Consider the following 144,179-nt stretch of genomic DNA (forward strand, 5'->3'; position numbering starts at 1 on the left):
GAGGACATTTCAAATCTTTGTAAATTTTTTTCTGACTTGAACTTGAAGTCTGTGACCTCTATAACATGATCAAAGCCATGAGTCAAAGGATATTATTGAATACAATTTATAGTTTTACTCGCTGCATATTTGACTGCTCTTCCAAGTTACCTCAAGATTATGAATTATAGAGGTTGTTACAACATAGGTTTTGTTATCCATAATATTATCAGATAACACATATGAGTTGTATTGAAGTTTCCCAGTGGATATAAAAAAAAATAGGTAAGAGATGAAAAAAGCAGTGTCTTGTTTAGGATTACTATTGCTATGACAAAACAACATGACCAAAAAGCAAGTTAGTTTATGCTTCCATACTGCTGTTTATCATCAAAAGAAGTCAGGATAGGAACTCAAACAGGGCAGGAACCTGGAGGCAGGAGCTGATCCAGAGGTCATGGAGGGGTGCTGCTTACTGGCTTGCTCCTCATGGCTTGCTCAGTCTGCTTTCTTATAGAACTCAGAACCACCAGTCAAGGAATAGCACCCTCCACAATGGGCTGGGCTCTCACCAATCAATCACTAATTAAGAAAATACCTTACAGCCAAATATTATGGAGGCCTTTTTTCAATTAAAATTATCTCTCTTCAGTTAACTCTAGTTTATATATAAAACAAGTTGATAAAAGACCAGCCAGCACAAGCAATGTCATGGCATATTTCTCTTCTTGTATTTTAGGAAATAAAACAAAAATGTGGTGGTGAGAACAGAAAGCATTCATCGAGGGGGCCGAGGATATGCAGCTCACTTGACAAACTGCTTCCCTATTGTGCATGAGTCCTGGGTTTGATCTCCTGCACTGTATCTACTTGTAATCCCAGCACTTGAGAAATGGAGGCAGGAGGATCAAAAATTCAAGGTTATCTTCAGCTGTATAGGGAGTTTGAGGAGATCCTCAGCTACATGAGATCCCATCTCCAAGGCCGGGCGGTGGTGGCGCACGCCTTTAATCCCAGCACTCGGGAGGCAGAGCCAGGCGGATCTCTGTGAGTTCGAGGCCAGCCTGGGCTACCAAGTGAGTTCCAGGAAAGGCGCAAAGCTACACAAGAGAAACCCTGTCTCGAGATCCCATCTCCAAACAAATAAACAAAAAATGCTCATTAAACTACACTCATGCTCCAGTTTTCCTTATGTGATGATAGGGGTCAGTTGTGGATCTAACGTTCTATCAACACAAACAGTACAGAGATGCTAGGCTAATGGACAAAAGTTGATTTTTCTTACTAACAACTGTCCCACCTCCAAAGCCCATCACCATAATTGGGAAAGAGGTAAACTGGGGAGGGGGTGGTGGAAAGTGAGGAAAAATTAAGAAAAGAATCTTTTATAAAGAACTGTGTAAATTTTGGATCTTAGAAATGACATGAAAAATAACCAAGGGTCACCACAATTCCCAACTGTGGACAAACATGTGTAAGTGAGCCTACAAGAAATACCAATGATTGATGCCCCCTATTGGGAGATCTTGAAATCACGAACATTTGAAAAAAATCTAGGAAGAGAAAGAAGTACCTGGGACCTTGGACAAATGTTGGTCACAGGTTAGCAAAAAGGACTTACCTACACCCAGACCCTAGGGTTTCAGAGATGTGAAACAAAATAAGCCTCCTACCCTCTAAACATTAAATGATGAAAACACACTTTAGAAGGCTAAAATTGCATTCACATTCCATTAGCACAGGAAATTCTATTCAGAGTGCTACCTACATTCTTAAAGAAGGAGGAAAAAAAATGTAAAAGACTGACCAGTAACGATACAGAAAGACAACCCATGAAATCAGGGGGGATTGACAATGACAGGAAAGAAGAGAAGGAGGAAGAGAAGGAGAATAAGGAAAAGAGGCAGTGACAAAAAGAGGAAAGAGAAGAAAAGATAGAAAGGTGAAATGGGAGAGAAAAGAGAAGGATAAATCAAGGAACTGGCCTGAACAAGCTGTGGTATCTCATGCCTATAATCCTACTACTTGAGAGGCTGGGGAAGGAAAATCATGGTCATATCTGAAAAACAGGGGTACCTTTTGTACCCCACACAGTCATAAGGGCCACAAACAAATGTTTTGTGTCTAGAAGAAGTTCTAGCTACATAATAGCATCTGCAAATGATAGGGTATATACATAGTTTAAATAGTGACATGGGATTGTCATCAAATAATTGAAGAAAGGCCAGCTTAAAAAAACAACAGTTCCTAGGCTTTCCCAGATGCTAGAACTAATCTAGTACCAAGAGTGCGATTTAGGCTTGATATAAAAAAGTACTCTGTAATACCATTATTATCTAAAATCAGGATTTACCTTTTTGTCATGTGATTGCCATGAGATGTGTTCAAGATGATGCACAAGGATCTCACTGCTCTGGTAGACAAGGTTCTTTTAATCATTGGGAGATCTAACTAGATGGTTCTAGATTTTCTTTCAATTCTCTTGCCATTGGTATAACAAGAGTTTCAATGATAAGTAAGCTTGGTGGACAGAAATTCTTGTAGTCTCTAGAGGTCTGTGGCTATCTGGAGGAAAGGGGCATGACATGGAAGATGTCCTCTTGTCAAGGGGCTGTAACTCACAAAATAGTAGCACCTTTGTTGGTAGAGTTAATAGCATTTGACTGGGCTCCAATTTTCCTAGACCACAGATCCTAACTCAGGTGACTCTTAATTATTTATGATTCCTTAGAAATAAAAGTTTATGGAAAGGCAGATGGTGAGATGAAAAGCAATAGTGGATGTGAGAGGATATAATTCTGCTGCCTTTTCCCAGCAGCTCCTACTGGTCAAAGCTATTGAAAGGGATGGAGTCATTAACTTTCTAGACATTTCTTCTACTAATCCAAATAGGTGGGCTTACAGAGGCTGATCTAAGACAATTCAGTTGATCCAGTTTAAGTCAGGTATATGATTCCTTGGCATTTATATAAATCAACTATGGTGGTTTGAAAGGAAATTGTCCCCAAAGGGAGTGGCACTATTAGGAGGTGTGGCTTTGATGGAGTAGGTATGGCCTTGTTGGAGGAAGTGTGTCACTGTGGGTATGGGCTTTGAGGTCTCTTTTGCTCAAGCTTCCCTCAGTATGACTGTCAGACCATTTCCTGTTGCCTGCAAGATGTAAGACTCTCAGCTACTTCTCCAGCACTATGTCTGCCTGCATGCTGCCATGCTCCCCACCATGATGATAATGGACTGAACCTCTGAACTGTAAGCGAGTCACCCCAATTAAATGTTTCCCTTATAAGAGTTGCTGTGGTCACGATGTCTCTTCACAGCAACAGAAATCCTAAGACACCAGTTTATTCCATCTTCCATATTCCTGGTGTGCTAGCCTCTCTATAGTCACGTGGGTCCCTGTGCTTCTGCTTCCTGTGCCGGCTGAGCTCTGAGTCTTCTTCCTCACAACCATTCCCAGAGCAGGTGTAGAACACAGTCTCTTTTTCTATTCAAATGTGTTTTGAATGAGAATTATACATGGAGTGTATTTCAACTAATGTCTGGGAAAGTAAAGAATGCACTCATTCCATAGAGAACACACGTTGAAATTGGTGAATGTCTTTTGAGATAATTCTTTTGATCAAGGTACCACTGAGTACTTTCTGTGAATAATGTTCCTTTACAAGTTGAAGACCACTGATTTGTTATCCAGTTTCTGCCTCTGTTTTATTTTTGATATTTTTTTTTATTATTTATGCCAAATCTAAATTCTGGTTAAGCTACAGCATCTTCTTTCACCCAAACTATGACATTCTCATCACTTCTAAAGAGTGAACCTTCTTTCCCTTAGTGTATTCCAGATGCCAACTACTAAAATCTGTTTTCCTACTAGTGTCTGTTTGTGGTTATCTGCATGGTGACTCCTAATCAATGTGTTGTGGAAGCTGGACTATTAATCATCAAAAGTAGCAGAGGTAGCTAGAAGAAATGTGAAACTTGAAGTAAAAAGGCTTAGGGTTTTACAAATTTTATTTATGTGTATATATGTATGCAGATACCTGCCGAGCTGGAAGAGGACATGGATCCTCTGGAGCTGGAGTTAAAGGTGGTTGTGAGTTGTTCAGCACTGGTGCTGGGAACTGAATTTGGGTCCTCTGGAAGAGCAAGAAATACTCTAACTGCTGTGCTATTTCTCCAGTCTGACACTTAGGTTTGTGTCCATTTGTCCTCCTAAAGGATGCATGCACTTACAGGATTGGAACAGCCTCTCCACATTGCTTTTGTCATTATAAAAAGAGGAGAATTTCCAAATTTGAGATTAGTTATGCATTTTACCTGAGGATGCATATACAAACTATCCATTAAGTACTTGGCATACAAAGCATCTTAATAAATGTTTACTAAGAATTCATTTTTATTCTTTCACATTTTTACCCACCCTCTTATAACCACGACTTTACCCATAGCTTGAAAAATAGGGCTTACATATATCATAACCTATATAAACCAATTGGAAAAAAAGCAAGATTTTTTTCCCTTTTTTTATTAAGAGATTTTTCTTTTCATTTTACATACCAACCACAGATTCCCCTGTCTTCCCTCCTCACAGCCCCCTAGCCTTCCCCAACAACCCACCCCCTCATTCCCACCTCCTCCAAGGCAAGGTCTCCCATGGGGAGTCAGCAGAGCCTGGTACACTCAGTTGAGGCAGGTCCAAGCCCCTCCTCCCTGCACCAAGGCTGTGCAAAATGTCCCACCATAGGCACTAGGCTCCAAAAAGCTGGCTCATGCACTAGGGATGGGTCTCATTCCCACTGCCTGGGGCTCCCCTAAACAGTTCAAGCTAAACAACTGTCTCTCTTATCCAGAGGGCCTAGTCCAGTACCATGGGGGCTCCTCAGCTATTGGCCCACAGTTCATGTATCTCCACAAGTTTGGCTAGTTGTCTCTGTGCTTTTTCCAATCATGGTCTCTATATCTCTTGCTCATAGAATCCCTCCTCTCTCTCATTGATTGGACTACTGGAACTCCACCTGGGGCTTGGCCATGGATCTCTACATTTGCTTCCATCAATTACTGGATTAGGATCATGACAGTTAGGGTATTCAGCCATCCAATCACCAGAGTAGGTCAGCTCAGGCACCCTCTCGACCATTGCCAGTAGTCTATGGTGGAGTCATCTTTGTGGATTCCTGGGAACCTCCCTAGCACTCTGCTTCTCCCTATTTCCATGGTGCCTGCATTTATCATGATATCTTTCCTTGTTCTCCCACTCTGTTCCTGATCCAGTTTGAACCTTCTGCTCTCCTAGGCTCTCATTCCCCCGTCCCTTGCCCTCCATTACTCCCCCTCACCTCCAGTTTGCTCATGTAGATTGTAGATGTAACCAACCATCTTATTAAAATAAGAAACACAGAACCAACGTAAAAGAGAAAGCCGAGAGGTCAGAGCTCAGAGCTAAAATTTTACCTCCTGCAGTTCTCCTAGCTTCCCTGAGAGTTACTTCCTGTGTGTCTGTCTTTAAATAGTCTTTCTGTTCTGCCTTTTCATTGGTTGTAAACCCAAACACATGACTGCCTCATCACTGCCTGTAAGTACCGCCCTCCAGGTCTTAAAGGCGTATGTCTCCAATGCTGGCTGTATCCCTGAACACACAGAAATCTACCTAGCTCTTCTAACCACCACGTTCTTGCTATGGCTCTAATAGCTCTGACCCCCAGGGTAACTTTATTTATTAACATACAATTAAAATCACATTTCAGTACAAATAAAATACCACCATAGTAGATCTCATCCACTTTTCCATTGCTGGGCAATCCTTACGTATTTTCTAGGGTCCTCCTTACTAGTTAGCCTCCCTGGAACTGTGAGCTCCAGTCTAGTTATCCTTTGCTTTACATCTAGAATCCACTTATGAGTGAGTATATACTATATTTGTCCTTCTGAGTCTGGATTACCTCACTCAGGATGATATTTTCTAGTTCCAAACATTTCCCTGCAAACCTCATGATGTCATTGTTTTTCTCTACTGAGTAGTACTCCATTGTGAATATGTATCACATTTTATTTTTCCATTCTTCAGTTGAGGGGCATATAGGTTGTTTCCAGGTTCTGGCTATTACAAACAATGCTGCTATGAACATAGCTGAGCATGTGTCCTTGTGGTATGATTGAGCATCCTTGGGTATATGCCCAAGAGTGGTGTAGCTGGGTCTTGAGGAAGATTGATTCCCAATTTTCTGAGATTTCCAGAGTGGCTGTAAAAGTTTGCATTCCCACCAACAGTGTAGGAGTGTTCCCCTTGCTCCACATCCTCTCCAACATAAGCTGTCTTCAGTATTTTTGATCTTAGCCATTCTGACAGGTGTAAAATGATATCTCAGATTCATTTTGATTAAAAGCAAGGTATTTTTATAGACAAGTGTTAGCCTTTCTTTACATACGTTATGGTTAAATGTTTTCACTACTAAACATTTAATACCGGAGTTGAGGAGTTACATTTGAAAAGCACTGAAATAATAATATCCAGGGACAAAGAAAAGACTCAGGGACCTTGGAAGCTCTTCAGATATAGGACAATGGGGAACTACTATAAATCACTGCCACATTTAAACTCAGTTCTAAATAAAAATAAACACTCATACATTGAAAAGAAGAATCAGTGTTTTAATCAGCAGTTGAAACGTTTATGCTGGGTCTAGTCTCCATCCCAGCCTCTGTGTGCCTATTAGTATTGTTTCTCTGTCTGAAGAACTTGATGTGGCTTTGTTTTTCTTGCTTAGTATTTTCCTTTGAGTAGAGAATGATATTAAGCAGAGTGAAAGTTGAAAAAGTAAGCATGTTATAGACAGGGATTTCTTCAGCTTTCTGGAAATGACGAGCTTCTGAAAGCACCAAAAAGATGGCTGATTATAACTAAAGCTAAAATATGATGTGATTCTCTCCATTTTGACAAATTTATCTTTTATAGGTCTTTCCTGTCTCCTACTTACTGAGTGGCTGGACATCAAAACAGGCCACTTTGGATTTCCATGCTAGTAAAATACACTAACTTAATGAGATATGAGAGCATTGGCTTCAGAGTAAGTCTTTGTGGAAAGGCACTTGAGTTACAATTGGAATGGAAGTGACATGACCTGGGTTTTATGGCACGGGCTTACCGGCACTAGCTTGCCCTGTCTACAGACTGTCCAAGACAGAAAATATCAGAATCAAAACTGGTCCCAGCACACACTTTTCAACTCTTGCTAAAACAGGATGATTCTCTCTTTTTAATACATGTATTTTCATCTTTATGTAGGTTAAATATACTGGGTCCTATTAAGTACCCCATATCCTAAATGTCTTTATCCTGATTCACATTACCTACAGCTTTTCAGTCACTTCTCTCTAATGTCATTTGTTGCCATTGTTGTCAATCCCGTATTGATGCAGTATCTCTAAACCACATTTGCACATAGTAGTTGAGAGGAGGAGATGAATCTGGCCTGTATTTGTAGATCAAAAAGCGACATAGCTGATTTCAGGGTTTCCTGGATCTTACTTCCTGGATGTAGAATATGAGAAAGTAAAGAGACACATAGGATTTGATCCTAGACTTTGCATTTTAATCTGTGTTAGGTGTGATTGATACTCTCCCCGAGATTAGTGTTGTTATGATCTCTAGGCTGTTGCCAGATGTACCACTAGAGGGCGCCATATCCACTTCCTTCTTGTTTTAACCCAGGTTGCCTTCATCCATTGTTTCTTGATGAAGATTGATGCATGGGGAGTTACTTATATTTTGTTGAGGGGAAAGTTTTGAAAGGGGTCCTCATGTAGGAAAGGGATATAGATTTCTTTTTACTAGTGGAGACATGAAGAAAGGAATTATGTGTGGTGTTCCAATTTTTAAAATTTTTTTTTTTTTGAAACAGGGTTTCTCTGTGTAGCTTTGGAGCCTTTCCTGGATCTCACTCTGTAGTCCAGGCTGGCCTCAAACTCACAGAGAGCTGCCTGCCTCTGCCTCCTGAGTGCTGGGATAAAAGGTATGCACCACCACTGCCGGACTCCAATTCTTAAGGACTATATGAGTGTCACAGAACAGGACACAAATTTAGGAACTATCATGTATACTGACTTTTTAGTTAAGAGTTAAACTCTTTCTCCCTTCCTTTCACAGTGACTTTGGCAGGAGGAATCTCATGAGACTTTTGGAGGAGATTTGAGAAGATGGAAGTTCTGTCATCAGAAGGTATATCTGGTGTTATGTTTAGCTATAGCAACTGCTTTGAATACTTAGAACCCAGTTTTAGTAGGTATCTGGCTTATGGAGGTTTGGTTGCTGTCTTAGTCAGTGTCTTATTGCTGTGATGTGACAGACACCATGGCCATGGAAACTCTTATAGGGGTAAGCATTCAGTGGGGGCTGGCTTACAGTTCAGAGATTTAGTCCATTGTCATCATGGCAGGAAGCATGTCTATACACAGGCAGACATAGTGCTGGAGAAGTAGCTGAAAGTCTACATCTAGATCCACAAGCAGCAAGTAGAGAGAGACACTGGGATGGGCATGCACATATGAAAACCCAAAGCCTACCTCCAGTGACACACTTCCTCCAACAAGGCCACACCTACTCCAACAAGGTCTCACTTCCCAATCCCTGTCAAGGAGCTCCATTACCCAATGACCAATCATATAAATATATGAGCCTGTGGGAGGAGCCATTCCCATTCAAACCATCACAGCTGTGTAGAGACTACAAAGCATTCAAGATATGAATTGCTTTCTGCTGTTTAACAATCTTAATATCTACTGTGTTGACATTCATGGGTCTGTAGGTTGACTACAGGTTGCCATTCAGGGGGGAGACTCTACAGACATTCAGAGAAGAAAAACAGGGACTCTGAAAATGGAATGCTACTTCATATCTGCTGTCCAGGTCCACAGAATCTGGAATTTCTCTCAGGGAGCTTTGTGTATCCTGAGAGGTATTTCTCTTTGTAAAATCAAATCCAGAGCCTACTGGTTGATGCATGTCTCTCTTCGCACACTAGAATACTGATTCCAAATAGCAGTGAAGTTTCATAACTCTATATATTAAAAGAGAGAGTTAAATTTGTAATGAAGATCATTTAACTATTTAAACATGCCTCACCTAACACCAGAGCATCAGACTGTTTACACACATGTACCCAACAAAATGCAAATATACAATGAATTTTAGAGTAATATTGCTTTTACAGCAAGGTGACTATAGTCAATAAAATTGTTTACTTCAAATGAGATGTGACATGAATAAATTTTAGCATGAGTATGTTTGTGTGCCCTTGTGAGTGTATGTACACACATACACACACATACACACACACAAATGGTGTCTCAAAAGGGGTTATTATTACTGAGATGAAACACCATGACCAAAAGCAAATTGGGAGGAAAGGGTTTATTTCACTCACATTTTTGTATAACAGTTCATCATCGAAAGCAATGAGAGCAGGAACTTATGGAGGGCAGGGAGCTGGAGGCAGGAGCTGATGCAGAAGCCATGGAGGGGTGCTGCTTACTGGTTTGCTCACCATGGCTTGCTCAGCCTGCTTTCTTATAGAACCCAGGACACCAGCCCAGGGATTGCACCACCCACAATGGTCAAGGCCCTCCCACATCAATGACTAATTGAGAAAATGATCTACAGACTTGCCTACAGCCTGATCTTAAGGTGTCGTTTTCTTAATTAAGGTTCCCTACTCTCTGATGACTTCAGCTTGTGTTAAGTTGACATAAACTATCCAGCACACATGGTAACTATGGTGATGATTTGTGTGTTGACTGATTTGATCATAGTAATCAATATACACTGTATGCATCAAATCACCATTCTGTATACCTTGATTATATATAATTTTCATTTGTAAATTGTATCTCAGTGAGACCAGAGAAAATGAAACATCTTGGATGTAGCAAATATATAAAGACAAAAAGAAGAAGGAAGGACAAGTAGAGGACTATGAATTGGAGTTCCTAGGGATTTTTTTTTTTTGAGGCAGAGGTTCACTTTATAGCCCAGGCTGGAGCTTCAAACCATAATAGTGTTTCTGCTTCACCATCGCAAGGTGGGACTACATGCTTAACCCACCACTCTCAGCTTATTCAAGCATCACGTGTTGACAGGGACATGTCAGTTGACGCTTTCATCATTGTATGGACATCGTCAGCCAAGATGGAGTAGGTCAGTAGCACAACACGGATTCTTAGCACAGTAAACAGACACAGGGAAGAGGAGACACATGAAGCTGGTACTGGAGTAAGATGACGTATTATCCTAAATGTTTTAGTAAGTAGGGACGTTCTAGGAAATAATGGTAAAAATAAAGTATAGTAAGTATGAAATCACACTCTTCCTTGAGGGTTAGGTGAGACATGCTCAAATAATTATGACAGTTTTGTAAAACCTGTGGCTCTATATGACCATTTGAAGGTATTGCCATATATATGATGTAAAACTTTATGAATATTCCTTCCCTGTGGAGATATAAACAGTGTTTTCCTCTTCCTTATAAGGTCCCAATGATAAATCAAAGCACAATTCCAACAAAGTTTACCCCTGGGTTTACATCCTTCCAGAGCATGGATGAGGGTCTGGTTACATGAGTGTGAGTGAGCCCAAAGTAGCCACACTGGAGATTTGTATCCTATATAGATGATGGAGTCCAATACTTGAGCTGATGAAGAGCCTGTTCAATTAGCTTGCAGCATATATATTCTAGCATAGTGGTTCTCAACTAGTAGGTCATGATCCCTTTGGAGATCAAATTACCCTCACACAGGTGTTACCTAAGACCACTGGAAAACACAGATATTTACATTATGATTCTTAACTGTAGCAAAATTATAGTTATGAAGTAACAACAAAAATGTTTATTGTTGGGGAATCACCACAACATGAGGAACTGTATTAAAGGGTCACAGCATTAGGGAGGTTGAGAACCACTGGTCTAGCCCCTCCAAATATCCCATGGCCTTGTGAAATGAGGGCAGAATTGCTTACAAATGGCTTGGAGGAGTGTCTGGAAACTTAGGCAAGGGTCCTATACCTCTCCCATTCCCTCCTTCTATGAGATAATGCCAACAGTCAACAAGCCTGATAGTGATGGACCCTTAAAAGCAAGTACAGCTGATCTGAGGAGGAAGGGTTATTTTGTAGGAGGACTACTCTACAGCACACCTACATTTCCTGGTGTTCCTGAGTTCTTTCCATATCCCTCCTCAGCAATGGTCTGAGCCTTGGAGGGAATTACATACAACCCTTGTGCCTTCATGTCAAACCCTCTACCTATAGAGCTTGGCTGGTGGTAAGTCCCAGATAGAGTTCTCCATTAAAACAACAAGAAGTGAGAAAAGGGGAAAGGGGGAGGGGGAGACAGAAAAGTTATCTGAGCAGATACTGCATTAGTTACTCTTTGTTGTCGTGTAAAAACACCACGACCAAGGCTACTTATAGAAGGAAGAGTTTATTAGGGCTTGTGGTTGCAGAGGGAGAGTCCATAATGGTGGGGAAGGCATGGCAGCAGGCTCTTTAGCAGGGAGCTAAGAGGTTACATTGCCATCTACATACAAGAAACAGAGAGAGCAAACTGGAAGGGGGTCAATGTTACAAACACTTAAAGCCTGTACCCAGGGACCTATTCCCTCCAGCAAGGTTCCACCTCCTAAGGGTTCCATAACCTTTTCAAACAGGGCCAACAACCTGGGATCAAATGTTCAAATATGTAAATCTATGGGGGACATCAGTCACCCAAATCACTACAGATGTTGACAGCAGTAATAACTCAGTGGTCATAAACACAAATATTTGGAAAGTACCTTAGCTGGAACATCCCATTCACTTAACAAAACATTTGCAATAGCCCTGTAACTTCCCTCACATTAGGATATTTTGCTCAGAGGGCCATCTTGTGGGGCCACTGTCTTACGGTTTGTCATCGATAGAAATGTCATTATGCAGCACATGACTCCACTGATGGCCACTCCTGATGTTTATAAATCTTAGGGAATGTCTTCTAGTTGAATTGAAAACTTTTGAACTCGGTGTACTGAGGCATCTCCAGTGACTAGGAGAGCTCAACAAATGTGAATATTTTTTAAAAAATTATTTGTATGTATACAGGTGTTATGTCTGCAGGTACATCTGCATACCAGAAGAGGGCATCAGATCCCATGGGACTACAGTAATGGAGCATGGTGAGCTGGGGATTGAACTCAGGACCTCTGGAAGAGCTGCTAGTGTTCTTAACCACTAACTCATCTCTCTGTGTGTCTTTATTCAATATTTCCAGGTGATTGCCTCCCTTAATCACCTCATCTTCAATAATGTGTGGCTCCAAAGTGCTGGTGTAAGTGTGCAAACACAAGGCACACACAGAAAGAAGTCACATAATCTCTATATTGGAAGGGACTCTAAGGGCTTGGTAGTCTAGAAAGCCTTACTTGGTGATAAACACTCTTCAAAATATCTCTAATTTTCCATAGCATCTGGGTCTACCAGAAAAACGTGCAGGAACATGAGCCTAACCATCTCCTGCAGGTGTCAATTTCAATTATGATGTTCAATCTATTTTGGTTTAGCTATATTTGGTAGAATTGTGTCTCTTGTGAATGCCTCTCTGGGTCTTAAGGAACATCCTTTGAATAAAAATAGAGATAGAAAAAAATTGAGGATTCTTGGGAAAGAACATTTTTTTTTGAGGGGGACCTCTGATTTTAACTTACCTGTCAATTCCTTCAATTCTCTCCCTAACTGAATGAAAACCTCAAGTGGGCCTTCTGGTAGAGTATGGATCCCCATGCAATTAACAGATGTGGAAGGTCAGAAGAATGCGGAGAATTGCCATGACTGGACTTAGGAGAGTCATAGCCAGGGCTTATAGCCAGAGATAGATGATTTCAATTTCCCACCTCTCTTTGATGTTCCTGTTGACAGACAATGGGAAACTAGCTCCCTTGTGCCTACTTTATCCGCATTTACTAGATTTGCAGATGTTTGGCTTCATCCCCTTAGTGGAAAACGAGCTAAATGGTCTCTCAAGGCATGCTCAGCACAGAAAGATCTCATGTATCATAGAAAACCAGAATGTCAGAGTGAGCAGGAACTTCAGAGATGACCAAGGCTCTTCTTGATTTTAGATGCTTTTTATTTAAAATTTTCTTTCTGTTAATTATACAGTGTTGACTTGATGCTGTTTTCTGTTATTCCATGTTATTGTTGGTCTCAACACCCTACTCTTATTTCCTGTCAGCAGTCCCAACTTAGCACCGCCTCCCTCCGTTCTCTCATTCCCAGAAGAAGTACTCTCATGCATGGAAAGATGCATGGTTCCTTGGGAAATCAGTTTTTATGCACACGTGTGTTAAATTTTTATAAATGCAGAATACATTTTTATCTTATAGACTTAGGTCTTTTCCATTCCTGCCTCTTTGTGTGTTCATGTTCTGCTTTGTCCCTAGCAGTTGCTTAGTAAGCCTGTGAATTTCCTTAGCACGTTCTCCTGGCCACCCACTCATCTGTGAAGATGTACACTAGGCTGTCATTCACTTCTCATTTCCATGTGCAATGCTGGGATGAATGTCTTGGATATGCCTCCTGAAGGACCTGTGACTAATATTCTTTGGGACAGATAGTAAAGAGGGGTTTTCAAAGGTTTAATGACACATGCTTTCATTACACATCTTAAAATGGCTCTTCAGGGTGACCTTTTTAAGATGTACTTCCACCTGTAGGGGAGATTCATTTCTCCCATACCATAAAAATCAAAGACTTGGCAAGATCATCCCTCTCTTTATAGCAGTGGTTCTCAACCTGTGGGTCACAGCCCCTCTGGGGGCGGGGGTGTCACATATTAGATATCCTGCATATCAGATATTTACATTACGATTTGTAACTATAGCAAAATTACAATTATGAAGTAGCAACGAGAAAATTTTATGGTTGTGGGTCACCACAACATGAGGAACTGTATCTAAGGATCACAGCATTAAGAAGGCTGAGAACCACTGTGTATAGGACCTATACATTGATCTAGTTGGCGTTACTTTGTCTAATTGTTTCCAATACAATGGGTTTAAAGTATGTAGAGTAGTCTAATGACTTTCTGGGTTACCTTTCTCTAGTTATAACTCAAGCATCTCACTGTATATGCTTCTCAGATTTAACTTTTTGGAAATTGTTTATTAATATTCTTTGCCCATTTTCCGGCTTAGCTCACTCATCTTCAACACACATTTGCAAGGAATCTTAAACTATTCTACACCCAGCTTTTGTTGGTTTCTGACACTGTAGATGCCCATCCTGGTAACACTATCTGTTGGGTCTTTGTGTAACACACACCCACTATTCTTGTGTATTGCACATGTGGCCTTCATTTGGGGCACAGAACTTAGGAAGCTTTTCTCTGTTCCATGGTTGTAAAGATGCCCTACCAGTTTTCTGACATTCTCTGTCAAGCTAGCTCTAACCCACACATATATTATCCATGGTGTGAGATAGAAATAGAGCTTTTCCTATTGCAAACTATTTTATTCAGTCTTATCTTTTAATAATTCATCTTTCTGTATTGCTTAGTGAGTGTTAATTTGATGACAAATCCCTTCCCTGTAATCTGTTCTTGGCTTTCCTTCATGGTTTCTATGTCTAACTTTGCCTTATTACACTCCACTACTATGACTCAGTTCTACGGCTGGTGGTAGCTACATACCTACCCAGACTAATATCTTCTGACTTCTTACTTTCAAAACTGGTAATTATTTGCATAACTTTTTATTTTTGCCTAAATCTTAGAATGAGTTTGTGTACAATTTTGATTGGAATAACATTCGCTTTGTAAATTACTTTCAAAACATGTAACATGTTCATTTATATAAAAAAAATAGTCTCATTACTAAACAGGCCCTATTACCACTTTGTGTAAAGTTTCTTTCAAGTAATTAAATACAATTTAAATCTCTCCCTGTGAGTACTTGATCAGTTCTTATAAAGTAGCTGGTGGGGTTTCTTGCTCTTCACAGAATTATTTTACTTTTTGAGATAAGGTCTATTGTCACCCAGGCTGGCCTCAGACTGCCTCGGTACAATGGAGGGTGTTCAGAACTCTCTGAATCCCCCACTTCTGGGCCAGGAATGCAAATGTGGGTCACCAAATTTGTCTTTATTATATTTTTCATATGTTGTTCTTCATGTTTAAATTTAATTTCTTTAGATGCAATTTATATATTTAAATATTAAATTTTGAACATGGCATGTATCTTGATAAATTCCACTATGTCCTAATGAAGCCAAACATGCTTTTTACTAAAAATAAACATTTTTTGGATGAATGCCCAAATAGTGCAATTTAAAGTTTTTATTCTAAGCCCACTCTCTTTTCATTTGAAGTCTAGAGTTTATGTGCTCTGAGTCTTCTGTTTTCGATCAATTGTGAAGCCTAATCCAGCACAATTTATGAAGGAAACTTGCAATATATTAACTTTAAAATGAATGTTATTGAGTAATAAAAGTTAGATATCACTTGTATAATGCTTTTTTAAAGTTAAGTAATATAAGATAATGCAGTTAAAAAACAACAGCCTTTAGAGCATACCAAAAAGGACGTTTTATCTATGAAAGAAAAATATATCTAAAATATGGAAATGAAATGTAACAGATGCAGCAACAGTAGCTATATCTGGATTATGGCATTATTTTTTTATATTCCCAATTTTTCTACATTAAAAATAAATGTTACTCAAATAAAAAGAAAATAACTTCAAAAAATAAGCACACTGTTAGGCAATTAAACTATTCATGAGGTTCCAAGAACATTAAGTTCCATTTTATTCTATTTATTTCCAGTTTAACAATCCTTTATTGAGCAAAGCATTGTACCAGATCCTAGGAAAGAAACAAGGATGAATCAAACACAAGCCATGCCCTTAGAAGAGTGTACAATCTGGTCTGCAGCGGTAATGCAAGGGAGTCAAGTGCTGACTGTGCATATCCATGGCACTCATGACCCTCGGGTTCCAAGCTGGAACGCTGGCATTACATTTGAGCTTTCCAAATTTCCATCCCAGGAGTGTGGTGGACGCTGTTCTTCCCTGGATCAAATCAGAGCTGCTGTCTAGGAAGAACACTTAAGAAAGATCTCACAAATCTCCCTGAAATGGGAAAGAGGAGAGAGGAGGATTTGGAGGGGTGGGGGTTGAAGATGACTTGACCAGATGGTTTGATGGGTAACAGGATAGAGGGCAAGCAAGGAGAAGTGCATGGGCCTGGGCTGTTTTTTCCCCTTTCTTTCTTTCTTTCTTTCTTTCTTTCTTTCTTTCTTTCTTTCTTTCTTTCTTTCTTTCTTTCTTTCTTTCTTTCTTTCTTTCCTTTCTTTCTTCTTTCTTTCTTTCTTTCTTTCTTTCTTTCTTTCTTTCTTTCTCTCTTTTCTTTCTTTCTTTCTTTCTTTCTTTCTTTCTTTCTTTCTTTCTTTCTTTTTTTGGGAACATGTTTATCCTGGTTAGTTTTATGTCAACTTGACATAAACTAGAGTCATTTGGAAAGAGGGAAACTCAATTGAGAAAATGCCCCAAGAAGATCTGCCTCTAGGGAAGTGTATAGGTATAGTGTATCTTCTTTTTTTCTCCTCTTCCCTCCTTTCCTCTCCCCTCCCCTGCCCTCCTTTCTCTTCTCCTGTCCTCTCTCTCTTTTCTTCCTTCCTTCCTTCCTTCCTTCCTTCCTTCCTTCCTTCCTTCCTTTCTTTCCTTCCTTCCTTCCTTCCTTTTTCTTCCTTTCTTTTCTCCTTCTTTCCTTCCTCTTTCTTTCTTTCTCTTTTTATAGTGCATTCTCTTGATTCACGATTGCTGTGGGTAGACCTGCTCACTGAGGGTGGTGCCACCCCTGAGCAGGATGATACAGAAAAGCGGGCTGAGCAAGCCATGGAGAGACAGTGGGCATGTTTTTCCATGGTCTCTCAAGTCCTCCATCTGGACAGAACAGTGAGGATGAGGCTGAAAGAGAAGGGGAAAGAAAATGTTTAGAATTAGGCAAACCAAACAAATATTTAAATTATGGAATCTCTGAAACTCTACATTGGAGGAGCTTGTGAAAGATCACATGGTCACCCTTTTGTCTACAAACAAAATAATTCAGTCTTTAAGATGGGAACAATCCCAAATGAACCATCGAGTGCTTCCAGCAAGGATGAAGTGAACATGTTAATTCATCACATGCTGCTCCATCTCCATTTTCTAGAAAAGGCAGTGAGACATCAAGAGGTTAAATAATTTGCCCAGTGTCACAAATAAGGGGTCACATGATTCAAGTCCAGGTAGGATCCAGACACAAAGGCGCCATAGATTAGGCATTTTGTGAGATCCTTGGATCCTCCCATCTTTCCTATCATCTTATCCAGATGTTTGTGTCATTGTGGCCTTTCTCAGGAGAAACGAAGCAGCCTTCTTAGGATGAGCATTCCTGTTTCCCTCTCTGACTTATCATTTAACTGTCTTCTGTGTCAGTCCCTAGATGGAGTTCAGGTCATTAGGCTCGGTGGCAAGCACCTTCACTGGACCAAGAAACCATTTCATGAACTCTAGATTACTCCTTTACAATTACTGCTGGCCACCCCCCACCTCCCCCACACACTTCTTTGTTGCATCTTTGTTCTATTCACTTAACAGTGATTCTCAACCTTCCTGAGGCTGTGACCCTTTAATACAGTTCCTCACGTTGTGGTGACTCCCAACCATAAAATTATTTTCGTTGCTACTTCATAACTGTAACTTTGCTACTGATATGAATTGCAATGTAAATATCTAATATACAGGATATCTGATATTCAACTTCCAAAGGGGTCATGACCCACAGGTTGAGAACCACTGACTTAGATATTGAATTGCAGTCAGCAGGGGTTTGTATAAATGCTGGGTACAGGAGTTTTGAGCTCTTTTAGGTGACTCTTGAAGGAATGAACATTCTGTATTACACAACAAAAATATGTAATTTTGTTTTATAGAGACTGCCATACTGTTTTCCAAAGGAAGTGTACAATTTTGTATTTCACTGGCAGTGAAGGAAGTTCTATGTTCTACATCCTTGCTGCGTTCTGTTCTGGTGACATCAGTGACTCCTCGGAGAATCCGAGTCTCTAGTGGCTGATTTGTGGCGTCTCTGAGGTTTACATTTCCCTCACGGAGGGGCTGAAATGGTTTCCTTCTATTTGTTTGCTGTTTCAATACCATCTCAGGTGTGCTGTGCATTTTGCCATCATTTAGTCAGGCTTTGCAGACGCCCATCTGTTCCTGTAGTATTCAGTAAGTGATGCCTGTACATGCTAGGCATTTAATTTTCTCTCATTTTTCCACCATGTCATTTTAATTCTTGCCCAGCACCCAAATGGAACCAATGCTTATAAACTCCATTTCACTGAAGTGTAAAGGGGTTGTGTAATTTACACAAAATTCTTAGAATCTCATTGTGTATTATAAATGAGCATATCCGATCTCTCCTGTAATCCTAGATTCTAAGATAGCTGGTTCTTTGAAATGTTAGGTATCATGGAGGAATCTTTGAGGGATTATTATATAAATGACTGTTACCACCGCTTCTTAGGCCAGAGGAGAAGTACTGATTTTTTTTTAAATTCCAATCCCACAGAGTCCAATATTATGGAAAATGTAGCAAAAGATTACTGGGCAATGGGATTGCAATGGACTGACCTGAGGAAGCATTAGCTCCACAGTCATTCCTGTGCTAGACAATCACCATTGTAGAAACCATCGAAGGGGCAGAGCTTCATCGAGAATGTGTTTCCTGCAGCCTTGGAGGAAGAAAGGAATGGGCTCTGAACCCACAGGTGTGAGGAAGAACAGAGTTAAGAGAGGGGTGAGTAGATTTTATTTGAAATTTTCCCTTCAGGGTCCCAAATGCATTCCATATCTTTGGCATTTTATGCTACAGTATATAAGGAAATTCTGGCATTTAAGTTTTTACTTACTGTAATGATCCCTTTAATTAAAAATAAGAGCAAAAATATAAGAGGTGGCATAAAAATAGTTTCTGAAAGATAGATATGGTGTGATGCTTTATATAAACGTCAAATGTGCAAAAGAATTAGGTATATTATTTATAGCTGTAGACATATGGGACCAAGTTCACAAAGTTTCAGGGTATTAATTTTCTTAGGAAAGAAAGGGAAGAAATGGAGATCAGGAAGTCCCACACAGTAATCTTCCCTTTCAGGTTACATTTCTTTGAAAATAAAAAGCATTCTGGAAAAAAATAAAGCTGAAGCAAATATGACAAAATACTGATACTTGATGAACCTGGGAGGAGATAAAGTGTTTATAGTTATTCTCTTATTAGAATGAAATGTTACACATTATAAGGAATTAGTGAAAAGTGTGTTTGAAATAATAACAATAGCAGCAGCAGCAGCAGCAGAAAGAACAACAAAACCACTCAGGCATTGTGGTGCATGGCTTAAATCCCAGCTCTTGGGAGGCTGAGGCAGGAGGACCACTATGAGTCAAAGCCAGCTTGGTCTGCGTAGTGAGTTCCAGCACAGCCAGGGCTACATAGAAAGACCTTGTCTCAAAAACCACAAAAACAGAAACAAAACAAAGAGCAGAACTGGTAGCTTCTGTTCTCTAGCCTGAGTGAGGGACAATGACACTCTCGGTGTGATTTACAGACGTAGGGGCCGGTCACTAGGTGAGGAGAAAAACAATTAACCTTCAGCTGAGTTGGTTTAGAGATCCCAAATGGATATTCTCTCTCCTCCCTCCCTCCCTCCCTCCCTCCCTCCCTCCCTCCCTCCCTCCCTCCCTCCCTCCCTCCCTCCCTTCCCCCTCCCCCCCCCCCCCCCCCCCCGCCTCTCTCTCTCCAGAGTTTCTCTATGTACCGGACCTAGCCATCCTGGAACTCACTCTGTAGACCAGGCTGACCTCAAACTCACAAAGATCCACCTGCCTCTGCCTCCCAAGTGCTGAGATTAAACGTGTGCACCACCACACCCAGCTACCAAGTGGATATTCTTACCTTATACAGTATAACCTATTCTTATGTCTTTCTTTTCTTATCACTTTATTTTTTAATGAGTTTTCAAGAATGTTTGTTATATGAAAATGAATGACCTTGAAAGACTATGTGGAGACTTTTGAAGATTTCCATGCTCCTGGATGAATGGGTGAAATTAAGACTGAATAGCATCCCAGCTAGCTGTGCTTGATGTTGCATAGCATAAATTAGATGTGTGTACTATTTAAAATGCATTTAAAAAAATAAAATGCATTTTATTAGACTCCTCATATTGCAAGTGACAAGAAAGGCTTCATAGACTAGACCTCACAGCAGATAATAAAAGCTGACAGTTTTCCTAAGAACCCCTTGAAATAAGCACTATTATGTTATATTCATTTCACCACTGTGATACTGTGATGTAATGAGCATTATGTATTTGGTCTCTGATCCTGATTTCTGTAAGTGTGTGGGGAGGGGGGCAAGTGTGGGTGAAAAGGAGATGTACAGCAGCTGCCACCATCTTCAGGAGTTCAACTGAGTCTTCTCACAAAAGATCACCCCTGCTGGGCCTGTTACTGTTGCCTTCCCTCACAGAAGAAGAGAGTAGGAAGAGTCACAGTCAACTACTCCTCTCAAGCAGAATTCCACATGGCCTTGGGGTCATAAGAGTGAAGCTAGAGGATATAGGTAGAGAAGAGGGAGGAGAGGGGAATCCATCTATCCAGTCTGGGAAGACATTATCCCTGCTGGGTACAGACTTTCCACGTGGTTGCTTCAGATTATCTGTTCTTCTGCCTATAACTTCTTAACCACTGTTCGGTAAGTAATTTTAATAAATATGTTGATTCCCCTAAGTGAATCTTGGTGAAATTGTACCTCACTTTGTCATTGGGAGCTTAGGAGGAGGGGTAGGTATTGTATGTGTCTACCCCAGGGAAAGAATGGTAGCAACAGTGTGTGTGTGTGTGTGTGTGTGTGTGTGTGTGTGTGTGTGTGTGTGTGATATTGAAGTGCATGTATGTGTTTGCATATACTCTCTTCAGCAAGTGCCAGTAGAGAACAGTTTGACTCAGGGTTTCTTCCTCTATTGTATTTAATTTTTTTTATCATTTAATTTTGTATGGGTATTTTGTATGCTTGTATGTCTATGCACAAAGTGTGTACCAGGTGCCTGAAGAGGCTAGAAGAAAACATTAGAACTGGAGCTGGAGTTACAGATGGTTATAAGCTATCATGTGGGTGCTGGGAATCAAACCCAGGTCCTCTGGAAATGCAGTCAGTTCTCTTAACTGCTGAGTCATTCTCTCCAGCCCCCTTCATCTTATTGTCTGCATTAGCATCTCTCACAGAACCCGAAGTTCACCATTTTGACTAGGCTGGCTGGTCAGCAAGTTCACGGGATCCTTCTGTTTCTAACCTCCAATGGTGAGGTTACAGAACAGTGCTGACACACACCTAGTTTTTACAGGGGTGCTGGTGACTTGAACATAGGTCCTTGTGCTTGTATATCAAACACTTTACCCATTGAGCCATTCCCCAGCCTACTTTTGATTCTGGCCACTCTCTCCTCAAACCCCAAAAACTCAGTGATAAGGCTAGCTTTTACATGAAGAGGAGCCACTTGGTAGTAAGATGGGATCCTAGGTAGCTTCTTGCAGGGGAAAACTTTCCATCAGAAAGATCAAAGCATGATTAGGAGCTTAGGACTTCCAGTCCCACCTCTAACCTCTACAGGCAGTACAGGGGCGGAAGGCTGAGCTGACCCCCAATAGCAAACACTGTTGCCAATGATGTAATGAAAGTTCATAAAATCCCAGAGGACAGGGCTTGGGAAGCTTCTGGATAGTGGGACTCAAAGTTCCTGGATGGTGGTTCTCACAGAGAGGACATGACGCTGCATGCCTCTTCCTCAATGCTTTGTAAGAAGAATTCAGGCATCATAAGCATCTCCAGTTTAGAGGTGCTACATCAGACATGGGGGTTATAACCTTGAGTTTTGGATTGGCACCTTAAGTAGGGCAGTGTACTCAAGACTAGATGTGAAACTATCTCTGGGTAAATGGTATTGATGTGAATTATAGCACACACAGCTAGTATCTATTGGGAAACTACTCAGTCTGGGAGAAATGCCAGCACATGTTAAGAAACTGGCACTAAAAAGTGTTAACTAGAATGTGTTAAAGTTCAGGTTAAAAAAAGGAGTTCCCCTCCTCCACCTTTGGAAGAACTAAGAGAACACAGATCGTAACTTGCTGAGACCATTGAGTAGTTTATTTCTTTTCTGGTTTAACTGACATTTCCTAGATGCTGTGCTGAGAGACAATATAAAAGGATGGCTGAATCTGAGTTTCAGTTTGCCATCAACTAACCCTCTAGTCCCAGGGAAGAAAATGGCTCCAATCTCAGTTTTCTCACTAAAATTGACTACAACAAAGAGCACTTGTTTGGGAAGAAAAATGAGAGAATTGCTCACAGTTGCTTGTTTTGTTGAATTCTGGCTATGACACCACAACACAATGCCACGACAGAGGCGAGTGAGGAGTTTTGAGAAAATATTTTTGCCTGGGACTCTTGAGGTTGAATTTTCCTCTTCACTCCCATGTTCAGGCTTACTTCTTGTCAATCACAGGAGGGATAACATGCCTGAAGATCATTTCAGGATGAACTCTTGTTGGCCTCGGTCATGGAGAGCTCACTTCTTGGCTCCCTTTCTCTTTCCCAGAGTCTGCTAAGCTAGAGGCCAAGATCATTTTGACTTTGGGGGAGAGGTGAAAGGGATAACCTTGTTGGTGGGTAATATTATCACATAGTTTGGGTTTTGGACAAGCAATTAACTTACAGTGGATGTCCTGTCATTGTTAAGTGGGACATACTAGGGAAGCTCCCTATAACTGTGACAAATTCTTTTCTTAGACAGGGTTGCCAAGCCTACTTGGGCCCAGAGGAACAGTTAGCACACAGCCAAGGGGGACAGCTTAAAGCACTTAAGACCTTTTAAAAGACAACTTTTCCATTCATAAATATAAAATAATGTTTATTGTAGAAAATTATCAAGCAGATGTTATGAATTAATGTGTCCACTAAAAGTTCATGTGTTAGAAACACAATCCCCAAATCACATGTAAGGGCTATTTAAAGACAGGCCACTGGAATGCAATCAGGATTAAAGTCAGGCAAGCAGGACCCGTATGATGGCTTTACAAGAAGAGGAAGCGTGACCTGAGATGACACACATGATCACTGTGTCTTACCATGTACAAGACACCCTCTACCATATTATGATGCAACAGGAAGAGAAGACCCTACCAAGATTCTATATAGACACAGGCAGAGTGTCTTTGGCTTTCCAGCCTCTAGAAACATACAAATAAACTTACATTCTCTTTTTATTTAAAAAAATTTAATTCATTTTACATACCAACCACAGATTCCCCCTCTCATCCCTCCTCCCACTTCCCCCCAGTCTTTTCCATCCCACCCCAGACTCACCTCCAATTCCCTCATCCAAAAGCATAAGGCCTCCCATGGGGAGTCAGCAAAGCCTGATACATTCAGCTGAGGCAGGACCAAGCCCCTCCCCGCTGCATCAAGGGTGGGACAGGCATCCCACCACCATAGGTAACGAACTCCCATAAGCCAGTGCATACATCAGAGTTAGATCCTGATCCCACTGCCAGGGGCCCCTCAAACAGACTCAGCTACACAAGTGTCTCCCATGTGCAGAGGGTCTAGTCTGGTCTCATGCAGGTTCCACAGTTGTTGGTCTAAAGTTCATGAGTTCCTTCAAGCTTGGTTCAGTTGTCTCTGTAGATTTCCCCATCATGATCTTGACCCTTCATCTCTTCCCTCTTTTTGACTGGACTCATGGAGCTCGGCCTGGTGCTTGGCTGTGGATCTCTGAATCTGCTTCCATCAGTTACTGGATGAAGGCTCTATGATGACAGTTAAGGAATTCACCAATCTGGTTACTGGGGTAGGCCAGTTCAAGCACCCTCTCCACTATTGCTAGTAGTCTAATCTGGGGTCATCCTTATAGATTCCTGGGAATTTCCCTAGCACCACATTTCTCCCTTACCCCATAATGTCTCCTTCTATCAAGATGTCTCTTTCATTGCTCTCCCACTCCGTCCCTATTCCAGCTCGACCATCCCATTCCCTCATGTTCTCATCCCCCATCCTCTCCCCTCTATTGCCCCTCACCCCCAGTTTATTTATGGAGATCTCATTTTTATCCCCTTCCCAGGGTGATCCATGCATCCCTCTTAGAGTCCTCCTTGTTTTCTAGCTTCTCCGGAGCTGTGGGTTGTAGTCTGATTATCCTTTGCTTTATATCTAGTATCCACTTATGAATGAGTACATACTGTTTATCTTTCTGAGTCTGGGTTACCTAATTCAGGATGATATTTCCTAGTTCCATCCATTTGTCTGCAAATTTCATGACGTCATTGTTTTTTACAGCTGAGTAACACTCCATTGTGTATACGTGACACATTTCCTTTATCGATTCTTTGATTGAGGGGTATCTAGGTTGTTTCCAGGTTCTGGTTATTACAAATAATGCTGCTATGAACATAACTGAGCAAATGTCCTTGTGGTATGATTGAGCATCCCTTGGGGATATGCCCAATAGTGGTATCATTGTGTCTTGAGGTAGACTGATTCCCAATTTTCTGAGAAGTCTCCATACTGATTTCTAAAGTGGCTCGTACCAACAGTGGAGGAGTATTCCCCTTGCTCCACATCTTCTCTAACATAAACTGTCATCAGTGTTTTTGATCTTAGCCATTCTGACAAGTATAAGATGATATCTCAGAGTCATTTTAATTTGCATTTCCCTGATGACTAAGGATGTTGAGCAATTCCTTTATTTTATTTTACTTTATAATTAATTTAATTTTACATATCAGCCACAGATTCCCCTGTCCTCCCTCTTCCCACCCTCCAGCCTTCCCCCCCAATACTACCCCCATTCCCACCTTCTCCAAGGCAAGGTCTCCCCTGGGGATTCATCTCGGCCTGGTAGATTCAGTTGAGGCAGGTCCAGTCCCCTCCTCCCTACACCAATTCCTTAAATGTCTTTCGGCCACTTGAGATTCTTCTGTTAAGAATTCTCTGTTTAGATCTGCTGTAGGCCATTTTTTATTTCGATTGTTTGGTATTTTGATGTTTAATTTCTTAAGTTCTTTATATATTTTAGAGATCAGCCCTCTGTCAGATGTGGGGTTGGTGAAGATTTTTTTTCTCATTCTGTAGGCTGTCATTTTGTCTTATTCACCGTGTCCTTTGCCTTACAGAAGCCTCTCAGTTTCAGGAGGTTCCATTTATTAATTGTTGCTCCCAGTGTTTGTGGTACTAGTGTTATATTTAGGAAGTGGTCTCCGGTGCCAATGCATTCAAAACTACTTCCTACCTTCTCTTCTATCAGGTTCATTGTAGCTGGATTTATGTTGAGGTCTTTGATCCACTTGGACTTGAGTTTTGTGTATGGCAATAGATATGGTTCTGTTTGTAGTCTTCTACATGTTGACATCCAGTTATGGCAGCACCATATGTTGAAGATGTCTCCCCCCCCCGCCCCCCCCCACATTGTACAGTTTTGGCTTCTTTGTTAAAAATTAGAAGTTCAAAAGTGTGTGGATTAGTGTCAGGGTCTTCAATTCAATTACATTGGTCCACATATCAGTTTTTATGCCCATACCAAGTTGTTTTTATTACTATAGTTCTATATTAGAGCTTAAAGTCAGGGATGGTGATGCCTCCAGAAGTTGCTTTATTGTAAAGGATTGTTTTAGCTATCCTAGGTTTTTCTGTTTTTCCATATGAAGTTGAGTATTGTGCTTTCAAGGTCTGTAAAGAATTGTGTTAGGATTCTTATTGGTGAAATTATTAAGGCCACTCCACGTAGTTAAAAGGGAGGTTTATTTTATGGGGTAACTTACAAGTGAAGGGATAGGCTACAGGGTCTGGGAAAGGTGTGGCGCAGTCCAGTGGTGTTCTCTGGAGAACTCTGCTTGGTCTAGCTCCAGCATTCAGGGTCCAGGAACCAAGAGAGCCCACACATCCAGATCTTGGGTCTTCAGCGTCCTCTCTCAGCCTTGCCTTGTAGGCGTGACCCCCTCAATGGGGGTTGGAACTTCCAGGTCAAAGCTGGAATGGTTACCCACTACAGATTTTGATGGGGATTGCATTGAATCTGTAGACTGCTTTAGGTAAGATTGCCATTTTTATTATGTTGGTTCTATCTGTCCATGGGAATGGGAGATCTTTCCATTTTCTGATAACTTCTTCAATTTCTTTCTTCAAGGAATTAAAGTTCTTATCATACAGGTCTTTTACTTGTTTAGTTAGAGTTATCCCAGGGTATTTTAGATTATTTGTGGCTATTATAAAGGATAATGTTTCTCTGATTTCTTTCTCTGCCCATTTATCATTTGTATATAGGAGGGCTACTGATATTTTTGAGTTAGTCTTGTATCCCACCACATCACTGAAGGTGTTATCAGTTGTAGGAGTTCTGGGGTAGAATTTTTGGGGTCACTTATGTATACTATCATATCATCTGCAAATAGCAAAAGTTTGACTTCTTCCTTTCACATTTGTATGCCCTTGATCACCTTTTGTTGTTGTATTGCTCTATCTAGAACTTGTACTATATTGAATGGATATGGGGAGAATGGAAAGCCTTGTCTTGTTCTTGATTTTAGTGAAATCACTTTAAGTTTCTCTCCATTGAGTTTGATGTTGGGTGTTGGCTTCTTATAAATTGCCTTTATTATGTTTAGGTATGTTCCTTGTATTCCTGATCTCTGCAAGACATTTATCATGAAGGGGTGATGGATTTTGTCAAAGGCTTTTTCAGCATTTAAAGAGATGATCATGTGGTTTGTTTATATGATGGATTACATTGACAGATTTTTGAACAGATGTTGAACCACCCCTACATCTCTGGGATGAAGCCTACTTGATCATGGTAGATGACTTTTTGTGTGTGTTCTTGATTCAGTTTGCCAATTTTTATTGAGTATTTTTGCATTAGTGTTCATGAGGGAGATTGGTCAGTAATTCTCTTTCTTTGTTGCATCTTTGTGTGATTTGGGTATCAGGGTAATTGTAGTCTCATAAAAAGAGTTTGGCAATGCTTTTGTTTCTATTGTATGTAATAATTTGAGGAGTATTGATATTATCTCTTCTTCGAAATTCTGGTAGAAGTTTGCACTGAAACCGTCTGGCCCTGGGCTTTTTTGGGGGGTGGGGGAGACTTTTAATGATTGCTTTTAATTCTTTGGGGGTTATAGCGCTACTTGAGTTGTTTATCTGGTCTTGATTTAATTTTGGTAGGTGATACCTATCCAGAAAATTGTCCATTTCATTTAGATTTTCCAATTTTTTGGAATATAGTTTTTTGAAGTATGACTTGATGATTCTCTGGATTTCCTCATTTTCAGTTGTTATGTCTCCCTTTTCATTTCTGATTTTGCTAATTTGGATGCTCTTGCCTTGCCTTTTGGTTAGTTTGCATAAGCGTTTGCCAATCTTGTTGATTTTCTCAAAGAACAAGTTCTTTGTTTCATTGATTTTTTTTGCATTGTTCTCTTTGTTTCTCTTTTACTAATTTCATCCCTCAATTTGATTATTTCCTGGGGTCTATTCATCCCGGGTAAGTTTGCTTCTTTTTGTTCTGGAGCTTTCAGGTATGTTAGTGTGAGATTTCTCCAACTTCTTTATGTGGGCATTTAGTGCTATGAGCTTTCCTCTTAGTACTGCTTTCATAGTGTCCCATAAGTTTGGATATGTTGTACATTCATTTTCATTGAATTCTAGAAAGTCTTTAATATCTTTCTTATTTCTTCCTTGACCCAGTGGTAATTCGGTTGAGCATTATTCAGCTTTCTTGAGTTTGTAGGTTTTCTGTAATTTGTGTTTTGTTGAATTCTAACTTTAAGCTATGATGGTCTGATAAAATACAAGAAGTTAATCCATTTTTTAAAATCTGTTAATATTTACTTTGTGACTGAGTATGTGGTCAGTTTTAGAGAAGCTTCAATTGGGTGCTGAGAAGAAGGTATATTTTTTTGTGTGTGTTTGGGTAGAATATTCTGTAGATGTCTATTAAGTCCATTTGAGTCACAACATCTGTTAGTTCACTTATTTCTCTGTTAAGTTTCTGTCTGGCAGACCTGTTCATTGGTGAGAGTGAGGTGTTGAAGTCTCCCACTACTAGTGTGTTGGGTTTGATGTGCAATTTAAGCTTCAGTAATATTTCTTTTACAAATGTGGGTGTCCTTGTATTTGGGGCATAAATTTTCAGAATTGAGACTTCATCTTGATGGATTTTTCCTGTGACGAATATGTAATGTCTGTCTCAACCTCTTTTGATTTATTTTAGTTTGAAGTCTATTTTGTTAGATATAAGGATAGCTACAACAGCTTGCTTCTTAAGTCCATTTGATTAGAAAGTCTTTTCCCCAACCCTTTATTCTGAGGTAGTGACTGTATTTGAAGTTGAGGTGTGTTTCTTGTATGCAGCAGCAGAATGGAACCTGTTTTCATACCTATTCTGTTAGTCCATGTCTTTTTATAGGTGAATTGAGTCCACTGATATTAAGGAATATTAATGACCAGTGATTGCTAAATTCCTGTTATTTTTTGGTGGTAATGAGTGTGTTTCCCTTCTTTGGTGTTGGTGTTTGTAGATGTGTAATTATCTATTGCCTGTGTTTTTTGTGGGTGCATCTAACTTCATTAGGTTGGATTTTTCCTTCTAGTGCTTTCTGTAGGGCTGGATTTGTGGATAGGTATTGTTTAAATCTGGTTTTGTCATGGAATATCTGTTTACTCCATCTATGGTGATTGAGGGTTTTTCTGGGTATAATAGTCTGGGCTGGCATCCATGGTCTCTTAGTGTCTGTGCAATGTCTCTCCAGGACCTTCTGGCTTTCAGAGTCTCCATTGAGAAGTCAGGTGTTATTTTGTTGGGTCTGCCTTTATATGTTACTTGGGCTTTTTTCCTTTGTAGCTCTTAATATTCTTTCTTTATTCTGTATGTTTCATGGCTTGAATATTATGTGGCAAAGGGAACTTTTTTTGAGTCCAGTCTATTTGGTGTTCTGTAAGCTCCTTGTATCTTCATAGGCATTTCCTTCTTTTGGTTGGAAAAGTTTTCTTCCATTATTTTGTTGAATATATTTTCTGTACCTTTGAGCTGGTATTCTCCTTCTTCTATCCCTGTTATTCTTAGATTTGGTCTTCTTATGGTGTCCCAGATTTTCCAGAGATTTTCTGTTATGACTTTGCTGGCCGTTATGTTTTCTTTGTCTGAAAAATCTATTTCCTCTGTTGTATCTTCTACAGCAGAGATTCTGTCTTCCATCTCTTGCATTCTATTGTTTATGCTTGCATCTGTAGTTCCCGTTCGTTTTCCATTTTCAGAATTACCTTAGTTTGTGTTTTCTTTATTGCCTCTATTTCATTTTCAAGTCTTAAATTGTATCCTTCACCTGTTTGATTGCTTTTTCTTCAATTTCTTGACTTTCTTTAAGGGATGCCCCCCCCCATAATTGATCCCCCCTGTTTCTTCCCCCATCCCCATTACACCTTCAAAATTTATTTTATTTCCCCTTCCCAGGGAGATCCATCCATCCACCATAGAGCCCTCCTTGTTACTTAGCCTCTCTGGGTCTGTGGATTATAGTGTGAATATCCTTTACTTAATAGCTAATATCCACTTATAAGTGAGTATACACATATTTGTATTTCTGGGTTTGGGTTGGCTCACTCAGGATGATTTTTTTTCTAGTTCCGTCCATTTGCCTGCAAATTTCATGATGTCATTTTTTTTTTTTTTTTGGTTTTTCGAGACAGGGTTTCTCTTGTGTAGCTTTGCGCCTTTCCTGGAACTCACTTGGTAGCCCAGGCTGGCCTCGAACTCACAGAGATCCTCCTGCCTCTGCCTCCCGAGTGCTGGGATTAAAGGCATGCGCCACCACCGCCCGGCTCATGATGTCATTTTTTGAACCAAAGGCTGGATGGCCCAGAGACCTAGGCTGGAATCAAACAGGACTGGCCCCCAAAAGAGTCAATGAAATGATGCTTAATGCTGTGTATACAAATAGATCAGTGCCTAGACCAGTCATCATCAGAGAGGATATTTACAGTAGCTGATGTGAGCAGATGCAGAGACCCACAAATAAACATTAGGCAGAGCTCAGAGAACACAGAAGATGGAAAAGAAGGATTGTAGGAGCCAGAGGGGTCAAAGACACCAGAACATGGCCTACGGAATCAACAGAACTCATAGGGGCTCCCAGAGACTGAAGTGGCAATCATGGTGCTTGTATGGGTCTGTGCTAGGTCTTCTGCATATATGTTGTGGTTGTTTAGCTTGGGGTTTTTGTGAGACTCCTAACAGTGTAATTGAGGCTATCTCTGACTCTTTTGCCTGCTCTTGGGACCCTTTTGCTCCTACAGTGTTGCCGTGTCCCAGCTTGATATGCCTAGGTTTATGCCTAGTCTTATTTCATCTTGTTATGCTGTTTTTGGTTGAAATCCGTGGGAGGCCTGCTCTTTTCTGAAGGGAAACAGAGGCACAATGGATTTGGAGGAGGTGCGGGGTATTGGGAGGAGTGAAGGGAGGGGAAACTGCAGTCAGGATGTATTGTATGAGAGAAGAATAAATAAAAAGAAAAAAGGAGAAAAAAAATAAAATAAGAGCATTTTAAGTCACAGTTTTTGTTATCTTATAGATTTGTTTGAAGTATGCTGTTAAAAGAAAGGAATATTGTTTTAGAAACAGTTTTCCAGATGTTTATATGGCTGCTACATATTTTCAAGTTCTCTGTGTTGGAAAACTTCTTTATGCCATGCTATAAAGATCAAGTCAGCATAATATAGATCAATATCTGTCATCTATCTATTATATCTGACAATCAATTGATCATCTATCTGTGTCTATATTTATTCATCATCTTTCTTGCCATCTATCCAATCCTTATCAATTTGTATCTATCTCTTGTAGTCTATATCTATCATTTACTTCTCTACCTCTGCACCTATCTATCATCTTGGGCATCAGAAAAACAGCCTTATCTTTTAAGAAAGCAAGAACAGGTGACTTAAACCTCCAAGAAAGAGTGTGAAGTGGTAATTTTTTTTTATCTGAAGTCCCACACTAGAAGGTGGTATTTCACTCAGTAATCATCGAACATGATGAATTGAGGCCCTCAAACTGCACATTTGTTCAGAATGAATTTGTTGCTTGACTGTAAGGCAGGACACTCTGGTATTTCATTCAGAATGGCACAAATATGTAGCTTTCCTAAAGTCTGAGAGGATTATTGCCAAGGTACGTGTTTGAAACTTATCTTCCAACAGTTCTTTTATTATTGCTTAGAAAAATCTTGGGAAGCTGGAAATTAAAATCTTCATTGCAGCTGAAAGGCTTGTTTTCTATCAAGTCACTGACCCTGACTTCATTCTTGGGCCACATGTCTACTCTGAACAAGTGATGAGTAACATTCAAAGTCACCTGTCAGGGGCCAGGGGAGGAGTGCTTTCAAACTTGGTGATGCTGGAGGCATGTGCTTTGTAGGAATCCAAGATTTTATATTTTACCCTGTAGCAAAAAACAAATGAAAAACAAAATGAAACAAACAATGACAAAGCCAACAGCAGCAGCAGCAACAACAACAAAAAGAAAAACAAACAAAAACAAAACAAAAAAACTGCATGTATAAAAAAAAATCAATGTGTAAGTTACACAGGGTAATGTTAAGGGAGGCTTTGGGGAAAAAGAAAGGGCAAAAAATGGTTTAATGAAAACAATTCTAAATAATTTAGTGGCTCTTTGGACATTTTTCTTTACCTGGAAGTAGTTTCTATTGGGTGACAGGTTGTGCCTGGAGGGCCTGTGGAGAAGGCTGAGGCCATCGGGGACTTTTTGGGTACAAAGCTTCTTGTTTAGGTGTCTGTTGAACTCCAAGTCTCATTTGCTTTTAGAAAGGATGATTTGAAGCTGTGACTATCAATGGGAGAGGATGGAAGGACAAAGATGAGGCTGCCATTCACAACTTCATGTTGTTTTATTTTAAGCTATATCTGATCTCAGGTCAGAGTCTTTGAGTGCAGATGACAGGGAGCAAGGAATGAAGTAGACATCATAGCGAAAAGAAGATCGACTTTCATAAATGGATGAAGTGTCAGAGCAAATCCTTCCCTGATAACAACCACGATGAAGGAAGGAGATGAAAGACAAAAAGCTCCTGTGAGCCTCTGAGGCATCTGAGGGTTTGCGAATCCCGGGTGAGAGGAAGGAAGAAGAGCTTCAGCATTAAATACCACTTTCCTTTGCAGCATTTTCGAGTGTGAAAGCATCATCAAGGCTGAAGCACTGAACAGATTTTGGTTAATCATGGGGGTTGGCAGGGCTGTCATTGGAACTTGAAAGTCAGCTGGTTATGAAGGGAAACAAATGAACTCTCCTAAGACAGAGACCCAGCTTCAAATTTATTCAATGCCCAAGTAGACCAAGCAAGGTGCAAGCCAGTGACATTCTGTCTTCCTTCTAAACAGTTTCCAGAGAGGCCAAGGCGAGCACCTCCTCTGGGATCTGTTTGTTGCCCTCTCTTCAGCCCCCTCCATGAGTTATCTTTGCTTTTTCCTGTATTTACAATCACATTGTATTATTATTTTTTGTTTTCCAAACATTTGTTTTAAAGTTTCTTTGGTGGCTATTATAGCATTCATTTGAAAGGGTTTTTAACTAATTAAATTTTTGAGTTAAGATATGGCTACATAGACCATAGTCTGCCTCAAATTCAAAATCTACCTCAGACTCCTGCATGCTAGGATCACAGGGCTGTTGTCAGCATGTCTGGGTTTAGGGAAATTTGTTTCTGCTGATCTTCACAAAAATGTACCTTTCAGTAGAATGGCAGATCAAACAGACATAGGGCTTTCTTGGAGCTACTTTTTCTCTTCTTCCCAAGATGATTTTTTTTGGTGGTCTGATTGTTCTTTATTTTATATCTAGAATCCACTTATGAGTGAGTACATACCATGACTGTCTTCTGGGTTTGGGTTACCTCACTCAGGATGATTTTTTTCTAGTTCCATCCATTTGCCTGCAAATTTCATGCTTTCATTGTTTTTCTCTGCTGAGTAGTACTCCATTGTGTATATGTACCACATTTTTTTTTTCATCCATTCTTCCATTGACGGGCATCTAGGTTGCTTCCAGGTTCTGGCTATTACAAATAGTGCTGCTATGAACATAGCTGAGCATGTATCTTTATGGTATGAATCAGCATTCCTTGGGTATATGCCCAAGAGTGGGATGGCTGGGTCTTGAGGTAGTTCGATTCCTAATTTTCTGAGAAACCTCCATACTGATTTCCACAGTGGTTGTACAAATTTACATTGCCACCAACGTGGAGGAGTGTTCCCTTTGCTCCACATCCTCTCCAACAATGACTATCCTTGGTGTTTTTGATCGTAGCCATTCTGACGGTGTAAGGTGGTACCAAGATGATTTTTTTAAATATGTTTCCAGATATCATACGCTCAACATCTTAATTAAACATACTAGTGGTGTACAAGTTTTTGATATCATTGCATATTTGTTAGCAAAGCTCTGGGTTCAATCCTCAGAATCAGAAAAAAAAATTGATAAATTTCTTGTAACTCTCAGCGAGGACCAACATGTTCAAACTTTACCATACCCAGTACATTCCCACAAGCCAGATGAAAGAAGGGGTGGATGGGGCTCTGTTGGGCACTCTCCTGCAAACACTGCTGATGTAATAATCCCATGTCACTCGGTTTTCCTTCTGGATACAATTGCAGGGGATAAAGCACATGCAGAGGTTGTTGGCCTATTTATTTTTGTCTCAATTTTCACTTTGAATATTTATCTGTATTTGAATCTGAATATTTAGGTAGTAGCATTAACCATGAACGACACAACTTGCTCAACAATTTCCAGTGTTATGGGGGTTGGACTTGTTCAATAATTCATAATATCATGGGGATTGGATGATAATTTTGGTTGCTCATAAGCAAGGGTAGGATTTCAATATGATAAAACAAACAAACAAACAAACAAACAAACAAACAAACCAAAAAAACTGCTGACCAGTTCTTCCGAAGACTAAGGCCAAAGCACAAATCTAATTTTTGTATATTTCCAAGGCCAAATCAATTCTTCATGTTTCATTGTGTACATATCCTGAACAGCTTCAGTGCAATTACATATGCTGATAAATGATATCAGCATATAATTAGTGAAAGGAGTGGTCTAATGTTCCAGGAACATTCCAGGCCACACATACCTACTCTCTCTCCTGGATTCCAATTGGCTAGCTGATTCTTACCAGTGGGCATCAAGTGGCAGTTCTGAGGGAGGCAGTCTTTTCATCTTTCTGTGTCTGCCTCACATTGCACTTCTGAAGGTGCTCTTGCTAATAGTCTTTAGCAATCTGTTTATCCAACTTGACCTCTGGAAAGCAGTTGATAACCTTGGTCATTTGTTTTATTTTCTTCTATTATTAAATTTTGTACATTCATTTTTATTATTTTATATCATTATCTATTACTATACATTTTATGTTATTTTATAGTTTGTGTGTACCACATGCATACATACCTATTACCCTGGAAACCAGACGAGGGCATTGGATCCTCTGGAATTTGAATTGCAGACAGTTGTGAACCACCTTGTGGGTGCTGGGAATTGAAACTAGATCTTCTGTAAGAGCAACAAGTGATCCCACTTGCTGGACAAATTTCTTGGCCCAACTTTTTTCACAAATAAATTGTATATATTATACACATACACACACACACACACACACACACATATATATATATATATATATATTAGTCAATGTAAGTAGGCATCTAGAAGGAAGGATCCATGAGAATATTAGACATGATGTCTTAAATGAGGTTACTATTGCTGTGATAAATCACATGACTGACTGGAGAGATGGCTCTGGTTAAGAACATGTACTTCATCTCCGGAAGACCCAAGTTCAATTCCCAGCACTGTATCAGGTGGCTAACGACTGCCTGTACCTCTAGCTCCAAGCCAAAGCCTCTGTGGGTACCTGCATTTATGTGTACACATAATTAAAATAATAAAAGATAAATATTCTTCTAAAAAGTAAGGCATGGTGGCATATATTTTTAATCTCAGCACTCAGGAGGCAAAAGGCAGGTGGCTCTTTGTGAGTTCAAAGCTTATCTGGTCTACACGGTGATTTCCAGTACAGTTAGGACTACATAAAGAAATTCTGTCTCAAAAAATCAAACCTAAACAAACAAAGAAAAATACCCATGACGAAAAATAAACTGTAGCTAGAGTTTTTCTGGTCCTTCCTGGTCCACCGTCAGGACAAATCTCTCTCACCTGCCAGTCCTACAGCTGCTTAGACCCAACCAAGTAAACACACAGAGACTTGTATTGCTTACAAACTGTATGGCTGTGGCAGGCTTCTTGTTATCTAGTTCTTCTATCTTTAATTAATCCATTTCTATTAATCTATACCTTGCCACATGGCTTGTGGCTTACCGATAACTTTACATCTTGTTTGTCATGGCAGCATCTGGCAGCGTCTCCTTGCCTCAGCCTTCTACTTCCCAGAATTCTCTTCTCTGCTTGTCCTGCCTATACTTCCTGCCTGGCTACTGGCCAAACAGAATTTTATTTATGCAGAGTGATATCTACAGCACTTCCTCTTTTCTTTTTTTCCCAAAAAGGAAGGTTTTAACTTTCACATAGTAAAATTACATATAACAAAACGATTATCAAGCAAGAATTACAGTTACAATATTAAAGAAGATATCCTATCTATCCTGTATTTATGAGTCTAAGGTTTTATATCTAACTTATCTTTTATCATAACTGAGGAAATTATAACTATATAGTCTTCAACCACATCAGAGACCTCAGAAGGATATAATATTACCTGAGAAACAGGAGAAGGATGCAAGCAACTTTTGGGAGTCTTGCAGGGTAGACAGCGACAGCTGGCAGCCTGGACAGTCACCTAATGTTCCTTTGTAAAGTTGGAGCATCTGTCTTCAGGCCACAGGCCTGGAGTCTCTCAGTCATTTTTCTCTGTGTCCTGTAAAATGTCTGGCAGTTTCCTCTGTGAAGTAGGAAACTGAAAGACCATTTTGTCAAGCAAAGTTCAGTGGTCACCTTCCTATGGGTCCTGCCTGTCCAGGATCAAGCAGTCCAGGCAAGAACAGTTTCTTGCTCAAAAGGCTACTTTTGCCAAGAAGAAGATCAGCTCTATATAGAGTGTCTTCGATGCCCATCCTCCTCTCTGAAGTAAATCAGTGCTGCCAGGAGCAGATATGTCTCACTGTCCAGAAAGTCTAAATTTTTTTTTCTAAATTTTTAAAACATTTTAAATGCCATATTCTGTAGGTCTTTGAAGTATTTGAAGATTACCTACCTAATTGAATTATATCTATGTATACCTAGAAAACAACATAGCTATAAGTTTGACTATCATAGAAGACTAATTATTAATCTGTATTTCTTAATTATCCATTACAATCTAAACAAGTAACATAAACATAATACCTCAAACAAGAATAGGAATATATATATATACAGTATAACAAAATTAAGTTTAAACTTGTATCAATAATCCTGCTGACTATGCCAAATGTGGTGGTATTGTGTTCCCAAAATATTGTGGATGCTAATAAACTTATTTGGGGTCAAAGAACAGAACAGCCCCTAGATACAGAGGCTAGAAAATTGTGGCACTCATACCTTTAATCCTAGCATTCCAGAGGCAGAAATCCCTCTGGAATCTCTGTGAGTTCAAGGCCACATTGGAAACAACCAGGCATGATGACACACACCTTTAATCCCAAGAAGTGAGCCTTTAATCCCAGGGAGAGATGGCAGAAAGCAGAAAGATATTTTGTGGTAACAAAACTCTAAATTCTATGTCCATCTTTACATAGCCCTAGGTCTTCATATCATCTGTTCTTTGAAAAATGTTTAAATTATTTTATGTGTGTAGTGTGGGGAGGATAGGGGCCATAGAACAAGCATTGTTAGAAGACAATTTGAAGGAGTTTGATTTCTCCTTCTGTCATGTGGGTACCAGGGATTGGACTCACGACGTCACATATTGGGTTTAGGGTGGTTTATAATTCTGGAGAATGATTTCTTATCGTGAAGTATGTATGTTAACTATATTTAAATGAAACCTCATTGCAGGTATCAAGGATTCAGACTAGGATTTGTTTTAGACACAGTTCACCCCTCTGCACTTTTTAGGTTGTGAGTAAGTGTTCTCCCAAGTCTACAATGAACCCTCTGTTTATCCCCAAATGACAAAATTATTTTAACATGTTTTTTTAACTATCTTTGTAGTTATCCCTAGATTAACTGGGGCCAGAGGTTGGATGTTTACATCCCTACTTATCTGTCATGGTGCCTGGAACACAGAAGAAAACTGATAAATATTATTAAAAAGTAAATTTCAGCCAAGATGTAGAAACACTGGGGAGGCTAATATAAGGATATATGGACAAATATTCTATTAAAGTTAACTGCGATTTTACCTAGCTTATGAGCCAAGATTAACATTAACGAAAAAAATCATTCCTTTGTATATAAACTCCCCCAAATCAATATGCAAATATATTGCCAAACTAATCTTTATAGAAGAAAGTAGAGCATGAACTGATCTCTGTTAGCAAGAGAACGGTAAGTTATTAGCTGTTAGTCATGAAGCAAGAGAAAGAAATTGAGAAATGTAACTGAGAGAGTGGGCAGGAGAGAGATTGGCAGACCAAAGAGTGAGTAAGAAGAGAGGCATTGGGAAATTAAATCCCATATTTGCATATGGATAAAGGTCTTTTCAACTGTACATTCTAATTGCTGTCCAGTAACCCTGCCTATTTAAAATAAAAAGTTTTGCAAAATCCTTTTCATACTTGGTGCTTTGGGAAATGAAATGTGAGCTAAGCCGTGCACATCTGTGACATAACTATGTAGCAAGTTGATAGCAGCTTTTGTGAACAACATAAAAGGGAATCCAGGATGCACTCAATTTGAGCAGGCATCTAGAATGAAGGAACCATGAGACTCTCAGACACGCAAATACTCCCTGGAGTACGGGAGGAAAAAAATCCTATAACACTGTAAATATATGAACTAGAGTCTTGAGACATCTTGCTTTTGTATTAATGGGAATTTAGATAATGGAGATTAACCACTAAAGACTTAAGAGATGGTTGAATTGCACACACACACACACACACACACACACACACACACTCCAACAACACGTTTTTATCTTCATTTTCTAAACAGCCTAAGATGTATTCAGGGAAAAGTGCAATGAATGCTTTGTCACTATAGGCATACAGTCATGACTAAAAGACAATTGATAGGGACATGGTGTGGGGGTGCAGTAAAAATGATATCCTGGGTACATGACCAAAAAGTGAGATGCCAGAGCCTGCCACTAGGGTATCCATATATCAGCTGCTCTTTGGGGAGTGTTGACCTTATTAAAGGGAACCCAAACAATTCCTTTAGAGGACAGATGAAGAAAATAATCAGATAGCTTCACACGTTCTTGTTTTGCTTTTTTCCTCCTCCCTCTTCTCAGTATGAAACACAAGACAATTAAGCACTGCAAGCACAGAATAACTCATTTGACTGCTGCTCACAACTACCTCATCTATAAGTTTCTCCCTAATCAGTCTGTGATTGAGTTAGTCCTAGAATGGTCTGCCACTTTTCATTTTTTTTTCTTTTGGCTGAATTTATACTCTACCGATAGATACTTCTGGCTGGGTGTTTTCCCAACTCAAAGATGTTTACTTTCTTCTCAGTGCTAGAGATTGAACATAGGTTCTCACACTTGCTAGTTAAGTGCGCGACTTGAGCCATACTCAAGTTTATACTGTTGGATTTTGCTTATTATAGTCTACGCTGCAGTTATTCTAAGGTTCTAGGGCTCAATGCAATACAAAATTACTTTTTAATTTGTGGAGATTTCATTGTTTAGATGGGTCAACTCTGAAATTAGGTAATTTGTCGGGGAATGGCTTCAAAGCTGAGGATGTACTAGCCTTCTGTGTATTTAAATAAGGTCTGAGTCCATCTTCTGTGTGACCCTAGGTTTTTTCTGTTTATAGTGCATCTGTTCTTAGTGTCTCCCTGGTTCACCCTCTGGAACCTTCCGTGGGTTTGAGTCCTACATGCAAAAATGCCTGTGAGCTATTCCTTCCATCCTGAACAGCATTCTATATTAGCTTTCTCTTAGAGAGATTCACAGTGTTCTACAAATTCCGCCTGGCATTCAAAACAGACTTAAAATAAAGCTCCAGATGGAGACACCTACAGAAATGTACAGAGTGAACAACTAAAGAAAACAAGTAAATGTCATCACCACCTTACATGTTGAAAGTTCTGTAAAATATCGCATTGGTGATTCCAAAGGATTGACATTGAATCTGTAGATTAGTCTAGGTAGTATGGACATTCCAACAACATTAAACTTTCAACCCATAAACATGGAATATCTTTTTACTTATTTGTGCATTGATTCACTGCTTTTTACCAATTTTGTATTTTTTATTACATGATTTACCCCCAATCTTTGGTTAAATAATTTATTACCAAGTAATTAATTTTACTTTTTAACTATTATAAATGGGATTATTTTTGAATATATTTTTAAATACTTCATTATTAGTATATAGGATAGTTTATAGAAACATGCTGATTTTCTGTATAAAAATTTTATTGTGATTATTTGGTAGTTGAGAATGAAAATGAGAGAGATGGTTATAGGGAGGAAGGGAGAGAGAGGGGAGAGAGAGAGAGAGAGAGAGAGAGAGAGAGAGAGAGAGAGAGAGAGAAGTCTTCAGGGTTTCCTGTATGTGAAAACATGTGCTCTATCAAGATAATTTATTCCTACCTTTATATTTTTCCTGTTCCTCATTTCTTTCTCCTGCCTAAAAGTTCCAACTAGGACATCTAGCACTATATTGACTGTAACTGGCAAGAACAGTCAGTATTTTTCCGATATTAGCAAAATAACTTTGAACTTTCCATCATTTAATAGGTTAGCTGTGGCCTTATCCCATTTGCTTTTGTTGATGGGGAGGCTACAGTACTTACAGACACAGCAGGAGTAAGAAGAGCAGCACCGATGAGTGTAGGAAGGAGAGTTTTGAACTTCTTGTGTTACTTCTCTCTTAGCACAGGTACCACAGGAAATGCACCCTCTGCCTGGGAGCAGGGATGTCATAACCCTCAGGCTGATGGCATCTCAGTGAAACTCAGCATTGGGCAAGCCTCCAGGCTGATCCTAAAGACAGAGCCTCCGGACACATCTCACTACCATGCTCAATACTGTAACCTACTTTAATACCAGTCATTGTACAAAACTAACCCAATGAACTAATGCTTGAGACTGGCACTCCCAGACCCAGGAACCACACTGTCACCATGACCACAGACTTCATTATGCCTATGATCCATGCCCAGGTCAGTAAGAAATGTGCCCGGGGTAGGGATGGCATGTTGGCTCAGGATGCTCTGTGCCCAGTGGAAACAGTGTGAGGCAGTGGCTCCCCAGTTCTCAGCAGACCAGGAAGCAGAGAGATTATGCCGAGAAGAAGCCAGGGACAATGCACCCAAGAATGCACCTCAGTGGTCTACTCTCTCCAGCTGGGTTCCACCAGAGGAAGGTTGTGCTAGATCATTTTCCATCAACTTGACACAAGCTAAAGTCATCTGAGAGGAGGGAACCTCAATAGAAAAAATGCCTCCGTAAGATCAAGATGCAGATGAGCCTGTGGAGTGTTTTCTTAATTAGTGGTTGATGGGGAAGCCCCCAGGCCATGGTGGGGGGTAGGATCCCTGTGCTGCTGGTCCTGGGTTCTGTAAGAAAGTAGCATGAGCCGGTCGGTGGTGGCGCACGCCTTTAATCCTAGCACTCGGGAGGCAGAGCCAGGCGGATCTCTGTGAGTTCGAGGCCAGCCTGGGCTACCAAGTGACTCCAGGAAAGGCGCAAAGCTACGCAGAGAAACCCTGTCTCGAAAAACAAACAAACAAACAAACAAAAAAAAGAAAGTAGCATGAGCAAGTCATGAGAAGCAAACCATTAAGAAGCACCCCTTCATGATCTCTGCATCAGCTCCTACCTCTGGATTCTTGCCCTGCATGAGTTCCTGCCCTGACATCCTTCAATAATGAACAGTGGTGTGGATGTGTAAGCAGATTCTACAAGTAGGCTATTGTGAATATGCAGCAATAAACACAGAAGTTCAGGTATGTCTGTTGAACACTAAACACAAACACACACATGCACACACACATACACACAGGAGTGGAGGTGGTATAACTATAAGACAGCTCTATTTTTAGGTTAAAAACTTTTAAAGATTGTTTAGAAGCAGATTGTCCTTTTAATCTGATATATATATATGTACATATAAGATATATATGTATATATAAGATATATAAGATATATATAAGATATATAAGATATATATATATATATATATATATATATATATATATATATATATATATATATATATAAAACTTTTATATGTATGTATGCTTCACCTGTGTGTGTTCCTAGAACCCACAAAGCCAGAAGAGGGCACCAAATGCCCTGGAAATGGAGTTAAGGACAGTTGTGAGCTACTACAGGAGTGCTGGGAATTGAACCTGGGTCCTCTGCAAAAGCAAGGAGTACTCTTAGGTGCTGAGCCCTCTCTACAGTCCTCTCTGTCTTTAGTTTTTTGGAGACTTTCCATACTGACTTCCACAGTGGTTGTACTAGTTTGTGCCTCTGCCAGCTGTGTGTTAGGGTTCCTGTTTCCCTGCATCTTCACTAGTATTCCTTATTTGTTTTCTGATGGTGGTCATTTTGAACTGGATTAGGTGTAATCTTAGTTGATAAAGATATTGAATTTTTTTTCCAAGTAGTTGTTGACTTCTTATATTTCTTCTGAGAACTTTCTGTTCAACAATTTTTGGAAACTTCTTTTAAAAATTAATTTATATTTTACATTTCAGATTAAAACATAATTATACCACTTCCCTTTCCTCCTTCCAACCTCTCCCAATTTCCACTATAGCCTGTTTTTCCTTGATTATTGTTACACATGTTTTCTTTCAAGCTATGTAAGCCAGTTTTCCCTTTCCCTGTTCTAAATTTTTCTACTTAAGGATACTCATCCTTTTCTGCTTTTCAATCAAGTTGTTTCCAACCTTGAACAAGAACTTACTCAGTTTTCAACTACTGTCCAACTTATACTCTACAGAGAGACACTCCTGGTTTATTTACAACCAATCCCCAGCCTTCAGAATATATGAAACAAACATCATGGGATGTTTGCCTGTATGTGAAGAGAAGCAGTGGAGGAGGAATAAATGGCTTGGAGTGGGGTGGGGTTGGGGGGGTGGAGGGGAGGGGAGGTGGTGGGGATGAACTGGGAAGTGGGGAGGAAAGGGAAACTTTGGTTGGGCTGTAAAAACAAAAAAGAATAAACAACAACAGCAACAAAAATATATGAAGCCTGACATAATTCTCACCCACGATGTACCCAAGTACCCCTAAGTTATATCATCTGAGCCATAGATACTTTCCTATCTTTAGTTGAGAATGTGAGGCTTCAGAATAATAAGTCTACAATTCTCCACGTCTACAACAAACTCCCCAAGAGCAAAACCAGCCTAGGCTGGTATGCTGACCTTTTCTATGGCAGCTTTCATGAAGGAATGCAAAGTATTTTATGATGATGAATTGCGGTAATTAGACTTGGCACTTTAGACAAATACTGTTGAGCTTATTTTTATGAAGGGATAAAATGTTGAGCCCTGAGCTTGGGTAATTCATCCAACACTTACAATAAACTGGCCTTAGGACCTTCTGTGGAGTCGGTCTTCTGACCTCTATTTTTCCTACATTTTTTTTGAGAGTTAAAACTGCTTTCCCTTTTTTGAGACCTTTTTTTTTCATTGGCAGATGGATAGTGCAGAGTTGGATGACCGGGAAGTCATAGATAGAAGTCTTGGCTCTCTGTTGCCTCCTAGGTGCAGCTGAGTGAGGGCTGTAAGTAGCTTATGGGTCTGCCGGTCACTCAGCCTGCAGCCAGTTCCTCTACCCTGCAAGTGGCTTACAAAACATGTTTGCAGCTCGTTTGTTCCTGTTCTCAAGGAGACAGCCCAATTTTTCTTCTCTCTCTTTTGGGTGAAGTACATTATAGCAGAGGCGCTACTTCAAAGGCAGCAGTTGGATCAGACGACGCTGAAAAAATTCCTAGTCACCCGTCATAAATCTAAAACTTGTGAGTACAGTCAATATTTTTCAAATGCTAAAGATAGAAAATGTGGAAAATTAAAAAAAAAATCATAATGTAGTCCCTAAGGAAGACTCTTGTTTTCTCCGAGCTGTGGAATCCTTATCTTAACAAGGAGGACTCAAGGAGCGGGTCTATGGAAGCTATCCAGACCGAAGACTCGGATAAGCATGTCTGGGTTGCACATGTGGGTAGACTACCTTTGTTATTTTCAGATCTGTTGGCATATGGAATCCTTCTAAGAGCTCAGTGCACCAAGGATTCTGTTCTTGTCTTGTTTTTGCCAGACTGTAGCTATTTCAACCTAATAACTCTAAAGAAAATCCCTCTTTACTTTTAAATAAAGACAACATTCCTTTAAACGAGAGCAAAGTATATAGGAGTTAAAGAAATCACTGCAGAAGTGATTTTTTTTTAAAAAAAATTCAGGATAACTAAATCAGCTTTGTATAAAAAGCAACTAGCAACCTTGGTCAAAATACAGATTATTTTGTTCCAATATCTGATATTCCAATTTAGTGACTAAACCATGTAGGTAGGTTTGGAACTTGTCACCTTGAAGAATGTGGAAATGGAATTATACTAGTAATGCATATATGTGCTTGGAAAATATAATTTTATTTATTCATCATTTCACTGTTGGCTACTTATCAGTGTGTTCACTAAATCTCTTTAAATTTTTGCTGTATGTTAGAATTACAGTGGCATGACAGATGTTATACAACTACACATCACTGTGTGTTAGGGGTTCATGATCACATGTTAGAGAAACACACAATCCTGGGGCAAGAAGAGGAGCAACTTTACACAGCTTTCCCCTGACCTCCACATGGACACTATGGCATGCACACACCCCCTCACAATAAATACATAAATAGAGTTACAAAAAGTTAAAATAGGCAATCATAGTATAGGCTGTTCAAAGCAATATGAAAACATATACAGAGAACAATGAAATCTCTGGCAATAGCCTGGAGTATATTCATTCCTTCACCCTTCTATACATTTCACAGGTATTCTGCTTTTTCAAGTACTAAGTATTTGTTCAGCAGGCACTGGTCAAGGTCCTGGATATATCTCAGTGAACAACAACAATAACAAAAAACAGTTTAGGTTCTTTAATAAAAGGAAATGATAGACAAAAGTAAATAAATAAGATGTATATGATCATTATAAGAGGTGTAAAGGAATTTATCAGAGTGCTGTGCTATGAGAAAGAACAATAATAATGTATATGTTCAGCTGGAATTGCCAAATCAGCCCCAGTTTGTTCTCTCCAAACCCCACCCTCTCAGAGAACCACCAAAAAAACCCAGTTCCAAATTCCTGGTGATGATAGGAAGCTCCAGAATTGGGCACAAACCCAGCTTGTGAAGGATGAGTCATTGTCCCACACCTACAGGGTATTTAAGCCCCATCCTTTAGAATGGCCATGTGATTTCTCTTCTATCCCCCCTCCCCAGTCTCTGGGGGCTGGACAGTCACCTGGGAGTGCTTTGCTCAAAAATGCCTGGTCTTTTACCTTTTAATTCAGCTTGATCTGGCTTATGTGTCAGTGGATAAACCTAATATTAGGGTACAGAAAACCCATTAGTAGAAACTACAGGATATCAGAGTATCAAGAAACATCTTTTAAAAAATATCCTTTTGGCCAATTTCTAGAGTCATCAAAGAGTTTTCTAAGAACAGAGAAGACTTGTACAAAGGCCCTGAGGTATGAAGAGTTTGACAAGTTCAAGCCATGGAAAGGGATATGGTATAGGTAAATCAGAGTAAGAAAGAGAAGAGTCAGAGAAGCAGTAGATAAGTATTTAAGCTTATGCTTTCAGCCTTAATCAGAGAAACCTCTCTTTCCAGTGAATAATGATGAATGCAGAGACTTGTGGCTACATAAGATACTTACTGAGGCCAGTATCCCCAAGTATGAATGACTTGAATAGATGAATTCTCAACCTCAACATGGATGAATGAATGAGTTCTCAGCCTCAAAAAAGACATTCATACCATGTGCTTTAAGGCTCTGGGAATACTGCCGAAGGGGTGATGAGAGAATGTAAAAGCCTGAAGATGGAGAGAAGGATCACGAAATGCCACCTTTGTGGGTAAGACAAACACACTACAATCATGAACTCAGAGTAGCTCCAGATGCTTGCTCTGTGGCTGGCCAAGACTGGACAGCTCAAGAGTTGGGCAAGAATAAGGAAGCAGCTCATGAGGGTCCTACCTCTCACTGAAGAACTCTTTGCTACTAATATATCTAGGGAGAAAGGGAGTCATTACCTTCCATTGTGTACCCACTCATGACCTCTCCAGACACCAATGGATAGTCCTGATTCGGTCTCAGAGAAGGCACTGGTCACAAGAAATGGGTCATAGAAGAAAATCAAGTCATGTGTCTGGAAAAGTGACTGGTAGAGATGAGAGAGGGATAAGCAAGGATAGGAGGGAGAAAATTATTGGAAGATATTGTATGGATATATAAAATTGCCAAAGAAAAAAATTAATCAATAACTAAAAAAATAGAAACAAAAATAGAAGTGAGCAGGTGGATAATTCAGAAATGCAATAAAAGAAGTGAACTTGGTTTTCAATAGATGATGGTCTCCATCAGTTACTATTGATATCTTTAGAAGTCCTTTGTCCTTTCCTCCTAAAGCTGAAACTACATGCTAGCCTGTGGTTTGCCTCATTTTGGCAGTGGCGCACAAGAGGATTTACCTAACCCAGACACTCCTGGACAGTTCCCCTGACACTCTGGAGACTCAGAAGGTTCTTTCCATATGCAAGTCAGGTAATTACCCATCTAAGTGCCGGATGTGTGAAGATGGACATGTCACTAGCCAGTTTTCCCCTCAGGGTCTTTTTTTTTTTTTTTTTTTTTTTTTTTTTTAACAAATCAAAGCTCTCCATTTGGTTTATAAACTCATGTGGAGTTGAAGGCAAAGAGTCTGGTGCTTCTGACTCATCTGCATTTAACTCATTACCATGTTATTCTTTTACAGTGGGTAGAAGTAAAGAAATCTCTTGGGACTTATTTATTTAAACAAAAACCCTATTTAACTTTAAAAGCCCCTTTTAACTTTTTTTTTGTCTTAAGAGCAGGAAATTATGATTTCATAAACACAAATAAATGAAAAAGCCTAAGCCCAGAGTTCAGTTGGCAGCATAATGGTTTGTGATGCTTGTGTAAGTCTTAAATGAACCAAATAGACTTCACAGATCCACGACATAAGAAAACCAGCCTTGATCCCACAACCAAATGGATATCACTTTTGTAAACTAGAGTACATCCCAGTGACATGGTTTGTCCTGTGTTTCCTCTCCTCTCTGTGTCTCAATGCTAGGCTGTTATACTTTAGAGATTCCTGTAGTATCTGACCTGTAAAGAAAGACAGTCAAGTCACGATTTTAATCACACTGACATGGGCTGATTAGACTCTGTAAAGGGTCATTTCATTGGTTAAAGCACTTTGGGTTGCAAGAACTGAGCTTATAAAAAAAATCTTTATTGGTTTATGTGACTCCAAAGCTCATAGGTAGGATGAAATGCAAGAATAAGAGACATTGAGGCTCAAACAAGAGTCTCAAATTTAGAGATGCTAACAGCATTGCTGAGTGCCCTCATGTGATGGCAAAATGGTTCAAGTAACTTCAGGCCAGATGCTGCCAGGTTCCAGTGAGGGACTACAAGGACATACCCCATGATAATCTGTCTGTAATTTGAGAATCTCCAGATCGCAGACCCGGCCAGGGGACATTCCTAAACCAAGCACTATACTGAAATCTTATATCCTCAGCCATGTTCTGCATAGGGAAATGGTGGACTCAGTGAGCCTTACTTCACTCATCAGAAAGGAGATAAAGAAGGGACAGTAGATAGGAAACTCAAGGCATTGTTTCTAGAAGAAGAGATTTATTACCCAAATGCTTGTTGGGTAATAAGTTATCCAACAAAGCGTAATGAAAACAACCATCCTTAAATAGTCATAAATAATTAAATAGTTATATAAATGTCCATATTGTACCCATTCATCTGATGTTTGAATCTTGATGGAGAAAGTGGGACAGCCATTTGGATTGAAGTCCCCACTTTGTCATAAATTACCAAGTCGATACAGCCAAGTCCTTTTTACTTCTCTATGCCTCGGTATCCTTATTTCTAAAAGGAAGGGCTTGAACTCAATGTTCCCTCCAAGTTTTCCCCCCTCGGCTGGCTCTGAAATGGTAATGATCCCCAGCTTGCCAAAGGGGACTAGGAAGATTCTCCTGGCCTAGGATTTCATGGAAAAGAAAACGGAAGCAGGCCCAGGTGCAGGACAGGAAAGGGAGCCAGCAGCCCCTGGGCCATAAAGTGAAGGAAGCAAGCAGGATGCTCAGGGGAACGAGGTCAACTTCAGGACAGGACATCTTCATGAGCCAAGGAGCACCCTCCAGGCTCCTTGGGGCTTGGTGGAATGAGCACACTGGAGCAGTGTCGAGAGTTGCCATAGAGAGGGACAAATAGACTGTTGTTTGGTCCAGCAACTTGAGTTCTGCCAGAAGGCTTCTCACACTCAAAATAAATATTATATATGGCTTCCATCAGTGGTGCTTAATCCAGAAAGAAAAACATATACAGTGTACTTTCTGAGGTGTTAGAAATATAATAATTTGGGGGCTTGAGAGATGGCATTGTGCTTAGGAGCACTCACTGCTCTTCTAGAGACTCGGACTTTGATTCTCAGTGCCCACATCAGGAGGCCCGCAGCTGATTGTGCCTCCAGTTTCAGGGGACCCAATATCCTCTTCTGGCTTTCTCAGACATCATCTTCTGACCTCCCTGAATATCTCCACACATGTAGCATACTCTCAGACAGACACATTCATGAATACAAATAAATCATGACTACAAAAAAGAAAACACACTAATTTGACATGCCCATATTCTAATGTAGAAACTTTGAAATAATATGTATTTTTGGAATTGAAGTTTTGTTTGGATGCTAAAAAAGCAGGCATGTATCACATGTGAGAATGCTATGCATAATATACATATGTACATATACATGTAATTATTTCTCCAGTAAAATGTGTAATTGCTTATCTCATTGAGAGATAAAGGTTTAAAATAGCAAGATCTATGGGCCTAACATACCCCAGTTAACTGACATCACATCAGGTAAGGTAAGAAAGGAGAGAGATCGAATCTGGAAGTCTTTGAACAAATAACTGCTTTTCTCTATTATGTCAAGGTAGATTGATTTCGGCACCCCAAATTTTTCCTCTGCGTGGCTTGATGGTGCTGAAAATAAGCAGGTTCTGTCCCTTCTGGCACACTGCCTGTGTTCCCATCTCACGTCTTAGCCTCCCACTGAATGACTCCCATCAGTCTGTGAATGGTTCTCCCGCATTTGGTGTGCTCAGCATTCTCCCTGGCTTTTTACTAATTTTACTCAAGCCACGTTGACTCTCTTTGCATGGTCTTTCGTTTTTGTTGTTAGTCTATTTTCATCTATCTTCTCTGTATTGGTGTTCGTTTTTTCTTGTTCTGCCTATTTTCATTGGTGAGTTAACAGATTGCCTACTGAGTTTACTGGCTTTCTATTACTATAACAAAATACCCGAAATTATCGACGTAAAAAGAATTTATTTTGGTTCACAATTTGAGAGATTTTTTTGGTCAATGGTTGGGGTCGTTTGACCTGTTCCTGTTGGTCTTGTGTTACTGTTCGGTGACAAGCACTCAATAGAGGAAATCTCTGGTGGCTGGGAAGCAAGTGGGGGTTAAGGTCGCCAAACTCCCTTTAAAGGCATGTCCCTAATAACTATAGTTCCTTCCACTCCACCCCATATTTTACCAGCTCCAAATAGCAGCACAGGCCGCAGACTAAATCTTCAATGTATGGGTCTTTTGGAGACACTCAAAATCCAAACTATGGCCTCTTTCTAGGTGTCTTCTCATGTCCCCAGCTTGCATTTCTGACTCGTACAGATATGACTTGGATCTTCAGCTGTACTAATGAGTTTAAATCTAATTTATTATGTCCTCCCTCTTCCTGCCCTTCCACCCTCTTATCCGCCACCCCAGATACAGAAACACACAGATACAGACACAGACAGAAAAACAGACAGACGGAAGGACAGATAGCCACATAAGCACACGAGCACACAGTTACTTACTAATAAACATCCATCCAAGTACTCAAGAGAGACTCCTGCATTCAGGTCTACAACTATGCTTAGTTTTATCTTCCCTATACACTTCTCTTCTTTATCATTTACTTTACCATTATCTTAATTTGTTACTGGTTTGTCTACCCACACCACTCAGCAGCCTCCTAACTCCCTTCCCTGGACTCAGTACCCTCTCTAGTATCCTTTCTTGCCATTGCTGTTCATGTCGCTCTCAAGATGTGGTCAAGCCAGTGCTCAGCTGTGGTGTGTGATGTCCTGCTCCTCAGGACTAAGGTGATGCTATGCTTCAGGCTACCACGCTCCTAATTTCTCCTTCTCCTTCCCACTATGTAGCCGAGTCACAGGAGCCATTTATGGTTCTCCAAACTCAAGCCTCACTTTCCCTGTTCTTTTTACAGCTGTTATTCTCATTTTCTAAAATACTCATCCTCTCAAATAATTAATTCCCATGTATGATTCAAATTCTGCTTAGACAGCTGCTCCTCCAGGAAGCTTTTCTGATCATGCCCGGTTAATTAAGAACAAACTAAAACCCTTCAGTAAGTTCTAGCTCAATATGCAGGAGCAGTACCGCCTCCACATACCCACACAACTGTGTTTATGATCCTACTATTTCACAGTTTATAACATCCATTTTCTTTTACTAGATTCTAGATTGGTATGCAAAGGCCAGGAAGTTCATTTCCTCATTGCTGAGACCTGTCATTTTTCTCATTAAACTTGGGTTGAATAATAGAACAAATAAGCCGGTACATGTGCCTGAACACAAGTACACAGACCACTCACATATTAAGCCTTCGCTAAAACATTCAATATGTTTTTTCAAAAACATTTTTCCTTTTAGAAATGTTTTTAAAGATTAATTTATTATCTATACAGTGTTCTGCCTGCATGTTGCGTGCATGCCAGAAGAGGGCACCAGATCTCATTATAGATGGTTGTGAGTCACCATGTGGTTGCTGAGAATTGAACTCAGCAGGTCTGGAAGAGTAGCCTGTGCTCTTAACCTCTGAGCCACCTCTCCAGACCCATTCAAAGTGTTTTGACTGGACCATTAATTCTAGAAAACGATGTTTTGATTTTTCATAATTCAAATGACTAGTTACTGTTCAGGATAGGTGGGTTATGCTGCAGTGACAGTTCTTAATCTCAGATGTCACGTAGCCTCGTCTTATTACATGGCCCCCAGCAGGGCAAACCTAGTTTGTGTCTAGAATTATGAAACATCTGTAATATTTACCTATCAGCGGGGTTTTAGAAATGAAGAGTTTATATATATACAGGGATTCACATCAATGAGAAAAAGTACAGTTTAATCTTCCTCATATGTTGAGTTTCAAAAATATTTCTGCATCAGTGCGACTTATTTTCCTGTACTAGCATTGTGAAGCCTTAATTCTTTGAGTCTTCTAATGATTTTATAAGATGATTGAATTAATACATTTGTTGGGTAAGAAGTGCAGATGCAATGCATGCGTACAGCATGCTGTGACCAGGAGAGTAGGTGTCTCCATTCCTTACCACAGCTTCAAAGTTGATCAATGTGTAGTAATTGTTCTCATTAAATGAGTATGGTGTGATATTTGAGCACATGAATAGTGAGCATTGATAAACCAGGGCAAAGAATAAGGTTCTCCATCTCCTTATCTTTCTTTTGTGTTTAGATACTTGAGCCCTTCTCTTCTAGTTATTCTTAAGATACATAATACATTTTTGGAACTATAGTCACCCGACTGGGTGTTGTTCCTATGTCCTGTGATTTTGGTACCTGCTATTCAGCCTCAGTATCCTTCCAATTACCTTCTGAGCCTTTCAGTCTTAACTTCCAGTCCCTACTCCCCACACCCCACAGCTAGCACCTCCCCGACCTTCACAGGACTCCTTTCCACCTCTGCCTTCTTTCACTCCCATACCATTGCCTCCTTTAGTCTGGACGGTGGCAAGCCTTGCTGCTGCTGCTCTGTTTTTCTCCTTCCTGCACTTGATACATGGCACCTGGAAGAGTCCCACTGAGATTATCACACATCTCAAAAGCTCACAGAATTAAAGAAGAGACCCATAGCTTATCACCCAGTGCCTGCTACACAATGTTTCCCAACTCCGTTGTGACATTATTTTCTTACTATCTTGCCGTGAAAGCCTTTGGGATCATGTATTTGATGCTCCAGGAGTTTTTTCTTTCTCATCTCTCCTCATATAATGTGGACAACCACTATTTCTGAGGGTTGTTTAACGACTGAATGAAGCAATATTTGAAAAGCCCCTGTCACATAGACATGACACCCAGCCTGCCCTTAGTATTATTGTGTTGTACTGTTAGGAACACAAATCACACGTTTCTGACACTTTTCTTTGCATTTCATATTGTCAGCATCCACACAATATGCCTGTGTCATCGTTCATTCCCGAGGATTTGTTGAGAAGAGAGTTTAATAACAGGTATACAAATGCTGAGTACTGGGATGCTCGATGAATAGCCACGGGTATACAAATGCTGAGTACTGGGATGCTTGATGAATAGCCAGAGCTCAGTTATTGGCAATGAATGCATCCAGTTCTTATTATTCATATGGTGACAGGCCCTTAGAGTCTTGAGTTTTGCTAAGTTTTACTGTGAGAGTCAACTATGAAGCAGCTTCTCCGAGGGGCTATTAGCTTTCGGAGCTGCCAGGCTCTCCTCACGGGACTACTGCAGCCTACCTCACAAGAATTGTCAAAACCTTTGGTGACCTCTTGGTGAGGCAGGCAGAATTAGTTTAGATCTGTCGTGTTTCTAAAACTAAGAATGGCCAAAGGTATCATGCCACATTCTGGCACACTTGCTGAGGACAAAGGTCTCACATTTGCCTGTCTTTTATAAATGCACCCAGCCTTAATAGCTTGTAACGGGGCTGTAAAAATGATGTTAGGTTGTATAAAGAAATGAACTAGGAAGTTCTAAAAACCTGGCTCTGAGGTCTAGTTAGCATCTCAGTACATTGTAAATAATATCTGCCTCCTTTAATGACTGTTGCAAATAGCATATGTTTGCAATAAAGTTTATATGTAAACTGAAAGTTTCACTTCTGCATATATTTTACATATATGAAATGCAATATTCCTGAAGACAACCTTTTAGCATATTTGCATTTATTTACTGAAAATCTTGTCTCTTTAAAAAAATTTTAAATTAGATTTTATTTGTTTTGTGTGCAGGTGTGTGTGTGTGTGTGTGTGTGCATGTGTATGTGTGTGTGTGTGTGTGTGTGTGTGTGCATATGTGTGCCACAGGACTTTTGTATTGTTCGAAGAACAACTTGGAGAAGTTGGGTCTTGGGGATTGAACTCAGTTTGTCAGGCTTGGTGGCAAGCGCCTGTCCTCTCTGAGCCTTCTTGCTGGCCCCAAATATTATTTAAGAACCACATCAGGTCTCTTTCTAAGACACCACTCAGCTCCAACTGTTGCTGATGTTAATTTTTTAAAAATTTACTTTCTTCTTCTTCTTCTTCTTCTTCTTCTTCTTCTTCTTCTTCTTCTTCTTCTTCTTCTTCTTCTTCTTCTTCTTCTTCTTCTTCTTCTTCTTCTTCTTCTTGGAGTTAGCCTTCCAAACATGGAGGGGGCCATGTGGAAGGGCTGTGTTGCTTTTATTGAGGACTCTTTATTCACCATAGATAGGGAAGGCATTGACAGACCAAAGAGATGGCCCTACCCAAATCTAGCTTCGTGACTCAGTGAGTTTAACTGGGACTACGGGTGAAGGGTTACTCGCCTGGTAGCTGTACCACCAGGAAGAGTTGACTGCTTAAGTTAACTGTTTTCACATGCTTTGGGAGGGCCAGAGCCTCGTGTGCCTGGTGAGCAGCTTTGTGAACCCTCTCCTGCTTCCAAAAGGGAATGTTAGTGTGTCCGATTGTAAGAGCTTATCTATGGGCAATCACAACTGCTTTGACATGCAGGTTTGGGCAGGGGTGCTTGGGCACAGACCTCATTCAGTAACATGAAGACCTGAATTTGGATGGCCAGTACCTATGAAAAAGGCCAAGGGACATGGGACATGTCTCTAATTCCAGTGGGATGGGGGAGATAAAAGCTCAAGGGGCTGGCTGGCCAGCTAGTCAAGCCAAGCAATGAGCTGCAGGTTTGATGAGAGACTCAGTTTCAAAAAACAAAGTTGAGGCTGGGTGATGGTGGTTCACTTGGGGGGCAGAGGCAGGTGGATCTCTGAGTTCAAGGCCAGCCTGGTCTACAAAGTGAGTTTCAGGACAGCCAAGGCTACACAGAGAAACCCTGTGTCAACCCCACCCCAACAAACAAACAAGGTGGAGAACGACAAAGGGAGATCTGATATTAACCCCTGGCCTCCTTGAACATGCGTGTGTATACAGAAGCATACACATGTACATAACACACACACACACACACACACACACACACACACACACACACACACACACACACCAAAGCAGAAGAAAAGCAAAGCAAAATGTGGCAAACACCCATGTTGCACATGGAAGATGGAGCTCCTCAAGAAGAAGAAAGAGAATTTCTATGAAAGAGGGATTTCGACGTGTACAGCGGTTTTAGGAGAGAAGGAGAGGAAAATTTGACTTTTCCACCTTAGAAACCAGGACTCTCTGGACAATGTTAGCATCAGCCGAACAAGGCAAGGCCCAGATATCTTTGGAGGGAGTCACTGGTTAACGCCAGGCTGGTTGGCTCAATCACAGAGTCCAACAGCTGTGGTTCTTGCAGCCCATTCAGGGCAAGACTCATTATCTAAGACTGCAGAGAAACCTGAACTAAAAATTAGGAGATCTGTCCCAAATCACATCCCTGAGCCAAAGTGGAATGCGTTCTAGCTCACACCCGAGTCCATGTTCCTTTTCCAGCACGGACAGACAGAACTACCCAGAGAAGAGCTGATTTTAGTGACAAAGACAGAGGATGTTTACTCTGGAGCGCAGCGCCTTTTCTTCTGCATGCACTCCTCTTGTGGAATGCCTTTCTGAGTGTGTTGTTAGTAATTTGAGCACTGAAGGTTTTCAGCAAAGTGCGGAAGGGCAGAAGAAGACGACTTGCTTTGCAAAGGGGGCCCCAGTGTGTGCTTTCCAAATGGTATCTGGGGTCACAGCGAATGATACTGGAAGGCGTTGCTAACTCTTCACGGGGACGTGTGACATGTCCAAGAGCATAGGAAATACTGGTATCTTCAGCCTCCAAACCTCTGCCTCCACCCTTACCACTCCCCTTCACTGTGCTGTGAAAACGGGCATTCTAATGGTAGTCCTGTTATCCGTCACTTTTCAGCCTTAAGCTCTGGTTAGTGCCCTAAGCGGGGCCGAGGTTCTTGGCTCTCACTCAGGGCAGCATGTTACACACTGCCTTAAAGTTTGGATTTTCATGTTACCCCGAGGAAAGAGACTCAGAATGGAAAATATTACTGAAGTTTCCCACCCTTGAGCAGCTGCCTGCGAAATCTCTAAAACGTGTCCTGAGCGCCCTCTTCTGGCTGTAGGGAAGCATAGTTTAAGGAACAGGAAGCATCTATCCATTTAGCTGTTTGTTCTTTGACTGATCTGAATAGAAATGGAAATTATCAGGTCACCGAAAGAGACAAACAGTGAGGCCTAAGAAGAATTCTCACTGTGGCTTTGCCATGCAAACATAAACCCTGCCTAATGGGTTCCATGAGAAAATATTCTCGTGTTGGCCTGTCTTGTTTGGGGATATTTCATCAGTAGGATTGGTCAACTAACCACAGAAAGTTACTATGAGTGACCAGAACTCATTTAAGTTTATGTAGAGTTGGCCAGGCTTCATAAATTGTAAAAAACAAAACCCAGTGGAAGTTTAGGATGCAATGTCACATTTTAAAGAATTCATTTATTCCCTTGGTAGCTCACGGACCATTAGAGTAATTCAAGGAAGGATGCAGAGCTTATCAGGCTGGGCTATGAGAACAGAGGTAGACAGACATCGAGGGAAAGGTCCTCTTTTTCATTGTGAAACACTCTGCCATTCCTTAATCAGATTCATGGTTTGTGAAGATTAGAGAATCTGTCTGCTTATCTACTTGTCACTGGTTCAGAACTGCTACCTTTGAAAGGCTATGGGTACCACTGCTTGCTGGCTCTGGCACGCTTCATGAGATTGACATGGCTATATTCCTAGTTGCATTACTGTCTTAACTAGGGTTTCTATTTATGTGGTAAGATGTCATGCAAAACCAAAAGCAACTTGGGGAGAAAAGGATTTATTTCATCTTATACTTCCATATCACCATCTATCAATGAAGGAAGACAGGGCAGGAACCTGGAGGCAGGAACTGAAGCAGAAACCATGAAGGAGTACTGCTTACTGGATTGCTCCTCATGGTTTGTTCAGTCTGCTTTCTTGTGTAACTCAAGACTATTTGCCCAAGGCTGGCACCACCCAAAGCAGACTGGGCTCTCCTACATCAGTCACTAATCAAGAACCTGTCCCATAATTACTTTACATGACTCTCCTAGCTTCTGTGAGACTTGTTTCCACATTGGTCAAACAATGGCCATGACAGAATACCCTTGTAATTATGAAGATTACATTTGATGTATGCAAAATTCTTCAATTAGTGACTTTCACAAAAATGTATGCTCAATAAATGCTAACTGCTAATGTTATTCTGCAGCCAAAAGAGGGGGATCTCTCACTTGTTCAAAGTTCTCTTCAGTAAAGGAAACACAGAATTGCTTTTTGCAGTCAACATGTATAACAGACAGTAGAAGTATAGCGATTTAAAAATATATTCTGATCTGCCTAATTCTTCCCAGTATCCACACAACATATGAATGTAGATTTGTTTTGTAAAACAGGTTAAATTCTTTTTTAGGTTTTATTATTTTTCATGTAATATATATATATATGTGTGTGTGTGTGTGTGTGTGTGTGTGTGTGTGTGTGTGTGTGTATATATATGTGTGTGTGTGTGTGTGTGTGTGTGTGTGTGTGTGTGTGTGTGTATGTAGCTGGAGTTTTCTCCAGTCCCACCCAGGCCTACAGCCGCCCAGACCCAAATAAATATACAGATGCTTATATTAATTAAAACTATTTGGCCTAATGGTTCAGGCTTCTTGCTAGCTAGATCTTACACTTAAATTAATTCATTTCTATAAATCTATACCTTGCCATGTGGCTCATGGCTTACTGGTATCTTTACATCTTGTTTCCTCTGTGTCTGGCTGGCGACTCCTAACTCAGCCTTCTTGTTCCCAGTATTCTCCTCTCCCTTTGTCCCACCTATACTTCCTGCCTGGCTACCGGCCAATCAGCACTTTAGTTATTAACCAATCAGAGCAACACATCCACAGCATACACACACACACACACACACACACACACACACACACACACACACACGGCCTGATAATTGCAGCAGGGAAATTACCCCACGTATAAAACAACCCATCTTTACCTATTTTGAAATATATAATTTATTATTGTTAATTGTAGACTTACACTGTGCATGAGAACATCGCAATTTAGTTGTGCCCAGCTTTATACCAACTGACTACTTCTCCCAATCTTCCCTCTGCCTTCCCTGCCTCTGGTAAGCACTATTCTACTCTCTGAAGTAAATTCTTTATTTAAATGCCTTTAGATCAAGTCTCTAACAGACAGATCGAAATGTCAGAACTGATTTGAATTTTATAGGTTAATGGGAAATTTTGAGGAAGGCATAATAAAAACCCCTATGATGGATATGGGAAGAAAGCTTCATTATTCAAACTGAAGGAAAAACATGAATTCAAAGTAGTCCAGCAATAATTAATACCGCAGCAGCTTCCCTCACTTCAGAAAGCCATTCTACATTTGCTTCCTTTCATCTTTCATCAATCCAGCGGTTGTGACTACAGAAGACTGTGCACTTGATTATGTCACATGTGAGATGAGCAAAAATTGAAAAGGAAGAGGGACTTCAGGCCTTTCGTTTCAGAAGTGCATCTGCTGTAAGCCAGAAAGTTGTCATATTTGAATGTCAGTTCACAGAACACCGTCACTCAGGGGATTATGGGAGTGAGATGGAGGCTCTTACACAAAGCACAATTCCTTAGCCTGACCTGGATGGTTAGCCTCTGCTAATCATGGCTGCCTGAGTCCTATAGGCAAAAAAGCACCTTCTCCTCTACACATCAGTGGAGCAGAACCGCTGCCTCTCTGAGTGCCTTCTCTTCTGCCGAGGCTTTACAAGTGGATATCCTTTGCCTTATAACTGCTCTCCTTTTCCTGACTGATTTTTCAGATCTCCCATTTATTACTTCTACTAAGAAGCATTCTGATCCTCTTCCTTTTCAGACTAGATTAGTTACCTTTACCAGTAGCTTCACAGCATCTCTCCAGGATTAACTAGTTCTGTGCTATTGCATGGTTACTTTTATGCCTCTCTCTTCATAGAAAGCTGCTTCATGGATGTTTTTTCCACCCTCATATCCACCTCTTGGACAGTGCCTGACCTACAATGGTTGCCATTAGTTGTTCTCGGTGATTAAGACTTCCTCAGTTTCACTGGAAATCATCCAGAGCTTCCAGTTCCAAGTTGATACAGCACCTTCCTGGTCAAGCCACTCTTTGGGCATTATCTAAAGAATGCTAAAGCTCTGAAGATTGTTAAGTCGCTTAACAAAGCAGAACTCTTTCCCTTTTAGAATTTTCATTTAGGGAGAGAGTAGAAAGTAAGCTGCCATCCAAGAATGCCAAGGACTGCTGGTCACCACTAGAAGCTATGGAGATGCAAGGAAAGATGCTGTGGGTGTCAGAGGGAGCCTGGCTCCTCTGAGCACACGGTTTTCGATTTCCACCACACACAACTGTGTTTGTGCTGTTTTAACCACAACTTTGTAGTAGTATGTTACTATAGCTTTAGAACATGACTATAATGCTCACAACCCAATCCTGTTCATCTTCCAAACCATTCCCTCTCACAGAGCAGTAAGTCCTTTCTTCACCCTTGATCTTAATCTCGGTTCTCTTCTTTTGCTCACACCGTGCAACCCATCCATTGATTTATTTCATTGGCTTTACTTTTACCTTTGCCCCACTTCCACTAATGCCACAGTGGAGGAATGCATCACATCCAGCTCCTGGGTGATTTCCATAGTCTCTATGAGCATGTGCTTTTTGCCACTTACTTTCTATAGCAGTCAAACTCTCTCTCTCTCTCTCTCTCTCTCTCTCTCTCTCTCTCTCTCTCTCTCTCTCTCACACACACACACACACACACACACACACACACACACACACATTGGTGATTGAACCTAGGGCCTTACACATACTAGGCAGTCATTCTACCCCTGAGCCACTGAGTATATTCCCTGTCCAATATTATTTATTAGTAAGTCAGACCACATCATTCCTCAATGGCTTCCTTGCCAATACAGAAAGAGTCCTTGAATTCAATGAGAATTTCTTTCTAGGAGCTGAACTCCCACACTAGTTTTTAACCTTAGTTCACTCAGTCCTTACACCCCTGACTCCCTGGATACAACACCCTTTTTTGCTGATGCTTGGTCACACCAGGTAGTTTCTGTACAGTCCTTCATAAGATGTCCTGTATGCCTAAATGGCCTTTACTCCAGACCAGGTTATGACCTTCTCCTTCAGCTCCAGGATTCTTATTCTTTATTCTGCATTCTCTTCCCTCAGAGGTTAGTGAAAACTCCTATACTCTTTACTTATTTTGATTTTTATCCTGAGCACTCATGAACATTTACCACTTCATACACAATAGCCATCTCTCAGTATCAATGGGAAATGGCCCCTGGACATTCTGTGGAAACAAATCTTCAGATGCTTAAGTCTTGAATATAAAATAGTGGTATTTGCATATAACCTATACACATCTTCCCATATGCCATAAATCATCTCAACATTACTTATGCATTAAATGCTATGTGAATAGTTGCTGTGCCATATGGCATAAAGAATAATAGCAAGGATAAGTTTGCACATGTTTAATTCAGACTTAATTGATTTCCTTAATATTTTCTATTTGTGGTCAGTCGACCTGAAGATATACAGGGTCTCAATCTACAGAAGGACAACTGTGTTTTGCAAGTATTTGGTGTCTCCTTGCCCTTAAATGAAAGCCCAGTAAGAATAGGCACATCATTTTCTTCACCTCTAGCACACATAGAGCATATATAAGCGTTCGGTAAATATTTGTTGAATTAGTGTATGAATGGAAGAACTAGGTCTTCTGAGTTTTTCATTGAAAACAAATGAGAAAAATATAGTTCCAAATAAATGTCTGAATTCTGCAATTAAAAAAGCAAGTATATTCAATTCAGCAACTAATTTGCATCCCCCAGTAATCTAAGTTTAATTTCTTTAGCAATTTAATTTCCTATTTACTTGAAATAAACAATAGATTCAAAAGTAGAAGAGCCAGAAGCAGGAAGAGGACTTCTAGATATTTGAGGCTTCAGTGTTCACTCTTATGGTAGTTTGAATGAAAATGGCCTCATAGGCTCACAGGGAGTGGCACTATTAGGGGATGTAGTTTGGTTGGAGTAGGTGTGGCTTTATTGGAGGAAATGTGTCACTGGGGGTAAGCTTTGATGTTTCAAATGCTCAAACCAGGCCCAGTGTCACTCTCTCTTCCTATTCCCTGTGGATTCAGATATGGAACTCTTAGCTGCCTCTCCAGGACCATGTCTGCCTGTATGCTGCTATGTTGACATGATAGCATGGACTTAAACCTCTGAACTGTAAGTCAGCTCCAGTTAAATGTTTTCCATTATATGAGCTGCTATGGTCATGGTGTCTCTTTACAGCAATAAAAATCCTGACTAAGACAACTACTAAGACATCAAATGAACATACAGTATAAGTAAACAGGAATGAGCGATGATCACAGGCTAGCTTGAGGAGAGCCATCCATGCTAATTTGTGGGAATCCCTGACAATATTCCTGTACTCTGTTTTAGCTTAGCTATCTGATTTCCTTTTCTTTATTGGGAAGGCAAATCCACTCAAATCCTTTTAGGCAAAAGATGAAGAAGAAGAAGAGGAGGAGGAAGAGAAGGAGGAGAAAGAGAAGGAGAAGAGGAGGAGGAGGAGGAGGAGGAGGAGGAGGAGGAGGAGGAGGAGGAGGAGAAGAAGAAGAAGAAGAAGAAGAAGAAGAAGAAGAAGAAGAAGAAGAAGAAGAAGAAGAAGATTCTCAACATGTGAGTGGGTTGTGGCCCCATTGTGGGTTACATATCAGATATTTATATTATGATTCCTAATAGTAGCAAAATAACAGTTATGAAGTAGCAACAAAATAATTTTATGGCTGGGGGTCACCACAACATGAGGAACTGTGTTAAAGGGTAGCAGCTTTAGGAAGTTTGAGAATGGCTCTAGATAAAATGATATTTCTTTGGTTAATGGTAAGTGTTGTATTTTAAAAATGGCATGGCAGCAGCCTTGGTGGGTAGAGCCCTGGGGCATAGTGGAAGGTCACTCACACCCTGCAGACAATTCTCACGTGCAGAGTTTTATTAACAGGGCGGGGGGGAGAAGGGAAGAGTGTGAAAGCAGATGGGGGTCTGAGAAGAGAAAAAGAAGGAGAAGAGAACGAGAAGAGGAAGAGAAGAAAGAGATGGGGAAAAGAGGAGGTGCAGACTCAACCTCATGGGGATAGAGAGAGAGAAAGATGAGCAGAGCCCACCTCCTACAGGCTTAGCACACGCACAAATGGGCTATGTAGAATGACATTGTCAGGACCCTGAGCCAGCCAAGGTGTTGCCTGTGCATTGGCCAGGTCCCCAAGGGGCGGGTCTGAATGTTAACAGTCTTCCCTTTTGATCATTATAAAAAGGGTGAGTTATGGATGGCAAGTAGGGTGGGAATGAGGGGTGCCAAATTCTGAAGACTTCTTCCTGCTGACTTGGGATGAAGTGGGGAGGGGGAAGTTAGGAGGTGGGGTCACACACAGCAGGAAGTGTGAGTGAAGGAGCATTCAGTTAGCTGTCATTGTGGAGACCTCAGGCACCTGTTCCTTGAGGGAGCTGAGAAGGAAGACTGCTAGGGAGAAAAAATAGATTTTTTTTTTTATCATTGGTCCTACAAATAGTGTTTGTTAATCATGGGAAAAGTGATAACTGCCAGAAAGAATGGAACAGAGAAGTACCCTGGTTGTACAGAAGAGGCAAGGGTGAATGAGTGAGACACGAGAGCAGATATGCCTTCTTTGGGACATCTTGGAATACAAGGTTCCAGTTACTGGGTAGGTGCCCACTTGAGCCTGGAGAGGTGATACCAGTGGTGAAGTCGTGGGAGCTAGGGGAGATGGCATGCCAAGTTGAGGGATGATGTGTTCTTCAGGAGCAGCTGAGCCATCACATCTGCAGTTACTCTGGAGGTGAGGAACACATCTATCCATCCTGTAAAAGTGTCAACAAGTTAGGGGATAATGGAGTTTTTATGAGTTGGCAAGTGGGTGAAGCTAACCCACCAGTATCTGCCCAGTTAACATCCTCGGAGCTGGTACAGGGGCTGGTATATCTGGAGGACACCCTGCACTTAGAGTCTGGCAGGAGGGCTGGACCTGTGCAGGAACCTACAAGTGTCTGTAAAACAACTGGAACAGATTTATATCTTGGTGTCATAGCAAAAGGCTGGGATTCTTCCATACCTTCTCTAATGTGGAGAGTCGGGGGAGAGCTGTTAATTGGTAAATCTAAAGGTCCCTGGCCATCAAGCATCATCAGATCTGAGAAGGATAAGTAAATGAGCAGAAGAGTCATCAAACAGCATCAGAGATCTGAGAAGGATAAATTTTTACCTGCATTAGTGATTGAAAGTGACAGAGACATACTTTCTGGCTATCTAGACAGCCACCGCAGAGTCCTCCATGGTCGTTGAGGGCAGAGGTCTCAGGGCAACAACATTAGTCTTTGGCTGTCAGGCCTTAGAAGATCTAACAGTTGTGGGGTAGGAACTTGTGGGGAGGACCAGCCTACCTTGTCTGGGCAAAAGTGAGGCAATGGATTCCCCAGAGTCCTGTTGTTCACAGTCTGAAGAAGGCCCTGGCAGCAGTCGAGGCAAAAGTTAGTTTTGCTCAGTGGCTGGCATTGCCATTCTGGAGCAAGTTATGAATAGAGGTTTTTCTGTGCCATCCATCTTCTTTGGAGGAAATAAGGGTGCTGCCAGGAGCTGGTGTGTCTCTCTATCACAAAAAGCTTTTCAATTAAACATTTCAAATGCCATATTCTGCAGGTCTCTGAGCATTTGAGTACTGTCTGTCTTATTAGGTATGAATGACTATCAACTTGTGTTCCCTAACAGTCTTCAATATGTTAGAAGCTTTCATTAGACGAAGAAAAGGGGCTTGTGAGTTGGGGTGTGGCCCAATTCTGAGAAAAGGACCCTCTTAGGGGACCAGAAACTCCACTATAGAATATGTATCTTGTTTATGAAATACCTGATTTAATCAAATCTATGCCATCATTTATTTAAATTCTCTAGAAGCTTGGTGTTGAACACTTGGCAAAGACATGGGTGTAAATCTCTAAGTTAGCTTTTGTTAATCTGAATAGATCATTAAAATTTTAAATTTCTATTATCATATAGAGTATATTATAAACCAGAGTTGAATCAAATATCGCTTTGCATTTCTATCATCATACAAAAAGTCCATACCAATCCAAAATATTTGAGGCTTGTTGTTTCCTTACTTTAGAAGGAGATAAAATGAACAGAGAGGTCATTAGGACTAAATGTATTTTTTTAAATCTTAGTATTGGCTTGCTGTGATCTTAAAGTGGTTAGTACTCTGCATTGTGGCTGCAGCAACCTCGGTTCAAACCCCAGTCATGACACCAATGTTCTATTTAAAAAATTGAGTGGCAGTCTTGGCGGATGGAGTCAAGGGGCATGGTGGAAAGTCACTCACACTGTGCAGATGGTGCTCACGTGGAGAATTTTATTAAGTGAGGGAAGGGAAAAGGGAAGAGAGAGAAAGTGGGCAGAGGCTAAGGAGAGAAAGAGAAGAGGAAGAGAAGAAGAGAGAAAGAGATGGGAAAGAAGGGAGAAAGGAGGTGCAGACTCGACCTCATAGGGATGGAAAGAGGAAGAGAAAGAGACAGATGAGTGGAGCCCATCTCTTAAAGTTGGCTTAGTGCATGCACAAATGGGCTATGTAGGATAATGCTCTCAGGGCACTAAGTTGGCCAAGGTGTTGTCTATGTATTGGCCAGTACCCCAAGGGTTGGGTCTGTCTGTTAACAGTAAGCACACTTAATTTTTTTGTATTATTAATGAGACAAGATAAAATTTAAGAAGCTCAAATATCTTATTGGATAAATATAACCATTGTAAGAGATACTAGTGACATGAGAGGGAGAACTCCTATGAGTGTCATGATCCAGACCTTGGAAAGTACAGAGGGAAGTATACACTGAGTAACAAACAAAAGCTGGTGACCAGTTTAATTGATGCCCCAGAGAAGGATAATGGGAAACTGAGGATCAACCGTGAAAACCAAATGTGTCAGCCTGTTTTGGAAAGAGGATCCTGGCTTTTAGAGTACAAAAGTAACACAGGTAGGAAACAAATCCAAGATCCTACAAATTTATTGATGCTTAAAATGGTATGTGTTACTAAAGAAAATATGTAACCCTAAACTCAGTGCCCTAGTGGAGCCCTGAGACATGGGATGGGGCATTTGAATGATGGGGTTCAGTGATTATCATGAACTATAATTCTGTTTATCCTCCAAATGTTTTGAAAAACATCCCAAATCCTTACTCTACAGTAACTAGCATTTTATAAGTTCGCCTGTAATATAGGAGGTTCCAATATAATCACTTTCCTTAAAAAATGTGGTCCTCGATCCCACTATTGTCAAATGATATCTCATTGTGGCTTTGGTTTGATTACTGATGGCTATAGATTCTGACATCTAGTCATGTCACTTGTTAGCTGGCATTCTTGGCTCTGCTTTGGAGTAGTTTCATATAAATCCTTTGACTGTTTTAAATTGGGTTGTCTGTCTGAGTTATAAAAATGCCTTTATACCATACCTTTAAGAGATGATTTTTTTCCCATTCTGTAAGTTATCTTTTCACATTGTTATAGTGCTCTCTGATATACAACCATGGTTTTGTTTGTTTGTCTGTTTTAATTTTAAAATCCATTTCTTTTTATGCTGCTTTCAGTGTCCTTTCAATGTTACATAGGATATAGGAGAATCTAAGTCATTTGCAAGGTCATAAGGACTTATTTCTCTTTCTTTTTCTTGAATTTTATCTTATGCACCATTTGTGGAAGAAAAATGTCCCTAAGTGAAAATATATATATATTTATAAAACAGTGGGCTTCTAATACGTATGGCTTGCATCAGACTCAGCTCAGTATTGAACCAGGGTGATATCCTCATGAATTTTGTCACCATCACACCATGTAATATACCTTCCAGAAGCAGCTGCCTGAGCATTAGTGTGGTCCACTGAAAGCAGGTGACACCGTACAGACTATAAAGTTCAAGTGATGTTTCTGGATTTAGTATACCCACTGAGTTGAGATTTCTATAAGGTAATGTCTTCAAAGTGAAGAAGCCATAAGGTTGGGGGGGGGGAGAAGAGATGGAAATAGAGGTCGCTCCATTGACTCACACTACCAATGACTTTGCATTGGCCACACTGCCTCCGCCACCTCCACTTAGGGAGGCAAATGTTGCTTTTGACTAAGTATCTTTTTATTTTACCAATAAAGACTTGGGATGAAAACCTGCTAGCTCAGAGAGGCAGAGAAAGCAGCCAGCTGCTTCTTCCTCCACTGTTGTCCCAGAAAGAGGACTCTCTTCTGAAATAAAACTCCTCCAACTGGATGTCCTTCCCTTCTACTTCCTGTGTTTCTCTCTCTGTCTCTCTCTCTCTGACCTTGACTTCCCTTCACTCTCTATGGTTACTTTTAGTCAACTGGTTGCTTGATCTGCCTCTTGACCTATTGTTGATTTTATTTAAATAATGTAATCTCAGGATTCACAGAGTGATCAAATATTCTACAACATTCTGTCTTTGAAATTTTGGGTTCACTATTTTCACGGAAGAGAACAATGGTTTGTCAGTACTGACTGACAGTGAAGCATTCTGGACCCTTAATCAGTGCATAAGAATGCATTGCACTGTTTTGTGGGTAGTCAATACACATTGGTAAAGAAGACAGCTGCTTTGACACAGTGGCCAGCTAGCCAGGCAGCCACCAGGCAGCTAGACATTGAGGAAGTAGGAAAGTAGGACATACAGAATGAAAGAAAGGTAAAAAGCCCTGAGGCCAAACATAGATGAAGAGAAACAGGTTAACATAAGTTATAAGAGCTAGAAGGATAAGCCTAAACTAAGCATTCATAACTAATAATAAGTCTCCATGTCATGATTTGGGGCCTGGCGGTCCAAGAAAGCTTGCTACAGATCTTTGTAATGTTTTGAACCAATGAGCTGAGGTTGCATAACCTTTGAGTAATCCATCATGAATGATAGGTCATGACGATGGGATAGGGTTAAGTATTTGGGACTTTCCTATGGGCAATCTTGATGCTGGAGCTCATGGCTAGCTTTTAGTAACACTTTCTCAGGAGAGCTTAGGCTGAGGCTCTTCCTTCCTAATTCCACTTCCCCTCTGTCTTCACAAGAGCTATCCCTGCACATGGAGCAGGAAATTTTCTGATGTATGCTCATTCCTCGTAGTCATTACCTCCAAAAGCATCTTGTTCTAACTTCATCCTGGCTCCTCCCAGGCAACCTGTTCAGGGACTTGAGTGATCACTAGTGGGGGATATGGGAGAATGAATAAGTGACTTAGCTCGCCTTTGTCATACCGCCATTGACAGAAATATTTTTCTCTTCTTGAATGTCTCTCAAATTGCATAGAACTAGAAAACTATGCCCATGCGATATGAGAAATTTTCAAAAAGTATAGCTCTTAAGGTAAAGATACACAACAAAAAGTAAAATACATTGCATTAGGAAAGAGTATAGAGTCATGTTTATTTATTGAGATTGTATTTGCTCCATAAAAATAAGTATGAGGGATTTAAATAATTTTACACTCTAAAAAAAAAAAACAAAAACAAAAACTGGAGTAACTATCATCTCTTTTGGAAAATCAAAGCACTTCACTTGATTTTCTTGCCCTCAGCCTCAAGCAAACAGGCATAGGACATCAGTCCACTTTTCTGACTTTGCATGTTGAACATTACACACTAGAAAGGTCTGTTAAAATTTTTAGGGATCACTATGCAACCAGGACAATTTGGAAAATAGCTGACTCAACATGAGGTAATGAAGCTCACAGAAGTGTGCCCTGCTACCTTTAACTTAGTCCCTTTCACATCAAGATGAACAAATTAGAGAATAAGGCAGACAAGAAATTCCACATCTGTACAGACTATAGCTGCCTAATATCATCTTCTCCATGTAGCCTTGGCCTAAATTCCTTTTTATTTTTTGAGACAACGTATTTACATATTCCAGGCTAGCCTTGAACTCCTTAAATTCCTGATACTTCTGCCTCTACTTCTTGAGTGGTGGGATTACAGACATATGCTACCATAGTCTATGATTCTGGGCATCAAAACCAGAGCTATGCATGCAAGGCAAAGACTCTACCAACTGAGCTACATCCCCATCCCCCAGGTTGGCCTAAATTAGTTTAGTGAAAACCATATTTCTTATTTAAGACAAAAATAGTCTAAGAGGGGATATGATTTTGTGGTTAAATATTTTGCTAAATACTTTTTTAGGGGGAAAGGAAGTCAAAACATGGAAGAATGGAGGCATACAGAGAAATTAAGAGCTTGGACTTTTTGAAACAAACTTCAAGGCTCTAAGCCCAGCTTTCTCATGGTAAGTGGAGGATCCTGGTTGTCTTCCTAAATGTTTCAGTTCCCTAATATTTAAAATAACAGTATCCAGGTCTTCCTGTAGTTATGATGAAGATTAGGTGAGATAATATATATTTTTTTCGAGACAGGGTTTCTCTGTGTAGCTTTGCACCTTTCCTGAAACTCACTTGGTAGCCCAAGCTGGCCTTGAACTCATCCGCCTGGCTCTGCCTCCCAAGTGCTGGGATTAAAGGTGTGTGCCACCACCGCCCAGTGAGATAATATTTTTTTTTAAATGCTTCAAAACACCACCTGACATAGACACACAGGCCAGATGCTTTTTAAATAAAGTGGGGTGCACTTCTCATTTTAATTTCCCTCTAATGTTACTTCCCCAAGTTTTATCTCCTCATGTTCACCCCAGAAAAAGATTTACTGACATTTTCTGAAAGGCTCCCTTTTACACAGAACTACCTGAAATACAGCTCATTCATGGGTCTGGAACTTCAATCTAGTTTCTACTGAACAGTTAACGGAATGTCAAAAGAGAAAAAGTGACCCAAAAGATTATCAAATGAATACTTTATTAGAGTCATAACACTTATAAAATAAATTTATCAGATGTTAAAGACCAACAAACACTTTCTCGTTTTTTACAGCTAAGATATGTAAAGAGATTCTTCAACGCCATTGTCTTTGTTCAAGTGCTTGTCACTCAGCTCACAAATCTAAAATGCAATCCATCTATAGATCTAAGTGTTCACAGTTAGTGAGCTTTGGGATTGAGTCTTACTAATCTAGAACAATCCATTTACAAAAGTACTGATACATCCGAATGAATTCATTTAAGTTAATACCACACCAAGCATGGCCTGTTACACCTTGGGGGAAAAAAATCTCAACTAAATTCTAGTGTACTATGTTTTAGTGATTCCAAGTACAACGTACAATGTATCTTTATGGCACATTTATGACTTTGTAATATATAATTCATAATACAGGTTTTTGGTGTCTGCTCTGGAGCTGGAAAAAATGAAGGAAGCAGGGCATTATAGAAGAGGTCAGACTTGTAAGGTTGTGAGACTGATTCCTTCATGCTACATACAGAAACATGTCTCTTCTTTAGCTGTATCACAAAGCGAGTCCCCAATATCCTCTTCTTCTAGGGGAGTATTAGATAAACAGCACTTAGCCACTGGTTATGCTATTGAGCATTGGCTATGCTGTTCATTCACGTTTTTTTCTATGTTCCATGGAACCCAATACTCCAACTGTATGGCACTCTTAAGTGATGGGTCATCTAGAAACAATCCTCAAGCCTCCTTATCCAGAGGCAGCCCCATTAAAGCAACAGGCAAGTAGTTTGTATGAGAGTATGGTGGGAACTGTGGTCTGGCTCTAATTCATTCTCTATTCAAGCCACTTGTGGTACGTTGCCAAGCCCATGATGTCAACAGGTGGATTAGGATTGTTTTCTGTACTATTAAGCCAGAGCTAGCTTTTGTGTTAAACTGACTTTGTTTGTCTGACATCAGTGGAAATACAACATAGATATCTGGGCTATTATCAAAGCATGTAAGAATCTATAGCTTTATGTTATAGTTAACATTCTACTCAAATTTAACTCAGAAAATAATGCAAAAACAATCAGAAGTAAAAATCCAACTCTTCAGAGAGCTATTTGGAAAAGCTTTACATACATAAATATTTATATATTCATGCACAGGGCAAACATCCACATTCTATGGCATAAATAAACCAAAGTAAAACATCAGCGCAAGATACCAGTTCCAGTAGTGATTAATTGCCTCTGGGGATCTTGTCTTAAGCACTCTCATGTGAGATGTTGCTGAGCTCTTAGGAAATCATTAGTTTGGAGTTTATTTCATACCTTATTTTTCTCTACACCCAAGGCTCTGTTGGAGTTTGCTTGAAAAGCTATATGCCCTTCCAAGGGTAAGAATTTGACTTTTAACAAAAGGCAATGTGATTATTGCATAACAAAGCAAAATATATTATGTGGCTTGTCTAATGAGGTTGATAAACTTTCATGATTAGTTCAATATACGGCAGTAGTTGATAGAATTGTGGTCTGTGGACCAAATCCAGTCTTGCTCCCTTTTTGTAAATAAAGCTTTATTAGGATACATACATACATACTCGTTTATTTACATGTCATCTATAGCTGCTTTTATGTTACTACAGGATAGAACAATTGCCACAGAAACCATATGCCTTACATATGTGCTATCTGACCCTTTGTAAAAAAAATATGTTTCATTCTCTGTTTTACATTAAAGATAGAATTCAATGAGAAGCTTGCTTGGGATATATTGTTTTAGTTATTTACTATTATTAAGGTTCGGGTGACTTAAGAAACAATACTATTGTTTTGTGAACAGTGTCTGTATATTTTAAGAATATGCAGGGGAAATGTCTTTAGAAAAGAAAAGAAAGATGAAAATGAAAGGATACTTCTCTAATGTCAGAATAAAATTAAAACCCTACCAACATAATGAACCACAGCTTTCACTTAGGTTCTCCCTGTACAAAGCAAATGATGCTTGGAATGTTATATTGGGACAAATGGTACCCAAGTGATCAGACATACAAAGCAGACAAATGAAACTAGCACACAACTGTCAGTTTCCAAGGAGTGTTATGGTCGCCATCTTCGCAAAGCCAGACCCAAACTGCAACCATAACAAGCTGTCGTCATAAAGGCAAAAACCTAAGAAAAGGAAAGAAAAAAATTGCTATCAGATTCACAACATGGACTTTTAGAAAATGCATCCCAAAGAGACCACTGAATGAACACTCACCAGCTGACTTGAAGATGCTCCAATACAGAAGAATATTTCACACTGATCTATGTTTTGATGATTTTGTTTTATCCCCATCATATAGAACTGAGCTTCCTTTTGTACCCTATAGCTCTTAATTTTCAAATCTACAGTCAGCCTTACATTATTTGCTCACATATCAGTCTCACTTGATAAGTATTGTTGAAACCCCAGGCACTGACAGTATTAAGAAATTTAGTCTGAGTTATCTAATCATCCAACAGTTTCACAGCTAAGAAGACAGTCACCAGCAAACCCTGGAGACACATTCAATCATTTCTGTGAGTTGTCCAACTCAGTATACAAAACCCACAGGAATGAATCAGAAGTCTGACTCTTTCTCATGTGGGAGCCAGTCCTCACACAGAAGCCCAAGCCCTGCTCTGAGCTGCTTCCTCGGTGTCACCGAGGGCTTCGTTAACCCCAACTGTGCATACAGCACTGCACTTAGTGTGGATAAGCAAATAGTCCACCTTGTTCTCACGTGACACTTAGAGGCTTGTGATGGGAAGGAGATTACAAGACAACCCAATTCAGAATGATAAAATATCACTATCTCGGGTAGAGACTCTTAACCAGAAAACTGCCGCCTGAGAAAGGGGGGCAGATCCTGCCACAGAAATTTGTCACAGTTAATTAACCCTTCCCATGCTGCTGGTTTCTCTAATGTATTTCTAATGTAGACAATGTCCTCTGAGTGAGAATAATTGCTTTGGGAGAAGCAATTATCAGTGAGAAGGAGAGTCCCTCATTCTCAACTATACTGAGTGACAAAGAAAAGCCCGAGTTTTAACCCAGTGTCACGTATGAACAACAGATCAAGTTTACCTACTGAAAACTCAGGAGCTAGAGTCCTGACTGGACCAGAGTGGGTGGATAAAATGGAATGTCACAAAAGACTGGAAGCATTGGTCCACACATGGAGGTGGCTTCACTCTGGCAGAGGGAGAAAGAGACAGGTCTCCAGAAGAGGCATGTCCAGAAAAGAACCTCCAGAGAACTCTAAAAGTTGGGCCCTTTAGGGGGCAAGGGCTAAAGAGGAAAAAACACTAGGTTCACTAATGCACTATAGGAACTATTTAAATATCAATCAAGACATTTCATTTCAGAAAGCAATTTCATTTCGTGATAGTTTTAAAAATTATCCATGAAAAGAAAAAAAAAGTGTTTTTTTTCATTATTCAATACAAAATGTCGAGTTCACTATAGTGTATGAATGAAAGTGTATGAATGAAAGGGAAAAAATGGTTTAACGTCCCCATGGAAGGCTTCCTCCTGTATCCCATCTGGTATAATGGCTAGTGGAATTTGCCTTCCCATTCACTGGCACTGACCCCAAAAATAAGAACTGAAACTTATTCATGTCAGCCCCCCCCCCCAACTCCCTTCTACATGGCAGGCCCAAGGTAAATATGCAACCAATAAACGCAATTAAAAATGGGTACAAAGGACAAAAGAGCAAGGCTAGAAACAGACCTCTCTCACCGGGTCTGAAAATTCAGAAAGAGAGATGACTACAGTGAATTCTTACAAAGTCAAGTACTGTGGACTCATTATCATCTCAGATAATGTCAACATCTTTGGGTTGCAGGTGAGTCACACCAAACAATGCAGGGCATGGCAGTACTTTGCTCATAGGATCACTGGACAAATAGCTTTTACATGTTTAATTTTTTGTTTGTTTTTCCCGGCAGGGTTTCTCTGTGTAGCTCTGGTTGTTCTGTAACTAGCTCTGTAGACCAAGCTGGCCTCGAACTCACAGAGCTCCACCTGCCTCTGCCTCCTGAGTGCTGGGATGGAAGGTGTGCATCAACACTGCCTGGCTTACGTGTTTAATTCTAAAGGCTACTATTAAAATAGTACTGCTGCCCGAGGAGGATTCTCCCGGATGCTTGGCTATGGAAGGACAGTGCTTTCCTCAGGAAGCACTTACTGTGGCGGCCACGTTGATGTTGTACTGGTTATCGTCCAGGAGCGGCTCCACAATCATGGTGGTGTTGCATTGCAGGTCATGCAGGGAGGTGGCTGCGGCTTCTAGTAAGAAGGCTCCAAAGTAGAAGACGAACACTACAAAGTGGTAGACAAAATCCTGAAAGAGGAAAAAAAAAAAGGCATTTGTAGGTAAGAATTGTAAGATGTTTTCCTGTTCTTTATTTCAAATGAAGTTTCAGGTAAGAAAGCTCAGAACATATAATCCAATTGTCTTAACTATATTGATTTTGATTGCTTTAGCAAAACAAGGCCATTAGAATCTAAATGAGCCCACCCATATGTGTGGAGGGACGCCAACTCTTAGCTGCTGGGAGAGGGAGGGATAAGTTGAGCATGCGCCAAAGGAAGACCACATGTTCAAAAGCATTTGTGGAGCACAAAATTATCTTGAAGCTTGTTTTAAAAAAGGAGCCCTCCAAAGCTACATAGAGAAACTCTGTCTCAAAAAAACAAAAATAAAAGGAGCTACAGAGTGGGTGCTTGGGTGACTATGACCAAAACATGCTGTATGAGTAGCTGCAAACTCTCAAAGAACAAAAAATATCAGCTGGGGCTGGAGAGATGGCTCAGAGGTTAAGAGCACTGACTGTTCTTATAGAGGACCAGGGTTCAATTCCCAGCACCCACACGGCAGCTCACAGCTTTCTGTAATACTAGTTTCAGGGGACCCGACACCCATGGCAAAAAAACACCAATGCACATAAAATAAATAAATTTAAAAAAGTATAGGCTGATCTATTTTATTTGGTACAATAGCAAACTTTCTTATATATTGGGTTTTACAATAAAATACTGTATCACTTTAGATTAATATACAGAGATATCAATATTAATTAAAATTAGATAAAAAGGTCTTTAAATTTAAAACTAGGGTAAATGCCATCTTTAAAGTTCAAGTAAAATTATATTTAAGTTATACCCTTTTAAGAATTTCATATAATTAATACATATTTTATTTTGAGTATTTTCTATTACAACTATATATATTATCCTATATTCTGCAACATAGACTTAGTGATAGAATTCAATGGCATACAACCTTACATTTCATTAAAAACAAAGAATATATAGTTCTGAAAAACAGTAATTGTTTAGGTTATTTGGAGTAATGTGAAGCATAACCTTTGATAATCCAGCTTCACTTGAATTAATATATCATCCACATGTTATTTTATATTTACAGCTGCCACATTGCAGTGACTTAGTCTGCATAACTTCTCCACCTTACAGTTATCTGTTATCATTTATTATCTGCTTTACAAACAAAATTTTGTCTTTCTTTTCACACAAAGGTTAACTTTCAGGAGGAGGATCAGAACCATGCTTCTCTGCTTCCAAAGTCAACTTTGTTTCATTAAAAAAGCTAAAATTATGAATAATCTTAACTGACAATTAGAAATTATCTATTTATTGTGTATATGTTTTTAAATATGCATACATTATGAAATAGCTAAGTTGAACTACTTAACAAAGGTATTCTTTCACATACTTACCTTTTTAATGGTGAGAACAATCAAAAGCTACTCATCAATTTTCCAGTACACATTGCCTTTAACTAGAGTCTATACTACAGAGCCTTTGGAGGCACACTTTCTTGCTGGGATACACTCTTTGGCAAATGCCTTTCCAACCCTCTCTCTCCAACAACCCTTATAACCACCACTTTGCTCTCCACTTCTGTGAGTTCATCTTTTTCACCTACACCTATTAGTGAAATTATATTGTGTATGTCATTATATTGTGGTGTCCAGCTCATTCATATAACAAAACCTCCATGTTCAACTATCTGACTCTAAATACTTCTGACCATAAATAAAGGATTTTCTTCATTTCTAAAAAGCCAAACAGCACTGGGTATATACACTACATTCTACCCATTACAGACCAATGAAGACTTGAGCTGGTTCCATATGATGGCTAGTAATAAATAATTCTGCAAAGAACATGTGGGCTCAGACAGCTCTCTGACACACTGATTATTACCTTTGGGTATACATATAAGTAAGATTCATGGCTTGTATGGTATTTCCATTGTTAACTTTTAGAGGAGATTTCATACCATATTCCACAGTAATGGTACTAATTTGTATTCCCACCAACAGTGTTTGAGAGATCTCTTCAAAGTCTACTTTCCCCCTCTCAAATAGTATTACTAACAAAATTACAGAAGGGAGTGTTGTACTGCCTCTGTAAATGTCCATTCAACAGTGTTGTTCATAGAATTGCTCTTCTTATGCCCACACTGTTCTACGTCAAATTTAACCAGGGTGAGACACATAAGGTACAATGTAAAAATGCTTTCTGTGAAACACCTGCCATTGCTGATTGAGCCACAGACTTACTGACCACATCTCTAAGCCATAACCAATGCTTAGATACATGGGGTCATGTGGTTACTCAATAAATGCTCACTGACAAAGATCAATATCCAAACTGGAATGCCAGTGCATTCATGAATTAAATGTACCTGATTGGGTTATTAATTATTAATAGCTGTAAAAATTGAGAAAGTCTATTGAGATTGATTATTAGCCACTCATTTAATTTACTAAATAGTCTCAGAAATGTTTTGTTCTATCTTAAAAGGCCAAACTAGGGGCTGAGGAGACAGCTCAGTCAGTAAAGTCCTTGCCATACAAACCCGAGAACCTGAATTCTAACCCTGACTCTCATGTTAAAAAGCCTGGAATGGTGGCATGCTATTTTAATCTCAGCACTGGGGAGCTGGAGACAGACAGTAGATCCCTGGAGTTTGATGGACAGCTAGTCGAGATGAGTTCCAGATCCCAGTGAGAGATTCTGTCTCCCGAACACCCAAGGCCCTACAGACATGTGCAAAGACATGAACATGCATACATAGCTATCATAACCCCTGGCACGTTTCACACAGACAGGCAAGGATAAAGTTGAGTGATAGGACTTGCAACCATTGGAAATGAATGCTTGTCTTTTGCATGTCCCCATGCCCTCAGTTCCTGTGACTGGACTTTGGTTCTTAGAGGACTTTGTTTCTTGGGTTTCAATAGACTTGGGACATGTTTATGTGTCTGAGCCAGACACACATTCTTCTTGGGTAGATCTCAGGGAGTCGTAGTACATTTGGACTGAGCCTAGTCACTGTGCCCAATACAGGATCTCAATAGGCAGGCTGCGCTGTGAAGCTTCTCATGGACTTGGCCAATGCCACAACACATATGAGACTTGGCTTATTTAGTTTACTTCCTTCTGCATTATCTAACACAGGTCTGTCTTCTTTCCTCCTCATAAAAGACACACACACACACACACACACACACACACACACACACACACACACACATACACACACACCACAATGAAAAACACAAAAAACAAAACAAACAAACAAAACCAAAAAATCAGCAAAAAACAAAACCAACCAACCAACCAACCAACAACAACACAATCTCGTTTTCTAGATCCTCCTTAGAGCCTGTTATTTGAGATTACTTCAGTTTTTTTAATGTTTCCACTTCTTGACCATTATGTAGTTTTAGCTAAGTTATTAACTACACGATGATTATTTTGCTGCCCTGTCTACTGCAGAAACGTTTTGAAAGTCTCTCTCAGGCCTGTGCATCCTGACCACTAGAGAGCTACATGTTGACACTGGCCACCCTGGTTGTGTTATTCCAATTCCAGTTATACATGGGAGCCACTCGAAATGTCTTCTGCAGGCTCACTCATGGTTTGGAACACTTGCCCTGCACTGGAGGTTCTCAATTACTGGAATGCAGCAGAACCATCTGAGACAAATAAGCGCCATCCCCCAGCTTTGGAGTCAGCAGTCTGGGGAGGGTCGGCTGAGACTATTTCTGACAGGAGTCCATGTAATGCTGCTGCCTTGTTTGGTGACTACCTTTTAAACCACCATCCTTGACAGTGCTTCATCAAGGTAGGTCCAGTCCTGTCCTGAGTCCTCTTCACATGCTCTTTCTCCTAACACATCCTGCCAGCACTGACACACCCCAGAGCTCTGCCTCTCCACATTTTTATCAGACAACTCCAACCTCAAACACTGCTTGGAATTTTTTTTCAGCCCACATGACCATTTTCAAAATTCTAATCTTGAACCAGTGCTCCACTCTTTTGCTCATGAATATTCACTGAATAGGAAGGAAGGAAGAGAGGGAGGAAGGGAGGAAAGAGGATGAAAGAAAGAAAGGAAGGAAGGAAAGCGAGAGAGAGTCAGGGGATGGATGGATGGATGGATGGAGGGAGGGAGGAGAACAAAAGGAAGAAAGAGAGGAGGGAAGGAAAGAAGGAAGAAAGGAAAGAAGGAAGGAAGGGAGGGAGGGAGGAAGGGAGGAAGGAAAAAAAGGGAGAAAGGAAGAAAGGAAGAGAGGAAGAGAGGAAAGAAAAGAAAACTGTTGTACCATTGATGGGGAGCCCTGGTTATATACTTGGTTATATATAAGGTTTTATATATATATATATATATATGTATATATATATATATATATGGATATATGTGGTTATAACCCTGGTTATATGGCAGCACAGAGAAGGGAAGACAGCCTCTAAAGCTTGAGCTTTAGTACTGGTAGTGCACACTCTAACCAGCACCCAGAGGCTGAGCAAGGAGGATCACCAATTTGGGCTACAGTCTGCTCTATATATATGTAGCGAGACTGTCTCAAAGGAGGAAAAACAATTCAGGTCAAAGTGGCACGGAATATAGCTCAGGACATTTAAATTATTAAGTAATGCTCATAGTAGGAATCTGATTAAATGTATGTCCACTAGACTCATGGGAAGTAAAGACAGACTTATTTAATTGTATGAGATTTAAAAATCTATTTCTTCTAAGCAGTATCCTTCCTTAGCATATTTACTCTAAAAAGCAAGGGGCACAAATATAGAATTTTTTCCTTAAAGTTATACCAAAGTGGTGTTATTCTCACATACAGGGAAAGGAGAAAGCCACACCCCTACAGCTATTTCAAAATCAAAATCGACTTCCTATCGGGGCAGGTGGTACAGCCCTATGATCCTAACATCTTGGGAGGCAGAGGTAAAAGTGAGTTCAATGCTAGCCTGGGCAAGCAAGGCCCCACCTCAGGATGAGAAGTGAAAAAGGGCTGGAGATATAGCTTAGGGATGGAAAGTTTGCTTAGCATGCAGAAGGCCTGAGGGTCAATCTCCAGCACCACACAAATTCAAAAAGGTTCTTGCCTTTCTTCAGATTATAATGGAGAAACAGTATTGCATTCAACATTTTCATTATATCAATTATACCCCAAGTAGGAAGCCTGTGAAAAAATTCCAAACATATCTTGCACTATGAATGTGAATTTGATCACAATTAATAAAAAATAGAAAAAGTGCTGGGGAAATGTCTTAGGAGTTTAAAGAGCTTGCTGGGTAAGCAAGAGAACCATTGTTTGGATTCCCAAGATCCTACTTAAACGCCAGGTGGGTGTGGTGGCCCCACCCATAATCCCAGATCCAGAAGGTAGATGTCTAGGGATTCTTAGAGCAAGCTGGCACCAAGACCTGCCCTTCAATCAGTGAGCCCTGGTTTGAATGAGACCTTGCCTCAAAGAATAACGTGGAAGAGTTATTGAGGATGATTCCTGACATCAACCTTGGGTTCACAGGCATAGGCACATATATGCATGTGTACCCACACGTGTCCACACATGCATACCACGTGCACATACAATGAATATGGAAAAAATGAAAAAAAAACTGTCAACATTAGTATTCTACAACAAATACTTGTAGAGAGTATATTATTTCGAAAATGTACTCCGATTTCTCTCAATCAGAGCACAGGGATAGCATTAAATTATTCACAGGGGAAAATTAGTCTTTTCTTCTTTTAGAAATTAATGTCTAACAATTCCAGAGTGCAACAATTAGAACTTGTACCAATCTGAGGATAACTCCATGATGTGCGTGACTCAAAAACTATCCTGGCCTGGGAGTGCCCAGCGAGCCTTACAACCCACGTCAAGCTGGATACATGATCAGAACATGGATCCACGTGAAGAAAGCCTTACAAAACAAGGAAAGGAAATCTATTCTAAGCCTAAACAGCATTTACTAAACTCTAAGACGGCAGGAAGGAGCTGGCTCTTGGGAGGTCTGCCCACCATATAATGAGCCCGTGCCATGGCAACCACAATATCACATGCTGTGTACAGCTATTCCATGGTAGACAATATTAACTTGAAACTATGACATCTGAAATGTTCCAAATGTTGTAATATTTTGAGTATTAAAGTTTGTGCAAATATTCCAAATTTTAAAAAATCTACAAATTTGGGATACTTTTGTTTCTAAGTACATACTTAGCCTGTGCATATTTCTTTTCCTTAACTGACAAATGGACAAACAACACAGGATGATCTTCCCAGATGATCTATGGGACAAATTATTAAAGGTCTCCTTTTTTTTATTTTTTTGAGACAGAGTCTTACCTTGTTAGGCCAAAGTGGCCTTGGACTTGACTCCTTCCTGCCCCATGCTACAGAGTCCTGAGTTATGGATTTGTACCCCCAGGCTCTGCCTTCCAACAGTCACTTTGATATAGTGGTACAATGAAAAGAACGAGAACACTTATGGCTTATTGTTTGATCATCACACATAATGCTACAAGTGGGGGGGGATGCAAAGTTGGGAAAACCAATAAGGCCATTTTAGTACCAAAAACACGATTTAATACAAGCAGGGGTTGGGGGAGGGTGGGATACAGTATAGAATCTGTCTCACAAGACCAGGAATGACATCCAAAAAGTATTTAAGCATTTAAAAGTTACATATACCAATCAATTAGAAAGAATACTGGATGCTGCAGGATTGAACACTTTAGTTGTTAGGCAATCAATTGGGAGATCAGGAGTCCTAGCAGAAGGGTTTGGTGGTGTGTGATACAGCTCTTTGGAAGAGCCAGCAACATGGGCTGTGACTATTAAGAATCCTGAAGTACCAGTGTGGGCAGAGTGGGACAAACTCACCTCATAACATCTTGAGTCTGATATTTAAAGACCTGCTTTCCCTTGGTAACTTTGGAGATCAACCAATTCCTTGGCAGACTTTCTAATGAGAAAGCCAAGCATTCAGGAAAAGGAGATGAATATTCTAATTGGGGACCTTGAATCTTTATCACAAGATAGAGTAACAAATATTGAAATTAGGGAAAATGCAGGAAGACACTATCTCTGCAACTTCCTATAAGCAGAACATCAAAGTTCTGAATTACAAGCCTCAGTGTCTTGAAGGAATTAAAAAGATGGTTGCTTGGTGATTATAACCCAGACACAAAGCTAGGCATGATGAAACTCATTGTCCCCATTATTCTTTAATGGCATCTGGTCAGGCACTTATTATTACCGCTGTAAACATTTGTAATAATAGCTCTCCTTATGCTTTGTGAATAAAACATTTCCCTTTAACATTTGTCCTAAAGTTGCTATTTACTCAAAAGGAATATATAAAGATCAAATGACGGTCTTACTTAAGTTTCAAAACACCCAAGTATAATTCAGAACCTGAAGGGGGTTCCCTATGAATGTCGATAAAGCCCTGTCCACCATGGATTGGAATCATCCCCACTGATCTTTTCTAATTTGTCCCAGATAATGTAGGACAACCACTGGCTTTGAAGTGAGTCTCCATACAACACATGGGCAAATATGGTCAGTCAATCGCAGTGAATGGTAACTTATCATAAACATCGAGTTTAATACTGTGTTGTCAATTTACCTTCAAGACTCACTGTTTTAATTCATTTTGGAGAAGAACTGATTATAAAATATTCTTTTTCAAAACATTAGGAAAACAATATGGAGCTATACTTGTTTTCTGAAAAACTTACACAGTCCTCCCTCATCTACGTCTGTCCATTTCCTAGTCCACTCTCCTGTGTCTGTCATTCCCGTCTGCCCTTCTATGTCTGTCAGTCCCTACTCTGCCCTCTGTGTCTGTCAGTCCCTGTGTGTGAATTCAATCAACCATGCATTGAAAATATTCAGGAAAAAATGTGTCTGTACTAAACATGTACATATGTTCTTCTCTTGTCTTCATTTTCTAAACAATACAGTATAAAAACTATGTGCAGAGGCTGGAGAGATGGCTCAGTGGTTAAGAGCACTTGTTGCTCTGGCAGAGGACCTGGGTTCAATTCCCAGCACCTACATCATGGTTCTCAACCATCTTCTGACCTCTAGGAACACCAGGAATGCACACAGTAGTACACAGACACACAATGCAGGTAAGACATTCACACATAAAATAAATGAATAAGTCTTTAACTATGAGCACAGCATTTACATTGTTTTATGTGTTCTAAGTAACCTGCAAATGACTTAAACTGTACAGTACAATGCATGTAGGTAATATGGAAATTAAATCTTCATATTTAATTAAATATATCTACTTACATATATTCAAACATATACGACTTGAGAATCTATAGATGCTAGTACTCCAGGTTTGAGGGTATGGCATGCAATCCATGCCCCTATTACTAATGTATGACTAAACCCATTTAAACATCAGAAGAAGAAATGAATGGAAAATTTTAAGACACAAGTGAGTCAGTTCCAAAGGCATCTGTTCTATTGTTCAATTATAATGCAACTCATTTGTTGCATGATATGAAATCCTTTTTGAATAAAATGATCTAAATCACAAAAGTAACAGTGTTATTTTTCAGATCTACCAATGTGGAAATTTTACAAACTGAGGTCCCTTCGTCCTCCAAAACCACACCTGGGCACCACAATGAGCTCCTCACGCAGCCCTATTTTCTCTTTTTTTGTAGCAACAAAAAGAACAGAGACTTGGGCATTTCTGAACACAATGTGATATTTGCAAGTTTCTTACATTTTCTTGCAATAGACTTACAATAAAAATCTCTTACCAGGAAGTTCCAGTTGGCATCAATCTGAGTCACCATACCAGAGAGGAACAAGCCCAGGAAGAGAAGGGAGAAGAAGAAAGCTGTCACAGACACAAACATGACCCATCCTTGGAGCAGAGGTAGAGGAACATTGGAGGAAGCCACCAAAATCCAGACAAGTCCCCCAAGCACCTGAAAGAAAAACAATAACAACACAGGGTAGTAGCTTTGCTTTAGAGCACTTTCGTGTCACTGAGTTAAACACATTTGCATCAACTTGCTTTCCCACTTCTCACCCTTGGCCCCTGTACTCATCCCTGCTACCCCATTTATCATTGTTTCCATATCACTACACAAGATGGTTCTTCCCGCTCAAGACCAGCTCTACCGAGAGCTTGGGTCAACTCTGTACCTGGATTTTCATGTTGGATTCTCTTCCTCATCCAAGTCTTATCTAGAAATCTATACACACCTGCAGAGTTCCTCAGCTATATGTACACACCTGCAGGGTTGCCAAGCCATCTGCACACAATACAGGGTTTCCAGGCATCTGCACACACCTGCAGGGTTCCTCAGCTATCTTCACACACCTGCAGCATTCTCTAGCCACATGCATCCAGCTGCAGGATTTCCCAGTCATTCTCACATATCTGCAGTATCCTCCAGCCATCCTCACATACCTGCAGTATCCTCCAGCCATCCTCACACACCTGCAGCATCCTCCAGCCATCCTCATACACCTGCAGCATCCTCTAGCCATCCTCACATGCCTGCAGTATCCTACAGCCATCCTCATACACCTGCAGCATCCTCCAGCCATCCTCATACACCTGCAGCATCCTCTAGCCATCCTCACACACCTGCAGTATTCTTCACCCATACACACATATCTGCCGTGTTCTCCAGACATTTACTCACACTCTTGCTATCCTCCAGCCATTAACATATACCCTCCAGTAATCCCGCTGCCTCTTTAACTACCACCCTTTTGATGGGTTTTCATTCCAGTCAACATCATACACACTGCTTGGTCTTCATTTCCTCTCTTTCTGCTGCTAGGAAGTTTCTGAGAGAAGAACAGCTGTAACACTCTAATTTCCCACCTACAGTGCACATTGTTCTGTCTTCACCACAGTCTACTTGTACTTTAGTTATCAGTTCCTATCCATACAATCATAGCTGCAACCATGGTTCAAGAGAGTAAGCAATATCAAGGCACCAGCATTTACGACGTACCATGCTCTGGAAATCAAATTTATACCTTAGATTCATGTCATAGTCGATAACTATCCACGCACTGTGCTAGGTGCTATGAATAGAATCAAGCTGCACTGGCCTCTGTCATCACGAAACCCAGTCTATTATAGGAGATGGACAGCTAAGCAAGTGATGAAAATACTGCTGAACTAATGCCAGAGCTGGGGGAGAAACTGGGTTCTATATTCCCACAAAGTAAATGCTCCAGATACAGATCTGAACAGTGAGGAAACTTATCCCAGAAGTCATAAGCCTCAGGACTGGGCTGGGATGATTTAGAAAAAAATCCAAGCAGGAGATGACTCTGTAGTGGTCAGGTAGGAGACAGGATAGCACCTAGCACAGGCAAAGAACACAGATCAGCAGGATGTAAGTAAGCACCTGAACTGAGTGGTAACAGGTTGGAAGGTCTTGAGGACAGTCAAGGAGATTCAGTTCATGCAACCGCAATAGTGGCCATGCTCAACTTGAACAGAAAGTAGCTAGCAACTTCAAGATCTACACTTAGAAGTTTTTCTGGCTAGAATGTGAGAATGGACTGGAGAGGCAAGGATGCAGGACTCAAGCCTACAGCAAAGCATCATGATGGTAAGGGGAACAGAGAGGAGGTAATGGGTTAGATAGAAATTCATAAGTAGATGATGACTGTACTTGATTACATAGGACATGACAGGTAAGGGGAGTAAGGGCAATCCCCTGATTTCTGGCACAGGGAATTAGGATGGCATGAGAAAGCAAGCACAGGAGGAGAAACAGGGGCAAAGCTAATCAGTTTTCTCTGTCTTACCATGAAAGCAAGAAAAGTGGCATGGCCCTCGCAAGACACAGTAGTAGCCTTTTGTGACCTGACCAGTCCGTTTTATCCTCTCCTTATGCCACCAAGCCCTTCACATTTTTTGTATTATGGAAAAAAAAATCCACAGCTCAAAAACAAAGCTCTTTCACGTGAAGTCTGAGTGGCTGGCATTGCTGGCCCAGGACGTCACTGGAGTATGCTTGAGTCATTAACTCATATCTAATCTTGAACTTAAAAAAAAAAAATCTCTGCCAAGTTCTACCCACTCTCAGCTACCCTCTCCCGACACCCTCTCCAGGAGGGATTTGTTATGTATTGGACATACAGGGGAACTGAATACCTTGGCTTTGCTCTCTGTCTTCACTAACACACCTTCTTGGCGGTATACTACTTCTATTTCTGCAGCCAAGTCGTTTGTTAATTCCATGGTAATTCTTTCCTATCAGTTAGAGACTAAGCTAGATTTGGCAACACAAAAACTTTGCTCACGGCCGGGCGGTGGTGGCGCACGCCTTTAATCCCAGCACTCGGGAGGCAGAGGCAGGCGGATCTCTGTGAGTTCGAGGCCAGCCTGGGCTACCAAGTGAGCTCCAGGAAAGGCGCAAAGCTACACAGAGAAACCCTGTCTTGAAAAAAAAAAAACCAAAAAAAAAAAAAAAAAAAAAAACTTTGCTCACATCCTTGCCTCAAAGATGCCTCGGGCAGGTAGGAGCACCCCCTCCCCCCTCCCCCCTCCCCCACCCAACACAGGATGTTCTCAGTATTTGTTTAGTGAACAAACAGAGTAGTGCTTATATGAGACCTGATTGAGCTCCAAACCTGAAAGGCCAACAGGCATCGGCATGTGGTTTCATATATACTTAGGTAATATCCAAATTGAACAAATCACAAAAGATTAAAAAAAAAAACATTCAAGTTTTAAGACAAAGGGCTCAGCCATATATTTTGATGTACTTAGAAAAAACATTCTATAAGCATAATACATTACTGCTTGTGTAATGATAGTTCCAGTATCCACTTAATAAACTTAATAGTTGTGGCATTATATCTCAATTCCTATTGGTTTCAAATAAAAAATTAGCAACCCCCAATGTTTTATACAATAAATTTAAGTAATGAATATTAATGCATGTTAATTTAAAACTGCTGCTTTATCAGTGATCATGAGAGTTAGAATAAATTTGTTCCTCAAATTATCTCCTCTCTTATATCACTTAATGCATATTTGAAGGCAATAAGAATGTCTCTAATACATCAACCTTTTCTTGCTTGCTTGGGTCTTCTTTCTATAGTAGCCTTTTCTTATTCGCTACCTACAAATAACTTATATTACCTTAAATACAGCTTATGAATTGTAAATCGTTACTAATCAATTAATTCAAGCATCATTTACTGAGCAACTCTGTGCAAGGGTAATGAAAAATAAAGAACACTTGGCCATCATTCATTAGATCAGGCAAATTGAACAGACAAGCACAGTCATATTACTCAGGCATTGTGGTAAGTTCACATCTCTAAATAATCCTTTGGTATAAAAATGGATTTAATAAACCTGAATTCAGAAAGATGGGCCCTGAACCTACTGCTAGACATGGAGCAAGAACATTCAAGAAGAAAAGCAAACAGGTGAGGTCCCAGCTTTCAGAGCTCTCACTAAGGGAGAAATACACACCATTAAATCTGATTCGGGAACAGATTGCGGCAAGTACTATAAAAAGAGCTGAGCACAGTGAGTTCCGTGGGGTGGGAGAGGGGAACAGCAATGTAACAGGAGGGATCCCGAAAGGTGGGCAGCAAGGCAGATTTGAAGTCAGGCTTAGGCAGGGCAGCTAAAATGTACAAGAAAGAGTACGGGTTAACCGCTCTATCAAACTCAAAATTATAGCCTTTCCCGCACCTGGAGCTTGGAAAAGGAAACTTGGTACTTAGAGAAGAAGTGATCTGATTGGCCTCATCTGTGGTGTGTGGGCAGCATGGCAACGGGAGGGGAAGGAGGGAATGAGTGCTGGTTCTTTCTTTCTCAATTAACTCCACCCACACACCAACCCTAGGCATCATGTGTTTGTTCTCCTGATGGGCTAGCTTTGAATGACAGTGGATGAGTGCAATTCAGCTCCCATTTAAGTGAATGAGCGGATGACACAATTAAACTCATGTTAGATAGCCATTTTCCCCACTTCAAGAGTATCACTGATTGGCACCTACAAAGCCCTGGGTTCGACACCGCCCCCCCCCCATTCTCACATATACAAAAAGAATAGCTTGCTGCTGTAGAGTTCACTCTGGCTTTGACTCATGTATCTCTTCCCTTCTTCACCATTTCCTTTCGATGAAAGTTACCTTTCCTTCTAGGTGTCTTAACCTGGCTTCAACATAATAAAAGGGCTTCAGGTGAGAATGCCTGCGCTCGGAATACTGGATTCCAATTCTGGGCTTCGGTAAACTTGGAACGTTTCTCAAATAAGTGATAATCACTAGTTCCCCTGTTTAGTGGTGAGAGTCATTCATGCTTTTAGGAATGAACAGCGGACCACTGAAATGGTTAAAATCTGAGGGAGATGAACTGATAAAGCATCCTGGCAACAAGTGTGCATACTGCAAAGAAAGGTATTAAAAATGCCACGGTGCACCCACGTTCTCATCTTGGATCTGAGTCCACATTCTGACCTCAAGTCTACCTCTGTCCACTGGAGCTCCCTGGTGTTCTGAAAAGCGTGATAATTATGTGTAAAATGTGCTTTCACTTAAAATTCCTGTAAGAAACTACATCAGGGCTCACAGGTTTCAAGCCTCAAACTCTAACAAAAGACTTCTCCACACCCAGGTAACATAAAGCAGAAAACCTTCTAGAAGCATTCATCAGCTTCCTTGTAGCTGGCTGTCCTCATCTTCTTGGCCCAACTTTATAGGTACCTGGCACAGGTGCTCAATTACGTCCTGAGGTGAAGTTATTAATTCGTTACTTGTGATGCTCTGAATGTGCATGTTCTGCAGGCTGTCTTGGGTGGCTGTGGAATCTTTAAGAGGTGGAGCCAAGTTGGAAGAAGTGGGTCACTACAGGTCATGCTTTGAGGGTCATAGCCTAGTCCCCTTTCTGATTTGAGCTCTCTTTTTACTATCCTGTTAGAAGAGCTCTGAGGAGCCTCAGTTATACATGTCCATGGCTGTGAACTCCACTGTGCCTTCCCTGACATGATGAGCTGTACCCTCTCAACCTGTGTGCCAAAGTAAATCCTCCCTCCTTTAAGTTGCATTAGTGAGGTATTTTATTATCACTGCTATGGGAAAAGAAATTAATACGCTACTCGTTTCTAAAACAACAGACATTTTGGTGGTTGAAAACGTTTGTCTATTACATTTGGCCTATGTAAACTAGAAGGGTATGGCTCGACTAGAGCCCTTCTCCCGTAAGAAAACCAAGGGGGTGGATATTCAGCTACAGATCACAGCACCCTGAAGCCTCACAGTTGAAGCTGAAGCATGTTTTCCCTAGAAACCGTCAGCTGGTAAAAACACACAGCCCCACAAGAAAACATGGTCCTGGCAAGGACACAACATTTGTGATTCTGGCTGTGTGGATTACAGACATCTCAACCCATCTCCTATTTGGATGGTTCTCCTATGTTCCCAAAGAAGTCATTTTAACAGATATCTCTTTTCTTTTCAAAAGACACTGATTTCCTGATGAACTGTTTATTTTTTTTAGCACATTCTCTGACATTTTAACTAATAACTTTCCAACCAACTTGATAGCTCCACTTTTTGCATACATACTATTGTCTTAAGTAAAGGGGCTAATTTCTATGACAACTGACTTTCACTAATGTTGGGAAGGAGACTAGAGAAGAGGACACCAATCTTTTTTCTTTTAATTTTTTTTATTCATTGTACATACCAACCACAGATCCCCCTCTCATCCCTCCTTCTGCTCCTTCCCCCCTCCCGCCTCTGTCCTCCACTCCTCCTTCCCTCCTCCCCTCCTCCAACAGGGTAAGTTCTCCCATGGGCAGTAAGCTAAGCTGGTACAGTCAGTTGAGGCAGGACCAATCCCCTCCCCACTTTATCAGAGGAGGACATCAATCTTAAGAGACAAATTATCGGACCTAATACCCCTCAGAGAAAACTACTTAATTGTTTAGAATTTTCTGTGTTGTCCTGTCATCAATACAACTGGCCATGCCATCTCTCTTCTGCAGGAAGACTGAACCAACAAGCTTGGGGGTGGAGAAATAACAGTCTCCAAGCGTGACTTACAGAGTTTGAATATGAAGTCAAAGGCAATACAATAACAGAAATATTAGCTAAGATTTATTGGGTTTTTATGGCCAAGTCTTTTCTAAGAATTTTATTTTTATCAACTTGATCCTCACAGAGCCTGAGAGATATTATGAGCCCCCTTTTACAGGGAAGTTAGTTGAGGGGCAGAACTCTTAGTAACTTTGCCAAAGTCACACAGTTAACAAATGTTAGATGTGGGATTTGGACTTGGCACTGGGTTCCAGAGCATATGCTTTTTTCTGTAGCTGGAAGTTTCTCTAGTCCCACCCAAGCAACGTTGCAGAAAAACTTTGGGTGACTGTCCAGGCAGCCAGCTGTCTCTATCATTTCTAGAATTATGGAACGTGCTTGCAATGCACTTCCTGTTTACTCAGGTAATATTATATCCTTCTGGGGTCTTTGATGGAGCTGAAGACTAGATAGTTATAATTTTCCTTAGTCATGATAGAAGATAAATTAGATATAAAACTTTAGACTCACAAAAATAGGATAGATGATAGAATATTTCCTAATTTTGCCAAATATAGACTAGATATAACAAATTCTTGCTTGATAACTGTTCTATTATATGTAATTTTACTATGTTAAACTTAAAACCTTCCTTTTTTATTAGACAGAAAAAGGGAAGTGCTGTGGGATGTCTTGCTGTATGCTGTGAACATGTGTTGCTCTGATTGGCTGATAAATTAAGCTGCATTGGTCTATGGCAGGGCAGGATGGAGCCAGGTGGGAAAATCCAGGAGAGATAGTGAGAGAAGAAAGGAGAGTAAGGGGAGATGCCAAACCGCATCCAAGGAACAACATGTAACGAACGCAGGTAACGCCACGGAACACGTGGCAATACATAGATTAATAGAAATGGGTTAATTTAAGATAAAGGAGCTAGGTAGCAAAAAGCCTGCATAGGCCATACAGTTGGTAATTAATATAAGCCTCTGAATGATTATTTTATAAATGGCTGTGGGAAGTCAGGGCTGGGCAAGATTGGAGAAACTTCCAGCTGCTTTTCTACCTCTTTAAAGTGTGTAGTGTTCATTCTAGATTTAGATTTCTATCAGCTTTCCAAATGACTGCCTCAAGTCATGGAGAACTGGCCAAATGGTAACATAGTGAAGTTTCATCCAGAACTTCTGAACCCCTCACCTACTTGTTAAATGCTTCTGTTTTGGGGGTGCTTATTTACTGGGTACCTGTTCAACATTATAGTTATAAAAGAAGTTTAATATACCCAGAATTTAACACCTACATAAGAAAGAATCTATAATTAACTCCATGTTACATACAATTTATATTCTAAAAGTTTTTTTTTTTTTAAATTGGAAACATACTTATGTTAAGAGATACAATCTTGCCGGGAGGTGGTGGCGCACGCCTTTAATCCCAGCACTCGGGAGGCAGAGCCAGGTGGATCTCTGTGAGTTCGAGGCCAGCCTGGGCTAGCTACCAAGTGAGTTCCAGGAAAAGGTGCAAAGCTACACAGAGAAACCCTGTCTCCAAAAAACCAAAAGAGAGAGAGAGAGAGAGAGAGAGAGAGAGAGAGAGAGAGAGAGAGAGAGAGAGAGAGAGAGAGAGAGAGAGAGAGAGAGAGAGAAATACAATCTTTGGCTGGTAGACACCTTGACAAGACAGACCATAAAATGCAGTTCATTTACAATGTAGCTGTGCCTGGGGGTAGCCATACTAGAGATTCTGGGTCCTACCAACCTCAAACTTCCTTTTTTCTGGAAATGCTTCTTTCCCAACCCTTTTCTCTGCATTCTAGCCCATCATCTCATCCTCCACACACAAAGAACTAGGTGCACTTGTCCATACATCTGACTAGCATACAACAAAGTGCTGTATAGCTGACCTATGGTAGCACATCTTTCAGAATTCTCTGGCTGGAATCCATCCTCGGAGTTCCTGTGGTTACTGATGCATGTATCCTTTTGACCATTTACAACACCTAGATTGAAATCATAGATTCGCATGCCTATCACTCACTGGGCTGTGAAGTCAGAAATGGTGACATTTCCGTAAATGTTTCTGAACACTGGGAACCCAGGGGGTACTTTCTATATAAGGTGTTCAGTTGTGTTCTGCTACAAAGGAACAGAAACCAATCAGTGGGCAATGAATGGTTCGAAAGAAAGTGCTAGAAGTGTAACTTCACATCCCAGGGATGCATGGCTGTCTGAAGTCCAGCCTATTTCCTGGTATGTGATGGATGTCAAAAACAGGTAAGGAGACTACCAAGTAGAAACATGTCCTCCCCAATTTTCTGGTGACTGTAGCAATGAGCACCACCTACTATAAGATCTTTGGATGCTGGAGGAGAAGGTAATGGAAAAGCAGTCATCTCTTGCAAACATACCTCACCAGCACCAATTTTCACTCTTCTTTTTCCCCATTTGCCCAGACACCCTCTTAGCACTGAAACAGTACTTTTGACCAGGCTAGCCTCTGAGCACCTGCCATCTTGCTCGCTAACTATACTGATCTCCATCCAGATTGCTTCTTGATTAAGCCAGGTACAGGCTACAGGCTATAGACCACACTAATCTCAAGGTTCAAACAAGCAAGATTTGTTTTGTTTGAATTAGGAAAGAATGAATTCTGGGAAGCAACAGTAGAAAAGGCATATGTAGACTTTGTCTATGAACCCAGTCTGTTAATTGCAAAAATAATTTTGACTTTCTGCTTTGCATTTGACTTCCATTTGTCAGTGCTACAAAATTATACCTTCACCTCATCTGACTCAGACTTCTTTGTCAGTTTTCTAAATAGCTAATGCAAACCCTAAAATAGAAAGCAAATAGTGTGGAAGAGAAGTGAAGTTCTGGCCTCTTTGCATTTGTATTTATCAATCAATCCCCTTGGTTTCTGAAATGCCCTTTCCATGTATGTAGGTGACTCCCTATCATGTAGATTAAAAATGCCTGTATGCCAATGTCCTGGCAAGAACTGGGCAGGCCACTACCTCCTTCCTTTCTTTTGACTGTCTTCCTTCTGAACGTCCTCATACACAAGTTAAGAATGCCAGATAGGGTTGCTATGAAAGGAACCAACCCTCTTCTATAAAACAAGCTCAGGAGGAATTCAGGTCAAACTGTGTAACTGGGAAAAATATTAGCGTTTGCAGTCATAAAGAGCATCTCTGCTCCTAAACTGCTTCTCTCCACTTGCCAGTTCTTCTAGAATATTCTTACACACCGTTTGTACTATAAGCCAATAGCATAGCATTTGCTGACTTCTGTATGTGTGTCATTCAGAGTACACTGGCTCGATACCTGCTCTTCATCACTGTAGGTCCTTTTAATTTAGTCCCATGCCAGCAGATATGTCAAGTCTACAGTTCTTACTACCAGGCACATTTTTATACAGCAGCATAAACCAAATCTCCTCCCCTTGACCTTTCCCTTTACAGCTCAAGGTCAATCCTTTCAGAAAGTTGGTTCAAAGTCTTTACATTTATTTCATATTTCCTACAGGGCTGTGAGTCAAGGAACATGAATGCTGAACAGTGAACTCTGGCAGGGGCACTGGCTTACATTCCCTTACGGAAAGGTAAAGGCTCTTTTCCTGTGATTAGAGATTGTTAACCCATAGGCACAGGCGGAGAAAAAAAAAGTCTTTTGTACAGGTGTACAGGATAAAAACCCATCTAGAGAGGCAAGCACATCGGCTGCTAGGCCTTCTCAGTCTGTTTCAAACTGTCTCTTTGCAATCAAAATCTATTTTCTGGCCAAGGAAAGAAAGTGCTATATACCAGAACATTTAGATGTTAGTCATATTATATTCAAAGACATTGGTTGAAAATAACTGGAAATACCTTCCAGAGTTCCCTGCATGACTGCACTTGCCCCCACCCCCTCCCCTCTTTCCATTAGCCTCCCCTTGTGCTCTCAGATACATCTTATACTTCAACCTCGTCTAGTATCACTTGAGAGAGCATCCAAGTTCATAGTCAGTTGACTGGCGAAGCCTCATTTTTTTTCTCCTTTATTTTTTGTAGCCTTCTTTTCCTTGCTTTTATTTCTAGGTCTCACCACATCTTATCTAAACTATAGTAACAGTAAGACACCGGTTCTCCCCCCCCACACACACACACACATGGATCTCCTGGCCTTTTAACTTTAATCTCTGTGTTTTACAAACCAGTTTCAGGAAAGATGTCTAAGACACAAGTCTGACCATCTCAAAGCCTGACCTATTTGTCAGCCAACCACAGCCTCAGTTTTGCCAGCAGTATCTTCCTCTTACCTGCCCCCCCCCCACTCCGTCTTCTCATCAGTCATGCCAAAATGCTAACAATTGCTAGAGATTTTATGGTATGGACTGATCTCTTTCTTTCTTCTTCTAAATCTCTGAGGTTTACGTATGTTCTCTTTTCTACCTGGAATTTTGTCTCATTTACCATTTTAGGTGAACCTCAAATGTTACTACCCCATGTAAGCTCCCTGTTCTAGCTCATTAGTAGCCAAATGTTCTATTTCTGATAGTATTTTCAGAAGCCGACCTCAGCATTTCACAAAACTGTGAGTGCTTTTTGACTTTTATATCCTGAAACACCTTTTTTTTTTTTTTTTTTTTTTTTTTAAGACAAGGTCTCCTTAAGTATTCCCTGGCTGTCCTGGAACTCACTGCATAAACCAACCAGCTTCAGATTCATAGAGATCCACCTGCCTCTGCTTTCTGAGTGTGGAAATGAAAAGCATGCAACATGCCTGGCCTACACAACTGCTTTTAAGGGCAAACACTACATATTAGTTATCAGATTCCCAGGGCATAAAGAGAAGGCCCAATAAACAGTATGTTTCTTAATATGTTATTATGTTAAATAAAGGGAAATGATTCTGGCACTGGAACACTGCAGTTAGTTGGAAAATGTCTTCTAGAATTCTTCTCATAAAGAGAAATCTAAACAACTAATTTGAAGGTGTTTTCTTAAACATGGAAGCTGTGAGATTCACTGAATAAATCAACATTATTGTTTTCCACAATTAATGGTATTGTGTTTGATCTTCCTGAACACATTTTATAAAGTAATTTCATTGAGAACAGGGCCCTAAATATCTTGTGTAATCCGAGAGTAGAGATACCCTGATATTATTACAGCTAGGCCTGGACAGAAAGTGCTTTGGTGGTATTTCAATTTCATGACAGCTTTTCTTCCCCAAATAGAAGTAATTTTTTGTTTTGTATATCCTGTTAACAAGATTATGTAGGCTTTCGGGTGATGAGGCATCCAAACAGTTTTGTACACAGTCTGTGGTCGATAAACATTCCCTCCGGAAACACCGAGAGGATTTGAAAGTGCTAATGTTTTGTTCAGGAGAATCAGTGTGGGTATTGTATGGCGCTGTGCTAGTGTGGACAGCCTTGAGTGTCAGACCTCAGTGTTCCCACTGTTGGAGACAGGTTCTGTTTTCTAGTTCACTGTTGCCTAGGTGGGGCTCTCTGGCCCACGAGGTTCCAGGGATTCTACTGCCTTCGCATCCCCTCACACACCAGAGCAACTACAAACATAAACTACCATGGAGGAGGACAGCTTCTCAAGAGTCCTGGGGACTTGAACAGAAGTCCTCATAATTTTGCAACTCATTGGTCCTTTGTCATGGACCCTGAAAATGATAATTTTTGGTGTTAATGTTTTCAGCCTTATCTAAAAGGCTTGGTTTTGCAATATGAACCTTGTATTAAATTCATACAGATAATATGGTAAAGATACATCAGGTAAGGATAGCTGGGACCAATTTGATCCCGAGAGAATGTTGGGCTTCTAAGACATTTCCATTTGGAAGTTTGTCTTCTTGGCACAAAATGGCCTACTGGGCAAAGAACTGCCCTTGCCTTGACGGCTGACAGTACGAATGCAATGCTGTCCTTCCTGGACAAGCGGGACACAAGGAAAGTGACCACTGTACTCTGCCAAGACAGGGTAAGATGGTCTTTCAGAATTCCTGCTTCTGAAAATGGTCTGTCAGATACTCTAGGCCTGTAGCCAATTTGAATGCACCAATAATGCTGAGAAACATTAGGTGACTGTCCAGGCTGCCAGCTGTCTTAGTCTACTCTTGCAAGATTCCCGAAAGTTGCTTGCATCCATCTACCATTTCTCAGGTACCATTATCTTCCTTCTCAGGTCTTTGATGTGGTTGAAAACTAGATAGTTGTAATTTCCTCAGTTATGATAAAAGATAATTTAGATATAAAACCTTAAACTCACAAATATAAGATAGATAGGACATCTTCTTTAGTATTGTAACTGTAATTCTTGCTCGATAATTGTTTTGTTATATGTAATTTTACCATGTTAAAGTTAAAACCTTACTTTTTAAAAAAAAAAGAAGAAAAGGGGAAGTGCTGTGGATATCATTCTAAATAAATAAAACACTGATGGCCAGTGACCAGGCAAGAAATAGGTTGCCAGGCAGGAAGTAGGTGGGACAAGGAGAGAGGAGAATTCTGGGAAGCGGAAGGCTGAGGGGAGAGACACTGCAGCCACCGCCAGGACAAACAGCATGTGAAGACTCTGGTAAGCCACCAGCCACGTGGCAAGGTATAGATTTATAAAAATGGGTTAATTTAAGATAAAAGAACAGTTAGCAAGAAGCCTGCCACGGCCATACAGTTTATAAGTGATATAAGCATCTGAGTGATTATTTTATAAGTGGATTGTGGGACTGCGGGGCTTGGGGAACCTGGAGAGAAGCCCTCCAGCAACACAAAACCGAGGGGCTGGCAAGTTAGGAAACCAATGGTAGAATATACCTATCTCAAAAAACCATATCATGAATGCAAAATTGGTGGCAGGCACTGTATACAGAGAGTCATGAGTGCATGTAGTACCAGAGACTGGGATTAAATTCCTTGAGCAAAGTTAGTATGAAAACTGAATTCCAAGACCACAGTCTCATTAGCTGAGTCTCCTACTGGTAGATGAAACCATCCTCACTGAACACAGTTCGCATAGCTTCAGAGAACAACATGACACAGAAGGAAGAAATTCTGGAGATAAATGGATTTCAACGGAAGGTCAAAATTAAAAAGGAGTTTAGAGACACCCAGAAACATCAACAGAAGCTAAAATAATTGGTTCCAGGCTGGAGTTCACTTTGTATTTGAGACTGTGCCTAGGGAATCCTCACATTTAATTTACAGGGAGAATAATTTCTGAAGTGGGAGTCTGTGACTTAGAAATCAAAATTCCTAGGGCAATTGTGAAACTTAGGGATGAAGGTGCTTCAGATGAATGACTTAGCTCTTCTCTGCACATCATTGGAGTGGGCATTCTAGGCAGAAGACCACCAAGGCTGCTTGCTGGCTACTTTCTTAATCCTATGATCCAGTATCACGAAGCATTCCAGAAGGATGGGGGCCAAGAAGGAACTGTTGGTTGGGCTCAAAGTGGGTTCTCATTTCCCTGAGGTCACTGGTTTCATTGGTACATTTTGATCCTCCCCATGGGGAGAGGTAACAGGAGGTTTGGGGAAGAGGTAAAAGATACTGCCGACTTAAACTTGGAAGGATTTTTGGCCATAAAAATAAAAATTAAATGTGGGGCTAGAGAGGTAGCCCACTCAATAAAGCTTTTGCACTTCACTCCAGAGGTGCCTGACTTCAATCCCCAGGCCTCACTTAAGAAAAGCTAGGTATGGTGATGTGTGATCTCAGGGCTAGACAGGCAGGGCCAAGCTGATCCCTGGCTAGCCAGCCTATTCAACTTGGCAAGTTACCGGCCAATAGGAGATCTTTCTCACCCTGATCTCCATGACCAAAACAGAGTTGACAAGACAGTGAGATGGCTCAGTGGGGAGCAGGGCCTGACCTCGGGCCTGTGAATCTGAATTTGACCCCTGAAACCCACTTGGAAGTAGAGAACTGACTCCTGGATGTCATCCTCTAACCTCTGAACAAGCACTGTGGGGTGAGCATGGCCCCCCCTTCCCTCAATAAACAAACAAAATATAAAAAAAGAAATGGTGGACAGTTCCTGAGGAGTGACAGGTTGTCCTCTGGCCTACATATGCACTTGGACATACAGGCATGACACACATACCCCCACATGAACTGCACATGCATGTACACACACACACACACACGTAAAAGTGCAAGTCCAAATGGCTTCGTGAAGAGACTCTATTTTGATAAGAGTCTGAGCATATGTCAGGGGTAGGTAAGTTGCCAGAGAAGCAGAAGTTTGAGAAAGCAGGAAGCAGGCTATCTTTGCTTATTTGAAGTGTGTGGGATACTTCCCCACACTTCCAGGATCTAATCATCTTATCCATCCTAACAAACAAAAACATTCACATTTGTGAGAAAAAAAACCAAACTCTTTATTTCTCTGTTCGGCAGAGCCTGGCTCGAAGGCTGTATCAGTGGGTTGCAGCTATTCTGTGTATTAGAATCTCCAGGGAACCTTTAAAAAAAATTAGCTGACTCTGGGTGCGCCCCTAGAGATTCTGGTTTAATTAGCCTGGGCTGGCAACAGTACTTTCCGAAGCTGCCAAGTTATTAAGTACAGCAAGAGCTGAGAACTAACTACTGTGGTAGATAGGAAAAGGAGATAGGGAGCTGGGTGGTGTTCAATAAGTCACCTCTTTGGTGACTCTTAGTTCACCTTCAGAACTACAGTGTTCCATAAAGTGTGGCCTATCCACAGGTGGGTCCTGAGTCCCATCTGATTTGGTAACAGGTGGGTAAGACATCTGTGCATACATTCCATGTATGTATGCATATATATTCTGTGTGTATATGTATGCAAATTATACTGTATAAATATATTGGAATAAATATATAACCAACATATCAAATTTGAGATTAAATGTATACTGCTGCTGAGGTTGGGGCTAACTTCTAACCAAAGGTTAGGCAGTGAGTCTCTGTATATGGATCTTCTGTAAATTTCAGGATAAGTAGGAAGTAAGCGAAGACGTGGGAAGAACTCCTGAAAGAGGAAGCAAGCACGTGGAACTTGAACATGGCAGGAAAGGAGCCCACAATCTGCGAACTCTTTCTCGCCAAAGCTTCCTGTGTTAAAGGTTGTGTCCGTCTTTCCACAGCCAGGAGGCTGGTCCAATGCCATCTCTCCCTGTTCCTCTCATATGGATGCCTGCGACTCATCTCAGTCTTATTCCTACGCTTCTGAACTGGGCTCGAACCCGAACCCGCACCGGGGCCCTCTAGCCTCAAAGTTACTCTGAGACCACAGCTGCCATAGCCTGTGACTCACTCGGGTCTCCTCTTTCAGATTCAAATCTGAGCTAAACCTAAGGTGGCTTGGCTACCTAAGCATAATGGAGCAGAAAACCAATGCTCACAAGGTTTTCAGCTCCACAGCACAAAAGGGAAGCCAGAGTGACCCAGATCCAGGTTATGCAAACTCACAGGAGAGGATGAGTGACATGAAAACCCTAAACGGAGCAAACAAAACCAGCCTGCAGGAAAGGCCCTCCCTGCCTTGCTAACATTTCTTTCTATTTGACATTCTCTGGGCATGATGCAACCTCAGTTGCCCAATTTATATTTACACATCCCCCACCCTGGTCCACAAGGAGCTTCAAAAGCTCCCAACTCCACAGCATTCCTTTCGTCGTTAAGTTCAAGTGTCTAGTTCAACACGGTTTGCAGGGCAGGCCTGGGACACCAACTTTACTCGGGCCAAGGAAAGTGTTCTGGGAAGGTTGGGGGTTCTCAGGTAAACTGGAAAAGGGCAAGGTGCAAAGGCGAGAGCTGTAGCCGACACCCCGCATTTCCACTTCCCCCTACCGTCCTCACACCCACTTGATAACACACTGCCAACTGCACTTACCATCTCACCTTTCTCCCTGCCCTGTTCTTCCCCAATCCAAAGGGCATTGACGACGGGCAAGGGTGAGTCCGGTGAAAACCATACCCAGGTTTCAGCCTCCTTCTCCTCCCTTCCCTGGCGCCTCCCGCCCAGGCTTTCCACATCCTAGCCGCTTCCTGGCCACCCAGGCATCAGTCCACCTTTGCACCACCCAACAAAATGGCAGGTTAGCGACAGGAGGGGGGGCGGGCGAGGGCGCTGGTTCCTCCTCTAGCCAAGCGTAGACCCTGTCCAAAGCCGAGTCCCCAAGACTTCTCCAGGCGCGACCACCCATCTCCTGCCCAAGTCCTTAATCTTGGGCCCTTTGCCTGCTCGCTCTCTAAGGGACATTTCCATTCCAGGCCGGGCGAGCAGGTGTCCGCGTAACAGGTGCCAGGCAAGAGGCCCCGGCACAACGTGGAGAGCACCCCGAGACCGTCGGCAGGAAAAGGCCACTTCTAGAGGAAGGAGGCTGAAGGAGGGCGCCGAGGGGGCCAGACCAGGTTGGGGGCAAGGATGCTGCCTGTCCCTGCTCCCGGGGCTAGATCGTGCTCTGCGCTACCCCACTTACAATCTCCAGGCAAACGAAGGCTCCCGAGTAGGTCCGCAGGATATCGGGGCCGGCGGGCAGGGTGACCCGGGGCGCCGGGAAGGACACCGCGGGGTTCGGGGGCGGCGGGACTGCCGCTCCGCCGGCCGACATGCTGCCGCTGCTACGTCTCCGCGCACAGCCGCCACCGCCTCCCGCGCGCGTCCCGCCTCCGCCTCCCGGGCTTGGCCGCCGCCGCCGCCGCCGATCCGGTCCGCGGGCCCCGGGCGTGCCGAGCGCGGAGAAGGCGTGGCCACGGGGGAGCTGCCGACAGAGCCCCGCCCCGTCACGTGGGCGCAGGTGAGCGCGCCTCCGCCCTGGCACCCGCAAGGGTCACCCGGACAGGTGCGGTGCGCTCCGGTGCCAGCCCCGCAGCTCTCCTCCGCTCTTCAGATCACCTGCTGCCCCTGCGCTCAAGGTTCAACGAGTCCCACCGGCCCATCCCACCCCAAGTCTCCCAGCCGGTCCTCACCCACTTTCCCCAGTTGGGCAGGAAGACAGAGGCTGTGACTCAGAAGGCGAACTTCAAGTCGCCAGACACACCTGGAAAGTGGGGTACCTGTCTTAAAGGGGACCCTAATGGGATCTTAAACAGGCCATCAGGTTGGAATCGAAGGCAGTGGGTCCCCGGAGGGCTGCTTTGAGTCTTTCCTGCTCTGTTCCGGTAAAATCACTAATGAGGATGTCCACCAATGATGGACAGAAAAGTTCAGTGCACAGGAAGCACACTTTAAACTGTAGGCAGCTTGTAGGACGGCAGCTACTCTTCCAATTTTGAGATCTATATCATCGCTCTGACTACATACGATGTTACTCACAATGTTTCCACACAGACACTTCATTTCACCATCAGACACGGACTTTAGCCACTGCCTTTTAACACTTCGCAGATATTAAACAAAACAAAACAAAACAAAAAAAACCCAGGATGTGATGTATAAGTCCCCTGCTTCAATTTACCTCCCTGCATCCCCATTGTATTCTTGGGTTTCAGTGTCAACGTTCTGTAAGTGGGATAAAGGAAGGGACATTTCTCAAAGATCATCTGAAGATAAGTTAAATTACATACATCAGCACACACGTAGATCAAGTGGGGAAAAAAAACAATAGCTGACCCGGGCATGGCAGCACATGCCTGGTATAGCAGCCCATCATAGGATGAGGCCAGAGGATTGCCCTGAGTTTGAAGCCAGCATAGGCTGTAATACCAGTAATAGGACATTTAGGGATACCCAGGAAGACCCAGTCAAGTATCAAGAACAACAATCAAATGTATGCATACCTAGCTGTAAGATGTGTCTATTATAAACATATGTACGTACACACACACACACACAGATACCACACACACACCGATATCAGACATTCTCCAAACTGAGTCTTGTTCTGTGCTACCAAGTTTAGCTCTTAAAGGGTGCGTTGCTTCCTGTATGGATTGTCAGCAGGTTTTACTCTATGTCTTTATTATTTTAATGATCGAAACTCCTAGGTGTGGTGGTGGCAACAGGGTAAAAGCCACAAAGGAGGGTGTGGATGAAACCTTTTATATGCGTCTCCTGTCACCCACACCTGTTAGTCACCACTTTCTGGCATTTTGAGTGTGCTGTTTGTCGAATAGGAAACCTCAAGTTTTCTGCATTGGTCTGTTTGACCAATGGACTTGTCTGTGCCCAGACCCTGATTGGCAAGAAATTTTTATTTGCTGCCTAGGGAGCACTTAGATTATGTACAAATGTGAGGCCACCTCAGAGACTTTGTTATGGAGATGCTCAGTGACAAGATATCGGAAGTATTGTGGTGAATGAACTTGAAATGACCTTGAAGTGTCCAGACCCATTCGTGATTTCAAGTCTCAGATGTGTTTATTTTAATGAAGAGAAAGCTTGCAACTACATCCTTTCCAGCACATACCTTGCCATGTTGTTTTTTCCTGCCCGTATCTACTTTGGTTTCCAGTTTGGTGAGCAGGATGAGGGAGGCTGATGTGCACCTCTCTTCTACTATAGCACATCTGCTCAAGAAAAAAAAAATTGAATGCTTTTCTGGAATGGGTTCCCTTCTCATGATTGCTACCTATATCTACCTATATTGAGAAGAGTTTCCTCATCATGATGCCAATACCTCTAGCATCCTTCCCCTCCCCCACTCCCAGTTCCTTTTCCATAAAAATTGACCCTGATTTCTTAGTAGTGTCATCCTTCTCTTCCATTTCTGTGACGCCCCAGCACATCTTACTTTGCTTGAAGATTCTCTCTGAACCCCCTGCTTATTTGACCGTTATTGTTTATTTTTTTCTTTTCATCATTTGCCATTAGCCCTCTTGTAATATTTTGTGGCTGAGTCTTGCTTCACTTGCCCAGGTTGGCCTCAAACCATGTACTGTCGCCTCACCTGCTTGAACAGCTGGAATTGTAGGGATGCTCTTTCTCACCCCACTCAATGTCCACTCTGTAACGCCTGTGCCGGTCCTGTTTCTCAGCACTCTGCTGTCTTTATAAAGAGTCATTCCATATGGAGCCATTTTACCACCGGGAATTGGGGAGCACCACACTTTCTGCTGGACCCTCCTATTCATCTAGGTCTCCTTCCTTACCAATTCCTTGGTTTCCAGCAGTTTCTCCTGCCTCTATTCTCTGATTGGCCCACTTCTGGCATTTCTGGCTTCTCTAGCCAGCCTGCGCCTTTAGGAGGGAATTTGATAGCACTTGCATTAGTTACACACCCTGCTCTCTACCTTGTCTCTTTCTTTTCTTTTCTCTTCATTGTTCCATGTTTCTCAGCCTGTGTCCAGTCCAACTTCTCCATCTGCCCTCTCTGTTATTATCACACTTCCCAGGGTTACTGAAAGGGCATTGGAACCGTGACTACTTTTGGTAACTGGCCTTTGTTGGACCTTATGGATTCCTCTATCCCACCCCATTTTTCTTGGTTATTATTCCATAGCTTCCAGCTTCTTTCCTGGTCTAGTCCTTGTGCCTAGAACAAGTAAACAGTGTTGAATAGATGAAAGCAAATCAAGACCATTCAGAACTTTCTGACTTCTCTTATTGTTCAAGGAGTTTTGGAACATCTAGAACATTGAAAATACTGTTGTTGATCCAGTTATCTAGGACAAACCACCTGGGTATTTCTCTTCACGGTTCCTTCTCATGCCAAAGTTTTATTCAGCTACTGTTGTGAAATGGCGTGTGAGGGGCCTTGGTGGGTTTTAGCCAAGGAGACATGCCATGCAGGTGACAGCCAAGGGGACATGGTGGAAAGTTACTCACACCATGCAGGCACAGCATCCATGTGGAAAGTTTTATTATTAAAGGGGGAGGGTAAAGGGAATAGAGAGAATGATGGGAAGATAGATAGATAGATAGATAGATAGATAGATAGATAGATAGATAGATAGAGAAGGAGAGAAAGGAATGCAGAGGTGCACACAGCCTTGTGAAGGGAGAGAGGAGAGAAGAGGAAGAAGAAGGGGAAGGGATTTTTTTCCTCTTAAAGGAGGCTTTACATAGGATGACATCAAGATGCTGGGCGGGTCCCCAAGGGGTGGGCCTGAATGACAAAGGCTACCAGATCTGAATTTTACTCCTGATGATGTATCGACATCTCCTCATTCTCACTGTTTCTTTCTGCCTCACAGGACACTACTTCTCACAGTGAACACCCTGCCCATTTTAACTTCTTACCTGTGTACTGCATTCGGCCATCCAAATGATTTCTAAACACAAAACTGATCACAGTCAACCCTCTACTCATAACCACACTAGAACCCCATGCTTCTCTCTGGGTCAATTCCAAATGCCGTGGCATGCAAGTATTTCCGTGACAAGGCTTCTGATCGACATTCTCGGCTCCCAGCTCTACCGGCCCACTTACACTTGTAGTAACTGCCCTGTCCCCAGCCTTCCCACACATTCTTCCTTCCAGTAGAAGATCCTTTCTTTTGTCCTGCTTCTACATTCTATAAACTCTTTCCTAGAAGATCCTTTTGGTGACAGGGGCAGCACTTGCTGGCAGCTTTGTGCTGCCCAAGGTTTCACAGGACCTGTCCCTTCCTGTGTGTTCCCATAACTTGTTGGGCTTACTCTTTCCATTACCTGCTGAACTACGGTGCTGTTCACTGTCTCCTATCTCTTCACTAAAGTTGTGTAACAGGATATTAATTTCAAAAGTTCAGTGGGGGGCACCAGGAAGTGATGAGTATCAGGTATCAAGGTGACCTGTGTATCAGACTGTCCGAGGTTTAAAGTGGGATTGATGGCAAGCTCATTAGACAATCTGTGAACCGCTCACTTCTGCTAGGAATATTTCAATCTCAAGAGTAAGAGGGTTTGAAAAGAGCTCTATTTGGGGAAGAAGTGGAAGGATCATGCTTCCTTTCTCTTCACCACTCTCTCTGTCTAATTACAGGAAGTTGTTAACGTTTAGTCACCTTGCATAATGCCAGTTCAAGCACAGCCAGCCCACCTAGTGAACTCTGCACTGATTTCTCTCTCTCTGCTTCTTTGTCTTTACTTTCTTTCTTCCTGTTTCTTTTCATAGTCATATTTGAAGTCCATCTAAGTTTTTCGTTTCTTTCTTTACATTTCCTTCTGAAAATTAATCTTTTACTTTCCCTTTCTCTTTTTTGACTTTCCAATTTCTACTTTCCACTCGGTCTTCTGTATAAATGTCTTCTGTAGAAAGCTTTCCCTCTGTTTCCAGATTTCTGAGTACAGAAGCCAGCGACATCTGATTTCTACTCTAAACAGGAGAACCAACATTTGCTAAGCTGAAAACAAGGAACCAACTAAGATCAAAGAGAAAATTATTTGAAACCGTGGGTTTTAGGCTTTGCGTGTCGCACGATTGTGATTAGACAGGAGAGTAATGATGTCAGTCCTGTGGTTTCCTGAGGCTGAAGGATTTTCAGAGTGCAGGAGGGAACTGTTCTTAGTAAAGACCTGCAGTCTCCTTGAGTTTAGGGGACGGAAGCTTGGCATTTAAGGGAATAACAGGGTTAGAGTTCGTGGGATGTTAAAAATAAAAAGCTATATACCAATCAAAACTGGAGACTCACCAAAGGGGGTCCCTGAAGTATCCAGGGGAGTACAGATTAATCATATAAGCACATGAAGATGAAATATCTCTTCAAAGCAGGGCAGAAACACTTCAAAGGAGCAAAAGTTCATACAGGGCCAAGAAAAGTTCATGTTTCCATCTTCTGTAGTGGGCAAATTACCAATGAATGGAGTACTGGGTGGGGTACCCAGAGTTTTACCTCAGTAGTAGAACAGATTCTAAGTTGGGTCAATATCTGATGTAGCCCAACATCACAAATCTTTTTGTTAACCTTTTCTTACCTTTTCTTTTTTTCTTTTTTGAGATAGCTCTGGTTAGCCTTGAACTCATGACATGATCCTCCTACCTCAGTTTCCCAAGTGCAGGAATTTCAAGTTTGAGCCAACACACATGGCACAAATCCTTTAAAAAATGCCTGGAAAGGGATAACTTACTCAAATGTGGTACAGAACAACACTTAGGAGTTTTATAGAAATGCAAAAATACCCAGCAAACAACGAGATAAAGAACACAATGAATGTTATTCATTTAAAAATTGCCAAGCATATGAAGAAGCAGGAGTAATGAAATATAATGAGGGTATAAATAACCATCATATACAGGTCAAAAATCAACATAGATGATTTTTTTCAGTTGGGAGAACATTAGGATAGTTATTATAAATGGATGTCATATGTTAAAAAAGAAAAATGGAACACATCAAAGAGAAAGATTTAACCAAATTGAATTATATATGAAGACTATAACTGGACAGATGCAAACTATTCTATAGAGGATTAACAACAGGCTAGCTATTGCAGAAGATGAAATTATTTGACTTGAAGGTGTAGAAGCAGAAACTAATGTTATATACATCGTAACTAAGTGACTGAAAAAAATGATCAACATTTCTGTGAAAGGAATAGTTGAAACATTTTAAAATATTTGTAATCAGCATCTCAAAAGAAGATGGGAGAATTTAAGAAACAATAGCTGAAAGATATCCAATTTTTAACAAATTTATACTCACAGATCTTACAAACTCAACAGACTGGAGAAATTGGAAACATGAAGAAATCTAAACCAAGTCACATGCTAATCCACTTGCTTAAAGCAATGATAAAAATCTTTAAAGTAACCAGAAGCAACAAAGTAAAGAACAGCAAAAGATTGTACATAGGTAGCAATTTGAGCAAGAAGAGAGCAGAATGTCATTATTAAACATTGTTCCCCTACAAGTCTATACACTAAAACCAAAAGTGTTTTCAAAGCTATTTTCATGTATGGAAACAATTGAAAATAACCAAGAGCAGGAATGCACTACAAAAAAAGGGTATATGAAATCTTGCAAATAGAAAAAGTTGAGGCCACCTGAAAATCTAATTCTACACAGAGGAAATGCCTAGAAAGGATGCACATATGAGGGAAAACAGGATACCTTGAATTGTGTGTGTTTGTGGGGCATATGTGTGTGTGTGTGTGTGTGTGTGTGTGTGTGTGTGTGTATGCATTGTGTGTAGATGTAACCAACCGTCTTATTAAATAAGAAACACAGAACCAATGCAAAGAAGAAAGCCAAGAGATCAGAGCTAAGAGCCTTACCCTTCCTGCTTCAGTGATCCTTTTCAGCCAGGAGAGAACTACTTTCTGTGTGCTTGTCTTTATATAGACTTTCTGTTCTGCCTTCTCGTTGGTTGTAAACCCAACCACATGACCGCCTCATCACTGCCTGTCTGCACAGACCTCCAGGTCTTCTATGGTTGATATTGAGATTAAAGGCATGTGTCTCCAATGCTGGCTGTATCCTTGACCACACAGAAATCTGCCTAGCTCTGTCTACCAAGTGCTGAGATTAATGGCATGCACCACCAACACCCAGCTTTTGCTATGGCTCTAATAGCTCTGACCCCCGGGGAACTTTATTTATTAACATACAATTAAAATCACATTTCAGTACACATAAAATATCACCATACATGTGTGTGTGTTCATGTGTAAGTGTATGTGTATATGTGCAGAAATGCCTGTGAAGGCCAAAGTCTGATGTCAGATGTCTTCCACAGTTACTTTCTACTTTTTTTTTCTGTATTAACTTGGACAACATTAAAAAAATACTTCAGTGTATTCTTTGATAGTTTCATTCATGTATATACTCGTCCCCAACACTGTCTCTTGTTCCATTCTCATACCCATTGGTCTCCCCAACAGTTCTCCCTCCTACTCTTCCATTTACATTTTTAACTTCATTATTTGTGACCACTGAGTTGAATTTAACACTGACTTCTTGCATGATCATGGGTAGGAAATTACTTCCTGGCGCATGGGCAACTTACCAGTGCTATACTACTGAAGACAGCAGCCACTGACTGTCAACAGCTTCTCAGGAAGATACAGGGCCTCATGAACTTCTCTTCCATTTTGATGGACTATTGACAGGTCCAATCTTGAGCAAGCTAGCCACAGCTTCTATAGTTCATGAGTACAAGTGCTACATCACATCCAGAAGACAGCATCACACAGTACTCCTTCCCATTCTTCTGGGATTCACTGACTTGTCTAGGCTGTCCAGCAGATGAGATCCAGTGATCAGCCTGTTCCCACCTTTCTAACATAGCTAATAGACACACATCACTATATACAGATTTTTGCTTTTATTTTTGTTAATTTGGTATTGAGACAGGGTCTCACTATAGCCCTGTCTGGCCTGGAGCTCACAATGAAGACCAGTGTGATCTCAAGCTCACAGAGATCTACCTACCTCTGCCTTCTGAGTGCTGGAATTAAAGGTGTGTGCCATCACATAAGGCTTGAGTCCCATATTTTTATGTGGATGGTACACATCTAAGCTCTGGTCTTAATGCTAATATGGAAAACATTTTCTCATCTGAGTTTATAAAATATCTGAGCTATTCCCTTAAGGTATCTTAAATTTAAAGAGTATTTTACATTATAATTGCTTAAATAAAACCATGACAATAGTATATTACAAGATTTATGGTAGATATGAGGAATATAGTGGACCTGTATGATATCACACAAGTCCTGAGATGGAAATACCACTAATAGTGTCCAAAAGTCCTTCTGTTTCACTTAGACTGATTGACTAGTACATGCAGTTAAATTATGAAAAGTTAAAGATATCATGAACTTTGAAGGAATAAGAGAAAAGAAAGAAATTATAGCTGATAAGCAAAGAAACCATACAGAATTCACAAAAGATGCTTGATCAGTCCAAAAGAAGTCGTGTAAAGACAAAGAACAAACCAACAAACTCACTGTCTACAAATATCTTACTTTAAACACAAAGGTAAAAAGATATTAAAAAGCTGGGTAGTGGTGGTGCACATCTTTAATCTCAGCACCCAGGCAGAAGCAGGTAAATCTCTGAGTTTGAAGCCAGCCTGGTCTACAGAGTGAGTTCCAGGACATCCAGGTCTACAAAGAAAAGCCTTGTTTTGAAAAACCAAACCAATCTTATATATATTGTGTGTATGTATGTATATATATATGTATATGTACATATATACATATATATGTAGTGTGTACAACACACACATATGTATATATTAAAAGGGTATAAAGTATGTCATGGGAAGATATTGTTAAAAAGCTCAGGTGATGCCTTTATTGGACTAAATATTTTTCTTTTTTCTTTTAGTTTTTTTTCTTTTTTTATTATTAAGGAATTTTCTGTTCATTTTACAAACCAACCACAGATCCCATTTCCTCCCTCCTCCTGTTCCTCCATCTTTCCCCCCAAACACACCCCTCGTTCCCACCTCCTCCAAGGCAAGGTCTCCCATCCTGGTACATTCAGTTGAGGCAGGTCCAAGCCCTGCCCTCTGCACCAAGGCTGTGCAAGGTGTCCCACCATAGGCACTGGGCTCCAAAAGCCTACTCATGCACCAGAGATAGATCCCTTATCCCACTGCCAGGAGCCCCTTAAGCAGATCAAGCTAAACAACTGTCTTGCCTATGCAGAGGTCCTAGTCCAGTCCCATGGAGGCTCCATAGCTATTGGTCCACAGTTCATGAGTTCCCACTAATTTGATTTGGTTGTCTCTGTAGGTTTCCTCATCATGATCTTGATGCCCCTTGCTCATAGAATCCATCTTCCCTCTCTTTGACTGAACTGCTGGAGCTCAGCCTGGTGCTTGGTTGTGGATTTCTGCATCTGCTACCATCAGTTACTGGATGAAGGCTCTATGATGAGAATTAGGATATTCACCAATCTAATTACCAGAGTAGGCCAGTTCAAGCACCTCTCCACTATTGCTAGTAGTCTAAGGTGGGGTCATCCTTGTGGACTCCTGGGAACTTCCCTAGTGCCCTGTTTCTCCCTATTCCCATGATGTCTCTTTCTATCATGGTATCTCTTTCCTTGTTCTCTCACTCTGTCCCTGTTCCAGCTCAACCATCCCATTCCCTTATGTTCTCATCCCCCATCCCCTACCCTCCATTGCCCCCCCCACCTCACCCCAGTTTACTCATGGAGATCTCATCTATTTCCCCTTCCCAGAGTGATCCATGCATCCCTCTTAGGGTCCTCCTTGTTAGCTAGCTTCTCTGGAGGTGTGTGTTGTAGTCTGGTTATCCTTTGCCTTACATCCAGTATCTACTTATGAGTGAGTACATACCATGTTTGTCCTTCTGAGTCTGGGTTACCTCACTCAGGATCACATTATCTAGTTCCATCCATTTGTCTGCAAATTTCATGATATCATTGTTTTTTAACTGCTCAGTAGTATTCCATTGTGTATATGTGCCACATTTTCTTTTTCCATATATATATTAAAAGGATATAAAGTAGTATACCATGAGAAGATAATTTTTAAAAAGCTCAGATGATGCCTTTATTGGGTTGAATATTTTTCAATGCCATGAAAGCTATCAAGAATAAAATGGGTCAGTGAATAGCGATAAAAGGTAAATTTATCCAGGGCTTAAATTTTCCAAATTCTTATTTGCTTTATAATAATTTATAAAATACATGATGTAGAAATAGTATTTATGAATGTAGAAAGAAGTACAGAAATCCACAACTGGAGTGAAGGTTCTCATCGCCCTCTCAATAATTGTTAAAACACAAAGATCAACAAACAGTATGGAAGACTTATTACCACCACCCAACAACAATTCTGGCTCTGCAGAAGTATATTTTTGTGCAAATAATTCATACATGACTGGCACTGGGGAAGCCTGGAATAGAAGTGAGTAAAGGGCAGTCAGGGAAACTGAGGAGGCCAGGGAAGGGTGTGTGACCTTCAGCCAAAGTCAGGCAGATGCTGCTGAAAAGCTGGAGTGGAATTCTAAAGAGACCCCTGTGCCTCTCTGAATATCAGACTGTGGAAACAATGGACCCCAAAGAAATGGGAATTTCCCCAGGAATCCCATGCTAGGAGAAGGAAAAGGTACCAGCCACAAGGGAAGTTTGTCTTCTATGGAGGGATTTGACACAGCCCTGACACTTTCCAGGGCAAGACTGAAGTCCAGACAAGAATGGGCTGATGGTTGTCCAAACCACACCTTGACGGGGCTGCTTAGATGTACATATCCCCTACTCCCCCCATTAAAACTCTAATTTCACTTTAGGACCCCAATAAAAGACTTGAGGGGTTCAGTGGATTTTTCTTTTTGCAATGCTGTCAAATTGGATAAATCTCCTTTTTCTACTTTTCCTATCAATTTGACTTTTTTTTTAATTGAACTTTTGAGGAAAGGTGGCTAGACCTGACTTGGAGCATAGGTTATGCTCCCCGAATTGGTTAACACCTCTTCCCTGACAGACATTGAAAAGGTGAACTGCCCTGTTTGACGGCCCCCTGGCAGTGGGATCAGGATCTATCCTTGGTACATGAGCTGGCTTTCCGAGCCCATTCCCTATGGTGGGGCGCCTTACACAGCCTTGATGCAGGGGGGAGGGGCTTGGTCTGGCCTCAACTGAGTGTACCAGGCTTTGCTGACTCCCCATGGGAGGACTTACTCTTTTGGAGGAGGGGATGGGGGTTGAGTCAAGGGGTAGCTGTGGGGGAGCGGGAAGAGGGATGAGAGAGGGATCTGTGGTTGGTATGTAAAACGAATAAAAACTTTTTTAAATCCAAAAAAACAAAAAGAAAGAAAAGGTGAACTGCCACCTCTCACAGCCCTCTGCATATGAAACCATTTGCTGTTTTCCAATTACTTAGCCTAGGGTACTGCTGAGAAAGTGACACAGAAGTGGTGTATGAAGGGACTGACCTGGGGGTGCAACGACATCAGTTCCTTCATTTCCTCATTATGCCTCAAACTCCGATGTCTCTCTCAAATGTAGGCTTCTGTCTTTGGAATGACCTTGCACCCGAAGCCCAGCATGTTCTGTAGTAAACTTCCTTCTAATTCTTCACCTTTCCTTTGGTTTCTTCTGCCGCTCTTGCTATTACTGTATTCCCAGTTACTCGGTTTCAAATTTCTCTTAAAAAAAAAAAAAAAAAAAAAAAAAAAAAAAAAAAAAAAAAACCAAAAAACAAAAACACTTTGTTCTATTGAACTTCCTATTTCTAGGCAGTTTTCAAGTTACTGCAACCCCTCCCCTTTGGTATTTCATAGAGAACCCATTCATTCATTTCCATTATTTAGAACAAAGCTCTATTGCCTCTCCTTTGAATTATGTATACTAAAAGTTGTAGATATCAATGTTTCGTCATCTACTTTTTCTATTCTCTGGTAAATTTTAGATAGTTCTGTGACTCTGGCTTCATCGTAACTGGCCATGACACCTCGTTTTTCTCTTACTAGCTTCTGATGCCTGCCTATTACATCCTATGCAAACAGCGAATAGAAGACGTTGCACTATCTCATCCCTCCACCACGTCCCAACATCTGTATTAATCTCTCCATTTGTTCTCTCCCTTGAGTGTTCCTCCTTCGGCTTTTGCATATACAAATTTGATCTCTTCTTTAGCTTCCAGCTTGACAACCACAATGTCTCCGTTTAAACTTTTCCATCTTTCCAACACTTTCCACATTCTGTCTTATATAGCAGCCATCCAATGATCATTATTGCTCTTTGTGCGCTAGTGTTTTGCATGTTATTGGTTTCTTTTGGGTGTTTATTTATTAATTGATTGGTAGTGTTTGGGTATTGAGCATAAGGCTGCATGTACACTAGGAAGCATTTTACAACTGAGCTAATTACCAGTGATTACAACAATGACTTCTTCTTCTTATCCTCCTCCTCCTCCTCCTCCTTCTTCTACATTTTGTTTTGAGACAGGATCTCATTAACTTTCTTGTGCTTGAACTTACTCTGTTGCTCACATTTGAAACTGAAATTCTCCTGACATGACCTCTCTAGTAGCTGAGATTATATGCCTGGACCATCATGTTTGGCTTAAGTTGTTCTTTTATTTCACAGATTCATTTTGTTTTGTGACCGATCTGCTCCAGGCACTGGAGATACTGGCACATATGATTGACAGAAGCCTACTCTTCATCAACCTTCTAGTTTAGCAGGAGAGCAGACATCAGTGAAACAAATATTTACTTTAAATTATGGAAGTGTTATAAAGGGCGTTGGTCAGGGTTCTAAATTGGCAAGCAACAGAAGTTGAATGTAGGTGGTTTAACTAGAAACACATTTTATTAAGAAGGCTTGTAGGGATTCACAGGCTTGGCAGGCAAAGTGGAAAACCAAACGCAGAAAATTACAGAAAAAAGATCAGATGCATAGCTGTGGTCACAAAGTCACACACAAACTGCAACTCCAGGGGTAGTCCGGTGCTGATGACATTGCCTTCTCTTTTCTTTCTTTTTTATTAGTCAGTCTGCATAGCTCAAGTTGGCCTAGAACTCAATGGATAGACCAGGCTGGCCTAGAACTCATTAGATAGACAAGGCTGGCCTAGAACTCAATGGATAGACCAGGCTGACCTAGAACTCACTAGATAGACAAGGCTGGCCTAGAACTCAAGGGATAGACCAGGCTCGTCTAGAACTCAGTAGATAGACCAGGCTGGCCTAGAACTCACTAGATAGACCAGACTGGCCTCAAACTCAAGCTTATCCTCCTGCCTCAGCCTCCTCAGAGCTGGAATTGTGAGTGTGAACCAGCACACTAGCTAGGACACTATCTTCTACACTAATCACCAAAATCCGTGACTTCCACTTTTGTCGTACCTATGTTCTTGATCCACCATCCACACAGTCCCTTTGCCTCTCATGTCTCCTTAACTGGATATTTGTGGAGTCCTTGCCACCACCTGGCAAATGTATCCTTCCCACATCTGTGCTTCATCGAATTATGGATTCTTATTCAAAGCCAGAAGTCAGTTTACCCAACTTGCTAAAGCTGGTTTATGCGCCTCTAGTCCAGGTGTAAGCAAAATGGGGAACACGGTCTCTGCTTTCAGCCTTACATAACGAGGAATGGCTTCATGGCTCAGTGCGGCTTAAACGTTGGAAAACTGGCCAGATCAACAGTTTGTGTGCTGAGCTGCCAAGAAGACAAAGGCAGATGTTCTTTATATGAAGAGCAAACAAATGTTTAGCTGAGGATCTGCATTCAATGTGGGAAGTTGGGAAAACCTTTAATCAGTAAATGACTTAGATCCAAAGACAAATATAAGCTAATTTGAAGGATAGAGCGGGAAGGTTGCTACCAAAACAGGGAAGGGCTCATTCAGAAACCTGGTGGTGGAAGCTGAGGGAAATCCTCTGTCTCTGTGATGAAACCAAGGAGTTAAGTGGAGATCTGGTTGCCCTGAACCTTCCATTACACAATATGGATGATCATGAATTATATTATGTAGATGTAACCAACCATCTTATTAAAATAAGAAACACAGAACCAATGTAAAAGAGAAAGCCAAGAGGTCAGAGCTCAGAGCTAAAATCTTACCTTCTGCAGTGCTCCTAGCTTCCTCGAAAGAGAGCTACTTCCTGTGTGTCTGTCTTTAAATAGTCTTTCTGTTCTGCCTTCTCATTGGTTGTAAACCCAAACACATGACTGCCTCATCACTGCCTGTAAGTACCACCCTCCAGGTCTTAAAGGCATGTGTCTTCAAAGCTGACTGTATCCCTGAACACACAGAGATCTACCTAGCTCTTCTACCAAGTGCTGGGATTAAAGGCGTGTGCCACCACCGCCACACTCTTGCTATGGCTCTAATAGCTCTGACCCCTGGGGAACTTTATTTATTAACATACAATGAAAACCACATTTCAGTACAAATAAAATACCACCATATTTCCCCTTTTCTATTTTAATAAAAAGAAAAGAGACAAAATGTTATAACTAACAAAAGAAAAACTATATACAAAAGTACAATAACTATATACAATATATACAAGTAACAAATACCTAAACGATGTCTAGTCCATTTGTATTTGACAAATCAGAGAAAATAATTCCCTTATCTATCTTACTTTGGTAAGTCCAAAATGTATCTAATTCACTTTCTATCCTAATTAATCTTCAACTATAACTAACTAACCTTCAACTGCCTCAGAAACCCAAGAAGGAAATAATATTAGCTAACAAAAATAAAAACAGGAAGTGCATGCAACCAACTTCAAAAAAATTTGTGAGTTGACAGAAACAGCCAGCTGCCTGGGCAGTCACCTGAGGTTTCTCCACAGTGTTGGAGCATCATCTTCAGCCTATAGGCTTAGTGTATCTGACAGACTCATTTGTGAAGTAGGATGTACACAAGGTCAACAGTTCAACCTCACATTGGGTGAGAGCAGTCCATGTACCAGAAACACCTGAATTCCACTAGTGTCATGTCATGATTCAGGATTTTAAATTCTGGAAATTGTTGACGGTTTTTGAATTCAGCTGTCCATTCTTCTTGGCTGTGTATATATGGTTTTATTTCAGCATTCCCTTCTTCTCCATATCCCTCTATTAAATGCCAGTCTACTATTGAGAGGCGTGAGCTTTAAGCTGCTGTTCCATTGCACAACAGAAGCCATCGGCCCATTGAAGAAAAGGGCACTGTATCTTTTTCAGATTTTGAAGGCCACTTCAGGGATGGTGCCATATTATTCTGGCCTCAGAAGATGCCTTTTGATAAAGCCATAGCCACACTTGTTTTGGCAACAATCAGTAGTCCTTTGTTTCGTGTCCTGTTGTCCATTTTGTCGAGGATACTTTGTTGTCCAGTGGCTAACTTTTACCACAATGAAAGTTAACTCCATATGCAGTTTCTTCAATGCCCATATTTTCTCTGAAGTAGATTGGTACTGCCAGGAGCCAACATGTCTCAAAAAAGAAAAATTTCTAAGTTATTAAAACATTTTAAATGCCATATTCTGCAGATCTCTGAAGGGTTTGAAGATGACCTGTCTGAAATATATCTCCTTGATTTTTAAAACATATCTAATATGACTACAAGTTCTTTTGTAATATCTAACTACTAACTTTCATTTCTTTATATCCTAATAGTTGGTAATAATAACATTCAAGGATCAGAAAATTGCATTACATTGTTAAATGAATGCTATAAATACAATTAGAAATATACATATAGCATTTTCTAACAATATCAACTTCAAATTTGTATACAATATAAAACAATCCAATCCAATGTAAAGTATTTAAAACTAGTAATTGTCTTTTTCTTTTCTTTCTTTTTTTAAACAAGAACCTTAAATCTAATCTCCTTTGCTTAGCCTTTTTCCTAACCCTTGACAACAACTTGTAACCGACTCCCCTAAACAATGAAAATTATCCCAGACCCAAAACCCACTAAAAAGACCAAAAAACCACCTGCCCCACACCACCTCTTTGGGAATGTGGGCGTCGTATTCTTAAAATTGCTTCCTGCTGGGTATGGGCGAAGTTATCTTTATCCTGAAAGAAAAATTTTAGGTTAATTGTCAAATTCTAGGAAAGGTAACTATGTCCTTCATTATTATCCAGTCTGTGTACAATGCCAAAGTTCCGGGTTTATCTCAAGTCCTTATTCAAGTAGTCTTTCAGACTGGATCATCTCAGCTAGTCATCTCAAAATTGCTCTGAGCACCTTGTAGTTCAAAGCTGATCTGTAGATGATGTTTGTCAGGTTAATGATATTATTATTGTCCACGTGGAATTGTTGTTGTTGTGGGGCCCCATCTTCTTTCTGGAGACTTCAGTTGATGTTAGGCCTGGCCGTGATTTCCTGCAGAAAACTGATAAGAGACTCAAACACAAAAACATATACATGCAGCTAATTGAAGCCTTTTTTCTAGAATTTGTTAGTACTCTATATGACCATTCATATCTTAACAAAGTTTAAAATGTATATATATCTATATATCTCTATATATTAATCTTGTAAATTTTGATATAAAATTTATACTTTAAGAAAAGTTTAAAGAATCAGAATAGAATCAAAGAGTTGAGATTAGAAAAAGAATAGTCCCTTAATTAATTTGGCTTTTGTCCTGTCCCACAGCAGAAGATGGCTCTTTTATTCTGGCATGATACAGGGAGTTTGCATTTTCCTTTTAACAACATGCTTGAGTTTAAAGAAGGAGAGAGCCATTCTCCAACTCCAAAGTCAGCTTTAAATTTTAATTGAACTGGGACTATTAGAAGATCATGACTTAGACCCAAAGACAAATATAAGCTAATTTGAAGGACAGAGCGGGAGGGTTGCTACCAACACAGGGAAGGGCGCATTCAGAAACCTGGTGGTGGAAGCTGAGGGAAATCCTCTGTCTCTGTGATGAAACCAAGGAGTTAAGTGGAGATCTGGTTGCCTAGAACCTTCCATTACACAATATGGATGATCATGAATTATATTATAAGAAAAAGGCAGCATGAATTTTAATCAGAGAGTAAACGTACAATGCACATGTGAAGAACAAATTGTCACTTGAATGTTAAAACACCGTAGAGAGTGGAAATTTGCAAAATTTGGAGGGAGCAGACTTACTCAGTCTAAATAAATCATTAAATTTCCCGAGACTCATTTCTTATCCATAAAATAGGCCTCCCTCCCCATTTTACCCTGCTTTGGGGTGATGGTAAGGCAAAATGAAACAGAAGACAAGATTTTAATTATAGAAAGCTCATAAATAGGATGTAATAAGTATTTAGTGATTGCTCCTCTTCTTGTTAATGATGAAGGAAGATGAAAATAGTAAACTTAGGGGGAGGGTCTAGTCTCATATTTCAAAGAGCCCATTTCTTGACAAGTGCCTCTAGTCTTTATATTTTGTGCCACATCTCTGTAGTGAGGCAGCACTGTTTTGCATGGGGTCTGGTAGAGGTGTACAGAAGGCTCAGTACACATGATGAGCATCTGTTGTGTGTTAAACATCATTAATAATAACACATGCATCATAGAAATCATTCCTGAGAACATGTAACATTAGTCTTGTATCTTGGCACTTCCCCAATTTTATCCAATAGACAACAGTTTGTATTATGCATGAAATAAAGAAATGGATTGATGTTTATACAAAATATTTATACAAGAAGGAATGGGTGTTCCCAGGACTCTTAGTGGAGAAAAGCCATTTCAAATGTCCAGGTTTATGCTGAGCACTCTGCCTCACCAAAAAAACAGAAAGAAATATTTCCCTAGGGATTTATACTATCAGTGTTCCTTAAGACTTAGGAATAACCAGATTCTACCTTGCAAGAAAATTATTCCATTGATAGATATGGCCTATTAAGGCTAATTCTCTTCTAATTATATTACATTTGTAAGCATAGCCTCTAGGCAGATCTTAGCAGAGATCAGCAGCTTCTGAGGATGTAAGATTGTGATTCCATTACAACAGTTTCAGGTTCACAGTGGAGCTGAGTGGAAGGTACAAAGATTTCTCACATATCCTGTGGCTCCCACACATCATTATCACTTGTAGCCCATGGTTCACTTCAGAACTCACCCTCACAGATATACATCCTGTGGGTTTGGACAAATCGTGTGATGATTAATCCTCTCCACTGTAGTATCCTACAGAGGAGTTTTGTTGCCTTGGAAATTGTCTGGGTGCAACCTGGGCATCCTTCCTTCCTCCAAGTCTTTAGCAACCATTCATCTTCTGTTGTTAAAATTTTGCCTTTGCTAGAATATCATGTAGTATACAAACTTTCCAGACTGACTTCCTTCTAAAAGGAATGTACATTTAGTTTTTCATTACACCCTTTCATAGTTTAATAACATTTATTTCTAGTGCTAAATATTTTATTATCTAGCTTACAGCTTATAAAAAGAACATGTACTTAAAACACCGTTTGCAAAGTAAGAAGAATAATTTACTGAAAAGTTTGGCAAAATGATAAATACATAGCATATGTCATACTACTTTAAAAATTTGGCTTAATAATTATATGTATATGCATGTTTTGCTGCATAAATGCACAAATACCTTGTGAATGTGTGATTCCAGAAGACTCAGAGAGAGGGTGTTAGAGCCCCTGGAACTGGAGTCACAAATGGTTATGAGCCATCTCTCTTGGAAGAACAGCCAGTACTCTTAGTGGCTGAACATTTTTCCAGTCCATCATACAATTAATTTTTAACCCCATCTTTCTTGAAGCACATGGTACTTGGGGGAAAAAAATCTAATGTTTCTATAATGTTCCTATCTCACATGTGTAAGTCAACATCAGATTTTATATTATCAAAAACTGTTATCTTGGTAGTGACAGGAAAAAGGGTATTAAAAGACCTACTTGATAAAAAAAATTCTAGACTAGAGAAGGATTAACCTGGGTGAATTAATTCTTCTATTCCATTAGTCTCTTGGAAACTCTGGATATGTATAATAGAGAAATAAGTATAAACTTGGCCAACAATGGTCTTACACAGACTGACTAATATTGTTAGGATGCTAACTTTAAATGCTTATAATAAGCAAATAGTTTCTCCTCCTCAAACTTCCCTGGAACCTTTTGTGTTCATTGTCTCTAACAATCTTTGGAATGTTAGAAACTGGTTTACAGTGTGCATAGTCATTAGAAAGCAGACTTCTTTTTAATTAAACATTTTCTATTACAGTAATTAGTCTGCTTTGTACTCATTTCCCCCTAAACATCGCGCTTGTTTCACAGCGTTAAACTGTCTCTGGGCTCCACCCATGCTGAGTTTTCATTAACCTCTCTTTAAATTCAACCTCACTTGGACATTAATGAGCTGTCTCCTCTTTTCTGTTTTTCACAGTGGAGCCAGTATTATCCAGAGATGCACCGCTACCTACTGTTTGTGTTCATGTGACAGTTGAGCTCTGGCATTTTATAGGAACTGGTTTCTCAACGATTCTCACTAGTGGCTATTAAAATACCAGCTGAATATGATTGAGATGCAAGTGTGTTCATATTCTCAATTTCACCCAATTGTTATTTTTACATCTACTAGCAAAAACTGTTGAAAAAGGAGTTTCAGTGAAATTGTGCTGCTAAATTTTACATATAGAGTGAACATTTAGATCAATATAACTAACCAGCTATATAGTTTATATATAATATATTTTACTAATGAAATATAAGGCCATAAATACAAATATACATCTATAACTGCTGCACATACATGAATATGTGGTGTGTGTGTGTGTGTGTGTGTACATATGTGTGTATATATGGAGTGAGAACAAGAGAAGGGGTAGTTGTTGGGAAAAAATTGTGACAATTAAGTCATCTATTAAATTAGAATTCCCAAGTTCCATCAGATGTGTGGCTTTAGGCAAACATGTTTACCCTATATTGCCACAGAGTTTCTTTTCCATAGAATAGCAACCACAATGCCTCCTTCCTGTAAAATCCATAATTAACAAGTCTTAGCATTTAATCAGGAAGGCAGAAACCTCATGACTGTTAGGGAAGTAACAATAAAAGTGGGCGTAGGGTAAGATAAGAGAGGATAATAGGTATGAATGTAATCACTGTAAATGTCTGGGTGAAACTGTGGAAAAATAAGCAAAAATTAAGAGGAAAAAAACCCTACAACTGACAACTAATTCTGCTTTTAATAATGTGTTTAGGCATTCAAATTTGTATGGCCATGGGAGGAACATGAAGAAGCAGAGTTTTGAAAGAAGGTTATTATTAAGAGTTGTTATGCAACCCTGCTTGGGGAAGCAAGCGGGCAAGGTCCAGCTCCTGTAGAAATGTACGGGAGGTGATGGGCTGCTGTGCCTGCTGCCTCTGTGAGATCTCAGTAGGGGCACTTTGAGGTATGTGTGATGTAGTTGTATTACCAGATAAACTATGGATGAATCTGAATTTGAGTCAACCTTAATTTCAGATAAAACATATATGTAAGTATATGAACCTATTGAAACACAGTTAATCAGGTAGATGCCTGAGAAATCATAAATAAATAAATAAATAAATAAATCAGAAATAAAACAAGTAGACACCAAATATTGCATTTGTACCTTGTCTTAGTTAGGGTTTCTATTGCTGTGAAGAGACATCATGTTCACGGCAACTCTTACAAAAGAAAAACTTAATTGGGTGGCTTACAGTTCAGAGGTTCAGTAGTTCAGAGGTTTAATCCATTATCATCAAGGTGGGACATGGTGGCATGCAGGCAGACATGGTGCTGGAGAAGGAGCTGAGAGTTTTACGTATTGATACGCAAGCAACAGGAAGTGATCTGTCATACTTGGCATAGCTTGAGCAAAGGACAAAGCCCACCTCAACAGTGACACACTTCTTCCAACAAGGCCACACCTACTCCAACAAAGCCACACCTCCTAATAATGCCACTCCTTTCGGGGAGCCATTTTTTTTTCATACCACCACATCCTTTGAAGGTGATTTCTGTGTAACTGAAGTTCAAATTCTGTTCTACATTATTATATTTGTATTTGTTGAATCTAGCAACCCTACTTTGCAGTCAGTTTTGGTCACCATGACCAGTAACTGGAACAAAGAACTAGGCACAGGTCATGGGAATCAGGAATAGATGAGAATTCTTAGGAGATAATGTATTCCTCACTAATATTTGCTTGGAGGAAATGTTTTATTTCTGATTTCTCAGGCATCTACCTCATTAACAATGTTACAAGAGGTTCATATACTCATATATATCACAGAGTAGGTGATAACTTAACTTGCCCTGCCAGCAAAGTCAGTTCCAGCAGATACTTGGAATTTCCACAAAGATGGTGACTTCCATTTCTCCAGCCTCCCTTCTCTTTCCTCTGTCTACCCTCACCTCATCTCTTACCACATGTTTCATCCCTGTAATGTTCACTAAACCTCCCTTGTAATTGCACCTGAACATGATGTGATCTTCTAACAACTTCAGGGTTATCTTGAGGTGCACGGCAGTGGTTTGCCTGTTTACAAGCCATTTCATCCTTTTGGAAACAGGACTTTACATCATCTAATGAGTCATAACTCCCTCATCTCAGTCTCTGCAGCTTACCTTTCTGCCTTCACAGTAAGAACACAGAGGAACCCGGCCAGTCTTCATATCCATTCATAAATCAGATTGATTCTGTGAGATGAAATCACAAGGCTCCATTGATCCTACCAATCTTCTACATTAGGGCATTCTTTCTTTTTCATTCTCAAAATATTTATTTATTTATTTATTCTTATTTATTTATTTTTATATGTATGTTTGGCTACATGTACATGTGTGTACCACTTGTATACCTGTTGCTGCCTTCAGGGGGCAGAAGAGATAAGGTTGGAACTCTTGGATTCTTGTGAGTTGCCACGTGAGTGTTGGGAACCAAACCCAGGTCCTCTGTAAGAACAACTTAACCACTAAACCATTTCTCCAGCCCCTGCTCTTTTCTTTTTCAGTGTGGTGTGTGTGTGTGTGTGTGTGTGTGTGTGTGTGTGTGTGTGTGTGTGTGTGTGTGTGATATGCCACAGTTTGCTTGGAGAAGTCAGAAGACAGCTTTGGTTTTGAGTCCTCACCTTCTATCTTCTTCAGACATGATTTCTCTTATTGTTTTTGCTCCTGTACTGCTTATTCCAGGCTAGCAGGCTAAAGGGCTTCAATTCTTTTGTCTTTGCCTCCTATCTTGCCCTAAGAGAGCTGAGATTACTGGTGTGTACCACGGCAGCTAGTTTTTTGCATGGGTTACTGGGATTGAACTCAGGCCACCAGGCTTGTGTGGCAAGCACCTTTACCTGCTGATCTGTCTTCCCAGCACAAGACATTCTTGCATCTGGATATTCCCAGGATCAGCTTATGGAATGAGCTATTCCAGAAAGAAAAACCAACACAGAGACAGACAGTACGTATGGAAGGAAATGATATCATAAATGTATTTGAACTATTAGATCTATATTTCCATTCATAGCTTATTACATTTCCTTTGTTTGAATAGGTTTTGCTAGACTTACATGTGAACCCAGGCAAGATGGGAACCAAGACAAGAACCTGGCGGTGCCATACAGACCTGGTAGACACAATGCCTGGCAGATCCATGGAACCACATTTGAGTTCAGACAGTAAATTCCTTATAAAGAGAAAAAGGGGAGTCAAAGGTGTTGGTTTTCTGGCACACAACAGATGTTTTTGGAGGTATTTATTACAAGCTTATCAGGTTTGTATATTAGACATGTAATCTGCTGTACAGCAAAAAGTTTAATAATAAATGAAGCATAGCATGATTGAAGGTTTAAGAGATAATCCCCCAAGGAAAAGAAAAACAAGTAAGGGGCATATTCCCTCCCAAGAGAGAGACAAGTGAAAGCAGGTACCTCGTCGCTGAGGAACTAATCCTATATGCCAGCTAAGATGTGTTATATTTTGTATCTCTCTTGTGAAGCAGGTGGGATAAAATATCCGACCCCATAAGAAATGAAAAGAGGCAAGGAGGGCCGATGGATGGGCAAGGAGAAGATGGCCTCAGAGCTGATTCACACAGACTTTGCATCTCATGTTACTGGAGAATTGTATGTTCTGTCAAAACTCTAAAAGGCTGAGTTCCAAGGCTTTCTTCATATGGATACATGCCTGGAATCCGGAATACCATGCTGTGTCTCCCTAGTATCTCTTGCAGTGGACATTTGTATGCTTTTACTATTAGTACAAGAATATCCTTCTCAAAATTAGAAAATGCCCTACCTTGAGATATAGCCTACTATCCAGTTATGAAGCCACATAGTCTAGCCATGTATTATCTGTTCACTTTGTAGTCTTCTTTGTAACTGTGGTTGAATGTGCTGCACAGGATCCACTTATTAGATGTGTCTGCTTGAGAATTTGGCACAGACTTTTGTAAATGAACCCAAGAATACACAGGATCGTTCTAATTGGGTGGTCATTTGTGGTTGGCTATGCACATATCCAACCTGATTGGCTTCAGTGGTCCCTGTTCCAGAGGCAGCTTCATTATCTGTGAAGCCAAATGCCTGGGCTGAGCCCAGTGGAGGCCCCAGTGTCTCCACTAGAGGTTCAGAATGACTCACAGATTTCTTGGTACATGACGTTACATTTAGATTCACTGAGCTATATCGTGTGCTTTAATAAAACCATTTTATGTTTATAGTAGAGAGTGCTTCTCTCAGAGGAAAAGTAGCATCCTATTGGTACATGTCCCAAGACAAACTTTCTTTGACTGGCCTCCCATCTACCTCTCACCTCTTAACATCTATGTTTACCCCAGGTAACCATGTTTATATGGTTCTTGATGATCAAATCCTCTAAGAACTGAAGAGATGCATTTCTAAAACATGGCAGCATGGCCAGGAATGATGGTGCACGCATTTAATCCCACCACTTGGGAGGCAGAGGCAGGAGGATTTCTGTGAGTTCAAGGCTATCCTAGTTTACAAAGTGAGTCCTGAGACAGCCAAGGAATATTACACCAAAAAACCCTGTCTTGAACCCACCTCCCCCCGCAAAAGGCAGCTTAGGTAATATGTATAAAAGGACATGCATTCATCCAAATGTGTTAGTTACTTTTTTATTGCTGTGGTAAAACACCATGGCCAAGACAACTCGTGGAAAGAAAGGGTTTATTTGGCTTATCATTCCAGGGGTGGGGGACAGTCCGTGACGGTGGAATAGAAGTAGCGGGCAGCACGAAGTTAGAGCAGCAACTTCAACTGCAAATGTGCATCAGAGCGGTTGGGAGTTGGGAATGGGGAGTCAGTGAGGTAGGTGGTGGGGAGGATCACTGAAAACAACTTGTCTTTCAATGGCATGCATCCTTAACCTATCCAAATTACCAACTAGGAACCAAGCATTCAGTTGCCAGAGACTATGGGGGCCATCTCATCAAACTGAGCAAATACAGAGCACATACGAATAAACCATGGTTATCTCACATGGTCACAATAGCTGACAGGTACTTTCAGCCCTGTAGTAAGCTTTCTTGTCATACTATCTTTTGATTGGCAACCTGTAAATAATGACCCAGAGACTTATTATTGATTATGAAAGTTTGGCCTTAGCTTAGGCTTTTCTCCAACTAGCTCTTACAACTTAATTAACCTATATTTTTTAATCTACATTCTGCCATGTGGCTCAGTTACCTCTTCTTAGGTAACTTGCTCCAAGTCTGCTGGTGAAATCACATGCCTAGATTCCATCTCCCAGTTTCTCTTTCTCTGCCAGGAAATCCCGTCTATTCTCACCTGCCTAGCTATTGACCATTTAGCTCTTTATTAAACCAATCAGAAGGCACCTTAGGCAGAGACACATCTTTACAGTGTAAACAAATATTCTGCAACCCAACCCACTTATTTTTATCCATATGTTTATTTCTCTAAAAACACCCCAAGAAATTCTATGCTGGCTAGTTTTATGTCAACTTGACATGGGGTAGAGTCATCTGAGAAGAGGGGACCTCAACTGAGAAAATGCTTCCATAAGATTGGGCTGCAGGGAAGCTTGTAGAGTATTTTTTAATTAGTGATGGATGGGGTGGAGTTGGGGCAGCCAACTGTGAGTGGGGCCATCCTTGGGCTAATGGCTCTGGGTTCTACAAGAGAGCAGGTTGAGCAAGCCAGTGGGGAGCAAGTCAGTAAACAGCACCCCTCCATAGACTCTGCATCAGCTTCTGCATTAGCTCCTGCCTCCTGGTTCTGTCTGAGTTCTCCCCTTACCCTTCCTGAGTTCCTGTCATGATTTCCTTTGATGATGAAGTATGATGTGGAAGCATAAGCCTAACAAACCCTTTCCTCCCCAAATTGCTTTGGTCATAGTGTTTCATCACAGCAATAGGAACCCTGACTAAGACAACCTCTTTCCTTCTCTGTTGTGAGTTATTATAAACATTTCTTGTGTCATTTTAACAAATAATTCACATCATTTTTTTCTGATTGTGACTTTTATGCTGTTTTAAGTCTTGTACTGTTATAAAAGCTCTGAAGTTAAATATCTTTGTTGATAAGGTCTTTTTCAAAAGTCATGTTGTCAAGTAAAAGATGTGGAACTGCCTTGGCACACACATGGACTTGCTTCCCGAAGGGCCTTTCATGGGCTGTGTTTCGCCATATGCAGGGTCATGTCTGTTAGTTTTTGTTGCTGGGATGAATTACCTGAGAATTTCAGCTCATGGTTTCAGAGATGAGTCCATGGTTGTCTGGTGCCTTTGCTCTCCAGCCTGTGATGGGGCAAAAATATCAGGGCAGAAGGATGTGGCAGAGGGAAGCTGCTCAGCTCAGGCAGCCAGGAAGCAGTGAAAAGAACTTCCAAATCCCATACATATCATTAAAAGGCACAGCTCCAGTCAGTCCCTGTTGTATTTTAAATGTGTGAAGGAGTCACACCATACAACAGGGCCCATGTAGGAGGTTTATTGAGAAGAGGGGAGTGAAGGGGCAGAGAAGGGGGCAGAGACCAGTTCCTGGGGATGAGAGTGAAGGAAGGCAAAGAGAAAGAGACAGGAGGTGTACAAGGCTCGCCTTTTATAAGGAAACAGCGAATGCGCACAAGGGGTGCTCTTAGTAGCTGCGGCTGCTTTATTCTCTGCCAGGACCCTAAGCGCAGGCCAGTACAGATGCCTGAATGCTAATATTCCTTCCTTTTGTCTACTATAAAAAGGCGAGGAGTTAGAAAGGGGTAGCAGATGAGGTGGGGATGCTGGGTTCTTGAGACTGCTTCCTGCTCGCCTGGGTGCCATTGATCATCTTTGGGGGACCTGAGAAAACTAGGGTGCTGGCTATGTCCTGGGGTAGCTGGCTGTTTCATTTCACTGTGCAGGTTCTGTGGAACCATCCAGTACCACTTGGACTTGGTAAGATGCTGTTCCGATGGATCCAAGTCAACTCCCTGGAAATCAGCTCACAAGAAATCATGATGAGGTCACCAGCCAAGATGGAGGAGAGGCACATGGTTGTTGTTTAAAAGTGGACAATTCTTTCTCCGTTCCCTGACTGCCTGGTCCAAGGAATACCGGGGCCAGTCTCACATCCAGGGGAATGGTCAGAGGCCGGTAGCCCCACCAGAGACCCAATTCTTGGTATTGAATGGAAGGCAAATCTGTTGGTGAATGAGAAACCAGGGTTGTTACAGGTGGAAGAGAGGAATCTGCTGCGGGTGGAGCAGGCAGGTAGAGTCCCAGGGTGAAGTGGGTGCCACTAAACAAACATGCCACAGGCAACAAAGTTACTACAAGAGGTTTGAGGGGGAGGGAGAACAAAAGACCGAAAGAGCGAAAGGCTACATCGGAGTAGGGTCTTGATAAGAGAAAACTTGAAAGTAGGGTGGGTGCCCCCTTCCATCTATCAGATCACTGGCAGAGGTTGCAAAGGTTGTGTGAAATACCCGGATATGAGGTGCTGGTAAGCAGCCATTTTGATTGGTATCTAAGGAGTGTGGGACCAAGTCTGGCAGCAAAGGCAGATAAGTTAAGCCCTTAAGTCAGATGCTGACTATGGAGGTAGGCAAATTTTCCATGAGTGAGGTAGGTCCAAGGGCTGGAATCTCTGGCGTCCCAGAAATTCACTGAGGACCAATGAGGAGGCACAGGCTGCTCAGTGGACTGTCATCCAAAAAAGCAGAGGCAGATGGGCTAAGAGCCCGAGCAAGATACAGTTGCCTGGTACCAGGACTTTGAGAAAAGCCAGAAGGCCAGGGCTGTGCTCAAGAAACAAAGCCTCATTTGTGGGAAATGACCAGAAACAGAGGGCTTGCTTACCAAACATTGGTGTTGGATGAAGACTCCCAGCAATCCGTTAAGTGGGAAAGTAAGGGTTGTTGCAGGTGGACCAGGTTTCAGGGTCCCAGCATGTCTCAGACTGTTGGGAGAGTCTATCCAAGTCAGGACACCAAATGCTGTATTTTAAAAGTGGCTCAAAGGAGTCAAATAATACAACAGGGCCCACGTGGGTGGTTTATTGAGGGGAAGGGAGGGAAGGGGCAGAGAAGGGGGCAGAGACTGGTCCCTGGGGATGAGAGCTAAGGAAGAGAAAGAGACAGAGATGGTAGGTGTACAAGGCCCACCTTTTATAAGGAAAGGTAGTGAATGCACCAAGGGAGGGCATGTTCTTAGTGGCTGCGGCTGAGGTATATCCTGTCAGGTCCCTAACAGCAGGCCAGTACAGATGCCTAAATGCTAACAGTCCCTCCAATTAAGAATATGCTAACATATTAATTTACTGATTAGGTCACGACTCTCGTGATCAAATCACCTCTCAGAAGCTGAACATTACATTAAGAACCAAGCCTTTAATACATGAAAAAAATGATAATACTTCAAAAGTTACTAGCTCTATAATTAAAATGATATTTAAAGTATATAAAGAGGCATGAGATAAAAAAGGACAAAAATGTCTAACAAACAGATAAAAATATTAATTGAATATTACTATTAATAAAAACTGGTGGTGGTGGCAGAGACCTTTAATCCCAGCACTCAGGAAGTAGAGGCAGGCAGATTTCTGAGTTCAAGTCCAGCCTGGTCTACAGATGGAGTTCCAGGACACCCAGGGCTACATGGAGAAACCCTGTCTCGAAAAACAAAACAAAACAAAACCAAAACAACAACAGCAACAAAAAACTGGCTGGGAGTGGTTGTGCATGCCTTTAATCCCCAAACTCAGAATGCAGACAGGTGAATCTCTAAAAGTTGGAGATCAGTCTATATAGTAAGTTCTGGGCTAGTAAGAGTTCATGGCAAAACCCTATCTCAGAAAACAAGTAAACCAAATAAAAGGACTAGTAGTACAAATAAAATTATACTGATATTTAAGAATCCTTGAAATAAGGAATTCTAGAACCACTTGTTTTTCCTGCCTGTGCCTGTCTGGAAGAGAAATGCACATGACTTTAATTAATCTAATTTAATTAATCAAAGGAGGGCATGTGCCTAGGTCATACCCCACTGCATGAGGGACATCAGTATCCCCCAACTCTGTATTCTTTTCTACTCATGAAGCAACCTCATGGGGTGTGGATTTGCTTCTTATTTTGAATGTCTCACTGAACACAACATACTCATTGTTAGTGAGACATAAATTTTATGGTAACAGCTTTACTTTTCCATATTATATTTACCTTTGCTGAAGAATGACACCTCCCTCCAACTTGTCCGTGTCTACACAGTAGATCAGAATTCTCTTTGCTGTTCTCAAAGCCCTTCTGTGGTCTCCTCTTTGCATTGGTGGTTTCTAATTATTTTTTCTTCTTGGTGCATATTTGTTGGATTGTCTTTTGACTAAGCATTCTTTATCTTTTTTAAAAAATGTAATTTTTCAAGTTTCTTCTCCTCCCTTCCTTGCTTGCTTACTTTTTCTCTCATTTTTATTGGTATTCTTTTATTATCATTTTCATTCCTATTCTTACATCATTTCTAGGAATTGAATCCAGGCCATCACATCCATTAGACAAGCACCCCACCTTTAAACTTTTGAATGTTTAACCTTTTCTGTAACATATATTAGCAGCCTACAGTTCCTTTTAAAAACAGATTTTTCAGGTAATATTTAGGTTCTTCTTTTTTCCTCTTTGATACAGGATCTCATGCATTTTAGACTGGCTTCAAATGTCCTATGTAATGAAGGATAACCTTGAACTTCTGATCCTCCGGCATCCCTCTCCTGGGTGCTAGTGTAATGGGTTTGTAGTACCACACACAAGTTTATTTAGTGTTTGGGACTGAACTCAGGATTTTGTGTAAACAGTCTGTCAACAGAGCTATATCCCAAATGCAATGTTTAAATTATTAAAATAAATTGCCAATGCTTAAAAATGGTAAAAGGGGGCTGAAAAGGTGCCTCAGTGGTTAAGCACACTTGTTGATCGTCCAGAGTACCTGGGTTCCATTCCCAGCACCCACGTGGTGTTTCATAACTATGATTCTAGTTCCAGGGCTTTCAATTCCCTCTTCTGGTCTCTTTGGGCATCAGGCATGCCTTGGTATACAGACATACATGGAAGCAAAACACCCCTAGACATAAAATAAAACAAATAAAATAATTTATAGTTTCACTTCTCCTTTCAAGAAAAGTTGAAAATCCTGGAACAATAGACTCAGGAAAGGCTGGACATTCACAAGGACTGTCTGCTTTTCTCCAGGGTAGTCTTGTGTTTTTGTATTGACTTTGGGCCCTGAACAGTCCATTTCCTTGTTTATATCTATTTGCAGAAAGGAAGTATGGGCTCACCCTTGCCCAGTCATGCTGCCTGGCTGTAAATCGTGACCCTACCTCCTTGCTCATTGAGCATCCCTGGTGAATTCCTGTGACTACAGGTGCCTCAATATTCTTTCTACAAAGCAGAGTTAAGAATGTTAAGAATGCCTATCTTCTAAGGCTGTTGTGAGAGTTAGGTCCATGTATGAAGCTGTTTAGACTCATGCCTGCATATGTATGTTCAATAAACTTTGGCTCACTATTGTTAACCACCTGGACTTTGTAACATTTGAGTTTACAGCCATTGCTATAAACTCTGAAACGTGCCTTGAGAATGCTCTGGTTTTTTTTCCCCTCCCCCGAGACAGGGTTTCTCTCTGTAACAGTTCTGGCTGGCCTTGAACTCAGAGATCCACCTGCTTCTGCCTCCAGAGAGCTGAAATTAAAGACGTAGGCCAGCAATGACGAATGCTCTGCTTTCAAGACTATCCATTTTTATTTATGTATTTGTTATTCATTTATTTATTTTGAGAACTGTCACGTTTTTTCATAGTGAGGAACTCATTGAGGTTGCTCTTTCCTGACCCAATATACACATGCACACATGTATGCACACACACACACACAAACACACACAAGCACACATACACACACACCACATACACACACAAGCACACATACACACACACCACACACACACACACAAGCACACATACATATACACTACACAAACATACAAGCACACATACACACACACCACACACCCACACCACACACCCACACCACATACACACAAGCACACACACACATAAGCACACACACACATAAGCACACACACACACCACACACACAAACACACACATACACACAAGCACACATGTACACACATACATACACACACACACAAAGAAAGAGAGAGAGAGAGACAGACAGAGACAGATTCTCCTAGTGTCAGGATGAATGACTCTAAAGCGCTAGACAGAGATCTCTGAGAAAGGTATCCTCCATCAGCCCACAACAGCAGCTCCTAGATTGTGAACTAAATTCAGAGACAGAATATTTGCTCTTTATTTCTTCTTTCCATATCATTTTAAAGACAGTGCTATCGAGATGGAAGATAAACCAGGTAGAGTAGCTCATGCCTTTAATCTCAGCACTGTAGATGCAGGTGGATGTCTGTGAGTTTGAATCCACCTTGATCTACATAGAAAGTACCAGAACAGCCAGGGCTACATAGAAAAACCCTGCTCAAAAAAACAAAACAATCAAACCTGCCCTTCACACACAATCCTGATGATTAACCCCCCTCACTTCTCCAGATTCCGTTTCTCATGTCTTTCACTGCAAGCTCTCTTTTATCCTCTCCCTCCTTCTCTCCCTCCCTCCCAACAGGCAATGGAACTCCGTTCTCTGCAGTAATTACTTTGTAGCTTGAAATGTGAAATTTGATCATTCACATCTTATCTTGAACCAGGAAACACATTATGATTAGTTAGTAAGTTATCCATATTAAAAAAAAAAAAACAAACTCAACTGTGCTATGCAGGTGTACATAGCTACATGTAAGGTTTTCAAATTAAGCACCTGCTTCAGGAAAGACTCCCTCTCTTTGTAAAAACTATTCAGGGATGTTGAGATGCTTTCCTACATATGATAATCTCTATATGAGCAGCCCTGGGTGAAAGATGGTTTAAATAGATTGTCTCCTGAAGTTTAAAAGAGTATCATGTATCATGAAATCTCTTTCTGTCTCTGCCTCTCTTTCTCTCTCTGTTTCTCCCTCCCTCCCTCCCTCCCTCTCTTCCTCCTTGTCTGTCAATGTTAATTATGTTTGTGCTTGAAGAGAAAAGGTAAGGTAAATGGCCTTTCAGAAAGCACAGACCTGTAATTCTCTATTTTCTGACCTAAATTTACCCATGAACTTGATTTTACTGTGTCTATTCAATTTCCAAGAAATGATTGGACTTAATTGGATCTTGCAACTTTAATAATAACAGAAAGCATTAGTACTCCATCATGGGGCTCCTTGCGAATCAATTTGAAATTTGTTTTAAACTGCTCAATGATAGAGGAGGAGAAAACAGAGCATGCTTTAAAGATCTCTCTTATTGGAGGATCTGAGAGTGATTGACAGGTCTTTGACTTGGGGTAGGAGACGTTCAGAGATTTGGAGACTGGAAAGAGTCAGGGTCCCTACCTGGGTGGTATATGGCAGACAGAGATTTTTTTGGGAAGGGACAAAAATGCAACTAAAATATTGAATCCAGGTGAGCTGCTTGGAGCTGGCTAGAAACCAAAGAGGAAGTGTACCCAGGTGGGCAGTCAGGGATCAGGAGGTTGCAGACACCCAAGGGCAAAGTAATACGAGGACTCACTCCAAAGTCTGACTGGGCAGGCAGCCATCAACTCAGGGTGCCATAGTGACGGAAAGGCAGGGACAGCTGGGGAACCAGAAACTGGGCAAGCTGCATGAGCACCGGCCCTTGTAACAAAGGACCCGGATAACAGACAGCGAAGCCTGATAGTGATGTAGTTGGAAAGGCATGAGCAAAGAATCTGTCCTCAGTTCGCTCCTGAACCATGCACTGTGACCCAAGACAGCTTCCTGTGGCTCAGCCCTGGGCCCGGCATAGAGGAAGTGGGAATGCAACCCTAAGAGGCTCAACGTCTCTGTGTAAAATGGGTGTCTTACCTATCTTATTTTGTAAGACTCAAAGGGAATATAGTAACCGTGACTGACAGTCCATCCTAGCATGCTTTGGAGCAGGCGCCCTGTGCAGAATTGTCCCACCTTCTGCCTTTCAACATCATCTTCCATATTTTCTCGTAGCTAGAGCAGGAGTCAGAAATGAAAACAGCGGAAGGGCTGTGATTTGAGGACTCTTACTGACGGAGGTGCCAGGCACTGTGTCGAAGGTGCTATGTTTAACTTCTAGGTCCTTTTAGAAGCAGCTTTCACACGGGAATTCCCTTCCAGATTGATCACATTCGATTTCGACCTAACATAACTTACTGTTTTGCAAATGTCTTCCAACTTTCCCTTGACCTTATTTTATTGTCGGTGGGTGGCTTACAGAAGACACAGTCCAACCGGAAGTGTATACATAGTCGTGATAACAAGAATAGAGGACAAAGAGCCAGCCTGAAGCTGTTTGTGAAGTACTTCTACTTAGATAATGTTATTTGGAGTGTCATGATAACTTTTCCCTACAGAGGTTGATCAAAAGTTAATGTGTAACCCTTGGTTATTTCTCATTCATCCAACACCTCTGTCTTCACAGACCCAGTGCCCTGAGGATGAAATCCACACGCCTTAACATGGTGGGTGAACTTTTAGAAGCTAATCTGAGTCTACTGTGTGACCTCAACTGTCACCTCTCTGTAGGGAATGCCATAATTTAGAGGCAAGAAAAGAAATGGGTCTTTCAATGTAAGCCCAGTCTAGAAAGTGATACCAAACAATAACAGCAACAATGAATAGCAGAATGGTACCACTAAACAAAATTAGCTACAACTCCACGCCCCAGAGTTGCTCTCATTTGCATGTTTGGAATTGAATAACTAATTGCATACATGTTTGTTTATCCTAACCATAAAGGACCAAACACCAACCAATCAGAACCCACTGATTTTACATGGCAGGGATTGCATGCTGGGAAATTACACAGCTGAGCAGCTCATCCTATCCCATGGTAGATCCATCTAAATGGAAGCACTGTCCTCTCAGACTCTAGCCGGTCATCCTTTTGTTATTGCCCTGCGGCTTCTCTCTTCACAATGTACTAATTAAGTTGCCCTTCTTCCTACAGTGATTTAAAGAATGAATTCTTTCACTGAGCTGCATTAACACTGGCCTGAAGCCAAATAAACAGGGATGTTTCCAACAGCAAACCGTGTTCTCTGCGGATCCTTGTAAGTGATATGTACTCTCTGCACTATTCTTCTCTTTCTACTTTACACCCCAGTTTGTAAGTAGCCCCCCTTTTTAGGAAGTCTCCTCTGAATCTCCTCTGACTGACCCAAGTATCTTCTTCATCAGGTGTTTTGTAGCACCTGGAGCTAATATCTAGATATGCATTGAAAAAAGTTATATAATTACCTATTATATTTCCTCCCCACAATACCGGATGTTTAAGAGATAAGAATGGTGCAACTCACCCTGCACACAAAGCATTTAATGAATATTAGATGCAGTCATTATGTGTTTAGTGTGTAGAACAGTCAACCGACCTTAAATGGAACAAAAACTTCTCCAAACAATAAAATTATCCCAGCATGATTTTGATAATCATGAAGAAACAAGGAAGGTCCTGGAGTATCGGTAACTTCTGAACAAAAATAACTTAAGGATTTGAAAGACGTCGGATAAGACTGTGTAAGGCTCTAATTAGTCTGTGCACATACCCATGTGTGTGGGAAGGCATTTGCACAGTGGCCTTTTGGAATTCGGAGAACATTTGGTACTACCACTGAGAATGAGGGAGACCTTCCTGAAGCCGAAAGGAGATAATGTAAGGAAACAACTCTGATAATCACACTGCATGAAGACAGGAAGCGGCAGCTAGTCATAGTGTTATATAGTCTGTGCTGGTGCGATGCCCGGTTCCTCCAGTCCTATGGTGTCCATTCACTGCATTTGCAGTCTGCTGTTGCCACACACCGAGTGACAGCAATGTTGAAGAAAGCTCAGAGTGAGTGTGTGTGTGTCCCCCCCCCCCGCCGCCCGCCCCTCCCCCCTTTTTAAAAAAAATTATGATTGCTTTGGAACTAGGGTTGTACAGTTTTGCTGGATGGTTGAAAACCTGTTTCCCAGTGTTACTGGAAGAAGCCGCTCCTGACGCTGAATCTTAGAGGGCAGAAAAGCACAGACTTGCTGCATGGACCAAATTGCCCATCGAGTTTCTCAAGGCCCCTACCTGCCACTTCCTGTTCTTTTTGTAAAATGCCTTCTGTGTGCACCTTCCCTCCCTCCCCACTGTTAGGACCCTCCCTCCTACCATCCCTCCCTCCTACCATCCTACCACCCTTCCCTCCCCCCCATCCCTTCCTCCCTCTCTTCCTCCCTCCCTCCCTCTCTCCCCACTCTTAGGGCCCTCCCTCCCTCCCTCCCTCCCTCCCTCCCTCCCTCCCTCCCTCCCTTCTTCCCTCTCTCCCCACTGTTAGGACCCTCCCTCCTTCCATCCCTCCCTCCATCCCTCCCTTCCCATTGTTTGGATCCTCCCTCCCTCCCTCTTTCCCTCTCTCCCTCCTCCTCCTTTATTCCTCCCACACATGGAAGCTCTGCATCCTGCTTCAGCTCAACTTCACAGACATCAAGTGTCCCCTCTCTATTCTTTTCCCACTAGGATCTAAATCTTTTTAAATTTTTTCTGTCTTCCAACACAAACCCACCACCAACACCCTTGGCATGAGGCCTCCTTTTAGTTGAGTGTTTCTTTCCTTTGCATTGTTAGAAACCTCTAGACAGAGAAGCTTCTCTTTCCTATTGTGAGGCCTCAGCTTTATCCTTCTTCACCCATTTCAATCCACTTCTTCCCCTCACCATTAACTGAACATATGTGTGCATGTATGTATGCATGTGCGTATGTTCTTATTCTGAGATAAGATCTCACTATATAGCCATGGCTGGCATACAACTCACTACAGAGACCAGGGTGGCCTTGGACTTGAGATCATCCTCTGTGTCTGCCCCCCACAAATACTGTTTAACCCGGCTTCCATTGCTTCTCTCAATGTCTACAGCCACTATATGAAAAAGTTCAGGTTGTCTTTTCAATTGTTTCCCCACCTCTGCTGCTTTCATTTCAGAAACTCCCTCCCCTCCCACCACGTGACCTTTCTTTGACCATCCTTGAGCTTTGGTTTCCAGCAATTTCATTACTGGCCTTTAGGGTTTTCGTTTGTTTGTTTTAATTGGGACTTATAAGTGAGAACACTCATTTGTGTAGTTCTGACTGCCTTAATTCAAATGCAAATAGTTTCCTAATTTATATTTCAAGCCCAGCCTGTTTTCTGAACTCCTATATATCAGACCGCCATAGCTGTCTATTTGGGATGCTCCAAATGTTTCCAGATGAAGGCTTCTTCTCTGTTCTTATGTTCTAGAAGGAAGGTGGTGCAGGCAGAAATTCATTCAGCAAATCAAATCAAAGCCAGCAGTATATTCCAGGGAAAGACTGCGCCAGGTTAACTCAGAGGTAAGGAGTACCCATCCATTCAGGTTCTATGCTGTAGATTATAAGACATTTTTTTTTTTTTTTTGGTTTTTTGAGACAGGGTTTCTCTGTATAGCTTTGCGCCTTTCCTGGAACTCACTTGGTAGCCCAGGCTGGCCTCGAACTCACAGAGATCCGCCTGGCTCTGCCTCCCGAGTGCTGGGATTAAAGGCGTGCGCTGCCGCCGCCGCCGCCGCCGCCGCCACCACCACCACCCGGCTATAAGACATTTTTAATGAACATTTATGAGACAGGTGATATTGGGGAAATTATTATGGCCACTCCACGTAGTTAAAAGGAAGATTTATTTAGTGGGTAACTTACAAAAAAGGGAAAGGTAAGTTGTGGGGTCTGGGGAAGGTGTATTGAAGTCCAGTGGTGTTCTTTGGAGCGCTGCTGGGTCAACTGGCCCATCCAGATCTCCGGTCTCCCGGCGCCTCCCTTGGCCCTGCCTTGTAGGCGTGACAGTTACGGAAGCCTCAATGGGGGTTGGAATTTCCAGATCAAAGCTGGAATGGCTACCCACTACAAGGTGGCATATTCATTGGGGTAAGGTGACCCCTTTCCCTCCAAATCACAGTGGACCAAATTTGTCTTTTCAGATTTTTTTTCCCCACAGTTGTCTTGAAAATTCTGAACAGGGGTGTCGTGAGGGAGCTGTACTGGCTAGTTTTATGTCAACTTGATGCATACTAGTTTCATCAGAGAGAAAAGAAACTTAATTGAGAAAAGGCCTCCATAAGCTCCAGCTGTAGGCAAGCCTGTAGGGCATTTTCTTTATTAGTAATTGATGGGGGTGGGTCCAGCCCATTGTGGGTGGTGCCATCCCTGGGCTGGTGGTCCTGGGTTCTATACAAAAGCAAGCTGAGTGTGCCATGAGGAATAAGCTAATAATCAGCACTCCTCCATGGCCTCTGCATCAGCTGCTGCCTTCAAGTTCTTTCTCTGCTCGAGTTCCTGTCCTGACTTCCTTTGATGATGAACTGTGATGTGGAAGCATAAGCCAAATAAACCATTTCTTCCCCAAGTCACTTTGGTCATGGTGTTTCATCACAGCAATAGTAACCCTAACTAAGATGGGAGAGGGTAAAATCACAATGCAAATGATATTATAATAAAACGAGGGCCTTTCAAGGATGCAAACCCTTCACTAGTGTGCTTGTGTTGACGATGAAGGAAGTCCTGGAATCCTGTTTTCTCCTTCAGTAGAAAGAACCTAAGGGCATCTTCAAGAATGTAGGTGTCCTGGCTTTCAGGAGACATAGCTCTCCAGGTGCTGCTGGCATTCTCTTGGCTCCTTCATATTGAATTTCTTGCCCACCTGGTCTTGTATGGGTACCTCAAGTTCCAAGTGTCTGAAACCAAGTTCAAGTTTTTCATAATTTTACATCTGTGTTACATGAGTTGGTAGATGACACTGCCTTTAATTCAAGTAGAACAAATCGGAAACCCTGTTTTTGAAAATGCCTCCTGTATTTAAAATGTGAGGGGGTGTGGCTATGAAAGGGGATCATCTATATTTATTTCATTTATAGGAGAACCCAGAATCAAAAACGAAAGAGTCATTGTTTCCCAGGAATTCTTATTGTTTGTGCTGGATCTCACTTAATGAATCTTTGTGGTGGTATTGTCTTCCCCAAAATATTGTGTACCTTGATAAACTTATCTGGGGTCAGAGAACAGAAAAGCTACTAGTTAGGCAGTGATAGCACACGCCTTTGATCCTAGCATTCCAGAGGCAGAAATCCATCTGGAATCTCCGTGAGTTCAAGGCCACATTGGAAACAGCCAGGCATGGTGACTCATGCCTTTAATGCCAGGAAGCAAGCTTTTAATCCTAAGGAGTGATGGTAGAAAGCAGAAAAGTATATAAGGCGTGAGGACCAGAAACTAGAAGCATTTTGGCTGGTTAAGCATGTGGCTGGTTAAGCATTTGGCTGGTTAAACATTCAGGCTTTTGAGCAGCAGTTCAGCTGAGAGCCATTGGGATGAGGACACAGAAGCTACCAGTCTGAGGAAAGAAGACCAGCTGAGAAGTTGACCAGGTGAGGTTAGCTGTAGCTTGTTCTCTAATCTTCCAGTTCACCCCAATACCTGGCTCCGGGTTTGATTTTATCAATAAGAACTTTAAAGAATCATTCTACAAATCTGACTGTCTTGCAGTCTGTCATCATCCTCTTAAATTCATTTGTGGTCTTTGTTTTAGCTAAAAGCATTGCCATCTCCACTTAGCAGTTGGATTCTCCTCCTTCCACTGCCCATCCTTCCATTTGTTTCTGGCAGAGGAAGGCTCCTTCCTCTCCTTGTGGGTTCAGGGGAGGACATCTTTCCTTACTGTCCTTCGCCTTGGATCTGTCCCCTTACTCCTCCTCTCCAAACTCCGAAGCCCTGCTGAGGTCAAAGCCCCTACACACCTTCCTCACTTTTGGCTACAGAATTTTGTCCAGAAAAACTCTAAGCGCACCCTTCAGTGAATAGTTTGTCTGACATGGGCATGAGCAGTGTTTTCCCCTAGTTACTACACTTTGCTGGTCCCAGGTTGGACCTTTTCATTCATTTTTTTTCCCTTGCAGATGTGATACATCCTGTGTTTTAAACAATTAAACGCATTGCCACCAACTCTGTTCTCCAGAAACCACATTATCATTTGTTGACAGAACAATTTCCAGATCAGGGTTTGAGGGGAAAATAAGCCCACTGAGAGTTAACTCTAGTGACGTTGCAAAGATGGCAGTTTATGTACCAAAAGACTTCCTTAACAAAGTTCAGAGACATTGTTAAGTGTCTCCAGGGTGGGTCACTGACCAGCCTCACTGTAGCTGGTCTTTGTCACTCCCATCACAGTGTATTGTCTCTCTGAGAACAGCCACATGGGGAGAAGCTCACTGCTGGCTCAGGCTTTCTAACTAACGAGGACTAATATTCTTTGGCATTTGTCCCAGGGCCTTCTCTTGAGGAGTATGGTCAGCTTATAGAAAATGCTCTCTAGAAATATGAGAGTCAATAGTCAATGAGTCTCCCCTTTGCCAGCTCAATCTTCATTCTAGTTGATAAATTCTTATAAATGGAATTTTCTTTGGGCCTCTGGCTCAGAAATAATGACACGGGAGACTTCTTTTTAATTATGAAAGCGCAGCCTATAGCTTAGGATTATCCCACTAGCTTTTATAACTTAAATTAACCCATAATTTTCACTAATCTACATTCTACCATGTGGCTCTTACCTTTTTCCCATTCTGTGTGTCCGTCTCATTCCGAATCTTGATGGCATCTCCTCCTCACCTCAATTATCTCCTTTGCCTCTCTCTGCCCTGAAGTCCCGCCTAACTCTCCTGCCGAGCTATTGGCCATTCAGCTTTTTATTACAGCAACCACCGCAGCACATCTTCACATAGTGTACAAATATTTCGCAACAAATCCTCCTGCCTCCCATCTTGAAAGGTTTTTTAAATTAAAATAAAAAAAAAAGAGGTTTTCTTTAACTATCATGCAAAATAATGGTTCTCACTATGGCATTTTCTTTTTTTTTCCTTCTATTTTTTTGGTGTTTTTTGGTTGTTGTTGTTGTTGTTGTTGTTGTTGTTTGTTTGTTTTTGTCAAGGTCTCTCCATTATGTAGCTCTGGCTATGTAGTCCTGGAACTCGCTACGTAGGTAGACCAGGCTGGTCTTGAACTGACAGAGATGTACCTGCCTCTGCCTAGATAAAAGGCATGCACCACTCTGCCCGTTCACTGTGGCATTTTATAATGCCTCTCTTCCTGCTGACTCTCCTTCCCACTGCACTCTGTTCACCCATTTGTACCCTCGCCCCCCCCCCCCCACTCACCCCATTCTACTCTCGTGCCATGTGTAGTCTACAGGCACTTGGGCTTGGGAGACCCCACAACAGTCTTGAAAACACATTCATGCTCTTTTCCCTTCTCATTTTATTTTCCCCACTCTCTCCTTTTTGGCTTCTGGAGAACACCAGCAAATAAACCACCAAAAGTCCTGGTTCTCTCCCGGACTGTGTGGATGTGCAAATGGAGACGCTGAACTGAGACAGTGCCGTGGATCTCGACAACTGACAGCTATGTACTTAAACAACACAGTGCACAGTTACTGCCTCTCAGATGAAAGGCTTCCTCGGGTCTGTCTGCCTTGTGACAATTATGATGAGGATACCAGGAGATTTATAAGGCTGTATCAGAAAGAGCAGAACATTATGGATGCAACTCAAAAGCAGCTTTACTATTTTTATTCCATGCACCTACAGAAGAAGGAATTTCTTAAATCTTGCTTAATGGTAGTTTTAGTGAGAAAAACAACCAACCAACCAACATTTTCATGATTTTATTCTTTATTTTATTTTATCCATGTCCTATATGTGAATGTGTAGTGATACACTCACCTCTATTACCCTCTGATTACCCACCTTGGTTTTCCGCTAAACACCTTCTTCCCACCTAGTCCTCCCATGGCTATACCATTAGAGAAAATGACACTCCCACTCCCAGTAACCATTAACAGTCATTTGATCTGCAAGAAAAGATGGGACCTCAAGGCCAAATCCTTTATCCATGGTGTGAAGTTGGAGGAACCAATAGGGGATTATTCATAGTGCCTATGTGTGGATGGTTGCCATAGCAATGTCATATCTGGGTGGCAGCAGGTCATGACATTCTTCTCCATGCCCTGGCTCTTAAATTCCTTCCACCCTCTATTCTTGGAGTCTCTGGGCCTTGTGGGGAGAGGATAAAAACGTGTCCCATTTAAGGTTGAGCACTTTCAGTCACTTCTCAGTGCTTTGACCACATATGAGTCTGTGTATGATTGTCATCCTCTGCAAAAAGGACCTCCTGTGCTCTAGACTAAGAGGAGCACTAGTCTATGAGAATAAACATGAATATTTAGAAGGCAGTTTGACAGCATATTCATTTAGGGATGAAATAGTAGTGTATTGTACTGGATAGTTTTATGTCAACTTGACACAAGCTGAAGTCATCCAAGAGGAAGGAAACTTAATTAGAAATGGCCTCAGTAGGATCAGGCTGTAGGCAGGCCTGTAAGGCAATTTCTTAATTAGTGATAGATGGTGGTGGTCCTGGGTTCTATTAGAAAGTAGCCTGAGCAAGTCATGAAAAACAAGCCAGTAAGCAAACCCTCCTTCATGGCTTTTGCATCAGCTTCTGCCTCCAGGTCTCTGCCCTGCTTGAGGTCCTGTCCTGACTTTCTTTGCTAATGAACTGTGATGTGGAAGTGTAAGGCAAGTAAATGCTTTTCTCCTCAACTTGCTTTTTGTTCATGGTGTTTTAGTGCAGCAATAAAAACCCTAACATGTATTCTTCTCTTGGGCTCAGGCTCTCCCCAGTCATAGACTTCTGACCAGGTGTAGTATCAGGTGTGTATTCCCTCCCAGGGAGCAGGCTTTAAATCCAATCATGAAGTGGTTGGTTATTCCCAAAATAGTTGTATCAATGTTGCACCAGTGGACAAATCTCACTGGACAGGTCAGTGCTATAGTACACATGGTATATGGTACTAACTTGAGATAATTGTCTCATTACCTAGTAGATAATTACAACATGTAATGAAACACACTAACCCTCTATGTAAATAGGAATTATTTTGTTGAAAGAGATCACATTTAAAGGTATTAAGGCTTTATTTGTGTGTGTGTGTGTGTGTGTGTGTGTGTGTGTGTGTGTGTATTAGAGGGGATGGAATTAATACATCAACAATCCCAAGAACTAGAGTGCATATGATAGGACCTCATTAATTCTGATGATCAATGCCCCCGAGTTGGTCTTCAAGCCTATCATGCTCTCCTTCCATTTCCTTTCTCACACCTGACAAATAACATTTCCAGAGACAAATAACCTCGCTGCTTTGCTTCTTCCACCTGTTAGTTTCTCACTTCCAAAGAAGTAATTATGTGATATAAATTATGACCCTTATGAATCACTCCCTGTACACCCATGCTTATCTTTTATCTCTTCCCTGCTTTTAATACACTCTATGCCTATCAGTGTGTGTGTGTGTGTGTGTGTGTGTGTGTGTGTGTGTGTGTGTGTGTGTGTATACGTGGAAGCCAAAAGACAATACTGACTGTGTTTCTCAACTTCATCTCTATTTTTGAGGCAGGGTTTCTCCCTGAACCTGGTACTCAACAACTGTTAGATTTGTGGGCTAGCAAGCTTTAGAGATTCTCCTGTCTCTGCCTCCCCAATGCTGGAATTACAGGTGTATGCTATCTTGCCTAACCTTTGACATGGGAGGGAGGGATCTGAACCCAGGACCTCAGGTTTGTAAAACAGGCACTTCATTGAATGAACCATTTGCTCAGCCCCAGGAAACAATTTTGTAAAGTCTTTAAGTATGTCATTAATGCATTCTTGTTCCTTCGTGCCCATGTTAGTCCTGCAATAGGCTTGCAACTAGAACCAAGTTTTACCAAATTATTTGTTGTTGTTTTGTTTGTTTGTTTTGGTTTCTCTGTCTTGGACACTTTGTAGATCAGGCTGGCCTCAAACTCACAGAGATCTGCCTGCTTCTACCTCCTGAGTGCTGGGATTATAGGCATGCACCACCACCACCTGGCAAGTTTTATAAAATTCTTAATTAAGGCATTCTTTAAAAGTCAAAATTTTCATGAAAGTGTAAGTTATATAGGCTAAGAGGTTTAGTGTTTTAGTGACCACTAAAGATGTCCCAGTAGTAATCCCTGGAGCTATCACCTGGATCATGAGCTTTCTGAGGACAAGGTCCTCTTTGTCTTGTTCCCTTAGATATCCATAACTCTTTGCCTGGAGTAAAATATTACATTCAATTATATGGAAATATACATATTAAACCATTGTGAAGTTCATATGACTTAACCTGACAGATTCTCAACAAATGGATGCTGAACACATATATTTAGGGAGAGTTATTTTAAATAGGGGTTTGCAAGAATTCTGTTCTTGTCTCTTGCTATTACCTAACCAGAGAAATAAGGCAGATAAAATGTGGGAGGATTATCACAGCTAAAAACCATTTTCCCTCTAACTTTTTGCCCTGTGAATGCAACAGAAGCACCCGGAATATAAATAATGCCAGAGTTATGAAAACAGGAAAAGGAATGGGGATCTTATATCAGAAAGGGCTTTGCTAGAATTAGCCTATGTATCCTGTCATGATTCCCACAGGTAGACACTTATTTTTAATTCTTGTTTTACTGACTAGGAAATCAAGAGAGAGGGAGTTTAAGTAGTTTCCTCAAGTCAGATTTTTTGCTAGCAGAGGTACTCAGATTCAAGCTCAGTGGGGCGACTCCGAACTCTACCCTCTATTGCCTTGGAGAAGCAGCAGTCCCAATAGAAGCATGGCAATATAGGTTGAATTAGAAGCTACTTGTGTCTATCTGTCCTTGTTGGGATTGAAATTTCTGAGCCATGGCATGCTAGGCAGTTAATATACTGAAATCCATAACAGTTTTGTGGAAAAACAGTTCTGATGATAATAACTTTTGCTGAAAAGCAGTAAGTTATGTTTTCTGCAAAGATTGGAGCTAAAACTTCTTGCCAGATGACAGGCATTTTACAAGACTGATAAATTTAAACAGTTTGTGAAGGTCACAGAAAATAAGAAGCAGAGAGAATGGGCTTGGTTAAAATAAAATGACAAGATTGGTCACTGGTTACTAGCATTCACTTCTTTCTCTGAAGACTCAGATTTTGTTTGTAGCACCCAAATGGCAGCTCACAACCATCCATAACTCCAGTTCCATCTTATACTGTCTTCTGACTTCCCCAGGTACTAGACACACACATGGTTCACATACTTACATGCAGGCCAAGCAGTCATATAAATAAATTTAAAATCATAATACCTTTGAATAAATTAAGAGTGTCTACAGAACCAGAGAGGTAAGAAGCAACTGTGGCTACTCTCCTGCTTCTATGATCTTTCAGGTTTTTACTCAAAAAAGAAAAAAAGAAAGAAAGAAAGAAAGAAAGAAAGAAAGAAAGAAAGAAAGAAAGAAAGAAAGAAAGAAAGAAAGAAAGGGGACACCTCAAAGTAACGCAGCATCATCTGGGACTTTCTGCCCAGCAGGGAAGCCTTTGAGTGAACTGAGGAAGGTGGACATCAACATGAAAAATGTCTTTGGAAAACCCTCAAAAATGGCCAAAAATTAAAATTACTTCAAATTCCCAATTAAAAAAAAGAATACCTATAATCCATTTTTAATTGTAAAAATATTTTTATTAAAACTTTTTCTTTCCTTTAACATACCAACCCTTGTTCCCCCTCCTTCCTCTTCTCCCGTTCCCCCCAACTTCCCCCCATCCCCTCCTCCATCCAGTGACTGATAGAAGCAGATGCAGGGACCCATAGCTAAGCACTTGGCCAAGAGCCTAGAGTTCAGTTGAAGAGAGGGAGGAAGGATTATAAGAGCGGGGGGGGGGGGGGGGGGGGGCGTCAGAATCATCATGGGAAAAACCACAGAGCTGATCCAAGCTATGGGGAGCTCATGGACTCTGGACTGACAGCTGGGGAGCCTGCATGGGACTGAACTAGGCCCTCTAAATGTGGGTGAAAGTTTTATGGATTGATGTGTTTGTGGGTCTCCTGGTAATGGGACCAAGTCTTATCCTGGGTACAGGAACTGGCTTTTTAGAGCCCATTCCCCATGGTGCGATGCCTTACTCAGCCTTGATGCAAGGAGGAGGGGCTAGGTCCAGCCCCAACTTGGTATGCCAGACTGTGCTGACTACCTAAGGGAGACCTGTAATCAATTAAGTACACTTAGCATATTAAAATACCTTGTTGTGCCTTTAAGAATCTAACATTATAGACAATTTTCTGAAACTATCGTTTTAATAAATCAAATATTTGGGTCCAAACATGATAGACAACTTTTGAAAAATGAGGTTGGTGTATGTTTCAGGGTCTTACTTATAACTATAGTCATAAAGACTTAAGAGTAATGTATAATGGAAGCTGATGACAGTCTTCTGAGACAATATGTGTGATGCTGCTCCATTTCTCACATAAAGTTCTAAAGTGATTATCCTTATGCATTTTGGAGAACTTCTAAATATCAAGAGATGAAACTTATGTGGTGATTGACAGATACCAAAGATGAGATGTTTTATCTTATCTCACACCACAGAGTAATATCCTTTTTGTTATTGAAAGCACCAGCAACGTTCAGGCACTCATTGCAATGCCCATTTGCAATTTCCTTACCTATCACTCCAGAAGTGAGACAGATGGCAAAGATTCCTATGGATCTCCACCTCCACAATGAACACCACTCTACATGCTAAATGGGATTTTGACTCAACTCATCCAAAAGTGATTGTTGTTGAAAAGCACCTATTTACAAGACATATTGGTAGTCACTGCAAATAACTAAAGATGCTGATTATTCCTGCTTTTCAGTGTATTCTTTTGGAGTGGACCAGAAGCAGAAAGGGCTACTTCTGAGCGCGTTCTACCAGGATTTGATTGTATCAACAGCTGAAAGTTGTCCATACTCATCGAGTTAATCAAATGAGTGAGTTTGGTAAATACTTATCGTGTAGCTATTCTGTCAACACAGGTCCAAAAAGTAATCTCGTGGCCATTCAACATGTAATGATGGAGTGCTTTCCACGTGCTAGGTACTGTATTGAGGGCAGGAATCTCAATGTAGCACAGCAGAGATATAGTCTTGGCTTTATTTCCAGTGGAAAGATGATAATAAGCAAAAGCAGCAGAGCCTAGGATCAAGTCCATTTCCTGGACTGGATATTTTCTCATCCAAACATGTTTTCCTCTTTTCTTAACTCAACTAAGCATACAGGAGGCTGATATCTAAGTTCAGCATATGGGACTCCTTCCCCCTTTCCCTGCCACACTGTGCTACTAGCTGAGCACCAGGAAAAGACAGAAGGTAGGGGAATTGAGTGAGATCAAGTCTTCCCCGGGGAGGTTGTTACAGACTAACAGAGCCCCACATTAGCAAAGTGTGCATTTCCTTTTAGGTGGTCCTGCCCAAACTGTTCCCAAGCTCCAATATTTCTTTCATCCTTTAGCTCCTTCAAACCTGCTACAGTTTGGATTTTTTTTTTTTTTTTTTTTTTTGGTTTTTCGAGACAGGGTTTCTCTGTGTAGCTTTGCGCCTTTCCTGGGACTCACTTAGTAGCCCAGGCTGGCCTCGAACTCACAGAGATCCGCCTGGCTCTGCCTCCCGAGTGCTGGGATTAAAGGCGTGCGTCACCACCGCCCGGCTGATTTTTTTTGTTGTTGTTGTTCGTTTGATTTTCATGATAGTCTCATTATGTGGCTCTGGCTGTCCTGGAACTCACTATGTAGATCAGCCTGGCCTCAAACTCTCCTGCCTGTGCCTCATGAGAGCTGGGTTTAAAGGTGTATACCACCACACCAGACTTGGTTTGAATCTTGACTGTCCCCCAAAGGCTCATGTTCAGAACCTTTAGCTCTACCCTCTGACACTATTTTGAAGGCCATGAAAGCTTTTAGAGGTAGCATCTGGAATGCAGAAATGGGTGTCCAAGAGCAAGCTTTGTAGGTTTTACTGCTTCCTGCCTGAAATGATTTGAAGAGACTATTGGCTGCCTTAGGTGCCTGTCACCATGGACAACGCCAGTCCACTATGCCTTCCTTCCTGTGATGAAATTCTTGGAACTGTCAGCCCAAATAATCCTTCCCTTATTTAAGCTGTTTACAGTTT

At 41.1% G+C, this 144,179-nt stretch overlaps 1 protein-coding gene and 2 long non-coding RNA genes across 5 annotated transcripts; 1 reads left to right on the forward strand and 2 right to left on the reverse strand.

The window, feature by feature from the left end:
• Nucleotides 1-23,686: 23,686 nt before the first annotated feature.
• On the reverse strand, nucleotides 23,687-40,220 carry LOC143269660 (uncharacterized). Its single transcript, XR_013046240.1, has 3 exons — nucleotides 40,137-40,220; nucleotides 34,342-34,466; nucleotides 23,687-23,907 (listed from the first exon to the last, which is right to left on the reverse strand). It is a non-coding gene; the product is annotated as an uncharacterized LOC143269660 (long non-coding RNA).
• A 123-nt stretch (nucleotides 40,221-40,343) lies between these two features.
• LOC143269661 (uncharacterized) lies at nucleotides 40,344-60,568 on the forward strand. Of its 3 annotated transcripts, none has more exons than XR_013046241.1 (7): nucleotides 40,344-40,505; nucleotides 41,158-41,291; nucleotides 43,000-43,321; nucleotides 44,996-45,047; nucleotides 45,191-45,435; nucleotides 45,990-46,124; nucleotides 60,508-60,568. It is a non-coding gene; the product is annotated as an uncharacterized LOC143269661 (long non-coding RNA). The 3 variants fall into 3 exon arrangements; XR_013046242.1 differs by having other exon boundaries at nucleotides 43,231-43,321; XR_013046243.1 differs by lacking the exon at nucleotides 44,996-45,047.
• A 7,328-nt stretch (nucleotides 60,569-67,896) lies between these two features.
• Nucleotides 67,897-97,978, reverse strand: Mal2 (mal, T cell differentiation protein 2). The gene is made up of 4 exons (XM_006982390.4): nucleotides 97,744-97,978; nucleotides 81,052-81,222; nucleotides 72,106-72,261; nucleotides 67,897-70,060 (listed from the first exon to the last, which is right to left on the reverse strand). The coding sequence occupies exons 1-4, from the start codon at nucleotides 97,873-97,875 to the stop codon at nucleotides 69,989-69,991; spliced, it is 531 nt and encodes a 176-aa protein (XP_006982452.1). The 5' UTR covers nucleotides 97,876-97,978; the 3' UTR covers nucleotides 67,897-69,988.
• Between the last annotated feature and the right edge of the window lie 46,201 nt (nucleotides 97,979-144,179).

Source organism: Peromyscus maniculatus, chromosome 20 (assembly GCF_049852395.1).
Source record: "Peromyscus maniculatus bairdii isolate BWxNUB_F1_BW_parent chromosome 20, HU_Pman_BW_mat_3.1, whole genome shotgun sequence".
In the NCBI taxonomy this organism is placed as follows: domain Eukaryota; kingdom Metazoa; phylum Chordata; class Mammalia; order Rodentia; family Cricetidae; genus Peromyscus; species Peromyscus maniculatus.

What these genes read in the sequence shown, in the direction of transcription:
- Mal2 (XM_006982390.4), bottom strand. Translation starts at nt 97,875, where the DNA reads ATGTCGGCCGGCGGAGCGGCAGTCCCGCCGCCCCCGAACCCCGCGGTG. An exon ending in CCTTCGTTTGCCTGGAGATT is followed by an intron (nt 81,223 to 97,743) that starts GTAAGTGGGGTA and finishes TTTTTCTTTCAG; the next exon opens with GTGCTTGGGGGACTTGTCTG. An exon ending in ATGCCAACTGGAACTTCCTG is followed by an intron (nt 72,262 to 81,051) that starts GTAAGAGATTTT and finishes TTCCTCTTTCAG; the next exon opens with GATTTTGTCTACCACTTTGT.